The sequence below is a fragment of the Hibiscus syriacus genome, unplaced genomic scaffold (assembly GCF_006381635.1).
Source record: "Hibiscus syriacus cultivar Baekdansim isolate YM2019G1 unplaced genomic scaffold, ASM638163v2 tig00111441_pilon, whole genome shotgun sequence".
Taxonomy (NCBI): Eukaryota; Viridiplantae; Streptophyta; class Magnoliopsida; order Malvales; family Malvaceae; genus Hibiscus; species Hibiscus syriacus.
The window spans coordinates 176,704-316,982 of NW_024063095.1; the positions used below are offsets into that span (position 1 = coordinate 176,704).

General features: G+C 35.4%; 4 protein-coding genes, 1 long non-coding RNA gene, 1 other non-coding gene and 8 pseudogenes across 8 annotated transcripts; 7 read left to right on the plus strand and 7 right to left on the minus strand.

Moving 5' to 3' along the window:
- Positions 1-37: 37 nt before the first annotated feature.
- On the minus strand, positions 38-1,963 carry LOC120163353 (CST complex subunit TEN1-like). Of its 3 annotated transcripts, none has more exons than XM_039173322.1 (4): positions 1,942-1,963; positions 1,615-1,754; positions 372-525; positions 38-277 (listed from the first exon to the last, which is right to left on the minus strand). In XM_039173322.1, the coding sequence occupies exons 2-4, from the start codon at positions 1,710-1,712 to the stop codon at positions 158-160; spliced, it is 372 nt and encodes a 123-aa protein (XP_039029253.1). In that variant the 5' UTR covers positions 1,713-1,754; positions 1,942-1,963; the 3' UTR covers positions 38-157. The 3 variants fall into 3 exon arrangements, with proteins under 3 accessions (XP_039029253.1, XP_039029252.1, XP_039029251.1); XM_039173321.1 differs by lacking the exon at positions 1,942-1,963 and adding an exon at positions 1,852-1,938 and having other exon boundaries at positions 1,615-1,758; XM_039173320.1 differs by lacking the exon at positions 1,942-1,963 and having other exon boundaries at positions 1,615-1,822.
- A 33,968-nt stretch (positions 1,964-35,931) lies between these two features.
- On the plus strand, positions 35,932-43,999 carry LOC120163361 (annotated as a pseudogene).
- A 2,155-nt stretch (positions 44,000-46,154) lies between these two features.
- LOC120163357 lies at positions 46,155-51,764 on the plus strand (annotated as a pseudogene).
- A 3,827-nt stretch (positions 51,765-55,591) lies between these two features.
- Positions 55,592-59,004, minus strand: LOC120163374 (annotated as a pseudogene).
- Positions 59,005-61,349: 2,345 nt separating this feature from the next.
- Positions 61,350-67,360, minus strand: LOC120163362 (annotated as a pseudogene).
- A 15,927-nt stretch (positions 67,361-83,287) lies between these two features.
- LOC120163366 lies at positions 83,288-85,687 on the plus strand (annotated as a pseudogene).
- Positions 85,688-86,384: 697 nt separating this feature from the next.
- Positions 86,385-87,655, minus strand: LOC120163368. Its single transcript, XR_005519647.1, has 2 exons — positions 87,105-87,655; positions 86,385-86,490 (listed from the first exon to the last, which is right to left on the minus strand). It is a non-coding gene; the product is annotated as an uncharacterized LOC120163368 (long non-coding RNA).
- A 3,243-nt stretch (positions 87,656-90,898) lies between these two features.
- LOC120163363 lies at positions 90,899-92,875 on the plus strand (annotated as a pseudogene).
- Positions 92,876-93,129: 254 nt separating this feature from the next.
- TRNAT-AGU lies at positions 93,130-93,204 on the plus strand. The gene has a single exon. It is a non-coding gene; the product is annotated as a tRNA-Thr (tRNA).
- A 1,756-nt stretch (positions 93,205-94,960) lies between these two features.
- LOC120163367 lies at positions 94,961-96,195 on the minus strand (annotated as a pseudogene).
- A 17,080-nt stretch (positions 96,196-113,275) lies between these two features.
- LOC120163364 (rust resistance kinase Lr10-like) lies at positions 113,276-115,294 on the minus strand. The gene is made up of 4 exons (XM_039173325.1): positions 114,577-115,294; positions 114,471-114,497; positions 113,378-114,384; positions 113,276-113,290 (listed from the first exon to the last, which is right to left on the minus strand). The coding sequence occupies exons 1-4, from the start codon at positions 115,289-115,291 to the stop codon at positions 113,276-113,278; spliced, it is 1,764 nt and encodes a 587-aa protein (XP_039029256.1). The 5' UTR covers positions 115,292-115,294.
- Positions 115,295-115,437: 143 nt separating this feature from the next.
- LOC120163365 lies at positions 115,438-117,205 on the plus strand. Its single transcript, XM_039173326.1, has 2 exons — positions 115,438-115,622; positions 116,514-117,205. The coding sequence occupies exons 1-2, from the start codon at positions 115,438-115,440 to the stop codon at positions 117,163-117,165; spliced, it is 837 nt and encodes a 278-aa protein (XP_039029257.1). The 3' UTR covers positions 117,166-117,205.
- Positions 117,206-117,488: 283 nt separating this feature from the next.
- LOC120163355 lies at positions 117,489-120,728 on the plus strand (annotated as a pseudogene).
- A 12,093-nt stretch (positions 120,729-132,821) lies between these two features.
- LOC120163356 (GTP-binding protein SAR1A-like) lies at positions 132,822-134,420 on the minus strand. The gene is made up of 3 exons (XM_039173323.1): positions 134,255-134,420; positions 133,788-133,919; positions 132,822-133,264 (listed from the first exon to the last, which is right to left on the minus strand). The coding sequence occupies exons 1-3, from the start codon at positions 134,381-134,383 to the stop codon at positions 132,944-132,946; spliced, it is 582 nt and encodes a 193-aa protein (XP_039029254.1). The 5' UTR covers positions 134,384-134,420; the 3' UTR covers positions 132,822-132,943.
- Between the last annotated feature and the right edge of the window lie 5,859 nt (positions 134,421-140,279).

Consider the following 140,279-nt stretch of genomic DNA (forward strand, 5'->3'; position numbering starts at 1 on the left):
TTTGTTGGATGGCTGATGAAAACACTTTTCAATTCGATTACATTAACAATTCCAAAAGAAAAAGAAATTCTCCTATTTGTGGCAATCATAAGTTTAGTAGTAGTTTACTTCAGTACCTTCAAATTACAAGCAAGTCCATTCAAATCTAAAACTTCATTCAAGTAGCTGCACTTTTCATGTGCTCGGCTTGGAACCTCCTTAATTGCTGCAAAGATTGGTAATAGAGATCGAGGTCAATACCATCGATGTTCCTACCAGTACGCGCTTGCAGTACTGCCTGTGATAAATCATATAACCAGAACATATTAGTGTTCGATAGGGAGACAGGGAGTAAAGAAAAAGGCATTTAGCCTGATCGTATACAAATTTACCTCATTGTTGGGTTGAATATGGAGTTCACCAATGAATTGGAATATCGAGCCGATTCGGAAGCCAATTTCCCTCAAGTGCTGCGTATCAATCTTTAGGGTGGCACCTTGATCAGCAATAACAGCTATGGCTGTCTCCACGGAATACTCTTGCAGCCTAGGGATGAATGTGTTACAGTTCCATCTCTTCCTTTCTTAATATGGATATAACATCACATCATAAAGATCAACCAACTAACGAATAAAAGTAATATACCGATGGTGCAATCATCCGGCAACTCAAAGCAAGAAAATCGGTACATAACCGGTAAGGCATTAAACCATTGTTTTATGACCTTTCATGCTACTAAAAGATCACAACATAGAAAGAAATCTGAACAAGATGATAATGTTATTTAAGAAATCACAGTCCATAACACCTGACGATAAAGTATTTATACTGAATAATAGGCCATATCACTCAGCATGATACTGGAAAATCTTATTAGATATTCTCTACACAGGTTCAATTCATGTTTATAGGTAACTTTTTTTTTCTTATCTAAGGTGCACGGCTAGATACATCCTTGCATCAATTCTTCAAGCAAAACTCATCATGAACTTTAACATCAAGCACCATTTCAATTTCTATTGCCATACAACAAAAACCACCACTTCCACCATTAGCTTGCTCATTTGGCATCTCCAACCAACAAATACCGCATCGTTAACGCCACCAATTTCTAGCTACCTTACATATTCGTGTTGTGCTCTTTTGCCTCTAACGCCACCATACTTCACCGTCTCCACCTCTGCTAACAGAACATGGGCGCTGCAACAAGACCTCTTAGGCTCTTACCCTACTGAATTTCTAATTTTTCAATGAACCCAGGTCCCGAACCGCGCTTGTTCATGAAACTATATGGCAAGTATAGAATTGTTATTGATCATAAATTGTAAGTTAATCATTCCAAGACAGATACATACTATTCTCAGAGTAGCTTAGCTATAAATTCAACCCTGTTTTATCTGAACCACCACCTTCATCAATTGCCTTCTCAGCGAAAATTCTTCCACTGAACTGAATCCTTCTTAATCTTTTCACCCTTTTCTCGAAATAATTCATCCATATCTCCCTTCAAACACTAATTCCTCTATATCCACTTAATTGATAGTATCAGTTTACCAACCAAGAGAAACTTGGAACAGATAATAAAATTAGACAAAAATGCATTAAAAAAAGGGGGTAAAAGTTTAAAGTTCTTACTTTCCTATTACTCTAAGTGAAGCTCCTTCCTTAAAAAAATCAGAAGATGGCTGAAGCTCTGGTAAAGTAACCAATGCCCCTGATTTAATTGCCGCCATTGAATTACCACCCACTCTTTCAAACGAACTTGAATCCTATCTCTGCCTGCAATATAGAAAACCCAACAAAATTAAAAAAAAATTATATAATCGTTGATGGAAATCCCACAAAAACTGCGGGTTACTTTTTCTTATTTACCTCTCCAAGGAATCGGAATATTTTGAGTAAACAGAAAAGAGAAATCAAAAAGAAAGAAAAAACGAAGTTCAGTAGGGCAATTTATCGAACACTTTATGTGCAGCCCAGTATTGTTTGCTTATTCTGGCCCAGAAAATAATATCTAATGCCCACCCAATTTTGCATAAACAAGTTAGTTCAATTCTAATCCAAGTTTTAATGAAGTTGGAATTTACTTTCTTACTTCTTTTAATTAATTATAAAATAAACAAAAAGCATAAAATATGAGAAAAAATTCCAAGCAACTGATTTTAATATATATATTTTATTTTTAATGCACTAAACATTATTATCAAAAAGTTATTTTTTTATCAATTATCAATTGATTTAGTGGATGAGGTTTAAATTATTAGATAAGAAAAATCAACATATAGCTTTTGCACCAACATGGTAAATGAGAAAGTAGTGAAAAATAATACGTAGAAAATTAACCAAAAATACTTTAAGGGTAAAAGTTAGAGCATACTTCATATGTGATTTTAAGGGTGAAAATTGCTCGAGATTTTGGCTTTGAGATTGTATCAAATTTAGACAAGTACCTTAAAATGTAACTGCTAGATCTAATCTATGCATTTCGACTAAGTTTAACGAATTACATTAAAAATTCTTAAAACACTTTTAAAAAACGTTATTCGATAATTTAAAATCATTTTACAAATAACATTCATAAACGTATAATAAATAACAATAAAAGTTTAACTCGTAAATATAAAACTAAAACCGATTACGCAAAACAAAACAAGTCTTAAATCTAAATCACGGTAAATCGAATATCAATAGCAAAAGCAATAATTATCATAAAAATATAAATACTTCAAAATAAGGCACATGTCACCATAATTGAAAGCAATTCGGAAGATAGAAACATTACAATAAAAAGTTCTTCAATAATGTGTCGATCCTCCGAGTGCATGATTCGCGTGTATATCCACAAGTATCTGAAAGGGGGGTAAAACAGTTTGAAAAATGAGTCAGGGTTCAATGTGTCCCAATAGTGCAATAAAAACATAATATGAAAAGCAATCAAGTAATAGTCCAGTAAAATATCATGGAAATCCTGATAGAGTATAAGTTTTTAAAACTTGTAGTTTACCCTCCTCCTGTACACCATATGCAGTTCAGTTCCCCCATAACTGCATCTTTAAGGCTTACCTTATACCCATTGGATATAAGGAGTAAACCTAAGGGAACATATTGGGGCCTGAGAGCCTACCCAGGAAATATCTCAGAGCCGTAGATCCTACCCAAGATTCGCCTTAGATCCGTAAGAATTTACCAGCTTGATCAGAGCTGAACCTCCATTCTCCAGCCTACCCAAAGAAAACGTTTCAATAAAACAATTCACATGATGAGCAGTAATTTCCATGATTCATATTCGGAAAAATCATACTGTATAGTGAAAACAATTATTCAAATATCATGCATCATTCAGTCATAGTTCATAAATCATCAACCAGTAAATCATAATTTTCAGTGAAACATATTCCAAATTAGATAAAACAATCAGGTAGCACATAGGAAACACACATCGCAAAATAGGGCATATAGTAAAACTAATGGGCATCGGCCTCATCACACTCAGCTCTAGTGCTCGAACCTAAATCATAGCAAACTTAGTTAATGTCGAAGTAATATTCTAATCGGTGTATTCATACAGTTCACGGTTCATACGAGTAACTATCGACTCACGTGGTCTAACGGATCGAGAAGAGCTGGGTCGAGCTGGCGAGCGATCAGATAAATCTCGAGTACCTTCAAATAACAACAATTAATCAGTTTCAAATCTTACTTTAATTATTCTGAAATTAAAAAAGTTAATTTCATAAGCATATTTGGGTTTGACAATCAATTTGGAGGCTTTCGGGTTTGAATTTGGTAAAATGAACTTCAAAATCAGGCTCAGGAAGTCGAAAAACATAAAATATGACTTTTTGAAATTTTTGACATTTTCGGTTAAAGTCAAAGTCAACGGTCAGACCATTCAAAGTCAACTGTCTGACCGATCAAGGTCAACGGTTCGGGTTGGGTCAAACCCAGTTCGGTTATGCCTGGACCAGTTCCAGAAATTTCCTGGACAGGCAATAGACCACCACGCGCACTGTCGATTACTCCCAATTCAATTATGGCCTCAATTTCATCCAAAATTAGTCCAATATCACCAATAAACCAATCCAACTATCACCAATCAACCAATCGTTAACTTACCCAACGGTGGTCGACGACGGCACGTCAATGATGAACAAAATCGGCCGGGTTTTGATCGTACGACACCAGTGAGTGCAGTTGAGGCGGCGGTGAGGCGAAACAACGTCGGACGCGATCGAAAATGTTGAAGATTCACTATGCGACGAGGTTTTTCGACGGCTTTTTGTTGGCTGATCCACGACGAACGATGCTGTTTTTCGATGAAATAGGGGTTGGGTTTTGATCACTGTTCAACAGTGAGTATTTTGGTGGTGGTGGCTCGAGCTAGGGTGGCCGGACAGCGACGGATTTGACCAGTAAATGGGTTGATAGGGGAAGTATAATTTGGGGTTAAGGGATTGAGTTTGATTTAGGGAAAAATCAGATCGCTTGGGGGAGTTAAAATTTTCACTGGGTAAATTCGAGTTTAAATCCTTGAATTTTTTGTAACTTCCTAAAATGGCATGCCAGCTTCGAGATTTTATAATTTAGTCCTCAATTTATCCCTTGATACTACTTTAATTCTATACTTAAATTTATTAAAAATTTAGCCTCTAAATTGAGGTGTGACAATTACCTTGGTGTTTCGCTCCTTCATAGTAGAGTCACAAAAGCAACTTATGCCTACTTAATTGAGCAGATAAGGAGACGTCTTTCTGGATGGACAGCTGGTACTCTATCTCTAGCCGTGAAGATTATTCTTGCAAAATCTGTGTTGCAAGCAATTATGATTTATGTTATGCAATCCACTTGGCTTCCAGAAGGTATTTGTCTTGATATTGAGAGATAGATTAGGCAATTTATATGGGGCAGTAGCAATAGAGAATCTGGGCCATCTCTTGTGAGTTGGGATATGTTGAAAGCCCCTACTAATTGTTGAGGATTGGGGATCCATGATTTATCCAAGCAGAATTATGCATTTCTTATGAAAATCGGGTACAAGTTGATCGTTGATGACAATAGCTTGTTGGTTCGCATCCTTAAAGCTAAATATCGGTGGGATGGTCATTTACATGTTTCTCTTTGGAAGACTAATTGTTTGAGACTTTGGAAAGGCCTTGACGAAGTGTGGGATGATGTTTGCAACAGTGTCTGCTGGACTGTGCGCAATAGGCTTCATACTGACTTTTGGTACAATATATGGGTAGCGCATGTGGGTCTTTTGACTCTTCATTACCTTGATATGAGGTTGCCGCCTCCCGTTAGTGTTGCTTCCTTTGTTACTACTTTAGGATATTGGGACGTGGTGAAACTTCAATGCGTTGTCCCATACCATGTGATTCGTCACATAATGGCTATGAGATCACCAAATATTACTTTTAGCAATGATGCCCCAGGGTGACGTTGGGAGGATAATCGCATGTTTTCTACCTGTTCAGCATACCGTTACTTGCAGGTACGTGATGAGTTTGATTTAAGTAGTGATTGGAAATTTATATGACGCAAAGAGGTCCCCCATAGAATTCGGGTTTTCCTTTGGCTTGCAAGGAGTCAAAAACTCCTAACTTAGAGCCTTCTGTAATTCGAGTGAGGAATCAGTTGAACATGTTTTGCGTTCTTGTCCAGTGGCGATAAATATTTGGTCAAAATTGATCCATGACTCTAAATGGGATGGGTTTATGCACATGCCTTTTGTAGCTTGGTTGATGATGAATTTGCGCGTACAAGGTGATCTTATTGCTGTTAATTGTAATTGGAATATCCTCTTTCCCACAATTGTTTGGTAGCTTTGGAAGCATTGTTGTAATATGTTGTCTGATGAGCACTTTGTCGAGAAAGAGGATTTGTTATCTCGCTATTGTCGTTTAGCAGAGGAATTTGAAGCAAGTAACGCCATCCGCAATGTCGATGGGAGTGGTGGGTCTCGCTCTATGATCTCTGACAACTTACAATGGAAAAGACCTTCGGGTGGCTGGGTTAGGGCGAATGTAGATGGAGCTTGTAGTTTACAAAATAATGATGCTACCGCGGATGGCGTTCTCTGCGATGTCGACGGAGAATGGTTGTTTGGATTCACTAAAAGTCTGGGTATATGTTTTATCTTTATGACTGAATTATGGGCTATTTTTATCATGCTTTCTCATGTATGACAGATGGGTCTTCGTCGAGTTGAACTTGAGTCGGATAATATAGAAGTGGTCGACTGGTTAATAATCATTCAACTAGCCCTGAGAATGATCTGCTGCTGGAGGAGACTCTTGAGCTATTATCACGTGATTGGGAGGTGAAGACTAATTTTGTCCGACGTAGTTTGAATGAGGTGGCGGATACGCTAGCAAATTTGTCTCGTGGATTGCCAATCGGTGAGCTATACTTTGAGGAGCCTCCTCCGGATGTGCTTCTGCTTCTTAGGAAATAGCAGTATCATGATCCCTATTCGACCCAAAGTGCGAGTGAACCTAACCAAGCAAGGAGTAAGATTGGGAATTCTCATGCTATTCAGTGAGAGGATCTGGGAGGTTGAGGATTGTTGAGGAACTTTCTTTGTTCCGGGTTGTGTCAAGTATGTGTGATCTTGTTTAAATTCTTTGTTGTCTTGCGGAATATTTTTCTCATTGTTTCCTCTTGTAATTGATACCATAGGTAATTTTTTCCCTCCGACTAGGTTTAGTGGGGGATTTAATGAGGCCTATGAGAGCACCACCTTTTATAAAATTAAAAAAAAAGTCTAAATTATAATTTTTTATTTGGGTGTTTAAACTTTTTTCGATCAATTTAAATACCTAACGTTACAAACGTTATCATTTTAAATTTTTCGGCCGTAACGGTCGTTAAAAAGTTTCATTAAGTGACACTTGTTGCATTTATATAATTTTAAAAATTTTATTTAAAATAAAAAAACTTTAAAACTCTAAAATTCTTAATTTCAAACCCTTTTACAATCTTTAATCATCGTAGTTGTTGTCTTGGTAATCACCCTTTATTGTTGATCATTTCATCGTACTAGATTCCATCAGACCCTCAACGTACAACGGGAGAAATCGACAGCTACATAGAGGAATATTCACAAAAGCAACATCGTTGGTCGTACAAAGCAAGGGGATATGTTCAAACAGTCGCGCGATGTTGGGTTTCACGTGATTTGCAGATAGGTGGTAGCCGACGGTGGTAATGATATTGAAATTAGAGTTTTTAGGAATTTTATTTTTTATAATTTTTTAAAACTAGTGTTTTTTTAAAAAATAATTTTAATTTTTTTAATAAAAAATTATATAAACACAACATGGGTTAGATAATGGTTTTTAACGACCATTATGACATATACACTTAAAATAGTGGTGTCGAAAATTTTGACACCTGCATTGAGAAAAAAAGAACCTAAAGTAAGCAAAGGGTATAATTTGAGAAACAAGCGTCATAATTGTCAAATAAATAAATATAATTCTCAATTTAAATAAATAAAATAAAATAAATAGAATAGTATAGAAAAATATGGTCGATCCACAACAACTAATCTTTGATCTCTAAGTAGAAAATCTGATTTGATTTCAACCAGAAAATATGTGAAATAAAATAAAAAGAGGGTTTATCGAATTTAATTGAATAAAATAAAATTAAATAAAAATAACAAAGCAATAAAAATAAATAATTGAAAGAGATAATGATAGGAGATAACCTCTAGCTTCACTTTGACTCGACTCGTCTCGATCCTTGAAATAGATTTTACTTCGGAATTTGTCGGTTACAATCTGCAAGGCTCAACCGTTGTAACTTGCTCTTCCTTCATGTAAACTAATTTTTAAAGTCAATCATTGGAATTTAATTCTTGTTTAGATTTAACTTCGACTATCGATGTTAACGCCAGTATCTTCTTTAATGCTAAAAAAGTTTGTTCTCGAATTATGCGTCTCAATGAGAATCGAATCCGATCTTGATTTCCATTAGCGGATCACCGCTAAGTTTGTTCTTAGAGATTTGAATTTGTTACACACCGATTCTTCTACCGAACGGTAAATCAAAACAACATTCAAGCCAATGTGTAATCTTTGAATTGAAAGTGTAAATAATTTAAAGATTAAGTCGATTACCTAACTTTGTTTGCCGAAAATCAAGAAAGATACATGAATGTATAAATCGCTTTTCAATTCTCATGAAACGGACTAAATTATCGCTCAACTATCGGCTAAAAGAGATTTAGCTAAGCATGGATTGGATCATGCTTAGCATTGTGAAAAGAAAAAGATGAAAGAAAAGTAGAACTTCAATAAATAGTCAAGTAAATATAAATTCCAATATTAGTTTAAAGGTTGAAGGGTATTTATAACCTAAGAGTTCTAAGTAAATAAAATGACAAATTCCTAATCAAACTAAAAATCCTACCAAAAGTTCAAATAAAATAACTAATTCCTAAATAACATAATAAAATAATCAAACTAAAAATCCTAAATAAAAAGTTTATCACAAAAAATAAAAATAAATATTTAAGTCTTATATTTCTAGTTGAATTATGTTTCATTTTATTGATAATCTTATGCCAGGTAAATTCCAATGAAATATTCAATATGTTGACTGGACCGTCGAAATCTGCTACTTTTTGGGTTAATTAATCCAATAAAGCTCATGTCCAAAATAAACACAAAATAAAGATAAATTAGTAATATACAATCAAAAATAAATACTAAATAACAATAAATATATGCAATATAAAACACTCATCATGAGCAATTATTTTTTTAAAGTCTTATAAATTTAGGTTCAAATTGTGATATTGTCATCCCTTATAATGAAAATTGCACCAAAAAAAGGTAAATATACATTTTGATACTAAAATTTGGTTTAAGAATCAATTTAGTATTTAATTTCTTGGGTTCGATTAGACATTGAACTTAATTTTAATGTTAAGTTAAATTATTTTTTGTCTAATTAAACATTTGAACTTGATTTATTGATTTACATCAGTATTAAACTTATCCTTTTATTCAAATTAATACTTATAATTTTTAACTTATTTAATCAAAAGTTCAAAATTCAAATATTTAATTCAACAAAAAATTAATACCAAATTGGTTAAAAAAATAAAATTCAAGTATAGTGTATATTATTCAAAAAGAAAATTCTCCGCATATAACATAAGTTAATTTATGAGAGTAAAATTTATTACTTATTTATAGTAAATTATACGAGGACTATAGTCTATATGAGATTGAGCGTACACCAAACCTTAAAAATACAGTTACGACTAGGGCTATTGCCTTTATTATCTCGGCCGACTGGCTGTAAGTAAGGTTTTTGCCTTGATTTCGTTTTCTCTTTTTTGCTTGGATAACACCTTGAATAGATATCGTTTTGAGGATTCACAAATCAAACTAGACACAATAAAAGAAATCAATACAATCGAATCCAATTCAATAAGCATGGGAGATCTGGAGCAAACAATGGAGGAATTAAACCTGGGAGAAGACGAAGAAGAAGCAATTGTAATTAAACAAGGAACCGAAAAGGGAGTTTCTCTGGAATTCTGTTCTGTGGATTCTACTTAACGTCCAGCATGATAAACTACAGAGAAATGCGATCTATGATGGCAAACGTCTGGCACCCAATAGGAGGCATATCAATCATGGAACTTGGAGAAGGTCGTTACCTATTCAGGCTTTACAAGGAAGTAGATGCGGATAGAATTGAAAGCGAATGACCATGGTATTTTAATTCACATATCTTAGTTTTTCACCGGTTGCAAGACAAAGAAGATCCTATGAGGATACCTCTTCACTTTGTGGATTTCTGGGTTCAAATTGACCTACCGGTGGGGTTTATTTCAGAACAAATAGCCAAACAAATCGGAAACTTTATAGGAAAGTTCATGGCGTACGACGCGACAGCAGTAGCGCTTGGATATCGAGGAACCATACGAGCCCATGTGCGGCTTCTGTTAAAAAGGAGAAAAAAAGTTGGCATTAGCTAGTGGACGGTACACATGCAACTTTCCAGTATGAAAAACTAAAGCTTTTTTGTTACCTGTGTGGAAAGCTTGGCCACGGAGAATGGTTCTGCCCCTTACGACTTGCACATAAGGACCTATCACCTACATGAGATGCATCTCTGAAAGCGCAACCACAACAAAGATCGTTCTACGTTAGCCCTTGGCTTAGGGAAGATGACTAAAATTCCTCAGCAGAATCTGGAAAAAGCACAATAAATAATGAGTCAAAATCGTCTTCATACAAGAACCCACTAGGGATTGGATAAGCAAACTGGATGAATCCAATACTGAAGCAGATGCACACAAGAAATGACATGAAGATAGGGAAGAATTTAGCTTCTGATGTAATAATGATCAGCGCAGAAGAGGAATCCCTTATGGAAATGGGAGAAGGAACAAAGAGAAAGAAGTACCCATTCAAATCAAGCTTGACAAGGCTTGATTCTCCGAATGACAAAGACAAGTATTGACAGGCCTGAGGACCCAGGCCAGCCGGACGCAATGAAACTCCTAAGCTGGAACGTTCGGGGCTTGGGTAACCCCCGGACGGTAGACTGTTTCCGACATATGCTGAGAGACATCAACCCATTTGTAATTTTCTTGAACAAAATTACAGAACATTAGAATGGCACGAGTCAAAAGTATATTGGGATTTAATCAAGGAATAGAAGTAGAAGCACAAGGTAGCTGTGGAGGTTAATATCTTGCGTGGAAGAAGGAAGCAAAAATCGCACTTCGATCTTTCTCAAGCTCTCACATAAATGTAACAATTCAGCATGATGAAACAAGAATCCCCTGGAGATTTACAGGGTTCTACAGAGCGCAAAAAAACATAGAAGAAGGGAATCATGGAACCTATTGAGACAACTAAACAACAACCCAAAAGTTGTTGAAAAAACCACATGGGCTGTTAGTGTTAGCAGCCGGTGGCTTTGAATAATACTTTTTTATTATTTTTTTATGGTAAAATTGCTAAAAATTAGTTATTGTATTTTAGGGTATTTACAAATTAGTTCTTAAGTTTCAACTATAAATACCTTAGCTCATTTAGATTCAAAACCATCCTAAAGCATTCTAGTTTTCTTCCAATACTAGAGAGAATTTAGAGAGTTTCTTGAGAGTTGTTTTCTCCTTTTTATCAAGAAAGAATTATCATTGTTTTCTCCTTAGTAGATCGAGAGAGGTTGTAATTCCTATTTTCTCAGAGTGAAATTCTTCTACCGTTGCCCGTGGTTTTTACTCTATATTATTTAGAGGTTTTTCACGTAAATTTTGTGTCTTCTTTATCTTTATTTTTATTTTCTCAAATTATCAGTTGAAATTTTGCTCTATCTGATAACCGTCTTCTGCAATAATTGGTATCAGAGCCAGATTTGAGTGTGTAATATCTACTTATTGTCTTTGTGGTTGTCACCAAAAGGTGGATCCTCCAACATAAGAAAGTAAGAAGGTATTACCCATTCTTTGAAGGTTCTAGAGAACTATTCACGATAGTGAAATAGTGGGAGCTATCCGTAAAAGAAGCTATGACAACGAAATTTGATATTGAAAAATTCAATGGGAGAAATTTCTCATTGTGGAAATTGAAGATGAAGGTTATCCTAAGGAAATACGGTTGTCTAGCAGCTATCAGTGAAAGGCCGATGGATTTCACAGATGACAACAAATGGATCGAAATGGACAGGAATGCTATGGCAAACTTTCATCTAGCATTAGCAGATGAAGTATTGTCAAGCATCGAGGAGAAGAAGACAGCTAAGGAGATATGAGATCATCTCACCAAATTGTATGAGGCCATATCGCTGCACAATAAAATTTTCCTTAAGATAAAATTATACACTCTCCGTATGCCAGAATCTACTTCAGTGACGGAGCACTTAAATACACTGAATACTTTATTTTCTCAGCTTACATCCTTAAGCTGTAAAATAGGAGAACAAGAACGTGTTGAACTTCTACTTCAAAGTCTACCGGATTCGTATGATCAACTCATCATCAACTTGACAAATAGTAATGTCACCAGTCTAGTCTTCGATGACGTTGCAACTGTTGTTCTACAAAAAGAAAATCGGCGCAAGAATAAGGAAGACAGACAAGTAAATATACAACAAGCAAAAGCGTTGACAACGATGAGAGGGAGAGGGAGATCAACAGAACGTGGCCAAAGTAGCAGTCACAAACATGGTAAATCGAAATCAAGAAGCAAGAAGAATTTAAAGTGCTACAACTGTGGAAAAAAAGGTCACTTGAAGAAGGATTGTTGGAGTCTAAATAAAAACTCCAATCCACAAGGCAATACTGCAAACACTTCAGATGATGGAGATACTCTATGTTGTGAAGAGTCAACCACCGTGGAAGGTAGAAAGAGATATGCAGACATATGGCTCATTGATTCGGGAGCAACATATCACATGACCTCAAGAAGAGAATGGTTTTATCATTATGAACATGTCTCATGAGGATCTGTGTATAGTTGCAATGATCATGCCTTAGAGATCATTAGCGTGGGAACCATCAAATTGAGGATGTATGATGGAACAATTAAAGTTGTTCGAGATGTGCGGCACGTGAAAGGCCTGAAGAAAAATTTATTATCCTACGGATTGTTGGATAATAATGCAAGCAAGATTGAAACACGTAAAGGAATCATGAAGGTGTTCCGTGGAGCGCTTGTGGTGCTGAAAGGCGAAAAGATAGCAGCAAACTTGTACATGCTGAAGGGAGAGACTTTGCTAGAAGCAGAAGCCTATGTTGCCTCATGTAGTTCAGATTCTGCAATGCTATGACATCAGAAACTTGGACACATGTCAAAACAAGGAATGAAAGTCTTTATGGAGCAAAAGCTACTTCCAGGCTTAACAAAGGCAGCACTTACTTTGTGTGAGCATTGCATAACAAGTAAGCAGCACCGGTTGAAATTCAACACATCAAATTCTAGAGGCAAAAGTGTTCTAGAATTGGTTCACTCTGATGTATGGCAAGCACTGGTTACATCCCTTGGCGGAGCAAAATACTTTATCTCATTTATTGATGACTACTCCAGGAGATGTTGGGTGTACCCTATTAAAAAGAAGTCAGATGTGTTTTCAACTTTCAAAAACTTCAAAGCGCGGGTGGAACTTGATTCTGAAAATAAGATCAAGTGTTTCAGAACAGACAATGGAGGAGAATACACAAGTGAAGAATTTGATGACTTTTGCAGGAAAGAAGACATCAAAAGACAGTTCACAGTGGCGAACACTCCTCAACAAAATGGAGTGGCAGAGCGGATGAACAGAACCTTGTTAGAAAGAACAAGAGCAATGTTGAGGGATGCAGGCCTAGAAAAATCATTCTGGGCAGAAGCAGTCAATACCGCCTGTTATCTGGTGAATCGAGCTCCATCAACTGCAATAGAGATGAAGACACCAATGGAGATGTGGACTGGTAAACCAGCTGATTATTCAAACCTCCATGTATTTGGAAGTATAGTGTACGTGATGTACAACTCCCAAGAAATTTCAAAGTTGGATCCAAAATCCAGGAAATGCAAATTCTTGGGGTATGCTGATGGAGTAAAGAGGTATCGCTTGTGGGATCCCACTGCCCGCAAAGTGATCATTAGCAGGGATGTTATCTTTGTAGAAGATAAACTACAAAGAAAAGAAGACGATGATAGCGCTAAAAAGTCAAAGACTACACAGATACATGTGGAAAAGGAGGTTGAACAAGGAGATTCTTCTGAAGCAGAACCAGCACATGATGAACAAGAATCAGAGAGTTCTGAGGCTCCAATAACTCGTCAATCAGATCGTGTGAGAAGACGTCCCAATTGGCACTCAGATTATGTTATAGAAGGTAATATTGCATACTGCCTTTTAACAGAGGATGGTGAGTCATCAACCTACCAGGAGGCAATAAACAGCTCAGATGCTTCACTATGGATGATGGCGATGCAAGAAGAAATTAAAGCCCTTCATAAAAATAATACATGGGACCTTGTGCCACTACCACAAGGAAGGAAGTCAATTGGTAACAAATGGGTCTTCAAAATCAAGCGAAATGGTGACGATCAAGTTGAGAGGTATCGTGTAAGATTGGTGGTCAAAGGATATGCTCAAAAAGAAGGTATTGATTTTAATGAAATATTTTCTCTTGTGGTTCGACTAACAACAGTTCGAGTAGTTTTGGCAATGTGTGCTACATTGAACTTACATCTAGAGCAGCTAGATGTTAAAATAGTTTTTCTTCATGGAAATCTTGAAGAAGAGATTTACATGCTCCAGCCTGAAGGTTTTGAAGAAAAAGAAAATAATAACTTGGTTTACAGATTGAACAAATCTCTGTACGATCTAAAGCAGGCGCCGAGGTGTTGGTATAAGAGATTTGATTCCTGCATTATGTGCCTTGGATACAACAGACTTAATGCAGATCCTTGTGTTTATTTCAAGAGGTCTAGTGATAACGATTTTGTTATATTGTTGTTGTATGTGGATGGCATGTTGGTTGCAGGACCCAACAAAGATCATATTGAAGAATTGAAGGCACAACTGGCTAGGGAATTTGAAATGAAGGACTTGGGATCAGCAAACAAGATTCTAGGGATACAAATTCACCGAGACAAAAGTAATAGGAAGATTTGGCTTTCACAGAAGAATTACTTGAAGAAAATCTTGTCACGATTCAACATGCAAGATTGTAAGCCAATTACTACCCCTCTTCCTATTAACTTCAAATTATCCTCCAGTATGAGTCCTAGCAGTGAACAAGAGAGGATGGAGATGTCTCGAGTGCCCTATGCATCGGCAGTGGGAAGTTTGATGTTCGCTATGATATGCACAAGACCAGACATTGCACAAGCAGTGGGAGTGGTTAGTACATGGCGAATCCAAGCAAAGAGCATTGGAACACAGTAAAGATGATCCTGAGATACATCAAAGGGACCTCAAATGTTGCATTATATTACGGAGGATCAAACTTACTAATCAATGGGTATGTAGATTCTGACTATGAAGGGGATTTGGATAAAAACAAATCTACTACAGGATATGTGTTCAAAGTTGCTGGTGGAGCTGTAAGCTGGGTTTCAAAATTGCAGTCAATTGTGGCTACATCCACAACAGAAGCATAATATGTAGCAGCTACACAAGCCAGTAAAGAAGCAATTTGGTTGAAGATGCTATTGGAGGAGCTTGGGCACAATCAAGAGTATGTCTCTCCTTGCATCTAGCAAGGAATCTAGCATTTCATTCAAGAACAAAGCGCATACGAGTTCATTACCATTTCATTCGTGAAAAGGTGGAAGAAGAAACGATAGATATGCAGAAGATCCATACCAAAGACAACATAGCAGATTTCATGACGAAGGCAATCAATGCTGATAAATTTACCTGGTGTCGATCCTCTTGTGGCCTGTCAAAGACGTAAGCAACATGATGGTATAAGGTAGAAAGAATGGTGTGAAGATATGATTGTTCCAATCAAATCTTCAAGTGGGAGATTGTTGAAAAAACCACATGGGCTGCTAGTGTTAGCAGCCGGTGGCTTTGAATAATAATTTTTTATTATTTTTTATGGTAAATTGCTAAAAAATAGTCATTGTATTTTAGGGTATTTACAAATTAATCCTTAAGTTTCAACTATAAATACCCTAGCTCATTTAGCTTCAAAACCATCCCAAAGTATTTTAGCTTTCTTCCAATACTAGAGAGAATTTAGAGAGTTTCTTAAGAGTTGTTTTCTCCTTTTTATCAAGAGATAATTATCATTGTTTTCTCCTCGGTAGATCGAGAGAGGTTGTAATTCCTATTTTTTTCATAGTGAAATTCTTCTACCGTTGCCCGTGGTTTTTACCCTATATTATTTAGGGGTTTTCCACGTAAATTTTGTGTCTTCTTTATCTTCATTTTTATTTTCTCAAATTATCAGTTGCGATTTTGCTCTATATGATAGTCTTCTTCTGCAACAGAAGTCCCATGGCTGATTATGGGAAATTTCAATGAGATTCTATTTTCCCACGAGAAACAAGGGGTTTAGAGTGCAACGAACGACCGATGTTAGAGTTTAAACAAACTCTTGAAGATTGCAGAATAGAAGACATTGGATTCAACGGAAATTGGTACACCTGGGAAAGGGGAAGGAGAGCAAGCAACAACATCCGAAAATGGTTAGATAGAGGAGTAGCAAATGCGTCTTGGATGGATCTATTCAATGGAAATACTCTATCCCACTTAACACACTCGTTCTCGACTCATTGTCCATTATTGTTGGTTACTTCGGACGAGAACTTAATCAAACGTAGTAGGCAATTCAGATTTGAGGAGGCTTGGTTATTTGAAGAATCATGCATGAAAAAAGTGGAACATATCTGGACAGCACAGCCAAGTACGATTCTAGAAAAACTTGAGCGGATACGTGTAGGACTTGATAAGTGGTCCCAGAACGAATGAAAGAAAAAGGACGAATAGAACGCAAGTTAAAGCAGAAATTGGAAGAGCTGCTAGAATTGGAACCAACGGAAGAGAACCTAGGCGAAATAATGGAAACAAAACTTAACTTGAATATGGAGATTGACAAGGTCGAACTCACTTGGGAGCAGAGGGCAAGAGCGAACTGGCTAAAAAATGGGGAGACACTTTTTTCACTGCTATGCTTCCTATCGAAAGAAACAAAACAGAATCAAGGCTTTGGAGAATGAAGCAGGAGAGCAATATGAAGATGAATCAGTCATTCAAGATCTAGCAGCGAAGTATTTTTCAGATTTGTTCACTTTACTATTTGAAGAGACAGATCAAACTTTACTGAGTGGTGTAGAGCCCTGCATAGCCGAAGAGATAAACACAAAGTTATGTAAATTGTTTACTGTAGAAGAAGTCACGGATGTAGTGAAATTAATGAGCCCCCTCAAAGCCTCAGGAGATGATGGGCTTGGAACGATATTTTATCAACAATGCTGGCACATTGTGGGTACAGAAGTGGCGGAATACTGCATAGAAATTTTGAATGGAACACAAGACATAGATCCCATAAAAAGAACGAACATAGTACTTGTACCAAAAATCAAGTCCCCAAGAAACCTAGCACAGTTCAGACCGATAAGCCTGTGCAACGTGTTATACAAGATCATAGCAAAAGTGCTGGTTCAGAGAATGCAAGAACATCTACATCTTTGTACCGATGAAGCCCACAGCGCTTTAGTTCCAAGGAGATTAATCATGGATAATATTATTACTACTTATGAACTCTTACACTCTTTCATTCAAAAGCGAGAAGGTAGAAAAGGTTGTTCTGCTTTGAAATTAGATATGAGTAAGGCGTACGACGTGGTGGAGTGGCCATACTTATGGCAAATGATGGAAAAATAGGATTTGATATTAACTGTATTAGGATCATCACATAGCGTGTTTCTACAGTATCCTACTCGGTAGTTATAAACGGCAGAACAGGGGAAGCGTTTAAACATCAGAGAGGCCTACGACAAGGTGATCCACTAAGCCTTTATCTGTTCTTAATATGTAGTGAGGGGATCTCAGCCTTACTAAGACGAGCGGAGGCTTTGGGCTCACTAAAAAGAGTAAAATTGAACAGATATGCACCCACCATTACGCACCTTTTTGCGGATGACTGTTTAATTTTCGGGGAAGCCACGGCAAGAGCAGTAAGAGACTTAAAAGGGATATTATGAATCTATGGAAATAGTTCCGGCCAACATATAAACTTTGAAAAGTCAGGACTGTTCTTCAGTTTCGTCGAATTCTAGAGGTAAAGAATGAGACAAATCCAGAGAAATATTTAGGACTACCCTCGCCGGCAGAAGGAAGAGACATGCTTTTATTTCAATGAAAAATAAATGTGGGCAATAATTCAATCCTGGAGTACGAGAACACTTTCCCAATGAGGAAAAGAGGTCTTTATAAAATCTGTTCTACAGGCGCTACCTCTTTTCGCCATGAACTGCTTTCTATTTCCAAAATCAATCTGTGATGAATTGGAAAAGCTGATGAATCGATTCTGGTGGCAAAAATCAACCGAGAAAAAAGGCATACATTGGGCGTCTTGGGATAAACTAAGCAAAATTAAAGAAGATGGAGGCATGGGGTTCCGGGATTTGGCGAAGTTTAACATTGCCTTATTAGCAAAGCAAGGCTGGAGAATCCTAGAGAATCCGACTTCTTTAGTGAGCAGAATTTTACGAGCAAAGTATTTTCCAACCTCCTAAAAGCTCATTTAGGAAGCCACCCATCTTATATATATCGCAGGATATGGAGCGCAGGAGGAATATTAGAAAAAGGTTTAAGATGGAAAGTGGGCAATGGAATGGATATTTCAATTTGGAGCGACTAATGGCTACCAGGCGATAAGCCATAACTCATAAGTTCACAAAGAAGAGAGACAAAATCGAGAAGGTGGCAGACCTAATCAACAACGACACCATGCAATGGAGAGAGGAGTTAATCGACGAGGTGTTTATAACAGAAGAAGCTGAATTAATTAAATCAATCCCAATTTCCGGATTGGAACAACACGATATCAAGGAATGGTGTGGAGAACACTCAGGCAAATACTTAGTTCGAAGCGGCTATAAACTACTCATGCAAAACGAGGACGAACAGAATCCATATGCAACTATGTACAGGAAATTGTGGTCCACAGATTGCCAAAGTAAGATTAAAATCCAGGTATGGAAACTATGCAATGACTATGCACCAACAAAACAAATGCTATTCCACAAACACGTCACAAATGAACCTCACTGCAACTTATGTCAGAATCAAATTGAATCGGGACTACACATTGTCAAGGACTTGTGTACAGTCCTTGACAATATTTATATAATATTGATCGATAATAAATATTTTTAATTAAAAATAATTATAATATTGTTAAATATATTATTTGTACCGGTGGTCCCGGTTTCCCAATTGCCAGATTAAAGGTATCGCGATTTCTTCCTTCGATGGCGCAGACTTTGACTCGTGGAGAAAGATAAGAAGGCTGAGATCACGTGATTTGTGATCATGGGGACCACCTGATTGAAAGAGACAAACTAGAAGACAATTTGGATCCGTTTAGCAAAACTATACAACAACAATAAAACCCTATTCCCAATATGTAATAAGATAAAGGGAAAGTAAGATAGTAGGCTGTCCCAACGTCAAGTTGAGAGCAGCTTCCGTGAAAGACCTCCGACAGTCAGAAACTTAAAAAAAAAAATACAATACATGTATAAATAAATCAATAAGTACATAGTTGAATAGTCTTCATATGCGCGTCTGTAATGAGAAATAATCTCTGCACATAAATCTCTGCTTAAAAATCTATGCATATAGACAGAAACGTACGTCTTGACTAAATTTAAAAAGAGGGAACATGAAGAGAAGGATACGTAAGTCCTAGCTAAATTTAAAAAGAGGGAACATGAAGAGAAGGATACACGGAAGTTAGCGATAGCAAGCTACGAGAATGAATAAAGTCTAAATGGGTTAGAACCTAAAATAAGACAACACTACTCCGTTACCCTAGTTCTAATCCTTCATAAAATCTAATGAAAGAAACATATAAAAATTATAGGTCATGGAAATTACTACAAAGATAATTTAAAAAGAAGACAAAGATGTTACATCCTATGGTTGTGACCCACACTACTCGACTACCATGGTCTTTAGTCTCCATACTTTCCTATCAGAGGTCATATCATTGATAAGGACTAAATCCTTCAAATAAGATCTCAAGCAGTCTATCTATTAAAAATATTCCACATAAATACAAAATAAAACTACGGGAAGCCGCAAAATGAAGTGGTCCAGTTCAAATGTGCTAGTAGCACAAGAAAATATATTAGTTTGGATAGATGAAAAGGAAACATAACGAATATAAATTACCCTAGGCAGAGGGCAGTTACAGAGCACATTCATTCCGCTGGTCAAATTCAGCAGAAAGATATTTTACTAGTCAATTTGTTATATCCCCTAGTTTTACAACTATGATGTCTAGTTTTGCAGGGCTATGTTCCATCTCAAACACGACAATTCTTCTAAAATGTTCAATGAAATTGACCATTTAAACAATGAATTTTTTGACAATTCATACTGAAGTCACAGAGTCTATCAGATGACTGGTTACAAAAGTTGGCGTAGGCAATGCTCCACTTCGCAAGTTGCAAGTGACTTTATCCAAAACCTTGTTATATTTTCAAGTAATTTATGCATTTCATAATCCTACAGAAAATTATCACATCATATAATAAGAGGGGGAAGTTACTTTTAGATGAATACTTATATTTCAGTCAAGATTATATGTTGAAAAACTTAAAATTTATTTGAGTTCAACAGACCTGCATTTACTATTACGTGCGAGGTGCGCATAACTAATTCAACTAATTAGAAAATTCATACCTTCAACCTGTGATCTCCTCCAACAATCGTCATACTCAAAATATGCTCATCGTCATCCAGATACTCTAACCTTTCAGTGCTAATTGTGGCCGGCAAACCTGACTTAACATTGACTTCTCTAACGCTTCCAATTCGAAGGTCCCCCTTGCACAACACACCTACAAACAAATGCGTGTGAGTACACAGTTCCAACCCATAATATTTAAACACGTGTAGTGTAATATGACATCACATGCGTAGTGTAACATGAGACCGGGTCTTTAAAGATACACTTTCGAAGATCCTAGAAGCCTACGATCTCACATTATTCGAATATTTATAATCTTTCGACATGATTTATAATAGATTTATGAGATCCTAAAAGATAAATTAATTATTATTTGATTATACATAGACTTAATACATAAATAAGTGCTTAAATAATATCTTGGAATATTTTTTAGTGCTTAAATTTTTGTTTGTTAAAAATATATGCTTAACGTTTTTTCAATTACACTTTTAGGTATCTACCGTTATATTTTTTAATTTTTAAAATTTTTAATAATAAAAATATTTTTAAAAAAAACTTTAAAAAACTTAATTTATTTATAAAAAACCCTAAATTTTTAATGAAATTATAAAAAAACTCTAAAAAATTAAAATATCTCATTTAAACCCCATTATCAATCGTTGTCGGCTATTTCCGGCCACCATCGTCGCTTAACATTTGGGTTTTGATCAGAATTGCATGGTGGTTCGAATGGTGGTAGCGGTGTGGCTTATGGACATCAAGATCCATCGGAATTGATGAAAAACAGTGACGGTGGCTTAAATCCAACGAACCTTTTAACACTTTTCTACGAAAAACGGTGGCACTTTACGATGAACGACCAGTGGGGGTTTGTCCAGGGGTCGACGTTGGTGCCGATGAAGGTGACGGTCACGGATTGCCGACCGATGACCATGGAAATGGGAAAGAGAAAGGGGAAGGGGAAGGGGGGAAAATAAGGGGGAGATGGAGGGGACGCGGGGCTACTGTGTTTTTTTTAATAAAAAATATTTTTTATTTTTTAATTTTTTAAATAAATTCTCAAAATTACCAGAATGTGACACATGTCACTTAACGGTTGTTACGGTCTAGACACCTTAAAATCTCCGATGAAAACGTTATGATCTATTTTTAACGAAAATTTCTTTAGACAAAACGTTTTTCGAGATAAAGTTTAGACACTTATTTTTTTTTATTAGAGAAAATCGCCTCAGTGACCAAAAATACCTTATAATATACGATTTTAACCAACTTTTTTTGGATTTGCCAAAATGACCAACAAAATCGCAACGCGAAATAAAAATCGCAACGCGATCCCCAGAATCGCAAATCAGTTTCCAAAATCGCAACGCGATTCTTGACAATCACAATGCGATAGTACAAATTCGCATTGCGATTTTCAAGAATCGCAACGCGAATATGAAAATCGTAATGCGAACACATAAATCGCAACGCGTATCCGTAAATCGCAACGTGTATCCGTAAATCGCAACGCGTATCCGTAAATCGCAATGCGTATCCGTATATCGCAACGCGTATCCGTAAATCGCAACGATAATCAGTAAATCGCAACGCGTATCCGTAAATCGCAACGCGATTTTTAAAGCGCCATTATAATCGCTACGCGTATTTTATTTTCAAATTACAAAAACGAATATTAAGACAAAATCCCGTAATCGCAACTCATAACCTAAAACCTAAAATCACAACTCAGTCCCATCTCCATCTCTCACTCTCTACGGCGAAATCCGTCCCCATCTCCGAAGATTTCCGTCCCCATCTCCGACGAAATCCCTCACAACCATTCACGGTCAGAAATCCCTCACAATATTCAGAAATGGAAAATCAACCTCCGAGGGTTAGTTTTTTTAATTATTTTTATTTTGAAATTTTTGCATTATTGTAGGTTTTTTATATTGAAACTGATGATATGTTTACTGGTCATTTCAATAATAGATTAACCATTTCACTTAGATTTCATTTCGCGTTACGATTCTCTCGTTGCGATTTTCATTTCGCGTTGTTATTCTCTCGTTGCGATTTTCAAGTTAGTATTTGTCTTTGTCTTTGTTCTGTCTTTTGGTTGAAGTAATGCAATCCATTCAAGTTTCAATTTGCAGAAGAGTCGCAACTAGATAAATGAAAATCGCAACGTGAAAATGACTATCTGCAACGAGAAAAATGAAAATCGCAACGAGAGAATCGCAACGCGAAATGAAAATCGCAACGAGAGAATCGCAACGCGAAACCAAAATCGTATTGCGATTTTCATTTCACGTTGCGATTCTCTCGTTGCGATTTTCATTTCGCGTTGCGATTCTCTCGTTGCGATTTTCATTTCTCTCGTTGCGACAGTCATTCTCTCGTTGCGATTTTCATTTCAACCAAAAGACAAACAGTGTTGCAAATTTTAGTTTCAAGAATAAACTACTACTTTTTATGTTTATTGTTTTTGGTATATCTTCACAGTGTAGTTTTTGGTATATCTAACTTGGTATGTTTATTGTTTTTGTAGAAATTTTTTCGGCTTCATTGACATTAAGGAATAAAGTTAGCCTAGCCACTACAATTGCTTCGAAGCTTTCACCTGCACAAAGACAATTGTTTGAGGAAACCTGCTTCGGGCCATGGCTGAGAGTACAGCATCCGGGTGGAGATGCTAATTTGACCCATTTGTGGCTTCAGACCATGACATCAAATCTACCCGACAGTATACAACGTGGTGAGGAAGAGATATGGTTTCATTTTCCACCAGCGTATACTTGTTTTGGGCGGAAAGAGTTCTGCTTAATCACTGGTCTACGATTCGGACACGATGATGTAGGCCGGTACACTCGTCATATCGCCCGCCCATCATGGTTATCCCGGGTGTTTCCGGATGAGTCAATGGAGAAGCCAAACCTACGCGTCGACGACCTGAAGAAATTGTTTAATAAGAAAGCTGGTTTCACTCGGATGGATGACGTCGATGTTGTCCGAGTATGCCTTCTACTACTTGTGTATGCCGGCTTTTTAGGTAGAGAGGCCAGACAACCTATTCCTCGGGAGCTAATAATATTGGTAGAGGACCTGAATGCATGGAATCTGTTTCCGTGGGGTTCGTATATATGGAAAGCTACCTGGACTAAGTTGTCTACTGCCTTTGATGACCGCAAAAGTTTGCGTGGCGATGGGTCGAAATACACTTTGTCAGGCTTTGTTTGGGCCTTTAAGGTAAGAATTTCTATATAATGTTTCTAAAATTATAATTAATTATTTAACAATTACTAATTTTGTTATTATATTGTTTGTAGATTTGGATATTCGAGGCTTTCCCAGCATGCGTACATATGCAATAAAAACGTCAAATGATATTCCCAGGGCTATTTCCTGGAAGAGGAAAAATCTGTTGGATTGGGAAGACTTAATACCATATGCGACAATAAATAATGTAAGTTAACACAAATACTTTCATATAATATATAAACAAGTTATTAATAGTAGACGTTTAACTTTGTTTGAGTTTTTATATTGTTAGGAGGCCAACATTCCATTACAAAGACTGACACCCACGGAGGAAGAGCTTGCCACTGATTGGTGGCAAGCTAGTCAGAGTTTTTTTTGATGGCACGGATGATGAGCATCATCCACTTCCTCCAATTCGAGAGCCATCACCTCACCCAGAGCCATCACCCGATCGACCCGACTATACACCTCTAGAACGAGAGCCATCACCTATCCCGTCACATCATCGAGCCTCTTCTCCACCATCACCTCATGATAGGCGACCGGTAAAGAGGCCACGACATTTATCTCCTTGTTCTCCACCTCCACGGGATGAGTTACGTGATGAGGTCAATGCCTTGCGTGAGGAGATCGGTACTCTACGCGATAACGATGGTGCATGGCGTGTGGAGGTGTCAACTTTACGTGGTGAGGTTGCCGCTCTACGTGAGATGATAGTATCGTTGCAGAATGAGGTTCATACTCTACGCAACGAGGTAAGTTTAAGATTTTCCATATTTAACTTAATGATAAATTTACTCGTAATTTCACTTAGATTAGCCATTTCACTTAGATTGCTTAGTAAATTTATTCGGTTGCTGCCAATTCTGCTAAACTGTGTATTCTTTAACACTGTGAAATAGTCTTTGTCTTTGTTTTGTCTTTTGGTTGAAAGTAAATTTGTTTGGTTGCTGCCAATTCTGCTAAACTGTATTCTTTAACACTGTGAAATAGTATTTGTCTTTGTTTTGTCTTTTGGTTGAAAGTAAATTTGTTCGGTTGCTGCCAATTCTGCTAAACTGTGTATTCTTTAACACTGTGAAATAGTATTTGTCTTTGTTTTGTCTTTTGGTTGAAAGTAAATTTGTTCGGTTGCTGCCAATTCTGCTAAACTAATACCCTGAAGTCAGTATTTGTCTTTGTTTTGTCTATTGGTTGAAGTAATGCAATCCATTCAAGTTTCAATTTGCAGAAGAAGAAATAGTTTACTTTCGCAACACGAAACTTAAAATCGCAACGCGAAATGAGAATCGCAACGAGAAACCAAAATCGCAACGCGAAATGAAAATCGCAACGACAGAATCGCAATGCGAAATGAAAATCGCAACGAGAGAATCGCAACGCGAAATGAAAATCGCAATGCGATTTTGGTTTCGCGTTGCGATTTTGTCGTTGCGATTTTGGTTTCGCGTTGCGATTCTGTCGTTGCGATTTTCATTTCGCGTTGCGATTCTCTCGTTGCGATTTTAAGTTTCGTGTTGCGAAAGTAAACTATTTCTTCTTCTGCAAATTGAAACTTGAATGGATTGCATTACTTCAACCAATAGACAAAACAAAGACAAATACTAACTTCAGGGTATTAGTTTGAAACATATTTTTCTTTGTTATCTGATTCATTTTGTGAACTATGATAGAATAATGACTTGGGTGAATACAATGCAAGTTTGAAACATATTTGTCTTTGTTTTCACTATTTAAATATCATGTCTGTTTATTTACTGATTTTTGTATTTAATTATTTAGCGGCCCGATAGAGTGGATGCTTTACGTCGGGTTATGCTTGCACGACGGAGTTCACGCATCAGACAGCGTGCACGTGCTATTAAGTCTCCGTACACCCCAATAGTGCGAAGACACCGCAAGAAGAAGCCCGACTCGCCTGTCATCCCTCAAGAGTCCACTCCTATCGTTGAAGAGGCCCCCCCTATCATTCCTCGAGAGTCCCCTCCCACCATTCAAGAGGCCACTGTCATCATTGAAGAGGTCCCTCCCACCATTCAAGAGCCCGATTCACATGGCGTCATATGTAGGCTTCTTGAGAAACCCTCTGACGTGCCGGACATGATGGATTCAAGTTGGCTCTCGTATGAGTTACCGGCCAGTACCATACCGGTATCTGAAGAGGAGAGGGAAGAACTACCGGACACAATTCTGGATAACACCCTTTGGGCTAAGACCGCAGTTGATTTTTATCTACATGAGCTGAGCCAGGGGTGTTTCACTGACATATGCAAGCTCACCGATGATATCTATTTGTTGCTTGATCGGTCTTGGTGGGGCGTATTATTAGGGGTCGAAGACAATGGCTATTTCGATGGGGGGGTAAGTCTTATATTTTTCTTATATTTCAATTTGATTAATTTTTTTTAAATTTATGTAAGTCACTAATATATGTATTTTTTTGTAAAACAGCATATCGATGCGTGGGTGACACGTCTTCTAATAATAAGAAAACTTAAGAAAAATAAAAATATACGATATACAATTATGCCGACGTCTTTTAACGCCGTTCACTTGAAGAATGCACGAGATGAATCATTTGATTTGGGCAATGGACAAGCTAAACTTTATCCTGCATGGTGGGAGGTCGATAAGGTTAGTATTTATTTTAGATTGAGTTTAAAGGTTTTATGAAATAAGTGCGCAAATGAATGAATTATTACTTATGATTGCAGGTGTTTATCCCTGTTTTGGAACGTAAACATTGGATTCTCGTCGAGCTTCAGCTCCCATCCCTTAAGACAATAGTGTATGACAGCATGATAAATTACATATCATTGGCTGATTTAAGAGATATTATTAAGGGATGGAGCTCTCATTTGGCTAAATTCTTGGATGCGATCAATTATTGGACTCGTTCTGGAAACAAGAAGCCAAAGAAGCTCAATATTACAGTTATTAGAGACGAGACCGCGCCACAACAAACGGGAGGAGCCAGAGGAGATTGTGGTCCTCTCGTATGCTTGGCGTTGGAGCGTTTGACGACGGGAAGCATCAAGTATCTACCTCCCACCGATAGAGATAGAGCTGCAGTAGGCTTGTGGTTTCGGCATTATATGGCTAAATCGATATATACGAGACGCTGCCTACCTGCATCCGCGTTATAAAAATGCCCATAAACAATTGGTAAGTTTATAGACTTTTGGTTTGAAAATGTTTGGTTAAGTACCTAGAATAGAATAATTTGCTGTTTGTAGGTTTTAGATGTGTATAAAGTGTTGTTTGAGCAAATGTTGGTTTCTGCAGGTTAATCTCAGAAGTGAACTGCGTGAAAATGATGTATGGCTGCAAAAGTTGATTCAATAGTTTAATTGATTGTTTTTTGATTGTTTAATTGATTTGTAAAAGTTGATTCAATAGTAGATGATTGGAAATAAGAATTATTGCTTATTTTTGATTGTTTAATTGATTTGTAAAAGATGATTTGTAAAAGTTGATTTGTGTAATTGATGCGAACATAATTCTTATTTGTGCTTGTTTAATTGATTGAAATGTAATGGTTGATTTTGTTGATTTCAATCTGCATTATGTTGAAATGAAAATCGCAATGCGAAATGAAAATCGCAACGAGAGAATCGCAATGCGAAATGAAAATCGCAATGCGGAAATGAAAATCGCAACGAGAGAATCGCAATGCGATTTCGCATTGCGATTTTCATTTCCGCATTGCGATTCTCTCGTTGCGATTTTCATTTCGCATTGCGATTTTCATTTCGCATTGCGATTCTCTCGTTGCGATTTTCATTTCGCAATGCGATTTTCATTTCCGCATTGCGATTCTCTCGTTGCGATTTTCATTTCGCATTGCGATTTTCATTTCCGCATTGCGATTTTCTTGTTGGGATTTTCATTTCGCATTGCGATTCTCTCGTTGCGATTGTAATTTCCGTGTTGCGATAGTCAAATGCATGCCTAATAAGTGATAACAACTGAATAACAAGAGTTGGTTTAGTCAAAATGGTTGGCCTGAGTCATTAATTCAACTGAAAATGTTAAAAGTTCACACATAAAATCCACATAATACAACGCTTGCATTTAAAAATCACCTAAGTTAACAGTCCCAAAAGGTGAAGCCAATTGTGATTGGGATTTTAAAGATGATTGCCTTTTGCTTGACACCATATGAGCTTTGGATTTTGATGAGGATCCATATTTTGGTAGAGGAAAAGATGATTTTGATGGCACTGGTGATCCACATGTCAACCTTGTATGACCACTTTCCTTGCACCGACTACATATCGATCTCTTCTTCTCTTCACCCTTAGACGGTATACGATCGTGACTTTTTGGTCGGCCAGGTAGTCTTCTGTCCATGGCTGGTGGCAAAACTGTTTGTAAGTCATCTGGTATGTCCCACTCAGAAGGATGTGGAATAGGGTAGACAATCTCGGCATAAGTCTGTCGATAAACTTCTGTAGTGTAGCAATCCATAGCGTATGCGCTTGAATCATCTTGGTTTAGATGAAGAGCAACTTTTATAACATGGCCACACGGATAACCAGATGTTTGCCATTTCATACAACTACACGTCTTTGCATTTAGATCGACTAGCCCATTTAAGTTATTATCCAGTACTTGAAACAAAGTGTTTGAACATGGTTCAACTCTCCATGACGTTGACTTCACAACACGTTTCGTTATCTTTTTTTCAGTCCATGGTGTAACACGATGTTCCAATGTTCCTGTAAATTTAAATAAACAATACTTAGTAAAATATATAAATATGATAAGTTACGAATTCAAAGAAATAATACCTGCATGGTTTCTTTTCTTGTAGTACCACTGTTGAATAGAGGCTCGAAAAAACTCCATTAACATAGTAATGGGTAATTTCCGGGAATGACGACTTAGAGCGTTGATTGATTCTGCACTATTAGACGTCATGAAACCATATCTTGCTCCAAGTTGATGTACTCTTGATCATCTTTCAAACCCGACATCATCTAGTGTTTGAGCACACTGAGGCAAAACACGTCTTAAACAATTTATATGCTTATTGAAATCCACTTCCCGATAAGCTTTTACAGTCTTCCAGTATGTCCATTTGTGTTTTTTTATACCAGCAGACCTTGATTTTAGATTTCTATACAAATGAACACCACAAAGTCCATGAAAAGCATCTGGGAAACACCTTCTAACAGCGTTGTCAATTGAGTTTGCCCTATCGGATATGATTGTCAGATTGCTAATAGGACCTATGCAATCCCTAAGATGCCCCATAAACCATGTCCATGAATCAGAGGTTTCAGATTTGCCAACCCCGTAAGCTATTGGCAATATCCCATTGTTAGCATCCATGGCTACTGCTAATAAGTTTACTCCAAGGTATCGACCTTTCAAATGTGCTCCGTCAACTATAATAACTGGGCGCATGTAAGTAATAAACGAACGAATCTACAAAATAATACACAAGAATATAATCATTTAAATGTGAAATGCATGTAACTAACAAAAATGAGTCAACAAAATTATATTGATTTACTAACCGTAGCACCAATGGCGATAAACAGCAACTCAAAGTGTCCATCTCTATCTGTTTGATATGAGTTACCGACCCAGGATTTTTCAGCTTTAAATTGTGACAATAAGCCGGCAGTTGGGCAAACGATGCTTCTGGCGACCCCCTCAACAATTCCAAGGCATAACATTTGGCTCTCCAAGCTTGAGAATATGATATACTAATCTTGAATCGAGCATTCATGTCAGTCATAATTCCATGTCCCCGATATACCCTGCCATTCAAAAACATTAACTCAGCCAGAAAACCACCCAACACCTTTTTGTTTGCCTGTCTATGGTGAGGAAAAACTTGGGTTCTTGAACATGTATGTTTATCAATAAAAGTCCTAACTTGAAACACTTCGCAATCTTTTATTCTCTTTGCAATCATACGCCACGTACAGTTTTTGTCAATCATACACCTTGTTTCGAAACGATCTTTGCTTGATTTGTTAACTTTTAGTTGATAGCCATCTTCCACACATTTCGTATACAAAGCTATCTTCAAGTCTTCCTTTGTATCAAAACAATCATCTTTCTTGATACGAATAACTTTTGTGTAACAATCAACTGCTTTCTTTACCAACTCTTCTTCCGGTATCTGAAGTAATTCTGGCATATTCCAGTTATACGCCCGTGGCATTTTTTTTTCTTCGGGGACTTTTTCTTCTTCTTTTTCTTCTTCAGGATTATATGAATTACAGAATGGATGTTCAACATGTTCATTCACAGTCGTAACTTCCTCCTCATTATCATCAATAATACATTCTTCGACAACGGCTGTTTCATCATCAAAATTCGGGTATTGACCAATATCAAAATCATTACACGCAGGGTCTGTTTCTTCTTCTGAAACATCATCAAAATCCGTGTATTGACCAATATCAAAGTCCGGATATTGACCAAGACCAAATTTCGAATACTGACTAGTACTCACAATTTTTTCTGTTGGCTCATCATCGTCTAACTGGTTAATACGAAAACCGGAATTTGGTGCTGAAAGTTGATTGGGATTTGGATTAGAGAAAGGTTGTGGGTTTTGAGAAAAACTTAGTTGATTACTACCCGCTACTGACCCAACAATACTACTTCTAGGTTCAACAACATACAATGTAACATCATCTTGTGAAACACTAATGTAAGCAATGAATCGTTCAACATCTTCATTGTCGGTTAACAAATAAACTTTACCATTTCTCTGATAAGATAGCCTAAATCCACTTAGGGGCTCTAAATTCAATTTATTTGAAACACGTAGCATTAGAGTTTCATAAGTTAACTTTTGTAAAGACAATTTTAGTTGAAGATTCATGGGTAAAGGCATATATTGTAAAACACCATGAACATTATCCCATGACCCTACAAAACACAAATCTATCCAAACATGATCAACATTAGATGATTTCATGGTTGTAAATTAATTTACTAAACAGACGAGCTGCGAAACTAAAACCTGTTGCCGGATTGGGAAGGATGTCGTTGGATATAGGAACGGATGTCGCCGGAGAGAGTGATAGATGGAGATGGAATGAGTTGCGATTTAGGGATTTAGTTTATGATTTGCTGCTGTTGCGTAGTTATATACCCAAAATTTCAGTGTTGTGATTTACAGATTCTCGTTGCGATTTACGGATTATCGTTGCGATTTACAGATTCTCGTTGCGATTTACTGATTATCGTTGCGATTTACGGATACGCGTTGCGATATACGGATACGCATTGCGATTTACGGATACGCGTTGCGATTTACGGATACACGTTGCGATTTACGGATACGCGTTGCGATTTATGTGTTCGCGTTGCGATTTATGTGTTCGCGTTGCGATTTTTCATATTCGCATTGCGATTCTGTAAAATCGCAATGCGAATTTGTACTATCGCATTGCGATTGTCAAGAATCGCGTTGCGATTTTGGAAACTGGTTTGCGATTCTGGGGATCGCGTTGCGATTTTTATTTCGCGTTGCGATTTTGTTGGTCATTTTGGCAAATCCAAAAAAAGTTGGTTAAAATCGTATATTATAAGGCATTTTTGGTCACTGAGACGATTTTCTCTTTTTATTAAACCTTATATATATATATATATATTTATGTATTTATGTCAATTGATGAGTAATCGTCGTAATTTTATGCCTAACATTAATAGTAAAGATTTGTAAAAGAGACATTTCTAATTCTTTCTAAATATCACCCACCATGATATATATATCAATATAGAAAAAATGACTCATGTAGGGTAGTGAGAAAAAAGATTTTTCCATATAAGGCTCTCATTATATTATTTCTTGAACTATGGTTATTGTTACAGTGTCAAGGGAAGACGTCGGGAACACTAGACAACTCTAACTTTTATGGGAAAGACGCAAGGATCACAATGTCTTCTCCATCCTCGATCATTTTTTTGCTCTACATTTTCACACATGTTGTTTGATAAAACTAAAGATGCATGACAATCCATACATCTTCCACCGGAGAATTGAAGTCGTGTAGTGTTCATGACTTTTCACTTTGGCACTACAATAACCCTAGTTCAAAAAAAATATGATAAGAGTCTTATACTGGAAATGAATAAATCGTTAAAATCATCACAACCCACATTTTCCCCATCAACAATAGGAATAAACTTTTTTACGAGATCTATAATGATCTAAAGAGGATAATTATAATTTGTATTCTTATATTCATGGAGGATCAAAGGGGTGGATAGGGGCAATTACCCCTTAAAAAATTTTAAATTAGTATATAGTTTAAATATTTTCTTTAAATTTCAATTGATAATATGTTTTCGTCTCATAAAATTTTATAAGTTCTTCCACTCCTAAAGTTTTAAAAGTTAGTCATCTAACATAAAACTTTACGTATATTTTTGCTTATATTTAGACACAATTTATATTTTAGGGTAAAGTATATAAATAGTCATCAAACTTTTAGGGTGCTTACATTTTGATTTCTCAACTTTTAAAACTTACAATACAATCATCAAACTTTTAGTTCATTTTCAATATGATCCATGTCGTTTAGGCTTGTAAATGAACTGAACGTTCAACGAACCGTTCATGAACCGTGCGGCGGGAAGTTCGTTTATGTGCGTTTATTTATTAAATGAACGAACATGAACAAGATTTTTTGTTCGTTTAATTAAATGAACAAACATGAACATATGTCTCGTTCGTTCATTTACGTTCGTGAACGTTCGGTTATGTTCGTTTGGTTATGTTCGTTTATGTTCGTTCGATTATGTTCATTCATTTATGTTTAACACAATCTTCTTAAATCAATTTTGGTGACCAATTTGTAAGTATCTTAAAAATATTAATCTGATATTCTGATGACCAACTCCATAATTAACCCAATTTTATTTGGAGATTAAATCCAATATGTTAACCTGTGAGGCACCTCGCACTTATATTCATTTTCCCCCTTTTTTTTCCCAAACCTTATTGTTCACTGGAGAGTGAAGATGATCTCTAAAAGATTCAAAACAAGTTATATTATAGTGCAGTATGAAGTTTTGCAGGTCTGTTTTCATCTCTTTCTCTGTTTTATTTGACTTAATAGTTGATATGTAAAGTTATTGTGGGTATCTTCACATCTAAAACTCAAGAAAACATAATACTTCTTTCTAGAAATAGATGAGAAGATAAAGGTAAAAAGCAGAAGTATATGAGCATCAGTAAAAAGAAAAATATATAGAATTTGCCAGAAAACAAAACAAAGGTTTCTATGCAATTTCTGAAAAAGAGTGTAATAGCGGAAAATGATTGTTCATATATAATCATGGAACACTAAGATAAATGTTATAGCGTTAAATTAAAGTCGTGTGAATCATTTAATATCTTTAAAAGATAGATCGAAATATTTGATATATTCAAACATTTCATCACTGCTAATAAGCTCTTACGCTATTTATCACTGTAGATTTGGTTGATTTGCATTGTCGACTATTTTTCATGAAAGAACGATGGAAGGTAGGGTCTCCAACGTTTATGTTCGTTTATGTTCGTGTTCATTTATGTTCGTGTTCGTTTATGTTCGTGTTCGTTTATGTTCGTTTATTTATTAAATGAACGAACATGAACAAGTTATATTCCTTAATAAACGAACATGAACAAAAAAAAATTGTTCGTTTATGTTCGTGTTCGTTTATTTTTTAAATGAACGAATATGAACATACCTTCGTTCGTGTGCGTTCGGTTCGTTTACAGGCCTAATATCGTTACCTCCCATTAGTCCCATTAGTTTTAACTAACATGGCACTAACTCCGTTAAACCCCCTCCGCCATCTTATTCTTCTTCTCTATTCACATTCTTTGATTTTTTTTTCTTTAAGGTAATTTAATAATAAATTAACCGACCGTTTATCAAGGAAAAAAACCCTAGAGCCCTTTTCTTGCTCTATCATCATTTTTTGGATCCTCTTCATGAACTCTTCATCTTCGCCTTACCTCTTTGCTGTAATAGTATCAAGTAATTGAAGATTATTAACATAAGATGATAAGAATCACTTCAAATAAATATGGATACATGGTTTATAAAAAGAAACTCTAGTCAAAGTGAAGTTGTACCTAGTTCTTAGCTTGAATGGTTCTAGGGAAGTGGGTTTGAGCTGCTTTTTCCATCTCCTCCCACCAATTTTCCCGGCAGAGTCAGAGCTCCAAAACGCAATACAAAATTCATAAGCCAAAATGCAGAGAAGGGAAAGATTAGGAAGGATAAGAAATGATAACTAACTATTAGTTGTAAGTATGATTGTTGATGGGCCGTTGACGGATCATTTTTGCTGATTTGGATGAGGAGTGACGACTGGTGAGATAATGACCGTTGGCTGGTGTTTCTCTTTGTGAGAGAGAGCATAAGGAGAGATGGTAGTGAAGCCTGATTAAGCCAAGAGCTTCCTTAAAAGCCTATAAGAATAGATCAAAGCATTTGGTTTCCTGAATCATTAGATGCTAACCACTATTAGATTTATTAGTTATTAAATAATACATGTGTGAACAAATTGTTCCATGTGACAATCATCTATATTTCTGGAGGCAAAGGCAGGTCCTGGTTCTGCCACCTGTTCATGGCCTTTATCACCTGTCCACAGTCTGGTTAAGCCAAGAGTTTCCTTAAGAGCCTACAAGGAAAGACCAAAGCATTTGATTTGTTGAATCATTAGATGTTAAGCACTATTAGATTTATTAGCTATCAAATAATACATGTGGATTAGTGAAATATACAAAAAATGACAGTCATAAAAGTTAAAATGAATATTAGGATATCATCATGCCTTGCCTACAAAAGGTGTGTGTCTTCGCCATGCGCCTAGGTTTTAGAGACCTTCTGCGTCTTAGTGCGCCTAATGCCTTTTAAAACTAAGGGAGAAGGAAGTGGTCAGAGATCTAGATTCTTTTCTCAATTGTGGTTGATGGATATTTATAGTGGCCTAACTGATAGTGTTTGACATATGATTAATATAACTACTCATAGGTTAACAGGCTAGATAATCTTATTAGATCATGGATTTTGTCCCAATTAATCACGTGAGCGTGTCAAAAGTTTTATCCATTGTAGTTGGTTCAGAGGCTATGATGCTCCTTAACATGTAGGATATGGATTCCTTGAATGTTTTGATAGGCGAAGGGGTTTATTTGAAGATTTGGATGGACAAAGAGCTGGTAGTTTTCGGAGTTGACCTCTGAAGATATAACAAATTATCCCTCTTTAATCGAGGAAATGTCATAAAATGACTGAATAAAATCCTGCATTCGAAGATGCCCATCATATTAATTAGGTGTCTCATTAAAGTAATCAATTTTGGTGGAAAATATAATGACCATCCATCAATTTTGTTCAATAGCGGAGACACCTGAACTCTCTTGACTGGCGAGGAGGTAGTTCATCGTATATCAGAAAAGTTCAAACAATGAGCAAAGGCATCTTTTTGGACCAATAAAGGGGGTAAGAGCATCTCAACACTTGCGAGGGATAATAATACTTGTTTTGTAAGGGAGTTAACTATTTCAGAGAATATCTCCAGAGGACATTTCCAGAGAGAAGCTTATTCAGAGGATAAAGACTTGTATAGAGTGACATTTTTCGCAGAAAATAATATCTCACGCAGAGGACAACATCTCGCGGAGGGTAACAGAGACATCTCAAAAGGACAAGAAAGATAGCGTGAGAGAAGATTGTTCTCGATCAGAGTGAGAAGATGAAAAAGAGGGAAAGATCCCTTCTTACAGCCTTTCCTCGGGATAGAAATACCCAGTTTATAAACGGCTGGTGTTAGACCTTATGAATGGCGATGATTATCTTTAGGCTGACTTAAACAAGATGATACTATTTTTAGATACTATTTTTAGATAATATCTCCGGAAGTATAACCTTGTCTACACCTGGTCGAGTGGATACTATAAAGTGGCTTGATCTGAGACTTACGGTGGAAAATTTAACGATCATCTCTCAATTTTGTTCAGTAGCGGAGGCATCTTAACGCTCTCATTTTCAAGATAGAGACGACTCATTTCCCTTTTTAGAAGGAATCGGTTGATAGGCGAAATCATCTTTGCGTTGACAAAGGCATCTCAACGCTCGCACAAAAGTGGATGATAATTGTCATGAGTATAATGATAAAGGACGCGTATGCATCTTAACGCCGTATAATGATAGTGGATAATTTCTTGACGCATAAGCTCACTCGAAAGATAGAGAATCTTGTAGAAAGTGACTTTTCTCATAGAGAATAACATTTCATGCGGAGTATGACTTCTCTCGCAAAGGCCAACAGAGATGTCTCAAAAGGAGGAGAAAGATAACGTGAGGGAGAAGATTGTTGTTAGTCAGAGTGAGAAGATGGAAAAGAGGGAGAGAACCCTTCTTTCAGCCTTTCCTCGACTATAGGGCGGCTGATGCTAAATCTATGATAGCGATGGTAATAGGTAGGTTGACTTGAACAAGATGGTTACAGCTGCTAGAGCAAGTTGACTCTGGTAAATCACCTAGTACTATCAGAAGTCTAATCGTGGGGCTGTAATCATCCGGGAAGTATGGATTCCAGTTGAATCATGGGCAGATATACTATTTTCGGAGGATATCTCCGAAGGTATAAGAATTATTTTTTTAGTGAGCTATGTGTTTCCCTGTTCCTTAACACGTTACTTTTGGCTTTAGGAGGTAGGGTGATCTGTTTTGCAAATTCCGATAGCATGTATATGATTGTGAATTTATGTTTGAAATTACGTCGTCTTCTGTAGGCTTGAGAAAGAATCAGGCTTTAGGAAGCAGAATTATCTGGAAGCACTTGATCGGTATTGTTAATGCTTCAGTTGTTTCACTAATAGAAATTTTGAAATTGTTGATTAATGATTAATTTAATTATTTCTTTTTCCTTCTGAAATATGCTGAACTTTACTATTATGTTGCAGGCAAGAAAAGGTAAAGGCTCTTGAAATATTGGTGACTGATTTAAGGGTGTTCTCCACATTTAACGATGAATTGTACAAAGAAATCTCTCAACTTTTGACACTCAACAATTTCAGGTAATTTCATGATGGAAATAAGCAGCTTTGAGTGTAGAGATTTGATTGGATAACAAGGATGTTTGATCATAAGTAAAACATATTTTAAGCCTAATAACTACAATCTTGACCCTTTTCTAGAGAAAATTTCCATTTTAATGTAAGTTAAACTCTGATGAGTGCCTGAAATGTTCCTAGTTGTACTTTTCTGTTCTGAATACAGGGAAAATGAGCAGCTTTCCAAATATGGGGATACAAAAACTGCTCGTGCTATAATGTTGGTAGAACTAAAGAAACTCATAGAAGCAAACCCCCTTTTCCGTGATAAGCTTGCTTTCCCTACTTTGAGGTCCTCTAGACTAAGGACTTTGATCAACCAAAGGTGAAGTTGATATGATACTTGCTATTATTGAGCTGGGATGCAAATAGAATTTGTTTACCATTAAATATTTATGTATATATTTTTTATTTGCAAGTATGGATCCATACAGCTTGAACTGGCAGCATCAGCTATGCACGAATCCAAGGTCAAACCCAGAAATCAAGACTTTATTCACGGATCACACATGTACGCCCCCAAATGGTCCTCTTGCACTCCTGTCAATCTTCCAATTGCTGCAGTTGCAAAACCTGCTGTGAATACATCACTTTCAGCTCACAGTGTATGTAGTCATTTTTTTTTATTTCTGTGAATGGTGTACTTACTTTTCTACTACTATAATTATGTTTATAACATTGGCTAACACACGTCTTGTCCTACTTCTGGCGTACAGCCCTTCCCTCCACCCGCTGCTGCTAATGCTGGTACTTTAGCAGGCTGGATGGCCAATGCTTCTGCCTCAACATCTGTCCAAGCTGCTGTTGTCACTGCATCATCTATACCTGTTCCACAAAATCAAGTTCAGAACTTCAGTCTGACTCGTTGGAATCAACATTATTAAAGTCTGGAATACTCTGGACAATTAATCTGCTATTCACAAGTTGGTCAAAAATCAGTTTAATGCTTTTCTTTTTCTGAAATTGAGGTATGTGGTTCCTGTCTATGGGCTATATCAGTTTAGAATGACATTTTCATCATTTGTAATCCTTGGATGTGTTGCTTTTGAGGAAACAATTCCCTTTTAGCTTGAATTTTTATTTACTTTTTCCTGTTGATATTCAGGATGCTCTTAGGCATTTGTTTTTTTTAAATAAAAAAATTGTGCCTTTAAATACCATACAAGATTGCCTAAACAATCACTTTCTGTCATCTTGTAAATCTCTTATTAGGTATGCAATTTAATCTCATTTCCATTTGAGCAGTTTCAGTCTTAAAGCGTCCAAGAACACCTCCAACAGTGCCCAGTATGGTTGATTATCAGAATCCTGACCTACAGCTAATGAAAAGATTGCGGTCCGCTCCTTCAATTGAGGAGGTGATTTCTCCCCCCTTTTCTTTTCGAACCTTTTTACTTGTTCTGTAACTTTACAAGCTGAATAATCTTAGACTCCCTTGGTTTTGTTTTAATAAATATGTTTCTGTTTTTTTTTCCCTTTTAGGTTACATATCCTGCACCATGGAAGCAAGCTTGGTCATTAGATGACCTACCAAGAACAGTGGCTTTTACCATGCATCAAGGCTCCATGGTCACAAGCATGGATTTTCATCCTTCACACTACACATTGTTACTCGGTATGGAAATATATTTTCATCTTTTTCATCAAGGACAAACTTGAAATTATCTCCTTTTATGATGCAATGTAATTGGAGCAGTTGGTTCTTCTAATGGTGAAATTACACTCTGGGAACTTGGAACGAGGGAGAGGTTGGTTTGAAAGCCATTCAAGATATGGGAAATGTCAACATATTCAGTGCAATTTCAGGTTTGTATGTCATTATTTACTGAGGTTTCTCTCTGTTATACTTTTTCCAATGTCTATCAAACTACTTGTATCATATGATTCATGTCTGATTTATCATTTTCTATGTGTTTCAACATTGCAATTGATTTTGTTAGAGGAGTTACTGCAGGCTTTAATGGTCAATGATACACCAATATCTGTTAGCCGTGTCACATGGAGTCCTGATGGAAGTTTTGTAGGTGTGTACCTTTTGATAGATCACTATCATTTTAGTTTGCATATTTTTGTGCTTATTGCCTTTCTTGCTGCAGGGGTTGCATTTTCCAAACACCTACTTCATTTGTATGCTTATCCTGGATCAAACGATCTAATCCAGCGCTTGGAGTTTAAGTCATTTTTTTCTACTTCTCCAGCTAAAATGATTCATAAATTGTGTTTCGACTTTTTCTTATTAACAGATTGATGCCCATGTTGGTGGTTTAAATGACTTAGCCTTTGCTCATCCAAACTAACAACTGTGCATTGTTACCTGCGGAGATGACAAGCTTATAAAGGTAGGAGGTATTGAGTTTTTTTAGAAGTATCGACTAAACTGGATGTTTCTTGTTATCCTGATGAAAGAATTGGAGCAGGTATGGGATTCGATGACTGGACAAAAACTGTTTAATTTTGAAGGTCATGATGCACCAGTTTAGTCCATCTGCCCACACCATAAAGAGAACATTCAGGTACAATAAAATATGTCATTTTTGTTGATTATATATACCTTTTAGTCATAAGAATAGGAAACACGTGACAGAGCCTTGTTTGTAAAACTGATGCACCAGTTGCCTCTGTGCTGTCTTGACTGAGGACCTGAGGTTATAATCAGTCTTTGCTGCCTAAATTCACTGTCACATTCAACTTGTTCAAAGCATGAAATTACATTTAGTAATCTGCTCTCACCTTCTGTAACTTGTGATTCCACATTCAGTTAATATCCATCACAGGGCTGCCTGATTTATCAAAACCATTTCCATACTCGTAGTTAGAACTTTTCCCTCATATGATCTTCCCCTTGGTGCTATACTGGTCCACTATATTTGATTCACTCTAATATTTTAGGTCAGTGTCTTATGGACATATAGTTTCTGTTGGTTCAGTTAAAATGCTTTTTTTGGCTGAGAATTGAATGTTTACTTTGCTGTATGGATGCCCAATATACCCTCATGTGGTCATCATCTATGTCATTGCAGTTTATATTTTCAACTGCTGTCAATGGGAAAATTAAGGCCTGGCTGTATGATAATATGGGTTCCAGAGTTGACTACGATGCCCCTGGTAACTCGTGTACCACAATGCTTTACAGTGCTGATGGAAGTAGGTATGATCATGAATTTTAAGATATAATTTTGAGTTTATTGCGAAAACTTTTTGCTCTTAACACCTTTAATTAAGCCTTTGGTGTCAAATTTTATATGTAGTTCATTTCATTCTAGTTTTGAACTTTTGCTGATTTCTGATTTTGTTTCAGATTGTTCTCTTGCGGAACTAGTAAAGATGGAGAATCTTTTCTGGTTGAGTGGAATGAAAGTGAAGGAGCAATAAAGAGGAGTTATGTGGGGTTCGGAAAGAAATCAGCAGGCGTGATATCATTTGACACAACACAAAATCATTTTCTAGCTGCAGGAGAAGATAGCCAGATAAAGTTTTGGGACATGGACATATTAATCTTCTCACTTTCACCGATGCCGAGGGTGGGCTCCCTGTAAGTTAAATGTTCAAATCTCATAGCTGTTTTATGAAACATGTTACATATATGCTACAAGGTCGAATGTCTAACATATCATATTAATTGCTTCAGAGTCTTCCCCGTGTGAAATTCAACAAGGAAGGAAATCTCCTCGCTGTGACAACAGCTGACAATGGATTCAAAATACTTGCCAATGCTGTGGGTATCGGATCTTTAAGAGCAACTGAAACGTCAACTTTCGATCCATTGAGAACGCCCATTCTTTCTGCTGGAATTAAGGTAATGACTGTTTAGGTTTGCTAAATGTTTCCTCAAGACTATTGATGTCTCAATACTGGCATGTTCTTATGTTTTCTCTGTTGCTTAGGCTTCTGGCTCTTCTGCAGTTGGCAATGTCAATCCTGTTGTAAATAGAGGGGCACAAAAAATCCGAATATCCGATTTTGCGCAAAAAATATTCGAAACTGGATTTGAGAAAAATCGGTTTTTTTAAACCGGATCGGATATTTAAAAACTAGATAGTATAATCGGTTTGGGAAAAAATTGGACGATCGGTTTTTTTACCGGATTAAAAATCGGTTTAAAAAAACGGATAAAAAACCGGTTTTTATATTGAAAAAAAATCCGGGGGTTTTAAAGACTTGAAAACATGTCGTGTTTTACTAGCTGTCAAATTAGGCTTTTCTTTTCCATTTTGAAAAGTAATGGGACCTTATGGATCATAAATCAAAGTACAACTATAAAAATACAATGAAGCAGCTTGAATCTTTTGCTAACCCCAGAAACTTCCTGGACATGCCACCAGCCACTGATTCATATATTTTTCCAGAATGTTTTTGCTGCAAAAAATATATGCTACCACTGTCCTTTTATTACAAAACCAACAAAAGAATACAACGATTCTCGTTCAAATCAAAGCTTCTGCAACTACAAATACGTATATTATTATTTTATCTGAACTTAAAGACAACGTAAACATGGAACTGATCTGTTTCTCTAAAAGATTTCACAAATTTTACGCACTGGTTCGTGCAAAAGAATGAAAAGAATGTTACCAACTGAAACAAAACACTGCCATTAATGAACCCTTCTTGGATGAAGCAACCGGTTTTTTTATATTCGGTTTTTTTAAAAAACCGGTTTTTTTCAAACGGAAACAGGTTACACCTGTTACACCATCCTGTCCTCCAAATAGATTAGGATCCGAACCGATTTTTTTAAAATCCGGTTTTTTGGCTAGGTGAAAAAACCGGATCGGTTTTTTATCGGACTTTGTGCTGTCTAGTTGTAAAGCGGAAAGGAGCTCTCCTGTCGGGCCGTCTCCTATACTTGTATGTTAGCTGGATATACCTTGAATTACCTTTTAAACTTTTTTTCTGAATACAATAGTTGGAGCTTGCAGCAGTAATCATATGGTTCATCCTTTGGAAAGAACTTTTTGTTCTTGCTCTTGGTTACCGTAACAAGCACATTAGGAGATTAAATTTAAGGCTCAATTTCTTCTTTTAGCTTATGGGCACTCCCTTTCATTTCTCTTTTCGTGCAATTAGGAACATTTTGTATTTCCACTGAGCTGTTTATAATACAAATAGGCATAGGTTTTTCAAGTGTTTTTCATGCTTATGATGTTCTTGCAATTGCCTTTATTGTTTTGGATTGTGTCTCCCCCAAGAATGGAGTTGATCCATTGGGAAGAAGTGTCGAAAAGCCAAGAGTTGCGGATGATGCAATAGACAAGCCTAAAGCCTGGCAATTAGCTGAAGTCGTGGATTCTGCTCAATGTCGATTAGTTACCTTACCTGACAGCACGGAAGCCTCCAGCAAGGTCTGTTGAACTTCTAATCTCAGTTTCATGTCATTGTTTTTTACTGTTTCACTGAACCATTGCATCTCTTTATAAGGTTGTTCGGCTTCTGTATACAAATTCTGCTGTTGGTATTTTGGCACTTGGGTCAAATGGTGTTCAGAAGCTATGGAAGTGATCCCGCAGTGAACAGAATCCATCTGGGAAGGTACAATTCTTTTTCTCAAATAAGAATGTTTATCTCTTCTAAATTCCTTCGTTTTCATTGACGAGAACTCTAAAGTCTTTTAAACTTTAAAGCCACAACCAATGTAGCTCCACAGCATTGGCAACCAAACAGTGGTCTTCTTATGACTAATGATATCACAGGTGTCAACCTGGAAGAAGCAGTACCATGCATAGCACTCTCGAAGAATGATTCATATGTGATGTCAGCCACTGGTGGAAAAGTTTCTTTGTTTAACACGATGACTTTCAAGGTATGCGATCATTTGCTTGTGTATTGAATGTATTTTATGTCTCGCGTACTAATAAGCACATGATTTGCAGGTAATGACGACATTTATGTCTTCTCCTCTGGCTTCAACCTTCCTGGCATTCCATCCTCAGGATAATAAATCATAGCAATTGGAATGGAGGATTCAACTATCCATATTTACAATGTTCGAGTAGATGAGGTGAGACTCCCTAACAGTTTATGATGTGTTCTTATTTATTCTTCTTCCCCTTGTATTTAATTATCCTGCTCTCTCAAAAGGTTATGATGCAATCTGTCTTTAACATTTTTAGGTGAAATCAAAATTGAAAGGTCACCAAAAACGGAGAACTGGTTTGGCTATCTCAACCAACCTCGGTATCTTGGTTTCATCTGGTGCAGATGCTCATGTATGTAGTATCCTGGCTTGTCATATTTATTTTGTTTATATCTTCTCTTTGGGTTTTGAAAGCTATAAAATTTCTGGTACTCATAAAAAATAGAAAATGTACAACCGGTTTTTCAGTTAGTTTTTCGAGTTAATTTCCTTGGCATTTTTCAGGTTCCAGCATCTCTGATATATATTATTACTTAGTAACATCTTGCTTTTATTTGCAGCTGTGTGTGTGGAGCATCGATACATGGGAGAAAAGGAAATCGGTTGCAATCCAAATGCCGGCTGGAAAGGCACCTACAGGTGACACAAGGGTTCAATTTCACTCCGATCAAATTCGCATGCTGGTATTCCATGAAACAGCTAGCAATATATGATGCCTCCAAGATGGAGTGCATTCGACAGGTAGGAAACTGGAGAAATGGCATGTTATTTGACGATTTGCTATTGCTTTTACACAGAAGAGGAACACTTTCTAATGCCACTTCATTTGCTGCAGTGGATTCCACAAGATGTACTACCTGCGTCCATATCTTGTGCAACATATTCATGTAACAGCCAATCTGTTTATGCTACCTTTTGTGACGGTAATATCGGGGTGTTTGATGCTGATAGCCTGAAACTTAGATGCCGTATTGCCTCATCAGTTTACTTGTCACCAACAATCTTAAAGGGGTAAGTTATCTGTGGTATTATTCCATGTAAGGCATATATCATCTGGACTATCTATAACAGGACTGTTGATCTGCCCCGTTCTTCAGAAACCAAGCTGTATACCCACTTGTTGTGGCTGCACATCCTATGGAACCAAACCAATTCGCAATCGGTTTGAGCGATGTAACTGTGAAAGTGATGGAGCCATCCGAATCTGAAGGGAAATGGGGAGTGAGTCCGCCAGCAGATAACGGTGTGTCAAATGGTAGGGCAACATCATCATCTACCACAAGCAATCACACACCTGATCAGTTACAAAGACGAGGCACCTCTTTTTCTTATAGTATTGTAAAAGTCTCTGTATTGTATCAAATGTAGATTACTTAGGTTCTTCCATATGTATCCCATTGTAACCCTAAATTATCATGAATGAATCCCCAATTCTTGTATAATCATCCTTATCTCTTGGTTGATAGCTGTTCTAGTTTTACTTGTACTTAACCCCTTGAGTTTTTGGAAACTTGTATTATTTTTTCCTAATAAACTCATTTTTAATCTTGTTTTCTTTTATATATGTATATATATTAGTGTTTATCAAACTCTTTTTACAAAGCTCCTGTTTCTTTCTCCCCATCTTCTTCATCCACCATGCACTAGTAAGCATCCTCCCATGGCCATGGCTGCTCCTTGTTTTCAATCGAAGCTACCTGAGCCATCAAGCTCCCCTGTATTTTTCTTGCAAACAATCCCCTTAATGTTGCTAACAATACTGCCGTATTCATTTTCAACTCGTTTAAGCATGTTACTCAACTTGTTCATCTCCCCGTCATCATCTACATTGCTACGGAACTCGAAGTTTCTGGCCTTGGGCGAACCGAAGACTTTGAAAAACATCAAACCAACCTAACAAGTGCATGGCCTCAACAGGTGCCCTTGTAGCCTTGATTCTAATAGGTGGTTGAGGGAAGGGTGATTGTGACAACATATGGTAAGTGTAATTTTGGTGGCACAAAAACCCTATTTATATTGTGTAATCCTAGGTTGGGTTTCCTCTAATCTCCCTTTGTTCATTTACAAATTATTAAACTAACCATAGTTTGAATTATAATTATTACAATTACAATGATATTTTTTTATATTTTATATAATCTTCTAAATAAAGAATTAAAATCACACCTGTGTGTTTAATATGATTTTTGTAAAAAATATTTATCATTAATATTTCTTTCACCCATGTGATAAAATTTAATTTTCATTCAGATTATTATTATACCAATATAAGAAATAAGCTTATAAAAGAAATAAATTAAGACAAAAAATAAAAGCAAATCCACAAAGGAGAAGAATGTTTTATTATTCGACTGAAAATGGCATCATGAAAAACAATGTTTGCAATACAATTATGGTAATCAAATCATGAATGGCATCACAAGGGACAGATCTGGGTGTCTCAGGCCTTTCGGGAGATATCAAATAATATTTTAAGTCATTTTTTAATTTAACTATAAATTAAATTAAATATGATTAAGTGTTACCAATTAGTCTATGTATATTATGTAATTGTAAGTTACAACTTCAATTTATATACCGTAATTTAGGGTACGATTGATAAAACTCTTGATTATGTGATCTAAATTAAAAATATTTCTTAAATTTTTTTAATTACAAATATTTCTTAGATTTTCTATTAAAAAGTGTGAAAAATATTAAGTAGACGAGGATCTACTTATTTGGAAAATATTTTCAATACTATTTGTTTTATTTTTATTTCTTTTTAATTATATTATCTTTTTGAAAATTTCATTTATTAAACAATCTAATTATATTCATTATTTAATTTTAATTGAATTTATAATTTATGGACTAATAATATAATTCCACTTAACACATTTAATAGCCACTGTTTGAGTAAGAACCAAAATTTAAGAATTAAAAGAAAATATAAAGATTACAAATAATAAAATTAGAATACAAATATTAAATTTAAAACCTAAATAAGCATAAGGACTAATAACAAAATTTAACCGTGAAAAAAAAATCTTTGTTTCATTTTGTAAATAAAATAAAACGTTTGGGCTGGAGACTCCTAGTCCAGATTCCAAACGGGCTTCATAATGAAAGCCATATTTAAAAGAAGAAAAACCCTAAAACACTATCTGTTTATCAAAGATCTCCCCTGCTGCTGCAGCACGCTGCTCTCCCTCGACACTTTTCATGTGAGTATATGGAAATTTTAATCTCATGTTTATTTTGTTTTAGAATTTGTATATTTTCTTCTATACTGGTTTTTGCATATATTTCGCTCGAATTTCTATGTAATTTTTTTATAATGAAAATTTTCTTTGAAGAGTAGTAAAGGAAAGAAATCGGTGGTCAAATCGGTGGTCGACTTAAATAATTTAGGTTTTCTGATATGTTATATCTAAGGTAGAAATTCATCAATGTTGACTTATATTACTTATAGAATTTTAACGCTGTTTCAACTCGTATTTTTTTTCTCTTGCGAACTTCTAGTTGGATTTGATTTCGGTCGGTGCTTGAATATATTCAGTGTTTTAGCTTTTCGATTAATTATTTTTTGATTGGTGAAAAAGTCTGTGTTTGTTACAGGCGATTGATTGCAGTGTAAAGAATTTGATAACAAAACATGGCGAATTTTGCCAAACCAGAGAATGCCTTGAAGCGAGCTGAAGGTTAGAATTACAAATTTTACTTTATTAGGCTTGGTTTTGTTTGTTGTTTTTGTTAGTTGATTTTCTGCATTAAAATAATTGCCTTTAGCTTTGATTTTTTTTTATAATAGATGTGTTTGCAGTTTGCACTGACTTTTTGATATGTTTGATGCAGAGTTGATTAATGTTGGGCAGAAGCAAGATGCTTTGCAGGCGCTTCACAATCTAATAACTTCGAAAAGATACAGAGCTTGGCAAAAGCCTCTTGAAAGGATAATGTTCAAATATGTAGAGTTGTGCGTTGACATGCGTAAAGGTCGGTTCGCCAAGGATGGTCTGATTCAATACCGTTTTGTATGTCAGCAAGTGAATGTGAGTTCCTTGGAGGAGGTGATCAAGCACTTCATGCATCTTTCTACTGAGAAAGCTGAGAAGGCTCGTAGCGAGGCACAAGCCCTAGAAGAAGCTCTTGATGTCGATGACCTTGAAGCTGATAAAAGGCCAGAAGATTTAATGCTAAGTTATGTCAGTGGTGAGAAAGGAAAGGATAGGTCTGATCGTGAACTTGTTACTCCTTGGTTCAAGTTTCTTTGGGAAACCTACAGAACAGTACTTGAAATATTGCGGAACAATTCCAAGTTAGAGGCACTCTATGCGGTATTTCCTGCATTAATGAATTCTCATAAATATTGTGTATTTGTTACAACCATACGGACAATTTTCAAGTTCTGAAGTGACTAATATGAAATTGGACAAAACTTATTTTTGGCATTAAGGTCACTGGTTCACTAGTTTCATGCTTACTCTTTTTTCGTAATTCAGTAATTAGCCCTTTACTGGGTTGCATTAAGGACTATTGGTGGTTTATCTAAATTTTTTCGAAGTCTTTCTCTGGGGGATGAGCTGAACTGTTAAATGATTTAGTATTTAAAACCGAAGCTTTGTTATGGATTTTATTTGGATATATAGGAATGGAAGGATAAGTAAGGGATATAGGACTTAAGTTGTGGTAGCACCATTTGGTGCCAGTGCGATGTGGCCGATCCAAACTGGCATCGCTCAACAAGAGGGGTCAGCACAGTTGAGGCAATTTATGGCTGTCCTGGCCTTACGACCATTTGATGGAGTTGGGTGCAATATGTGAATTGTGTTGCAGGCTTCTCTCTTCTTTCAAATGTTGCCCATGAAACCATTTTTTCTCTTTTTCCATTGTTTATAGAGTAGCGACAAAAAGACCATTTTCCTCACTATTCATGCATCTTGTAGAATTTATGGATCATACTTCAATTACTACTGTTTTCTGAATGTTTTAATTGTTTTTTGAAGGTATATGTTCATAAAACGTATGTTTAGTTAAAATTTTCATTTAAAAATATAGACATATAACAAATAGTATCTCGTTTTGTATTGATTTGAAATGACAATTTTTCCATTTTTGAAAATCTTGTAGATGACGGCACATCAGGCCTTCCAGTTTTGCAAGCAATATAAACGAACAACGGAGTTCCGAAGGTTGTGTGAGATCATAAGAAACCATTTAGCTAATCTAAATAAATATAAAGACCAAAGGGACCGACCTGACTTGTCAGCACCAGAGAGCTTGCAACTTTATCTTGATACAAGGTTTGAGCAGCTAAAGATTGCTACTGAACTTGGACTCTGGCAGGTCAGTTGTTTGCTTTGTCTATTGTTTTTGTCTTTTTAACGAGTTTTCTATGTTGCATATTCATGCTTGTGATCATTACTTAACATGTTTCCTTGCAGGAAGCTTTTCGTTCTGTTGAAGATATTCATGGATTGATGTCCATTGTCAAGAAAACTCCCAAGGCTTCCTTGATGGTGGTTTATTATGTCAAGTTAACCGAAATATTTGGATTTCAGGCAGCCATCTTTATCATGCTTATGCCTGGTTGAAGCTATTTACACTACAAAAAAGCTTCAATAAAAACCTAAGCCAGAAAGATTTGCAGTTGATAGCATCATCAGTTATTTTGGCTGCACTGTCAGTTCTCCCTTATGATCAGACACGTGGTGCATCACATTTGGAACTTGAGAATGAGAAAGAGCGCAACATTCGAATGGCAAATCTTATAGGATTTAATCTTGAAACTAAATTTGAGAACAGAGAAGTGGTATGTTGTATTTAATTTGACTTTGTTTTAGTTTTTGTTTTCTTGTTGTTAATTAGTTCTGACATTCTGCCTTTTTACAGTTTTCAAGGTCATCACTTCTCACAGAATTGGTATGTTCAAATTTTACGAACACTTTTGTTTATTTCGTCATTCTTTCTGTTGCTTTGACTGATCTGATAGCTTGTTCTCGTAATATTCTTACGGGATATCACAGGAGCATTGGCTCTATATTTATTTAATGATATAACTTTTGATGGTGTTATCTTGCTGACTAAACTTTATGTTATTACTCTTCTGTTAGGTCTCCAAAGGTGTACTTAGCTGTGCAACTCAAGAAGTGAAAGACCTTTACCATCTTTTAGAACATGATTTTCTCCCTCTGGATGCTGCATCGAAGATACAGCCTCTGTTGTTGAAAATATCAAAACTCGGTGGGAAGTTAGCTTCAGCTTCATCTGTACCAGAAGTTCAACTCTCTAAATATGTTCCTGCCCTTGAAAAGCTTTCTACCTTAAGGTTGCTTAAGCAGGTTTGTTCTTGTGATTATTTTTCTTTTCAATTTCATTGTTCTTTCTATTTGCATTATGTCCTCTTGGGTTATTTATTCCTAGTTTTCTCAGTGTTCTCCACCCCTTGCTGCATCAGGTGTCTCATGTTTACCAGTCAATGAAAATTGAGAGTATGTCTCAGATAATTCCCTTTTTTGATTTTTCTATGGTGGAAAAGATTTCTGTTGATGCTGTGAAACACAAGTTCATAGCCATGAAAGTTGACCACATGAAGGGTGTTGTGGTGTTTGGTGATATGGTAAGTTAGGATTTTGGATTGTGTATTCTTATTTCTTTCTGGATGTTTCTAGGAATTAATTGGCTTCATATTTCTTATAATGTGTCTGCTTGGCAGTTTCTTTTACTTATTTTGGCATTTTCAGGGTCTTGAATCTGACAAGCTTCGTGATCACCTGACTCTTCTTACTGAATCTTTGAATAAAGCAAGAGCCATGATATATCCCTCTACCAATAAAGCATCGAAGCTGAGTGAGGTTTTGCCTGGTCTAGGAGAGATTGTAGATAAGGAGCACAAAAGGCTTCTTGCTCGGAAATCAATAATTGAGAAAAGAAAGGAAGAACAAGAACGTCAACTGTTGGAAATGGTATTTCTGTTTAAATGACCAGTATTGTGGACTGCATGAAGTTTTATCTTAGAAATAGCTGAATGAATGTGTACTCATGCCTTTGCATTTATTTTTTGTTTTGATAAACTAGGAACGTGAGGAGGAGTCAAAGAGGCTGATGTTGCAGAAGAAAACTGAAGAAGCTGAAAAAGTTAGGCTTGCTGCTGTCTTTGAGCAACAGCGTGCTGAAAGAATTCGTAAGGAAATAGAGGAGCGAGAGCTTGAAGAGGCACAGGCTCTGCTACAAGAAACTGAAAAGCATTTGAAGAAAGGGAAAAAGAAGCCAATTTTAGATGGGGTGGGTAGCCATTTTTCCCATTACGTGTCTGACTCAAATTTAAGCTAATTTAATTTTTCCCTATCCTGTCTGTCCAGGAGAAATTGACAAAGCAATCCTTGCTTGAGCGGGCAATGAGTGAGCAGCTAAAGGAAAGGCAGGAACAGGAGAAGAGACTACAAAAAGTGGCCAAGACAATGGACCACCTTGAAAGAGCAAAGAGAGAGGAAGCAGCACCCTTGATTGAAGCTGCTTTTCAGCGACGGTTGGTAGAAGAGAAGCTGTTTCATGAACGTGAGCAACAGGTGAAACATCAATTCCCTGTTTTGCAATTGAAAGATCTGATGACATGACATTTTTATGTTTATAACTGTATATACTATAATGTACTATTCCGAGTATCCCTCAACAGGTTTTCTTATCATTTGCTCGTTCCTATTTTGATTTGATGTATGGTCTTTCTAATGCTACATTTGCTTAAGATTTTTTTTTTTGGTTTTTCCCCCTTGTCAACCTTCTGATAATATCAAATTCCGTTTCCCGTATTGTAGTTGGAAGTTGAGTTGAGCAGACAGCACCATGATGGGGACTTGAGAGAGAAGAACAGATTGGTACGCATGCTTGAAAATAAGGTCAGTACCACTTCCATTTTAGGATATGAGAGATTTCCCTAGCTAGTTTCTTGCAGCTTCCTCCCTCTTTCTGCCGTAGTATTTGGCCATTTAACATAAATTTGATTCCTGCTTTTTACAGATGATATTCCAGGAAAGAGTAATAAGTCGTCGGCAAGCTGAGTTTGACCAACGGAAAGTAGAGAGGGAGGAAAGAATCAAACAAATAATTCAGGCCCGGAAGCAAGAAAGAGATATTAAGAGAGAGAAAATATTCTATGTGAGGTCTGAGGAGCAGAGAATAAGAAAGCTGCGTGAAGAGGAAGAAGCTCGCAAATGTGAAGGTATACAATTTTATACATTCATTTGATTATTCTTCATAATTTACTTGACCTTGAAATTGGATAATGTTTTGGATAAAGCTCTTAGTCTTCTTTCTCTAGAAACATTATAGTTGAGCTATTTTAGATGCATTTCCTTTGAAAATGTTCAGAGGACATATATTTAAGTTTTTGTCAATTGAGAATATGATAGAGATTTATGCTTTCATCTACTTCATTCATTGGCACTTCGGAATTTGCAGAGACTGAGAGACGAAGGAAAGAAGAAGCTGAATACAAAGCAAAAATGGATGAGATAGCCGAGAAGCAGAGGCAGAGAGAACGAGAATTGGAAGAGAAAGAGAAGCTGAGACGAGAAGCTCTCTTGGGTAGGCCCACAGAGGGTGTTGCTAGGCCTTCTGAGGTACCTACTGGGTCCCGGATAACCGAGCCTGGAAATGCTGCACCAGCTGCTGCTGCTGCTGCCGCCGCCGCCGCTCCAGCTTCTGGGAAATATGTTCCTAGGTTCCGTCGTGAAAGACCTGAAAGCTCTGGTCCACCTCCTTCAGAACCTGATCGCTGGGTGAAGCCTGCAGCCCCTGAACCTGATAGATGGGATGCTGGCAGCAGGATCCCTCCACCACAATCTGATCGCTGGTCGAGTGGCAGTAGGGCTCCACCGCAGGATCCCAATCGATTAGGCAGTGGTGGCAGCAGAGCCCCACCTACAAGTTATGATCGTCCAGGTGGTGCTGGGGGCAGCAACAAGCCAGAACCCTGGCGACCTTCCCGAGCCCATACTGCACAACGTGGTTGAACCAGACTTTCTGATGGTGATTGGTATGCTCAAACATAAATTTTTCTACCAAGCCATGTAAGGTCGTTTGTGACACAGGATAACTTGAGTTTGGATTACTGCATTATGGATTTTTAATTTGAGATGGTCAATTCTAGGCGGAGGAAATATTAAGTTTAAACCTTTCGGACTTATTAAGGGTGAATTTTGCTTCTTTTCTAAGAGTTTGTTTACTTGCGTATTTATTTATTTATTTTAGTATTGGTTTCGAATGAGTTGGATCTTTGCCAAAGTTGATGTTTCTAATGAACAAAATGTTTTAAAATATCATTTTATAAAGAAACTAACTTGAATTGATTGACACCTGCAATGATGTAAAGCTAAACTACAAGACGACAACTACAAAATTTAGAAATTTTTAAGGTGCGTTTGGTTCATGGAATGTAAGTTTATCAGTGTGAATAAAAGATTATCAGAGAATAAGATTACTGGGAATGTTGTATTTTGTGTTTGGTTGGTTTAGTAGGAATGTAAGATTATCGTGTTTGGTTAAAGGAATAAAATATTATTAGAATGTATATTTGATCAAATTATCTTTATTATATATTTGTTTTTTTTAACAAGTTAGAAAATATTTATATATTTTCTTTAAAAAATTTAAATTCATAAAATTTATATATATTTTTTTATAAAATTGAAAATATAAAAAGGTTTAATGAAAGGGTAAAATTTTATTTTAACCCCTGAACTTCATATAAAATTTTAATTATAAACTTTTTTTGTAAATCTAAAATAGTTTAAGGATAAATTTGTAATTTAACCTTCATAGAATTTTTATTATTCAATGACAGAATAATGATATTTTTGAAAGAAAATTTTTTTAATGGCATTTTAGTCCAAAACGCTGGTAATCCAACAATACCTAAGGAAATGAAGGTAATGGCATTCTCGGTAATATATCCCAAAAAATCCACTATTGGTAATATAAGATTACCGGAAATGACATTCCCTGTCAACCAAACGGGGGAATGTGGATTCTATTCCCATGGGAATCTCACATTCCCCCAACCAAACACACCCTTAAAGATTCTTCCAATGTATCATTTCTTGGTTCAATGGAATTCTTAGGTATAAGAAGCCTATTTGAATAGGATTGTATATATATATATATATTGACTAATCTAAGTAATTACAAGATAATATCTGTTCTAAAGATTTTCAATGACAACAAAAGTTCAAATATCCTTATAATCTTTAGTGCTCGAACTTGAGACCTCTAAAAATAAAAACCATTCTTTTAGCCACTGAGATAGTTTGGTTTATGCAAACAAAACTATATATTCTTCTGTCAAATAGGACTACATATCAATTCTTAATACAACATATAAGGATCATTATTACAAATAATACTACACTTTTGATTGTGAAATATCAATTTGTTGTTGAACTCTGTGAATTGAAGTATCCGATGTCCAAGAGTTTTCTAAAATGTTCTTGGGAAAGAAAATGTGAATGAAAGATCCTACTGAATTAAATTGGATCCGTGAATCCAAGACACAGCGAAAATTCTTTATCTCTCGCCGTTCGAAAATCGTTTAGGCTAATTAAACCTTGAAGTTCATCATCTTCTCTTGCATTATTATTCTCGTTGCCTGTTGGAAGTCCGAGGTCTACATTTTGCAGAGAAATGGTTTAAAGTGAACTGAACGTGTTGGATCGATGTTTGTTGCAAAGCTTGGAAGAACAAACATGAATTTCTTCGTCCAATTTGGTAGAAATGAAACCAGGAGAGGGAGCCAAGTCCAGAACACGAGGATTCCTACTATGTTGAAACCTCTATCTGGGACTGCACGTTTCTAGTACAAAAGCAAGAATGTTTGAACGAACAAGTTGGTAAGTGATTAAGAATCTCGCAAAAGGGTCGAAATTTAACTTCCTTCCATAAAAGCTAGATGTGATTGAAGTGAAGAAACGTGAGGAGATTGAGAAAACCAGGATCGTGATCCAGACGGTTGCAGGCAATGTGGTGAGCATTGTGAGTCCATTTCCACCAGGCGATGCTGAAATATAGTTATCTTAGAGCGTAATTCATTTGCAGGCTCTTCATAGAGATGTGGGGTTGAACCATACACCGTCTAGTTAGCATTCTTTTTCTGGTAAGCTGAAACAAATAAATTGCACCTTGAAATGAATGTGAACTTGTTTGGTATTGTTTGTACTCTGAGGTTTCCTCTTACTTAAAATTCCAGACACAAGTACATTCTTGTCTGATACCTTAAGTTCTAAGTTTTTGAGCAGGATGATGTGTTTCTATATTCTTCTTCGCCTTCTTCTTCTTCCAGTTTCAATGATCATTGGCTGCTATGTATATATGCATTATATTTTGTCTGATTTGATATATTGTTCCTACATTTTAAAGGTTTTGGAGATGCCCCTTGGTCGATCATCTTTTAGTCACAAGATTTGTTTAGTTTACCCTAAATATAATCGTAATATGTTTTATCCGGAGTGAATACAAAGGAAAATTTATTCAAAGACTCTCAACCATAACGCTCATACGCAGAGGCAGAGGCAGAGATAGAATATTTATTTTAGGGTGTCAAATTTAGAGAAAATTTATTTTGGGTGTCAAATTTAGAAGTTGTAGGAAGATTTTTTTTTGAGTAGATGAAAATGGATAATGGGTGTCAATATACTTTTAAAAAATTTAATTTTATTATATTTTAAATTATAAAATTTATATTAAAAGAAATTTTCCAAAAGTTTCTGGAGTATCATAGTATAGCATGGCTCCGCCAGTGCTCATACACCTCGTGATGCTTGAATCAGAGACGAATAACAATAATTTTTTAACTACTGAAATCATTTGATTCGTGATACATGATATTCCCCAGTGATTAGTTGCAGGACGCCAATCATCAACTGTAGATTAAGGATCCAAATCATTCGACTTGACTCTTAACACACATAAATAAATATAGCAAATCAGCTTCGAAGTTCATGCACGTCACACTCAGCTTTATATATTTTATATATATTCAGTTCCTCCACAATATTCTTGTAAATATAGTGCGTGCATTTAAACTTCCAACCAAGCACCAGTTGGTTGATAGTGCGCTCAAAAAGAAAATTTGGGTATTTTCGTGGTATTTTTTAAGTTGTCAAAACCCCTAGACACACACTGATAAGAATGGTGCATGCGATAGATTGCTTATTTATTATAGTAACTCAAGTGTCAGCTTATCGTGTTTGTCCTATATCCGGTGCCGAGGTACAGAGTCTACTGCGGCAGGGATGGCATCCTCGGGTTCATCTCGGCTCAAGTGTTTTATTACTCGTTTGATCTCGATCACAGCGGCTGGATGCTTGACGAGATCTTGCCTTTCAACATATCGACCCGTAACACTGTGATATTGTTTAATTTCTCCGTTAGCATCCTCTAGTCATCATTAAATTGTTCTTCGAGCAGCTTTTGTTGGGAGTTCGAGGAATTTGGGGGTGTGGGGGCAAAGGGACACTTTGTTGCCATTTTTTGAAAGATTCGTCGGTGACTTCGCATCGGATAAGGGTCCGGGTCGGAGGATGTACCGCGTATACTTCAGGGGTTGATAAACAGACTGATGATAGCATTGAGTTGTGGGACTTTGGCATTGAGCTGCAATAGTTGCTTCTTTCTGAATAATCTTTTAGTTTCTGGAATTGAGTCATTTTTTTTCTTTATGTCATGCTATCAGTGAATAAAATTTCATGTTTTCATTGTTTCCTGACATTTTAATTGGAGATGGAGTAAAACGAACATTAAACGAACATGAAAGATATATATAAAATAGGTTCAAGGCAGTGCAAGGAATCACAATCATGTCTAATGCAGAAAGGAATCTGAAATACATATTACAATCTTCACTTTTAATTACAAAATTCAAGCGGTTAGCAATTCAAACTATGATCAAGAATATCTACCAGACATCATCTTCTTCCCGAGTTGGTCAACGAAACAGCGGACCACAGATGTAAACTCATGAAAACAATAATGGTAAAACACCTAACTCTTAATCTCTAACTCGATTCTTACACGCATCTCCATTGCAATAACCAGGTAATGGGAAACAAAGCATGTTCACTCTTGCCAGAGAAAAAAAAATACATCTATATTTACTTGATTAATGAAAAAAGATGTTACATGATCACTGTGTGTGTGCTGGTCGTTTTTCCTTCCATGGCGTCTTTCTTTTTCCGACAGTTTGTGCAGAGAAAGGGTCCTTCCCAGGGCTTTGAAGCAGGTGAAAAAAATGGTCCAGAGTTCAGGGTTAAACCCTCTGCTGGAGGTTGATCGACTTGACAGACCGCACATTTGAAGATCCCGGAGTTTGTATTCATGGGATAATCCTTCCCCAACCTGCACATTTTTTTTAGGAAAATTAGTGGGGGTTAGAGACTGATCAATTTCGTTTCGTGGTCAGATATAGAACCTGGAAAACCTTGCAGCATGGTAATAAAAATATTCAAACAACTTAAGTGTCATCTTGCAAATAATCACTGCTTCTTTTGCCTGACAAACAACTAATTACGCGCAAAATCGATATTAAAAAAAAATTGACAGATTGGTTGCAAGAAACATGTCAAACATAAAATCTACTAGCGGGGGAATACACATGACCAGCATTGCATTAGAAGCTTCAGCAAGCATTAGTGAAGGATCAGGAAATTCATTAGTAACTCCAGCCAATTTCTTCAAAGACACTAATATGCTACCATAGCATGAATATTATAAGGAAAAGATAAAATTAAAATATAAATTAGAAGGACCAAGTAAAGTTACAACATACAAACCTTTCAGCAAGCATTGCAGAACCCTCCTCAAATAGTTCTTCAACAACTCCAACGGCAGAGAGTTTATTTGTAGTTTTGTTAGTAGAATTTAGAGACCTCTTCCCAAAAAGCAAAGAACTGAGCACATTCTGCTTTTTCAAAGGTGTTGAAGGTAGGATGGGCATGTCAGAAGGAATAATATCGACTACCAGACATGTTGTATCATCTTTCAGGCCCCTTGATCTCAAAGCTTCCTAAAAGAAGTATTAAAAGCAAAAATTAATAATAAGGTTTATTGAGAGGATACTATAAGGAGAAGGCACCAGTCTGGATTTCACCTTAACGACCAGTTTTGCTGCAAGCTCTGCCGGTAATCCCCGACAAGACTTGGCAGCCATGTCTGAAGACAAAGCGTCCCAAATACCATCTGAAGCGATAATCAGTCGTCCTCCAGCATTTGACAACTAAGATAAAACAGAAAAGAAGTTTCAGGGTCTCAATGCTCAGAAGAAATTAATAAATCATCAACAATGACGGAGATCTAACCTTCACTTGCTTAACATGAGGTATTGGGACAATAAACTCCCCAACATCTGTGTCACCAATTGACCTAGAGAGGCATAATCCACCAGGCCAGCAACGGAGGGGACCAACCTACAGAGATTCAATCCATAAAGATAATGACTATTATTAACTTTCACAAACAACCCCATTCCGCCACCTCTAGTTCCTCCGACTGAAAAAAGAAAAAGACAAAAGGATGAAAACTTCTCATATGGTAAGAGTGAAATACCTCATTTCCCCCGAAAACATTTAGTCTCCCAACTTCACCCCCACTGGCAGTGACACGCTCCCTTTCTTCTACATTCTCTTCTAGCCTGTGATCAACTGTCAGGAGAGACACTATACCCCCTTGGGTGTCCAATATACATCGAGAATCACCAACAGATGCAACAGTGACAGTCCATCCATCAATCACAACAATGTAACTGTTGTCCCGGACGTTTCCCCTGTCATCAATATAAACGACTACAAAGATAAGCATGCAACAGAATTTGACTGAGAGAAAAAGGTGCGATGCAATAGAAATGAAAACACGCCTTTCTGCTGAAACTCGATGTCCGTTTTCACAAAACCTGCAACCAGAGCACGAGGAAGTGCTTGAAGCCAATCCTCCCTATTGGCACCTTGTGGAATTGCACTCAAGACATTACTCAATAAGTTCTCCCTCGCAAAAATGGCAGCTGATATACCATTATGCCCATCAAAAATCTGTGAATAAAACCAATATTAGAAAAATCTCCGCAAGCATCAAAAGAAATGGCACATTTATCATGCTCAAGTTTATCAGTAAGAGAGAAAAGCCAAACCATAAGACTATGGTACTGTTTGTTATGCATACAAATCAAACAAGAACATACATTCTCGTACTCAGCAAATCTCCTTTTTCCCACATTATATAATTCAAGTTATCTTTCCTTTTCGTTCTTCATTACTTCATAACCAAACAAGAGGAATCCATCGTGTTCTATTTAAGCCGATAAGCCAACATCCTTCATGTTTGAGAGAGGGAAAGGGGTGGGCAGGAGGAGGAGGAGGAGGAGGAGGAGGAGAAAGAAAGTACCGCAAATACTGTAAAAGATGTTGCTGGATTCCCAGGAACCCTCTCACAATCAAGTTTAATCAGAAAGTAATCTTCTCCTTTTTTGGCCAAAGCAGCCTGTCCAAACTTCACAAAAGGCTTCTCAACTTTCTCATTCCTCAGTTCACGACCGATTAAGGTCGCAAGTGGAACAAAAGGTGGTTTCATCATTGATACTTCAGCCTGCCTCATGCTAGTTAAAGCATCAACATTCCCAAAACTCCACTGCTGAATTTCAGAAAACCAAATGAAACACCTTAGCAGTACCAGGTTCAAAGGTCACAAAATCCTGCAAGACACATACATAAATTCTTAAAAAAAAAATGAGTTTAGTTTGACAAAGCATAGAACAGAATTTTACCACGCAATCCAGAAGGATCAAACATAAATACACACACATTATAATCTCACGCTTTAATAAAAACTAAACCTTCCATGCAACAACGACAATCTAACAAAATCAATTAACCAAAACTCTCTTATACATCTCTCACAGTATCAAATTCAATAACATCGGAAAAAATACCCAGAAACTGATCTGAACATACACATCCTCACAAACAATGAGGCACACAGAGAAATAGTGAATCAAACAAATAAAATGTACAAATTTAATAACCAAAGCTAAAAATTCTTTATCAATTAAAAAGTTAACCTCAAAAACCGTCATTTTTAACCAATCAATCCACCAAAGAAAAACAACACATTTTCGACCGGTCACTTGCATGCTCAAGGTTCAGTTCAAGATCCAAAATTAAAGAAATCAAGCTGAAAACGGACACTGGAAACCCCAAATAAGTGAGAATTGAGAAAACCCCAAATAAGAAACACTCACAGTTGAAGACGAAGAGAGAAAGCAACTTCAGATCTAGCAGCTATAACCATACAGTGGGTATAACTTCATTTATCTGAATGAACCAAAAAAAAAAAAGCAATCTCCTTTTTGCGTTTTTTTCTGGGTTCCAAAAATCAAAGCCCAAACGAGAGAGAGACAGAGCTCACAGTGATTTGATTGGGAGACAAATCTAGAGCGAGAGGAACGCGGGTTTCAATTAGCTGCTGATTTGGGGGCAAAAATCTCCCTCGTAAATAATAGGGATAAAATAAATTTAAGTCCCTGCATTTGGTTACATTTTTATATTAGTCCTTACATTTTTTGTTATAATTAATCACTGAAATTAGATTTTTTTTATTTAAAGAGTTAATTACATCATACATACTCAAACTATGATCTTTATTTTAATTTAGTCCCTAATTTTTTAAATATTTCAATTTCATTCTTAAACTATGGCTATCATTCTAAATTAGTCCTCAAACTTTTGAACATTTAAGTTTAATCCCCAAACAATAACCTTTATTCTAAATTGGTCTTTGAAGTTTTGCATATTTCAATTTCATCCTAAATTATATGTATATACCAATCGCATCCCTTGTTAATAAAATCGTTAGGTCAAGTTATGTAATTGTATGATTGAAAAAAATATTTTTTTGTTAAACTATGGTTAAAACTAATTACATATTTGGATGAATTTGGGGATGGAATTGGAAGATTTAAAAGTTTAAGAACTAATTTAGATTGATGGTCATAGTTTATGGATGAAATTGGAAGATTTAAAAATTTAAAGTTCAAATTAAAATAAAAATTACAGTTTAGGGACATATTGTGCATTTAACTCTTATTTTAATGATGGACCACTTTAAGATTATGACACATAAAACAATCCTAAAGTACCATATCATCAAAATGACTAAAATAAAAAAGTTACTGAAATCAGAAATAACATGGACAAAAAATTTAGAGACCATGTAGAAAATTTTGACAAGTTTAGAGACTAAAAGTTTATTTGTCCCTAAATAATATTGAAATTAAAAATTATAAAACAGAAATATATTCGAAATGACAAAACAGTCCTTAAAGATTTTAGAGTAAAGTACACTAGAAGCCACTAAACTATGCTAATACAATTGTTTTGGTCGTTAAACTTTTAAATTTTATAAAATAATAATTAAATTTATCAAACTATTATAAAATGTATTACCTTATTAAATTATTATTAAATGATTATTAAATTTTGTAGAAATATTACCAAATGGTCATTAAATTTATCAAACTTTTACACTTATTTTAACACTGTAATGATTATTTTGTAAAAAATCAATAAATTAAATAATTATTTCATAACTTTTGAAAGTTTAGTGATCAAAATGATCATTTGAGCACAGTTCAGTGATCTATGATGCATTTTCCCCAAAATTTTAATAATGAATTGCCCCTTTTTATTTAATTTCTTAAAACTTTCATTTATTTTATGGATATGTCCCCTAATTTCCATCAAATAAATTAAATTAAAATCACAAAAAAATGATTAAATAAATACTTTAAAAAAATGAAATTAATTATGTTTTTTCTTTAGAACAAAACTTTGTTATGTTGTTATGCAAAGGACTGCCTTTCTTTAAATAATTTATAAATTAGTCACAAAAATCAAAATTGTACCCTTTTCTCTAACTATTCCTACCCTTTTTGACAACTAATAATTATTATGTAAAATTATTATAAAAAAGGGTAAGATAATAGGTATAATAAAAGGAGAAAGTGGGGCTTGACTTTTTATTCATTCATTTTATTTTTTCATATATTAATATTCTTACAAGTAATAATCTATCTGGCTATACTGTGAAAGACAAATCTCTGTCAAAATTTTCAAGGTCTAAAAAGGGAATTGAGTTAACTTCTGTGTTCATTCATCCACACAGAATTTGTTTATCGAGAAATAAATAGAAAATTGTTGTGTTTCGGTCATAGATTTAATTAGCGGTCCGTTATCAAACAACATTTGTTATATAATGATTTAGGTACCATCGAAAATCGTTATTGCATAACAATGATACTTGTAATGTCTACGGTAACAATAAATACAACGCAACGTAACTAAAAATGTGATTACAATTACAATTTAAATCCCTGATTATGGCCAGCATAAACCGTGGTGATGGGGTAAATTTTCTTATTTTAGAAAGGGAAAGATAAACAAGACATTTGCTGACGTGGCCATGTGCTTATGGACCTACAATAAGGAAGGTGACGTGCATCAACATTCAAGTCCATGATTATTTTGCTTCAATTGTGGCTAAAATCACTCCTGCTGCCTCTCGGTGTATATGTAGGTCATCCATAGTTGTTGACAGCATCATTTTGAGCGTAGGCTGCTTCGAGTTTAAGTTATTTCGAGTTTAAACTATTGCATTTCTTCGAGTTTCGGTTATTTCGAATTTAAATCGTTGCATTATCAAATGAACAGATCATGAAAGTAGGTATAATGAAATATTATAACTGAAAAAAACCTCACTTTTCTTAAGGCAAAAGTTAAGCCAAAGATGGTAAGGAAAATGATGTACTCCACATAATACAGTTCCTCCTTCAAGTTCTTGATAATACAAGAAGAAAAATAGAGGGAGAAAGGGAGAAGACACAAAAAGAAAAAGCAAAGAATTCCCAAATCAAATCAACAAGGTAGAGATCATCATAGGGATTATGATTCTACCACAACTATACACAGGCATTGTTGCCACTATTACATATGGTGAGCATCTCCTTTTCATTGCAACTAAGTGATACACAAGTAAGAGGAGCAACAAAAGGGATACATATTTCACAAGGAAAACAAGGAGAAGATGAAGAAGAAAATGAGGAAAATCAGTTCCGTAAACACTGTTGTTTAATCACTTTGCATATCCGGTTTTCCGCTTTGACTTGTTCGCATTTGGATTAGCTCCGTTAGATGGTTTCCGGGTCGATGATGAAGGAATTGGTGATGGAACTGCACTCCTGGTTGCAAAGAAAGTGAAATGAAGATCAAAAACAGAACTTTGAAGTAAAAGAAAAATGCAGAATTAATAGCAATAAATGTCTAGCATGGGAAGAGAATGTGCATATCTAAATATTGGTCAGTTGATAAAAGGCAGCTTACTTGGATTCTGTGTTCTTCGTCGTTGCCGGACTGGGTGGTCTGGGTTGTTGTTGTTTCTTCGGTTTAAGTGCCAACCCATTTGGACCATTATTGATTTTAAGAATACTGGATTGCCAAACTGAGTCAGTCTCTGAGCAATCACTAGTAGCAGCATCAATATTGAAAGAACCATCAGTGGAGGCAATTTCAGACCGAAGTAGTTGCTGATCGTTCTCTCGGTTGCCCTTATTGTTTGCAGTCAGTTTATTCAAGTTCTGTTCTGGATATACCTTGGTAGGATTCCATCGACTGTTGCCAACCGCTGCATTTCGATCCTTCTGGTTTTGCTTGTTGAACTTGAGTTTAACATCCTGTTTTGCACTTCGAACTGACCTGGCAGCTGTAAGAGGTGGCCAAAGAGATGGATCCGCTAACATCTCTTGGATTTCCGAACTTTTACTAGATGAGGTTGGAGACTCATTCCGAGATGGGATTGAAGACTCATTCCTAGATGAGGTTGAAGACTTGTTCCTAGATGGAGTTGAAGACTCGTTCCAAGATGGGGTTGAATACTCGGTCAGAGATGGGGTTGAAGACTCGGTCGGAGATGGGGTTGAAGTATCGGTCGGAGATGAGGTTGAAGACTCGACCCGAGATGGGATCGAAGACTCATTCCTAGATGCGGTGAAGAGTCCTGAATCATCAGGCAAAGTATACCATGTCATGCAATTTTTTTTTCACTGGTTAAAACGGTGGAGATATACAAACAGAAAATTAACAATTTTCCATCTCCAAAAGATGATATTTTTTTCCTATATTAATCAATAAAATCAGTTTCAAGTTCTTGGAAGTTTAAAATCGTTGCAGATGGTTTCATTTTCCATCATCTTTATAAAACATCAATAACCAACAACCTTCAAGTTATATAGTGTTGAAAATATTCCTACCAATTTTGGCTGTTAAAGTATACCTCAGCGTTAGTGACACTGCTAGACTGATCACTGGGACTTTGGGCATTGTGAAAGAGAAGGGGATGTTTCAAGACTAGGTGTTTTCGTTCCTGGGCTAGTTGGTACGGATTGACTCTCTTGCACTTCCTTGGGCTCTCCTTCCTTTTCCGCCACGGTTGAAGCTGCTTTAAGATTAGCTATCTGGAAACGGTCGAAAAGAGATATGAGGGTGAAGCGATGTTTATAAAAATTAAATGAGCAAATCTAAGCAAGCTTTAAGTTAAAAATGTAGGACAATGAAGAAACCTGGTCTTTAGGCTCTTTTATTTCTACACTATTTCTGTTCACTTTAGCAGCACCAAGCTCAACTGTAGCTAACCTTTCTGCAAATTTAAATGTACTAAGTGTTTCTCCATGAGCTTCGTACTCGGGAGCAATATGAACAAACATGAGTGTTTTGGCTTGTCCTCCTGACAGACGAGACCAATAAGATGATTTCAACATAACCTTACCAAGTGAATCTTGGAGCAACTGAGTAAGTTTGCTGTTTCTATAGGGAACATGTGAACTTTTCGAAGCGAGAGAATTGATCACATCGCCTAAAGCAGAAAGGGATTTGTCACTGTGTTGCGCCTCTTTTAACTGATCCCCCGTCACCTCAGGTTTATCGACCCTTTCACTTCCTGCCAGGTCAACCGGATGCATACAGCCACGAAGAATGTTTCCTGAAGTGAGGTCTTTTCCTAGAACGTGAACTGTCAAGCAGCTGTATTGAAGGACAACACGTGAAAAACTTAGCATGTTCTAGACAAAAAATAGAAATGAACCCAGTCTCATGAAATTAAAACCAAATGTTGATATAAAGGACCTGTGAGATCGACTACTCCGGTCATTCATGGCTGTGGAGAAAACTATGCGATTTTTTTGCCCAAGGTTCAACAAGTTTATGACATCGGATGTTGATGATATGCGTACAAGGTTTGCATCGGGTACATTAATCCCATTTTGGGAGCTGTTACGAATGTCTAGTGTATTTAGGAGATAGAGAACACACAAGTGTCTATGAATCACAATGAAAAACATATAACATTCAAGAAAAAAACATGTCATATATAAAAGATATCTCTTAGTTTGGCAATCAGCTGCAAGGAGATCCCTGACTTGCTCATTGTAAATTTCAAGCATTTGCACCGAAATTTCGTAGGAAATGGTTTCTTTCCTCTGGTTTGAAAGTTCAAATAGATCACCCAGAGCCCTGTAGTTTACACCTAAGCCTTCCTCTGTGAGCTCATTAGGCCCAGACTGGATTCAAAAATGAGATGAATTTGAGTTACTTATTTGATCGACTATAGTGTGTTAGTGAAGAACAAGTTTTTGTTAATCAACTCAATAGCAAATATCACTGCAGTGACGAAATGCTGCATTTCTTACCATGGTATAAGTTTTCCCTGATCCTGTTTGACCATATGCAAATATACAAACATTATAACCATCAAGAACAGATCGAATCAAAGGTTGAGTATCAGAGAAAACCTCCGCTGCACGGAATAAGAATTCATGCTCAGGAAAGGCTGGCAAACTAGAAAGAAAAAAACATGAATAGAAACACAGATAGAACAGTTGTTTTGGAATTACAAACCTTGGGTAGCTGAAGGACTGAATATCTTGTTAAAAGTAAATGATTTTCAGCCCTCTTTCCCATTTTCTGTAGGGGCGAGGACTGTGATAGTTCTATCATCTATGTGATCAACACAACTCAAACTGTTCGATTTCCCACTAAATTGTGGCCTTACTCTGCAGTATACTCTTATATTCCCTAAAACATAGTTATCAACAAATAAAATTCAGATTTGATTTGCATGTAAATCAACTTTTGAACTTCCAGAGACTGCTACCTTTCAGGTCCTGCACTTGATTGTGTAACTTGCGGTTTTCTTCAAGAACTCTCTGATATCCCGAAGCTAGACTATGCAAGTGTTTATCTATTAAAAGAAGCTAGAATGAGAAATGTTGCATCTTCAATTTAAGAACAAGATTGAAAGGAATCATGGATTAACTAAAGATTGAAAGGAATCATGGATTAACTCAAGTTAGTACCTAGATTGCTAAACTCTTCGAGGTACATCATCCGCAAACGGTCCATACCCTGTTTTGCCGCATGAAGACTGTGCTTCAGTTCCTACAGGTGCAAAGACATGCACTACTTCATTTTTGCATCCCTATGGTAGATAATACTGAATTTATAAATAGAACCGGTGAAAACTGCAAATTACCAGAATATATTGTTGTTGTTCAACCATTGTCTTCTGTTTTAAAAGATGTCTTGTTGATTCCTCATCGGCATTGCACTCCTCATTGGGAAGTTCCTTCTTTGACTCGGTTGATGCTTCATCTGCAACCGTTTCCTCTGCTGTTGGTGCTTCTACTTTTACCTCGACCTTCATCATTATATTATTTAAAGGATATGAAAGTAATCAATTGGTAATTGTATGAACCAATAACTGAAAGCTACTTGGAAACATTTGGCCCACCTTTTCATCGTCACATGAGGCAGTTCGAGAAAGAAAATTATCAGGAACATACTCTTCCATATCCTTTGAACTAGTTTTACTCTGTCAGATAACCCGAAATAAGTTTACTTTTTCTTTTAAAAAAGAAACCTACTAAGAGAATTAAGGGCCAATCTATATAAACATTTACTCAGCTCATAAGACAGATTACATCGTCAAATATGTTGCATACAACCCTTAGCTCTAATAATACTTACAAAAGAGAAAAAGTAAGCAAATCTATCTAACCGACAATCACTGATATTTTTTAGTACAAATATATGACAATTCAGAAGAACTAAAGCACTAATGCTGCTCACCAGTTCACTGTGGCTCGCCAAGCGACGCTCGTACTCCTCCGAGACTTTAGTTATCATAGATTCCACGATATGTTGTAGAACCAGAAGAGTTGTTTTTATGTTTTTCCCTCATTAAACTATTGAAATGATAGATTGAAGGAACTTAAATTGGAAAATGAATGTTTACTGTACCACACCTTTCCGTATGAGATTTAACCATTTCTTGATTCAATATCTCATTCTAATACTATATAGGAAGAGGATTATCATATTTAACACTGAAAAAACTTCTTGTAATACTTGATCATTCTCCGGAGCTCATATTACATCCTAAATACAGTAATTAATCGAGATGATATTCGTAAGAGAAGGACCTTACAGTTGGAATCTCTTCTTGCCTCTTATGTAAAACAGCTGCTCGAACAAGCGTACGCAAAGAACGCAGGGAAGCCTGAAATGAGCTTACATGTTTTTCATTTCAATCCCCAAAAGAAAGAACATGAAAGAGAAACAGCAAGAAAAGGCACACTAACCGCGTCGTCTGACTGCTCACTATTCAAGCTGTCCATGGATTTTTCACCCAACGATGCTGTCCTCGAAAGGGAATGATTCATGAATGGTTCACTGTTTGTTCGTGGGAATGGTTTCACCGGCCTGAAACTTGTGGGGGGGTTGGCACTTTCTATATATTTCCATCTGCCAATTGCACCACTCTTTTTCCATTCACCGTAAGACTTCAATGCAAGAACACACTTCACAATCCTTGAAGAATTACCACCCTGGAAAAAGAAAACGAAAATCAAGAAACATCCCTTTCATGATAAATTGTATAAATGGTTTCATTCTTACAAAATCTAAAACTTCAAAAGACTAACCTGTTCCAAATCTGTGGCTTCAAAAGGAGGAATCCCCAGTTCCTCTATAACTTTAAGGAAGTTTATCACATTCTCAAAGAACGGGTATTCTGATAAAGCATCCCCATCAGGAATTATAACTGAATCACTAGGTCCTTCTACTATCTACAGTTGACATAATTTATTGGATCAGACATTTGATCAAACAAGTGGAATACTATCAAAAAATAATTGTTGAATCATATATACATTTGGCACAGATCCAGGTTGAATCTTATTAAGAGCAGTACATAGGATCTTTCCACTTCGCAACCCAAGCCTGAATTCATCTTGAGAAGGCATAGCAGGCAAATCCTTACCCAAACCAACACCAACTGTTTTTCTCAGCCACCCAGTAGCTTCATTTCTTTTCAAAGCTACAAGAATACAACAAATCTTCAGCATTGCCATAAAAATAATAAAATTTAAAAGCTTAAACATGATTAAAACTAATGATGATCATACAAGAAACCCAGTATTGCATTTAAACAAAGCTCAATATTGATCGATATTGAGACATATGACAAAGGAAAACAAGGATCATTCAATATAATCCAACAAGTTTTAATCATAGCAGAACAAAAAAAAAGTTAGATCATTACAAGCCTCCTCTGTGTTTCCCGAACTAGTAATACTAATATCTTCAATTCCAGTTCCATGTTCCTGGAGAACTTCTTCCAAAACTGGTATTACAGGAACTTGTGGAATCACCGAATCTGTTGCCATCTTCCAAAGTTACAATTTTTTTTCAGATTCAATTCAAATTTTTTAATTTATTTAGATTAATTCTATATAAAAGAATACATAGATTTCATATATTCCCTCTTTTCTTTTGTTCTAACAAAAAGCTATCTTCAAGAAACAGAGGAGATTAAAAACAGAGGCCAATGATTTTTTATTGTGTTCCTATTTTTTCTATGTTTTTTTCCCTAAAAAAATGGGTATTGGATATTTGTATAAAACGATACAGAGAGAGAAAATCTGGAGGTTCCAGAACATTTTTCCCTCAGTTTCTCTCATTTTCTCAGTTTTTTTATCTTTCTGTTTTGTGGCTCTCTGTCTCTCTGTTTTGCTCAGAGTTTCTATTCTAATATTAAAGAGAGAAAATATACACCAAACATGACTCCGAACCTCAAGGTTACGTGAGAGATTCATGGTTTATATTTCTCCCGGTGAGAAAATGATGGACCGATTTTTTTTAAAAAAAAATAAAAATTTTATTTTCTATATTTTAATAAATTTAATGAACAAATAATAAAATATAATTTAGGTGATCATAAGAATTATAAATCCCTCTTTTAAATATTTCACGATCCATATCAGTGATTCTCAATTACGTCAGAAGAGGTGAATAACAATCGATAAATTTATCATCTTCGACATTTCCAATCACCTAAACCGTCATATTTCATGTTCATTAACAAAATCCAACACCTTTTTCTTTTGTTAAAAGGTGCTCCAAATATTTCACTCAAACTGACATAACGAGATAGCTTTATATTAAGTCAATTTAAATCAGATTTATTTAAGATTTTGTATCTTTGAATCATTTCAAGTTAAGTTAATTTCGACTTCAATTATTTTGGTTTAGTTTATTTTTAACACATTTTATGTTTAGATTATCTTTTTATTTTGATTAATCAAAAAAAATCCTTTTTTGAGTTAATTGCATCATATGTCCTTAAAGTATGACCCTTACTTTAAATTGATCCTTAAACTTTTAGATGTTTTAATTTCATCCCTAAACTATGATTGACCTTCATTCTAAATTGATCCCCAAACTTTTTGAACATTCCAATTTTATGTTATTGGAAGATTGAACTATGGTTGAAAAAAGTGATTACTAAAATTTAGGTTGAATTATGGTTGAAACTAGTTACATATTTGGATGAATTTGGGGTAGAAATTGGAAGATTCAAAAGTTTGGGGACCAATTTATAAAGAGGATCATAATTTAGGGATGAAATTAGAATGTTCGAAAGTTTAAGGACTAATTTAAAATGAGTCTCATAGTTTGAGTATGAAATTAGAACACTTAAAAGTTTAAGGATCAATTTAAAATGAGGATCATGGTTTGAGGACATATGATGCAATTAACCCTTCTGTTTTTAAAACTTATCTCGAGTTATTTTTTATTTGTATCATTTCAAGTCCAGGATCATTTAAATTTAAAGATCAGCGATTTTTAAGTTGAACCCTTATAAATTTAAGTTTACTTAAAAAAAATTGCATCATGTGTTACCATCATATTGACATGAATGTTTATGTTGGAATGCATGTTCTTAAAAAATTCACATTAGCTTTTTAATTAAAATAGTTAATGATGATAATTATTTGGACTGACTAACGATTTTAAAAAAGTAATAAGATCAAATTAGAGTAAAATTATCTTCATTTATCGATGATTTTACTAAACTCATCTGTCAATGACTTTATCAATTATTGTAAAAATATTTCAATTTTTTTAATTAATCTGATAACATCTTTAAATCCCTAAATTTTGTTCCGACAATTAATTTTCCCCTAATTTTACTAAGAAAACAAGATTCAAATCATGGTGCAAATTAAGAGAGACTAAAGGGTGCATGCAACATATTCTATTGTATTTTATTTTATTTCCCTCCAACCAACGTTCAACTATATTTGAACACATGGTTCGGAACCCGAGCCTTTATCTATTAAAAAAATTGATTTCCACACAATGAGCTTTAGATAAGTCTAAAAGGGCCCAAAGCATGCTTTGGTTAAGGACAGTCGGCCCAATCTAATGCCTTTGAACAAAGACTCCACTACATAGACTAAATTATTAAAATAATACTTTTTATTTTTTATTAAAATAATACTAATAAAGTTAATTTTCAAAATAACATTGATTTCTGCCACATATGATGAAAGCACGCATATATGACAACCCCTTTGCTTATGTGACAAATTCAATGTAATCTATCATGTAAGTAAAGGTGTTTCTTTGAGGAAGAGTATTTCAAAATACATTGTCTCGTAGACACGCTTTCATTCAAAGTGATAGAAATGGGTGTTATTCTAAAAATTAAAGGTTTTTAGGTGTTATTTTGATAAAAAAAAGGATAAACTACACGAAATACCACTAAACTTTGTCTGTTGACTCGTTTATACCACATAACTTTTAATTTTTCCAATTATAGCATTGAACATTATTTTCATATTCAATTATGTCACTTCGCTATTAAGTCACTAACGAGACAATGACATGGCTAACAGTTGTTGACGTGACATGTCACATCAAAGCGACGTCGTTCTAGTACAATTGTCTTGATGCCTAAAATGATGTGTTTTAGACATTAAACTTTAGGGGTGTATCGATTATGGCATTGAACTTTTAAACAATTTTCTTTTTTACCATTGCATTTCCAATCACCGCCGACAGCTAATCGCTGCCTGCTTTCGATCATCTTTCGTAACAAAATCGATATCAAAATGTTCACATTTAAATCCTCATTCTTCTCATATGTAGGGATGGCAAATGGGTACAGTTTCGTGGATCGCACCATACCCGCTCCAATTGGGGCGGGGATAGGTATAATTTTAGTGGGTAGTGGGCGGGTGTGGATTTAGAAAGTGGTACCCGTCGCGGGTAATGGGTTTGATACCTTACCCGCCCCGCATCCGCCCGCCCCGCTAAATATCCATTAAATTTTGGATCATTATAATTTTAGGTGTAATTGTAGAGACTAATTTATAAATCCTAATATTGTATAAGATATAACTTGTTATTTAACCAAATATTAGGGAAAAGTTAAGTTTATGCATATTTTTTTTCCTTTCAAACCTCTCATTAGTCATTATTGCGCCGATCTTCAAAGGCAAGGCAACCTTCTTTGGGTTCTACGTATTTCTCATTTTCATCTGTTGCTATCAAGTTTCTGCCGACAATATAAGAGAAAAGGGTAATCTTTTTTTTTATTTAATCTTGGTCTTATGCATTCTTCACCTTTATTCATTTCTTTTTTTCTAATTATTGGATTATCGTCTGGTTTTTCCTGATCTGAATCGGCTGCTTGGTTCATAGTCCTTTTCTGGGTATTCCTTATTTTCCTTTTTACTGCCGATTTACCCTGATTTTAATTGCAATATGATATGCTACTGGTTTTGGGTAAGTTCTTCCTTAGAGCTTATTTGCTAGTAGCTTTGTCTTTTTTTTTTACTGTATCCGGAGGTACTAATTTTAGCTTATTGATATTATAGAGTAGAGACTCTACATTATTGACTTAATTCCAGATGTGGGTTTTCCTTCATTCCTGCTTGAAATCCTTTTCATGTATTCTATTTTGGAACTCAACTCTTTTTCTTTATTCATTCTACATGTTATTGTTGGTAAATATATGTCTGTCTTATATTTTTGAAATGGTCATCGTACTTTTAATGCAACGATAATCATGTTCCTTTGATTTTCCATGTAATGATTGGATTTCCCAAGTTCGACTTTGATACAATTTGCATACATGCAATTCAACTCCTTCATGGAGATTCTAAGAACATATATATATAGTATAGTATCTTAAATATTAAAAAACATTTGATCATGAAGATTCTAAGAAAATGTTAAATACCACTGAATTTAAAATCGGATAATGTCTAATAGCATATATTGTCAATGTTAGATAATATGATGATCCAAAAGCGTTGTCCTTCTGAAGAAGAATAGTATGGTAAAAATAATGACATTGAAACTGTAATCCCCCTGTGTTTCACTTTATGATGTAAAACTAACTGAGGTTAAAATCCCATATCCACTTTATTTTTTTTATTGAATCTGTAGTTTGTATCAAATTAACCAAATATGCACTTTGTCTTCTAACTGGAGAAAGTGCTTAAATTATTATGGATGATGGCTCTTGGCTATTTATTATTTATAAACAAATAAAGTGTGTATCTAAACCTTGTCATTGTGAACTGATGCTTTGTGTTTTTAGTTTCGGGGTGCTTTAAGCCTGCTTTGTCATCTCTTAAGTTATAGTAATATTTTGCAAATAACGGGTTGTACATATTTTGTTGTTAATATTTAGTTTTTCATATGTTCAGAGATTCAATGTCTTCATTGTGCTTTATTACTTTCCCTTGTTCAGTGTTTTGTGTATCTTATATAACATGTTTTATTGTAATTGTAATTACAGAATACATAATGACAGACAAAAGTGAACAACACAATAGTACAACCAACTCATCACCATCAATCTCAAAGCCAACCACTACAACAAGTTCTACCCCAATTTCTGATTGTAGTGACAAAAGTCCAAAGCAAACTGATGATGCAGATCCTATGGTCATTCCCTTAACTTCGAGGCATACATCAACAACTTGGACTCACTTTACAAGAAAACAAGTTGGGAAGGAAATAAAAGCTTAATCTAACTACTGAAATAAGCAACTTACTGGAGGACCAAGAGCGGGGACAAGTCACTTAACCGACATGCAAATAAATGTGTCAAAAGAAAACACTTAGATATTCGACAAACAAGGCTATTTGGAACACAAGCTAAAGATGGTGGTTCGAATGACACTCTTTCGTTGGCATCATATGAATTCCTCCAAGATAAAGGGAGAAAAGACTTGGTAGAATTGATCATTTTGCATGAATACCCACTTACCATTGTTGAGCATTATGGCTTTAGAAAGTACTCCAATACACTTCAACCAGGCTTTAAAGTTATGTGTCGTAATACAACCAAGAAAGATATCATGCAAAGATATGAGACTGAAAAAGAGGGCATAAGTGCATTGTTGAGAAAAATGAATAGTAGGATCGCCTTGACCACTGATATGTGGACCTCAAGCAATCAAAGAAAGGGATACATGGCTGTCACTGCACACTTTATTGACAATGGATGGAAACTCTAAAGTCAAACACTTAGGTAATATTATTTTAGAAGTTTGTTCCTTTATGAAGTTTCATTTTCCTTTATTTCATGTGTTAATGCATGTCACATTAATATGATAGGTTTTTGTATGTCCCGGCACCTCATACGGCTGAGGTTCTTGCTGAACATTTGAAAGAATGCATCTACTCCTGGAATATTGATATCAGGTTGTCTTCTATAACTGTGGATAATTGCACAACTAATGATGTTATGATTGATATTTTGCGTCAAGAGCTTTCTTATGGCTCGCTAATGTTACATGGGTGTTTTCTTCATATGCGTTGTTGTGCTCATATACTTAATTTGATTGTTCAAGATGGGTTGAGTGATGTGATAAAAAATGGTCTTAATAGAATTAGAGATAATGTTGCCTTTTGGACTGCTTCAGATAAAAGAAATCAAAATTTTGAACAAGTAGCTAAGCAAGTGGTTTCTGAATGTACAAAAAAGTTACAACTTGATTTTAAGACTAGGTGGAATTCAACTTATGACATGCTTATGGTTGCTTTAAATTATAAGGAGGTATTTGTTATCTTGAGTGGTCGTGAAAGTTTGTTTAAGAATCCTCTACTTAATGATGATTGGGAAAAGGTGGAGAAAATTTGTGAATTATTGGAAGTGTTTAATGATAGTACACTTGTATTTTTTACCTCTAAATATACCACAACAAACAATTGTTTTCCATGTATTTGTGGGCTTAGAATAGCAATGTCAAATTGGCTTTCATCGCCTTGTGATTATATAAGAAAGATGGTGCTAGTAATGTTGGAGAAGTACAACAAGTATTGGGCTGATATTAATGGTCTTATGGGCGTGGCCACTATACTTGATCCGAAGTTCAAGCTGAAATTAATTCATTTCTATTTTGAAAAAAATTATGATGCGTTTACTATTCAAGCTGAGATTGATAGAATTGAAGGTCTTCTACATGAATTGGTGGATGAGTATTGATATAGAAATGGTAAGAACCAAACAAGTAAGAGCAAAACCAAATTTGTTGGCTTTTTCAATACCAAGGGCAAATGAACAATGTTGAACGAGTTTGTTGAATTTGTAGAGCAAAATAATAATGCAATTTCTGAAAAATCTGATTTGGACAGATACTTAGAAACTGCTAACATACCATTTATTGATGATTTTGATATTCTTAACTGGTGGAAAACAAAATGGAAATAGTTATCCAACTCTCCAACAAACAGCAAAGGATATTTTGAGCATTATTGTCTCCACTATCCCATCAGAATCTGCATTCAGTACAGGTGGAAGAGTAATTGGTCCTTATCGTAGTCGATTACTTTCGGAGACGATTGAAGCATTAATGTATGCTCAGAATTGGCTTTGGGCCGATATTAAAGGTAATATTATTATTTAGTTTATATTAGTTGTCAAATTGTGCTTAATTATCTTATTAAAGTTTAGTTATTAACTTATATTAGTTTTACTTTCTATTATATATGTAGGTAGTAGTGAATTTAAATTGGAGCGCTCTCAATTGGAGGAAATAGAGAATGATGATTGTAATACTGGAGTATCAGATGTCACAAGTATTGCTTGAAATTTGAGAATGTTGTGACAAAGAACAAAAACATTATGTGTTTGTCATTTATGTTTCTAGACTTTAATTATGTCTTTTATTATGGTGTTTTATGTACTTTAAGATCTATATTAACACTTGACCAATACTCGTCGAAATGATTTAGACATATTGAAACTTTGATTGAAATGGAACTTAAACTTACTGGTTTAGGGCCTAAACAGTACATGTTGGTTCGTACTGGTATGGTATCCATAACCATGGTTTTTGGTTTCTTGGTGATGATACTTAGGAGTGCTCATTATCATGTTTGAAACATGGTTTTTGGTTTCATGGTGATGATACATGGGAGTGCTCATTGTCACGTTCGAAATGATGTTGGATTTTGTGGTGTTTTTTGTATAAAGGATTCACTGTCTTAGGATAATTGAAGGGATTGCATAATAAAATACTCATTTTTTTAGTTAAAATGTCGAAATCTTATATCAATCTGCATGCATTGGTACTGGTTGGAACTTGGAACATATCAAAACTTATCGAAACTGTGGAAACATACTGAAATTCAGATTGGAATGGAGCTTAAACTACTTGATATCAATTTATGGAAAAATGAGTAAGTACTAGTTTTATTTATGTGTTTGTTGCTTATGTATAAATTAAGTTTGCTGTCAGACGGGTCTAGTCGGGTACATCTCTAGTTGGGTAGTGGGTGTGGGGATAGATTTGAGAATGTACCCGCGTGGGTGGGTGTGGATTTGAAAATTTTTACCCATCATGGGTGGTGGGTGGGTGCTGGATTGAAAAATATTAGTTGGGTATACGGTATCCGCACCCGACCCGCCCGTTTGCCATCCCTACTCATATGATTAGTTTTCCATGAAACTCATTCAAAATCAACAAAATTAAACAAAAAATCTACAATTTTTAGATGTTTGGAGACTTTATTAGACGAACAACATACCTCAAAACTAGCTTCATCATTCGATCATTGAAAGAGATTGAAGTATTAATACGTTGAACATTTAAATGTATTTTCGTTGATTTTGAGTAGGTTTCATGGAAAATCAATCCTAGCAGAAGAAAGATGAGTGAAACATTAACGTTTTGGTACCGATCTTGTCGTGACAGATAACTGATGAAAGGCAGTGCTTGACTGTTGACGGCGGTCGAAAAGTGTAGTGATAAAAGGAAAATTATTTAAAAGTTCAGTGTCAAAATCGATACACCCCAAAAGTTTAGTGTCTAATACAACATCGTTTTAATCATCAAAATAGTCATACCAAAACGACGTCATTTTGATGTGACATGTCACATAAGTAACCGTTAGCCATATCATCATTATGTTAGTGACTTAACGGTGGAGTGACATAATTGAATGTAAAACTAAAGTTCAGTGTTATGATTGGAAAAGTTGAAAGTTCAATGGTATAAACGAGTCAGCGGATAAGGTTTACTGGTATCTGACGTAGTTTACCCTAAAAAATAAAAAATATTATTTTAATAAGGGAAAATTGCTTCAAATATCATTGAACTTTGAGTGTTGACTCGTTTATACCACCAAACTTTCAATTTTATCAATTTTAGCACTAACTTTTGCTTATAAGTGTAATTATACCACTTCGTCGTTAATAATTTAATGATACGATGACATGGTAGCTGCACGTTGTGATGTTGCTGACATGGTTGCCTCACCAAAACAACGTCGTTTTGACATAACTATTTTGATGTTTAAAAAGCCTAAAACGATGTAATTTTATTGACGGAGAAAAATATTTTCCATGAAATTCAAATTAAAGACCTTTATAAACCAATTCTAAATACCCAACCACCAAACTAACTTAAGAACTTATTATATTTTTAACATAATGAATATATATGTTAAATAACAGTATGAAATATATGAATAGTCATACCAAAACGACGTCATTTTGATGTGGCATGTCATGTAAGTAATCGTTAGCCATGCCATCATTCTGTTAGTGACTTAACGGTGGAGTGACATAATTGAATGTAAAACTAAAGTTCAGTGTTATGATTGACAAAATTGAAAGTTCAATGGTATAAACGAGTCAGCGGATAAGGTTCACTGGTATCTGACGTAGTTTACCCTAAAAAATAAAAAATATTATTTTAATAAGGGAAAATTACTTTAGATACCATTGAACTTTGAGCGTTGACTCGTTTATACCACCAAACTTTTAATTTTATCAATTTTAGCACTAACTTTTACTTATAAGTGTAATTATACCACTTCGTCGTTAATAATTTAATGATACGATGACATAGTAATTGCACGTTTTGATGTTGTTGACATTGCTGCCTCACTAAAACAACGTCGTTTTGACATAACTATTTTGATGTTTAAAAAGCCTAAAACGATGTAATTTTATTGATGGAAAAAATATTTTCCATGAAATTTAAATTAAAGACCTTTATAAATCAATTCTAAATACCCAACCACCAAACCAACTTAATAACTTATTATATTTTTAACATAATGAATATATATGTTAAATAACAGTGTGATATATATGAATAATCAGATAATTATTTTATAACTTTTAATAGTTAAATGATTTAATAAAATAACACATTATAGCTTGTGTACTCTACCCTAAAAAAATAAGATTGACAGTTACTACGTGATCACGTGCTAATCTACGAGCACTAAATTATAAAATAATAGGGGAGATATACACCAAATCCCGCGGCCGGAGGTGCTGCTATACCCACCGATTTATTATTATAAAATACAAAAATATTCGCGTCTTATCATGAACCGTACACGTGTCTATCAACTTTTCATCATCAATATGCCACCGCACGCTATCGTTGTCCGGTCAACGGTGTGCCTTTATCTTTTTGCCAACAAGAGGCTAGTCTAGTAGTTTGGCACCTTGTTTATCGCTCATTGGCCGATTTCAGACAAGATTAGAAAAGGTCAAATTATGATTTACCACTTAATCCTTCACTGTTTACTAAAATACTATTTTATTTGGAAAATAACTTTATTTTATTTATGTTTTCACCCTCTACTATATTCAAATGGGTAAATATATATTTTAGTATTTGAATTTGATTTCAACGTTCAAATTGATATATGTCTTTTTTATTCCAATTAGGTATATAAACCTTGCTTCATGATTCAATTCGGCATTTGAAGTTCTTTTATTCAATTAAATACCTAAATTTGGGTTTTTGGCTCAAATTGATATCTGAAATTAACTTTTGGTTCAAATAGGTATTTACCAATTTGAATAGAAAAGCTAAGTTCAAGTATCTATTTAAACAAAAAACCATGGTCATGTACCATTTGGAACAAAAATCCACGTCCAAGTACCTAACTAAATAAAAAAAATGTAGGTATCAAATTGAACATTGAGGCCATGTTCAAGTATCTAAATAGACAAAAAAATCGGCATGATACTAAAAATAGTTCCCCAACGTTTATCAAATTGATTATTTTGACCTATATTCTTTTTTAGACTATTTTAGCCCATAACATTTATTTTGGAGTAAAAAAAAGCCCTATATAGATGTAAACCGTTAGTTAACATACGATTAACACTAAAAAATAGAGGATTTTTACCTTGAAATAACACGTTGGTGGCCAAAATACTCCAAAAAAAGAGAAGAATAAGGGTCAAAGTGACTATTTTGTCAAATGTTTGGGACTTTCTTACCCTAAAATGAAACGTTAAAAGTCAAAAGCTTCAAAAAAATATAGGTCAAATGACAAATTTAATAACGTTGGGGGCTAATTTGCTATTATACCCAAAAAAATTAGGTGCCAAATTAAACTTTGAAGCTAATTCAAATACCAAAATGCCTATTAACCCTACTCAATTTTAGGATGTTTGCCCTCATCTTTTTATTGATCTTATACTTTCATCTAAATTAAGGGTATTATTTATAATTTTTGTTATTCAACATATGTGAGAATGGGTAGAATTTTTTTATTCAACAGATGTGAAAATGGGTGTGCTGATTTTTTTTTAAAATAAAAATTAATGAACATCGTTATTTTGTTAACATCGAGGACGAGTTCATAAATTTTCTAAGGGGTTAAGACTTAAGATAAATTATTAAATTTTAAGGAAATAAAATTAAAAAAAATTATTTTAAAATAACTTAAATTAAACAATTAATTTTAGAAGGAGGAAATAATACAATTTTCTCGTTTAATAAAAGAGATAAAAGGCTTAAAATATATTTTAACATTTGAGAGGGACTAAAAGATGATTTGTCCATTTAATCAAGAGGGCCAAGGCCCCACCTTTTCTTCTTCTCTGATTAAAATATTTTCAATTTACACAGAAAATTTTGATTTTTTTTAAATTTCACACTAGCCCACTAATGAAATCGAGTTATTTCATATTTATATAAACCATTTCTAAATTAAATATGATACATAGATGAATCATTAATTTTTTTGTCAATCATATTCATACGAACCCAATGACCTCAATGTTAAAGGAATTGTTGTTTTTCGAGGTCTCGAATTCGAATATCAGGAATGTCAAGGAATACGAGCGTTTAATGTCAAAAGATTAAACATTATCTCTGAACATATATTACATTGTACTTACTCTAGATTGATCAAAACAAACATTCAAAGAGATGAATCAAGTGATGTTAGAGTATAATCATACTCCTGCAAATTTTAAATTATCATATTATTTAAAATTTTATATATTTTTTTATTAAAGATTTAATTTCACACTCCTTAAGATCTTATAATTTTACTCATCCTATATTTTTAATATAATTTTTAATCTATATCCCTAATATCAAAATTATGCGTTCATATCTGACTATTCGAAATACAATTAGGCTTAATTTTTTTTCTTAGAAAAATTACTAAGGCGTTGCCACTCATAATTTTTGTCACAACTTTTACTTTAATATTCTTCATCTTATCTTCTTCCGTTTTTTCCTTCTATTTATTTTTTAATTTAATATTAAGTTCTTATATTATTTGTTTAAATAAACTTTTTTTTTAATTGGAAAATGATCATTTTATATTATTGTAGTAAGTTTTTATTGACGTCTATTTGTTATTTTATATATTTATTTATAATTTAGATTCCGGGATAATTCTTTCGTGTTGATAGATGTTACAATCATCTTAGATCGATCATACTCAAATATAATAAAATAATATTAATATATCAACATCATTATATTAATTTTGTGTAATATTATAGTGTTTATTATTCTATGCATCATAAACTATTTAGTTTAATCAAACAAATGTTATGTTGTTTTTCAATTCGTTTATACTAATCACTATTTTTCAAAAATAAAATTCTCATTCGAGCATTTGACAATGACCACAACATGAGCGAATTAATTATTGCTACAAATCTAAATGGAAAAGGATTTCCATTTTGAGAAATGCTTTTATATTTTTAATCTGTCTAAATCCTCACTTTTTAAATAATTCTAGAATAATAAACTAATTAAAGTTATACCTAATAATCTTTATTATTTAATGCATGAACTAAATGATTAGAAAGTGATTGTTGTACTTTAGCATCTTAATCAACTAAAAAAACTTAGAATAAATTATATCAAATACTATTAAGCTTTAGGCGCTGTATCATTTATACTGTTAAACTCTCAATTGCTCTAATTATAGACTAAACTTGTTTTTAACTTCAATTATACATTGGCTCAGTAAAATTTTAACAGGACGTTGACGTTGACAAAATTTCTATCACTGTGATGACGTAGATAAAATGACGTCGTTTTAGACACTATCTTTATGGTGTATTGATTTTGCCACTAACTTTTAAACATATCACATTTGGACACTAAACTTTTCCTGCTTCCGTGGCAGCCAATTTTCGCCCGTCACAGGTCGTCATTCGTGATAGATCGATATAACATATTCACATTTCACTCTCTTTCTTCCCATTGATTAATTTTTCATGAAATCCACTCAAAATCAACGGAATTCATCTAAAGATTCAACTTACTATACTCAATCTCCTTCGATGGTTGTTCGATGAGACTAGTTTTGATGTATATTGTTTGTCTTATCAAAATAACACTTCTCACCATTCGGATTTTCAAACAAACATCCAAACCCTTAAAATATGAGAAAGCCTTTAAATTCTCTAAAATGCTGTTTTTTAATGTAATCTTATCAATTTTGGTGTGAGTTTCGTGAAAACTAATCTTAGAAGAAAAAGCGAATAAGAACATTTCGATATCTCTTGTCATGAAAGACGACCAATAACGAGGACGATTCACAGCCAACGACAGTTGAAAAAAGTGAATTGTTTAAAAGTTTAGTGGCAAAATCGATACACCCATAAAGTTTAGTGCCTAAAATGATACCGATTTAGGCATCAGTTCAATAGTCGTACTTAAATGATGTCGTTTTGTCACTATCATCGCACCATTTTGATTTTAATGCCCAATGGTATAATTGAAGTTAAAATTAAAATTTAATATTATAATTGGAACAATTAAAAATTTTATAGCATAAATGATACACCATAAGAAAATACAATGACATCTAATGTAATTCCCCCTAAAATTTATATATGTGATAGTATGAAAAAGTAAATCATGGTTTAGTATGAATTACTATTACATTGACTTTATATAACATTTAAACGATTCAAATTAATCCATGATATGTTTTTATAACATTATGAATTAAATATATATGAGAAATAAGAATGAGTGAGTTATGAACTAAATTTAGATATGATGTGATTTTAAATTTTAGTATAATAATAGTTATTTTATGCCAGTTTTAGACATATGATTAATATAAATTTTATGTTAGATACAAATTTTAGAGTCTAGAAATGGTTACATTATACATCTTATTAAAATATTTTGATAAGAGGGTAATGATATTGTGACAAGTGATATCAGAATAATCTTTTGATTGTATGATTTCACATTAAATATTCTAACTCCGTGAGATAAATAAGGTAAATAATTGTGATGAAGATGTCACAGAATCAAGTAGGGGACAAGATTTATTACCTAAAGTAAATAGGATGAACAACTGTTAAGATAACCTGTAACAAGAACATCATGAAATTAGAAAAAAAGGATGAAGATAAAAATATTTATCTCGTATAAAAAAATATTAACATTTCACATCGTAGTAGTCATCTTTTTTGAAAAGATAATAATGACTCATAACATAGTTTCAATTATAATATTATGAATGATTTTAAAATCGAATAAAATTACTAATTTTGTTAAAACTAAACCTAAAAATTAAAGAGAATAATAAAAAATTAAGGTAATACATTAAAAAGAAAAAGAAAAATAGTTGGGAGTGTCAATTGGGTATAAGTATTCAAACGGTCAGTTCGGCCATCAAACCGACAAAATTCCCAAAAATTGAATTAATCAAAACTTTTTTTAATCGTTAATCGAACCGATTTTTTAAATTATTAACTAAATCGAATAAAGTTTGGTAACAATTTTTTTATATTTTTTAGTTAGATTAATTTAAGTTTAATATAAGTATTTTTTTATTTGGGTTAAAATTTAATTAAATTTTGACAATCCAATGGGTCGGTTAAAAATTAGTTGGGCCTAAGTTCTGAATAAATTTGAACTTAAAATATGTATTTAATATATACAATAGAGTTATGATCCACTTATATAATGTAAATCTCTTTTAATTTATACACGTTTTAGAATAGTTAAATGAGTGAAAACAGATGATTGATATTAATTCTTTATTTTTTCCAGTGAATATCTTCTTATTTCTTACTATTAATCTTAATATAATATATTAAATATTTAATAATTTTAATTAATTATATTAATTACCCATTCCAAAATAAATTAACCATTAATCGAATATTAAAAAATTAACTATTTTTGAATAAACTAATTTTAATAACTGACCATTTAATCCTGATCGATTAATTCGTGAACACCCCCTGTATTTGGGAGTCCATTACATGAACAAAATCAGAACCCAAGTCAAAATTACAGTTAAACTGCTCCACAAGGGCCAAGGGTATTTCCGTACTTTCGGATCAACACCACGAAGTTTGCGTAGCCCATATTATTTATCATTGTTATTATCAAAACGTTTTTCGATTTTATTTTTATTTTTCAAAACAGCACAAATGTATATATATATATTTTTTAAAAATAGCAACGTAAAAACAGCGAAAAAAAGGAACCAAGCTGCGGCCGAAAAAACAAATTCCCAGACATTGCAAGCAAAAAAGATCACATTTTTCTTTGTTTTTTCGGCTGTCTTCCTCCTCCCGGGGTAAGAATTTATATCTCTTGCTCTATTTTTTCATGTCTATTTGAGCTATATCCCTTTTTTGGTTTGATTTTGATGGAGAAATAGATTTATGGGTGCCTTCAATATTTTGTAATATTTGTTGGATTTTATTTGATTTTATGCTCAAAGAATCCTGATTTGAATGGCTGGAAATATTGTCCGTTTTCTTTCTATTGAGGAAAAAAATTAAAACTTCAAGAAAAGGTAACGGTTAATTTTGTTTGGTCTGGTTTCGGGAAGTCTGATAATGGCTTTTTTGGGTTCAATGTACGTTTTACTATGTTCCTTTTATGATGGGTTTTCTTTATTTTCTGAAGTTTTCTATGGTATTACAGATTCGTTGGTGATTTTTTTCCCTTTAAATATTCATATTGATTTGGAAGAAACTATGGAGCTATAGGATTTATGAATTCATATTTCATTTCATGATTTTGGTGTTTAGTTGTGTGAAACGAAGAAGCTCGGTATTTATTCGGTCGATTAGGGATTGTTTGTTTCTTTTTTTGTTTTGGAGTGTAAGGATAGATGGTGAAGGGAGGGAAGGTTGGTTGTAGGAACAACTTTAGGAGAAGGGGTAGATCGAAGGATGAGGATTCAGACGGTTCAGATGAAGATTATGTAGTTTCGGAGGAAAAATGAATCCGAGGATGATGTGGAAGAGTTCTGTTCTTCCTTGTATGAATGTGCATCGGAAGAGGGTTTTGGAGGTTTTCTTGATGAAGAAGAGAAAGTGGTGAGAAAGGCTGTTAGGTCGAAAGCTAAAAAGATGCCTCCGGTAAGGAAGAGGAAGGTTGTGGAGAGAAACCACCTAAGCGGAAAAGTTTATCAGATGAAGAAGAAGATGAAGATTATGAGATCAATGAAGAAGAAGAAGAAGAAGAGTACGAGGAGGAGGAGGAGGAGGAGGAGGAAGAAGAAGAATATGGGGTGGAGGAGGAGGAGAAGGAAGAAGAAGAGTATGAGGTGGAGGAGGAAAGGAGAGGAAGAAGAAGTAGAAGAAGAGGAGGAATACGATGACGAAGATGACGATGAATTCACCCTGGACAAAGAAGATTGTTTTGACGAGGAAGAGGAATTGATTGTGGAAAAGAAGAAAAACAATATGAAAGTTCTAAGAAAGGGTTGCGGAAAAAGGTCCTTCTAACAAAGGAAAAAGAGGAAGAGATCTGTAGTTTCTAAAGCCTTCCAGAAAAGGGGGAAGGAAGAAACGTTTGTTGAAAAGAAAAATAGGGAGGAAGATGACGACGATGATTTTGATTTTACAGAAAATAATCCAATTGTGAGGAAAAGCAGAACGAATGCAAAAACAAGTATATGTTGTACCGTCCGATTCTGATTTTGTCTCATCTGAGTCATCTGATAATGAGTATACCATCTCTGAGGAAGAGAGAGAGCAGTGGAAGAAGCCAGCCGATTGTGTCGAAGCTTGAAAACTAATTTGAGGAGTTCATCATCGTCGAAGATAATGGAGGAGGTTGAGGAGCTAGGCCAGCATCAGAAACCCCCAGGAAGAAAGGGTAAGGAGAAGGTAGAAGAAAAGAAGGCTGAAGTATTAAAGACAGTTTGTGGCATTTGTCTCTCTGAGGAAGATAAGCGAAGATTTAGGGGCACATTGAACTGCTGCAGTCATTATTTTTGTTTCACCTGTATTATGGCATGGTCAAAAGTGGAATCTCGTTGCCCATTGTGCAAACAAAGGTTTGAAACAATCAGTAAGCCTACTAGGGCAACATCAGGAATTGATCGAGAGAGGTGGTGATCCAAGTCCCGAAGCGTGATCAGGTAGGTTATATTTCTTCTCATAATAGTTCTCATTTTCTTTCTTTTATTTATTATTCACATGGTTAGAATGGACATGCTTGTTGTATGTAGGTCTACCAACCGTCTGAGGAAGAACTTAGAAGCTATCTGGACCCATATGAGAATGTTTTTTGTTCTGAATGCCACCAAGGTGGGGATGATGAACTGATTACTCTGTGATCTTTGTGATTCATCAGCGCACACCTATTGTGTTGGTTTGGGGCGGGAAGTACCTGAAGGTAATTGGTACTGTGATGGTTGCAGGCCTGTAGCTCTTGGTTCCTCTATTTCCCAAGTTCAAGATTCTTTGCCTGACCAAAGGACAAACAATCTGTACAATAGATTCTCACCCGTTGTAAATGTAGGAGAAATTTAGACTCTAATGTAGTGCTTTCACCTCGAATGCCTTTAACTCCCATTTTTGTGGGTCTTTCATCTCCTAGATTTCCTAGTGTAGATGTTACAGCTGGTTCTCCAGTATCTGGAGTGGGAGCTCCAACTCTGACGGGTAGGCGGTGGTTACACCGCCAGATTCAAAATCTTCGTTCGATCAATAGAACGAATCTTATGGCTGGTAGGCTGATGGAATATCATCTGCTAATTCGGACGATGATTTTGTAAATTCTCACATTGAACAGAGTAGGGAATCTACAGTTCAACAAGCTAGGACACAAGATGTGGGAACTCAATCCCAAATCATGTTTGAGAAGATGTCACAGGATTATCCCTCTTCTTCACTGCAAATAGGGACTTCTTTTCTTCAAGGTTGGGTCACTTGAGAAGGCAAGCAGTTTCAAGATTCATCAGCCGCTTCATTCGGTACACCTGTCAACTTGACTTTGTGGCCCGAACTTGCCTGTATGAGTTCAAATGAGCAACTCCGTCATTGCAGCAATGAATCAAACATTAGGCCTGATGGTTGTGATTTGCCTTTTTCTGTTAGAGGTGAGGATAATTTTGATGGCCAAGGAACAGTTGCATGCAATGGTTAGAAGCCATTTGAAGCCTTCTCAAACGGTATTGATTTAGGCAAGTGAAGCCCATCTTTAAACTGTTTTTGTGAATGATTTTACTAGTGAGTAATTGAGTTATATCTTGTGTTTTTGGAGACTTTTCAAAGCCTTCTATATGTATATGCACAACGGTACACTCAAGGACATAGCAACTAGTTCCATGCATACCTTACTGGCTGCTTGCGGGCTTGAGCAAAGGAGTAGCGAGGTTCAAATTGTGCCTCCGTCATCAAATGCGCGCACATTGAAAGAGTGGCAGCTGGTCAGGCGAGCTTAATGAAAGGTTGTTGCTTAACTTGTTTCGATTCTTTTGTAAAAGATGTAGTGAAGAGGATCATGGATACAAGATCCAGACGGTGGTTAAGTTTAGGTCTTTAGATCTTCGATGTAGTAAATGTACCTTTCTGCATATTTTCTTTTCTTTTTCCTTTTCGGGTAGGATTTAGAACCAAATTAGAAAGAAAACATTTTTTTGGTTGATTTTATACTTACAATTCACTGCCATTGACCCCCCCCAGAAGTGGTCTATTCTCATTTGAACACCATAATATATTGTTTAGATGGACAAAGTCAATTTTCAGTACAGCATGCTACTTGCATTTAGTGCTCACGTTCTTCCTTCTTTTTTCTCTTCGTCTCGTGTTATGTTATTCTTTCGATTTTGCATCTACTTTGTGCTGGGAAGAAAGAAGGCCATGCTACAGCTTTGATAACCAGTTCAGCCATTTATGCACACCGATTTACGTTCGAAAACCATGGGAAAGGTATGACTTTGATAGACTATTTCGTATACTGGTTACAACTGTTATTCGAAACATAAAATGATATACATGCTAGAGGAAACACATAGATGTAATGGTATTTGATTACACAATTATAGGCAAAATGAGGGTAGCTGGATTCTTGGACAAATGCATTATTTCATTCTGTCCTGCTCTTCAAGATAACCCAGTTGGTATATTATGGTTATGTACTAATAGCTTGACACTGAAAAGCATATAACATGTATGAGTTCCAACACATGTTCATGTTGTTCGACACATGCCAACATATATTACACTCATTCCTACACCTCACTCAACATTTATGCTTAATACATCAACATATTCACTACAAACAGCATACAAACCCATAAAGCATAGGCCTCTTCTTCACTGTTTAACCGAATGTTGCTCTGTAAGGGATTCGGGTCCATAATTGCAGCAAACATCTTTATGACATCATAAAACATCATCGAGAAACGTGGATAACAGCAGGCCTTGAACAAATTCACATCTTTTTGCCTTCTCTTCCTGATCCTTGACTGAAAGAGGAGTTGACTGCACATTCTGTTATCAAAGCCAAATATCAAAACGAGAAAGCCGATAAATGCTATAGAAGTCGATTGGGAGGGAAAATCCAATACCAAATCATCATCAGTCTCATTGGAATAACGTAGCCTAATGATACAAGATGAGAACTATGGATACACTAAAAAAAAACACTCAGACACTCACCCTAATGACTAATACTTAAACCATACATATTTGTGCATATGGTAAGCAGATGGGCATTTTGATACTAGCAAAGAGTTAATAGCCTACTCTAACTATTCTGTTTAAAAAACAGACCAATACGCGAAACTTTTGAAGAGAAAAGTACGTCAGAAAATAACGTGCATGACATGGAGCTGAAAATCTTGTTCCAATCCTTGGTAGCACAACGAGGATTCGCATTTTAATAAAATATTATAAAACTACTGATCTTGTCCTTGCTAAAGTCTAATGGAGAAACAAAAAGTACAAAACGATACATCGTTTGCATGCCCTTATGTCAAGATCCATTAAATCGTCTAGGAGTTCAAGCAAATAACCAGATAAGTCATAAAAGACCACGTAAATAAAAATATCTGCATCAAGCAACCGGGGACGAAAGAACTATCACATGTTAAACACACTACAACTTACCTCTCTGTCTTATTCACGTCTGAACTTGTCTTAGCTGTGCTTGGTTCGCTATAAAACTGAGGCTGATCATTAATACAATCATTAACATAGGCAAAATAAACGAGGACAACAACGGATCAGGTGCGGAATGGATGAGGGTACTGTACAAGAAGAACCCCCAAGAGGGACAGCAGGTTTCCTTCTCGCAACTCTTTCCTCAGAAGTGAAAGCATGAATGAGATCCACTCCTACGTGACTTCCGTTTGCTGCATGTAACCACTCGTTAAGAAAATTAAAGATAAATGAATCAAGTCCTAAGAATGGCAAGCTGTTGTAGAGAAAAGCTAGCAATGCTACTACTACTCCACTGTAGGGGGATAGGGGGCAGAAGTGTTCACTTGCATACTGATTCAAATGGTTTTAAAATGGTCCAAGCATCAATCAAAGGTGATAAAATTTTTAGTAAGAAATAGTCTAATAGACCCAACAGTCAAATTCTACAAATTTAGCAGACTCCAATATGATTTCATGGTAGATGTCACACAAAAGGCAAGGACTTTGAAGTTGAACAACTTAACCATGAATTCCAAATATAATTCGTTATAAACGATAGTAACTTACCTTGAATATTTTCCATGTTGTAAGGTTATATGCGCAACCATATCTCCCACCCTCACCGCACAGACAGGACATACCTGCAAACAGAAACAACCCATTATACACAGAGTTTAGATTCAATAAACACCTCTCCAATTAGAATAACGGAGCTAATTTTTCCAGTTAGCTGAACGGAGCTCAAAGTCCGAAACCAGTTCATCCAAAATTTTGAAACAACTTTTGAAGCAAAAGCTCCCATTTTTAGCCTCCACAGGGTGCTGATCATCAATGTGACAGCACAAGCCGACGATTTCGAAATACTCTGAACAAAGGGCAGGGGAATTCTTCTCTTATATCATCTTCTCCATCCATTTCTTCAAACCCCATTAACATATCTGCATTTTGTACCCATTTCCAAACATTAAATCAACTCTTTAGAAGGCAAACAAATAATCTACTAAAACAATCTTTTCTTAAAGGATTTCCAAGTTTTTTTCCTTTCTTTTTCTTTTTATAAAAAAATTGGATTTTAAGACCTACCAGATCGTGATTGAAGACCATATTGATAATATCTCTAGTGGTTGAAGAAAGACAAGCAGTCCATGAATCAGCATCCTATCTAAATCACCCCTTAGTTACTTTTCAACCCAAATATTGAAAAAAAAAGAGAGGAATATTTAATTTCTGGGGTTAGAAACTAAAATACTGTTTACTCTGATATTGGACTTGTGAAGTTCAATTAACAAAAATCCCAGAAACTAAAAGGGGGCAAGCTAGGTCTTTGCGTTTGATGATAAGAAAGAGAAACAGCTGCCTTTTCTTTTTTTCCTCTTTGGAAGTGAATTTCGTGGAGATGGAAATAGTAAGTGTTGACGTTTTTATATTATCTATATTTATCTTTAGGTTTTATTCTATTTTAATTGTTAATAATATTTTAATTGTTAAAGTATGTATATAAATATTAATCAATTATATATTTCATTAATAATAAATTTAAGTACACACATAGTCCGATTATAATGTGTTACTCTATGAGTCCCCCCGATTATTAAAGTTACAAAATGCTCCTCTAACTATAAGACATTACTTAGTTGAGTCACTCGATATTAAAAGTTACAAAATGGTCACCCAACATTCAGCTATTTTGAACTCGTTCTTTTTCGTTGAAAAATTGATAACAGTTCGAGTGAATGTTAACCTGCTAATTGAGATATGATACAATTGATATCATAATCAATCAACATATTAACGTCAAACTCAGATGATCGTTAAATTTTTAACGAAAAAAGGACGAGGTTGGAACATAATGAATAGCGAGTGACTATTTGTAACTTTAATAGTTGAGGGACTACAAAATAATATCTTCTAGTCAGTGGATTATTTTTTAACTTTTAATAGTCAGGAAGACTCAAAAAATTTTTAACGAAAAAAGGACGAGTTGGAACATATGAATAGTCGAGTGACTATTTGTAACTTTTAATAGTTGAGGACTACACAAAATAATATCTTATAGTCAGTGGATTATTTTTTAACTTTTAATAGTCAAAGACCAATAAAGTAATACCTTATAATCAGGGACCATTTTTTGTACTTCACCTTAAATTTAATAATGATTGAAAAATGTTATTATTTATTTATTTAACTACCAATATTTGATTTATTGATCGATTAATTCGGATACAGGTAATGGTTTATTCAGAATATTCTGAGTTATCGATAACACACGTTATAAATGCAACTGCTCAAATCTAGGTCCTTTAGGCGAACAATATTTCTTTAAATCCATTTACCATAATTTACTCTATAAAAATTTATTATAAGAGTAGTCTTTTAATCTAGTTTACTTAATTCACAACATCATAATTTAAACCAATTTTATTTAAGAGATTTAATGTTTCCCATTCTAATTTATTATCATTTGACTCAGACATAATTATCAATTTCAATCTACTAATTGCAATTTCAGAAGTAAATAACTTTATTATGTAAAATTAAACTTTAAATCTCACCATTATAAAAAGGACTAGAGCTAGAATTAGACCAAATTGGGTGATTCGACTCATGAGCTTGTATGGATCAGGTCATTTCTCACTGTATCTGGGTCCCGACCGTACAACTGCACCCGACCCGATTAAACATGAACTAAAAAACGTAGATTAATTTCACTAATAAACTAAAGTTGAAACGGAAAACCGAGAGCCTAACAAAAAAATCCAAAAAGAAAAAAGAAATTCCACGCACAACGTACCATTTTTCGCCGGCACGTGACTCGGCCGTTGTTTCAACTGTCCTTAACGGTCAATCGCCGGCCTCCGGTCGGGTGGCCGTTCACCTCATTATTGCTCCGCCATGAGAAAACGCCAAATTTAGATTTCTAAATTCTAAATCTGTATTTAAATTATTTATTATTTTGGATAATATCTAAAATTTGTTTTAGAGAGCAATGGCGACGAGGAACAGGTCGTGGTTATTCAATAAATATAGAGATGCGCTGAAGGGTGCTAGAGCTCCGACGAGCTCGTCAGCGGAAGCGACGGCGAGGTTGAGGGCGAGCTCTGGCGGAGCGCCCGGTTGCGAACTGTTATTATTGATCATATCGTTTTTTTTTTCTGTTAATTTGATAATAAGACGAAGAATTCAAGATCAATGTCAATATTGTTCTTCTTTTAATTATGTGTGCACTTGTTCAATATAAATTAGATTAATTCTGGCGGATTTTTTCTGCTTTTCTATCTTTTCTAAATTGATTATGGAGTTTAGGATAAGTAAAATTTTAATGGAATGTTGGATTTTTTTTATAAAAATGCTGTATTTCCGAGGAATTGGCATGAGAGACTGGCACGTATAATGTGGTTGAATTTGTTTGTTGTTCAGTTAATAATTCTCTTGAGAACTATTTAGGTGTGACTCCTGAGATATTTTAATTGATTTTGAAGAGCTATGTCGCAGGAGCTTATGGGAAGTTTATGCAGTACAAATACAATGAAAGATCAGAGCTTTGCAAATAGGAAAGTAATTAGATATACAATTGCATTTCTTCTGAAGTTCTCTTCCCTTCAATCATTTGTGATTTCATCTGTTACTCTGTTAATGGTCATAATTATTAGGACATAAAAGATTGTCTATGTTTGCAGTAAGGGTGCGGCTACCATAGTCTACCACCGCTTGGGTAGATGTTTCTGAAGAAATAGCTGCTAATGTGCACTTGCACGGGCTAAAATGGCCGAGTTAGGCAAGGCTCATGCAAAGGCTTTAATGCCTTCATTTGGTGATGGTAAAGAAGGTCAACGCAATATTGAGAATCTTACCAATGAGATAACTAATCTGTTGAAGAGATCAGAGAAAGATTACAGAACTCTCTGCTACTGGACCTTCCGAGGATTCAAATGTCAGGAAAATGTACAGGTAGACGTAGTGACTATCAAATTCATTTTGAAGCTCTATGTTCAGCCAAGAAATGTAAATCATTTACACATCGGTCGTATGCCACTTATTCTTTACTATGTGATTCTTTCTTGTTGCTTGGCAATTTTTCTATTGGCCAAAATGTTACGAGTAGCAGGTTTGGAGAGGGTGGTATTGACATGATGCAGTTGTCAAGTCCTCTCTCTGTCCCTTGTTGTCAAGGCTACAGGAGTTCTCATAATTATGTATTCCATGCTTCCTTTCCTTCTTCCTTTTTTTTTGGCGGGAGAGATAAAAAGTCATCTTTAATTTTTCTAGCCCACACACTTTTTTGTTGAAAAGTGGAAGATAGTATTGTTGACATGGTGTTATTCTTTGATTCACCATGGCTCTGGCATTTATATCGTTGTTATTCTCTTGAACATGCGCTATTCAGGATTGCTTTGTAATTTTGTTTTTATTTCTTTCTTTTCATGCTTTTTCTTTTTGGCAGCGTCAACTTGCCACTGACCTTCAGAACCTTTCAATGGAGCTCCGAAGAAACATCAACGTATTTGAAGCGCCTCAGGCAGCAAATGGAATAATGAAAGGAATTTTCTTATTGGCAACGCAGCATGTTATAATATTTCATTGCATTCTGAATGCTACTGGTCAACAATTCGAATTTACTGCTTGATGTTTCAGTGTAATTAATTATTGGTTTCTTGTATATTATCAGGAAGGAGCTGATATGGATGATCTTAATGGAATAGATCTAAAGAAGAAGATGATGACTTGGATGATATGGTATTTCTTTAAACCATCATCTCCTGTTCATGTTTCCGTTATATGATCTATTCTAACTCATTTCAGTAGAGATGAGTTTAGGGTGCTAAACCCAAATTCATGTTAGGATTTTGGAGCTCAATTTTATTTTGGATATCAAGATATTAGGTCTTATTTGATTCAAGTTAGGTGTTAGATTCTAATCTTTCACAGCTATGTTATTAGATGTTTAATGAACATCAGACGTCAAAGCTAAAACAAAGTGAGCGTATACTGTTGAGAGGGAAAGGGAGATCGAGCAGGCAAGTAGTGCATCACTCACGGAACCTTTCTTATCTGAGATGCTTTCATAGCTATTATGTGCCTAATTATTTATATATACTTGTTCTTTAATGTAGGTTGTGGAGTCAGTAATGAGCTTGCTCAGATTATGAAGGATCTGTCAGTTCTCGTGATTGATCAGGTAGGAATCCATCAGCCTCGGTAACAGGTTCAAACTTTTCAGTATCACTAAATGCACTTCTCCTCTTCATCAGGGCACCATTATTGATCGGATAGACTACAACATTCAGAATGTTGCAACTACGGTTGAAGAAGGCCTCAAACAGTTACAGAAGGTTTTTCTCTCTTTTCCAAATATCGATCTGAATTCAGCTGTTTCATGATTCTGTTCTCATTCTGGCATGGATTGGACTTTGCAGGCAGAGAGAACACAGAAACATGGAGGAATGGTGATGTGTGCTTTGGTGCTCGTTGTTATGTGCTTTGTCATGCTAGTCCTCCTAATCCTCAAGGAAATAATCTTTTGATACGCAAGCATGGCATTTTCATGACCATTTTGTTTGAGCGGATGACAAGGCACGTCGAGGGTCGACAATTTCCTTGGCCGGCATAAGAATGTGGGAATTTTGAATTTCTCCTTACACATGCCACTTTAAATGTTCAAATCACATATTTTCTTTCTCTTCATTTGTTTTTAAAAAAGTTCTGGAGAGGGGAAGTGAGTAAAAGGCGGTGATTCGACCGGGGTTTGAAGTTCCCGAAATTTATGTAGAGCTTATGATAATTCTTTTTCTGTTATGATTTTTGTATCATTCTTTTGATTCGACTAAGAAGTACAAATCCGCTTTGTTATATAAGAATCCTAGTTACATTTCCCCCCTTCAATTTGATATACCATAGCTTGGCATTATATTTTAGGTATTGGATACGGTTGTTGGGACCTTGGGATTAATTATTAGTTTTATACTATGTTTTAGAAGAAAATTGGTATCTGCTTTCGTAGCTCATTTGGTTAGAGCACCCGTTTAGTAAGCGGGAGGTCTTGAGTTCGACTCTCAAACGAAAGCAATTCAAAAGTCTCACCTAATGTTAACTTTCTCAATATTTTGCAGCATGTTTCTATTTTGATGCTTTCATCGTCTCCCAACAAAGCAGTTGGTGTTGGCTCAGGCCTTGAAGACCGCTGCAATGATCGAGGACGATTGAGCACTTTATTGGACTCTTCTCTAGCATTATCTTCGGGTCAGGTTCTCGGTGCGGCCACGCTTTCATCTCTATCCATATCATCGCAGTGGCTACAAGTAATATCAACCACAATTACAATAACAACTCCAGTAAAAAAATGTAGTCATGAAACTGAAGCTGTTCTTTGATTCGGGACAGATACAAAGATCCACGACAGCTCGATGCAATCTTGACATACAAAGAACCTGAAACAAGCGAAAACAATCTTAGTATTCTCTGTGTATCTTCCTCTCCTTGAAGATGCCAGCTCGTGTTCGTGGCTGAGAATCACGATTATTTTGGTATTCGATGGAGTTGAGTAATTTTTTAATTAATTAGTAACAACTCTGTTGCGGTGAAAAAACTGGTTGTGGATTAATTAGTAAAACAACATTGCTCACTTGATTATTCTTTTACGTTTTATTTCTTCATTGGTCAGCTATTAAGTGTCCCAATTCCAAAGAAGAGTTAGAGGGAACAATGCCTCTATATTTTTTCTTCTTTTAATTTTTTGATTTCTCGAATTAAATCATATGAATTTCAGCCCAAAACCCACTCGTCATAACCCTAGCATGAATATTTAAACAAATGTTAGATGCTTTTGCCCTTAATCTTTTTTTGTTTTCTTTAGATGCAGATGCATACGTTTACTCGACTCGAAAAGATTAAATTACTCGAAAGATTAAATTAAATTGATTGTACTCCAAAACTTATAAATTTAAAATTATCAAACATTCTCAAACTAATTCCAATTGAAGTTCAAATTCAAATTAGATTTAGATTCAAATTCAAATTTAAATTTAAATTAAAACTAGACTTAAAGTACATAAAAAACTTTACATGAAACAACTTTATATTATGTTTAAGGAAACAAAATTATACAAATATTAATATTAATAATTTTAATTTAAAAAATTAAATTATTTATAAATTTTTTGAATCAAATATTAAATAATTCATTCAATTAATCAAGAATTAGATATTGACCAAATTTAACCAAATCACTTAAATAACTCAAAATCTATTTCGTCTCACGTCAAGCCCGGTCCTGACATTTTAAGGGCCCTAGACCAGAGCTAAGAACAAGAAAACAAGTGATGCCTTACTTAGATTTCTCCCATCATTAAAATAGGACCCATTGAATTATCATATTTTCGAGTTTTTTAATTAAAAAATTATATTTAAAAATATTTTTTAATGATTAGGAACCACTAAATTATCATATTTAAAATATTTGAAATAAAAAAATATATTTAAAAATATTTTTTAATTATTAAATTTAAAAATAATTTTAAAAATAGACCCCTTTAAACTTGGGCCCTAGGCTATCACCCCCTAGCCTATGCCAGGACCGGCCCTGTCTCACGTACTTAAATATCGTACTTAAATATCCTAGATTTCCATCAATAAGTGCATGGAAAACAAGTGTCGGATGGGATGGGATTGTCTTACGGTTCGTCGGTTCCACGTGAACTTTCAAGAAAAAAATGTGCTACTTATATAATACGAGTTGAATCAATTTAATATAAAAATATATAAATTAACTTTATGTAATGTCAATTAAAAATTCAATTTAGCTACATCTTTTAAAATTAAATAAAAAAAAGAATGTTCATTCACCATAAAAGATCACGAAATTTCACAAGGTTCCTAAAACTAAGCAACATTTTTTTTGTCATAATGAAAGAAATTAGCCCTAGGATTAAGTTTACCACGTGTCAACACCGAGAGCTGTTCCTTTTAGCCGCATTTCCTTTAGATGCCGTGCCACGTGCTTTCTTCCTCGCCGTTGGATCGTTCTTTATGTCATCTCCGCCGACCATTTCCGCAAACATCCTTTGCAAATCCTCAAAACTATCTCCCTACGATTTTCCAATAATGCCATCACAAAATATCTACGGAATCATAACTACAAATATACCCTTCCGAAAGAAACAAATCAAGGGCTTACCTCGTCTTTCACATTATTCATCATGGATATCATCTCTTGCATGAAGTCACAGAATTCCTGAATAGCCAATTATCACAAAGTTCAGGGACTAAAATTTAAGACGAAGAGTAAAAACGTTTTAAATACGAAAGTATTAAAATAAATGTTTTTTCCCCAAGGCAATCATTTCACCGAGCACAAGGAAAAAAGCGACACCGTTTTTTCTGTACAAGAAAGAAGATATTTTGTACGCACTTGGTCTTCTTCGAATGGATCGTAGAGGCCTGCGTCGTACATTGATCGCTTGCTCTCGTCGGAGAGAACTGTGAAAAACTAACGGCCGATTAAATGAATAAAAGGATTATAATTCAACGGCTAGAAATGAGAGGTCGAGGCTTAATAATTGTCACCGGAATAAGCTTCTTGGATTTGCTGAAACCGGCGTTGGCTTCGCCGGCGATCCCGGGTTTGTGGAGTATCTGTCTGGATGCCATTTCTTCCAAAAGAGAAAACATATAAGATAGAAGAAGTTAAAGCTGATTCCCAATTAGAATCCAATTAAAGCAAAATAAAAAAAAGAGCGGAGGAAACCGATCACCATAGCTAGCTTTCTGTAAGAAGTGCAGACGTCAGAGAAAGAGGCGCCCTTACGAATTCCAAGAACGGAATAATAACAAGATCCGCCGTGGGATCCTCCTTCCCGATCCATCTCAGCCGTCCAAAATACTCTCCCTCTCTCTGCCGCCTCTATTTCAAAATCAAAAAGAACAAAAAAAAACCACTACAAAAGACTCATGGCTTATACGAGACCTTAGAAAACGAAGAATAAGAATCAAATGCACTGTGAAACCCTAGTTTTGTTGCTCGCTGTTGATTTTTTTGGGGGGTTTCCGAGAGAGTGAATATCTTTGGGGGGGGGGGGGTTGAAACTTGTGAACAGAGAGAAAATATAAAGCAAGAGAAACTTCAAGAGATTTTGGGCCGATAAATGTAAAAAGTCATAAAAGTCGAGCTAGATATTTTGTTAACTTGATCATTAAATGCCACTGGATTCCGTATCGAATTACGACCTTTGCCATCGGATACCCGTCTTTCTCTTGCAACATCTACGGTGCGCTTATACCGTTATACGTATCTCCGAGTTCGGTTCGGTTGAATCAGTTTTGGGAAAATTATACAATGGTTCCTTGTATTTTAGATTCATTTGATTTGATCATAAGTTTTCCGAATCACGGGAGAATTGATAACTCTGATCCATCCTTATAAGATAGGTTGTTTCTGTGGATTCTTTATCACTCACCATCACAGGAGTATAGGTTGTTCCATTGTCATAGGACCACTTTTGAATGTGAATATGCTATACTCACCTCAGGCTCTACTAAATGGAGAGCACTCTGCACCCTTCTGTACGGTGTTCGACTTCGATCATCGTCGGTGATACTCGATAACACCCTTTATTAGATGACCGACGATCTGCACTCTAATGCTCCTCACTCCACATTTGAAAATTCTATCATGATGTTCTCCATGGAGAGTGAAGAGTTTCATACAATGCCTCATCTGAGTTACCGATGCGAACCGAAACAATGTGACCGGAGGTTGAAGCTGCTAGAGATGGATGGTCGGCTAACATGTTGGTGTTTGCTGGGACAAGTAGTTCATTATGGGTTTTCAATCATACTGTAGGGCATTGGACTCGAATCTATGATCTCGATTTTATCAAATTTTAAAACTATATCTTCCAATGTGATCTTCCTCAAGATAATCACAAAGTTCAACTTATGAGCATCTGGAATAAGAAACTAATACTAGTTTGGCCTGTAATAGAGGTGTTTTGTTACAGTTTATTTACAGATACTGTGGAAAAGATTGAATTAGACGGAATTAAGCGGTTTCACTATGACCAAGGGCAGCTTTTGCTTACATGTTATACCATAAGTGTGATATCATTGAACAACTTTTATTTCGGTTTATCCAAAATCCATGTGGAATAGATGTCTATTGAATATTGTTAGTTCTATCTGCAGCTTTTGCTAGATTAAATTCTGGATATCATATGCCAAACTTGATTAAATACATTACATTTTCTTGTCAGTAATTATCAATGTTTTCCTTGTCTTTGTGGTTAATGATGTGTTTTGCATGCAATCATACCATTGATTTTGCTTGATCTAGTATCCATAGTATTAAATTGAGGCCGCAACGCAATGTAACAGTCGCATCATAATATTTTTTAAGGCCATTGTGACACCGCAAGGGCAACCGTAATTTAGTACTATGCTAGTATCCAGTATTTGCTTGATCTTGATGTACTCATCAACATTAGCTTGGAAGAAAATAGAGTTGTCGCCAACATAAAAGAGATGCGAAATCAGGGTTGCATCCCTTTTGATTGTAATACCATGAATACTCCATTTTCCTTCTACTCAGACTTCTTTATTTTTGCTAAGCCCAACTTTTATTAATAAACAAAAAGGTTACAACACCAGCATAAAGGTGGTAGCTAGGAAAGAAAGGATTGATGAAAATCAACAAGTTGCTATGTTGTAGTGGTTATCATATCAGTTTTACACACTGAAGGCTCCCAGTTTGATCCTGGGTAGCAACAGGCAATATTAGATTGAAATGATCCAATAGGAAGTGTATTGGTCTCTTTTACATTCTGTGTCTTCCATTCTTCAGCATTCAACTCATTTGGAGCATTTGATCTTTGATGAGGTAAGTTCATGTTGAAATCTGAATTAATTTAGTGAATGCATATAATAATGTTGTACCACCACATTCAGATCTTCAGAATGCTGCGGTCCTTAATTTGATCGCTATCAATCTCATTACCGAATAAATCTATTATATGACAGTCATGTCTATTCATCCCGCCGACCTATAAATAGTCATCATCACCTTAGGCCTATACTAATACTAAGGGGATATATATATAAACCCTCTTGCAAAAAGAAAGTGGGCTTCATCTCTCTCATAATCTAAACCCTCTTTATATTTCCATCTTCTTCTTTAGACTATTATTCTCTTTTCTCTTACAAGATCACCAATCACAACTCTTAAATCAAATGAGATGGACCGTCGAAAGTTGTGACAAGACCCAAAACCACAATTTTCCCATCAATAAATAGAATGAATGCATGTATTAAACCATGCATGTATGAATTCTTACTTCTAAGGTTCACTTGAACAACTAAATAAAGGGTTATAAGTGATGCATTACATCATGTGAGAAGTAAGAAAAATTCAGATTATATGTGTTCATCTATTCATCATCTCAAGAATTACTCCAACAAAGTGACATAATGAGTTAATTGGATTTCCAAAGTGGTATGATAAGTATCCAATATTTCCTTGATCTTGCTGCATCCCTTTTGATTGTAATGTCATGAACACTCCATTTTCCTTCCAATCAGACTTCTTACATTTTTGTTAAGCCAAACATTTATCAATAAACTGAAAGGTTAGAAAACCAACATAGAGCTAGGAGGAAAAGGAAAACAAGGATTAAATAAATCAACAAGTTGATGTGGTGTAGTGGTTATCACGTAAAGCGAAGAAAACTATTGAATAAAAACATTTGTGTGAAAAATCATCTAAAAGATACATTCCCTTTAGTTGGGAGATGTCTTTGTAGATTTCCCTCACATTGAAACTGTAACACCCCAACCCGTATCCGACCCGGATACGAGTCTGAGATGTCACATTGTCATTTCAAAACCTTTATTCTTTCAAAATAACAGAACATTTGAACTTATATTAAGAAAATACGATCATATATTGTTGAATCGTGTTCAATATAAAATCAAAGTCAAAAACATATTTATAAACAGTAAAATACAGTATGAACAGTACCATATGAACAATAATGAACAGTATTATGAACAGAAATGAACAGTACTATTAACATTAATGAACAATAATGTCAACAGTACTCAAATGTTAAAATTTTTATATTGCTTAAGGGGTATTGATTCCCCTGCTACAAGGAACCGATTCCCCTGCTACAGTACTGCTACAGTACCTCGGCAAAACATGTATAAAACTCATAAAAATCTAAGCTTCATTCGTATAAAATTTCCATTTACAAATACATCTTTAAAACATTCCAAAAATCGATCAGAGCGTATCCAATACAAATCTTTTAAATTATTACATGCCAACTAAATTCTTTCTAACAAAATATATGTAATTCGATTTACATTTCTGATATGATCTTCGGTAAGAAGAACTTAACCCGTCTTATTCCTCTTTACTTCTCTTTTCACTTTCCAAACCTACGTGTGAAACAATCATACGCTAAGTCGATGACTTAGTGAGGCATATAAACATATAATACAAATCATAAAACATCTCACATAACAAAATACATACATGTATATCTACCAACATTATCACGATCTCTATCATATTCATACACTATTATCACTCATATTTCTTATCTCTTGTTCATATAATCTTATGCTCTTATCATATATATTATGTTTCATTCTTATAGCAGATACTATGACTCAGAACACACATATATCATTTCATACAATTCATATCATATAGAAATATATCATCATATAATTCTTGTAACATTTCATATCATCAAAAGCATATACATCATATATTATATTAATCTCTTTATTAGCCCATGTACACTATTGAGAACTGAATGTATGTGAGTACATTGAGGTTGTGCACTATACTGTCACCACAGCTCGTATAAATTCCTACTAGGGGCACTGATATTTATCCCGAAGGACCGGTAGAAATGTCCCGAAGGACCACTATGCCCGAAGGACCACATATCACATTTGTCCCGGAGGACCACTCCTTAAAAACCATATACATAATACAATGGATCAAATAAGTGTACCGAAGTACCACATACATGTTCCACAGAATTACATATGTCCCGAAGAACCACGTAGAATTATCCCGTAGGACTGCGTAGACCCTCGACTCTTGGCATGCCAACTATACCTATAGCTATTATATTAGATAACATGGGCATTATTATTTATCATTTCACTATTCATATCACTTGTTCTTTCTCTCTGTCACATACCATATGTATGTGTAATCGTATATCTCATATCATATCACATGTATCACATAAATCACATGTAGAAATGCACTTACTCCATAAACATATGCATGTATTCATTTTATTGCTCTTATAATCACATAATAATATATACTATTTTCATGTACTCATGCACATATAAGAATTCCATCAACTATATAACATTTTAGGAGTCACTTCTTACCATAGTAACTCCGCCACTGGCTCATCGCAAGCCAATGTATGTTCAATAACATACGTACAATTAAATTTGTTAGGATTTTCGGAAGCTCGAAACGACAACCGGAACGATTTGCAAAGAGGGGTCGGAACGGTTTTGTGTTTAGGGAGTAAGGAGATTGAAAGATAGAGAATTGCACAGCGATTTATAGTGGTTCGACTTTCTCAAACAAGTCTACGTCCACTACCTTAGCTCCTCACCAAGGATTTTCCAACAAATTCACTAATTTGTTCTTTCTTTTGAGGATAAAGAGTAACCTTACAAACTCCCTAGTTTTTCGGGCTAAACTAGAACCTTTCCCTAGCTTTTACACGGGATAAGCTAGAACCTTCCCCTTTACAAAAGGATAAAATAAGTAAACAAGAAAACCTCTCTAAGGTAGGTGTTTACAAGATTGAGCTCACAAGAACAAAATATTTACAAGAGAAAGATGAAATAAGATTGAAAAACTCTTCTCTTGTGTTTGATTGCTTGGATAGTTGTTCTATTCCTTCTTCAAGTGTCCTCAGCTTGTATTTATAGCTTGGAATGAGTTTGAAGTCGTATATAGCCGTTGGGGATGTTTTGGAGCCGTTTGGGGATGATTTATATACTCAAAAAGGTTGCCCAGAATGGGGGGAATCGGTACCCCTTCATAGGGAATCGATACCCCTTCATAATATTCAAATATTATGACCGTTGGGCTGATGAACAGTGAGGGAATCGGTACCCCCTTGGGGGGAATCGGTTCCCTTTTACAAACTGGAATTTTGAGCCTCGGGTTACTGTTCAAACAGTGATTTACTGTTCAAATAGTAATTTACTGTTCAAATAGTAAATTACTATTCATAAAAACATTTTGTGCTCAATTTTAAATTAAAAGAACTTTGAATTATTTTTGTAAATTTGAATAAATTCAATTAAGTCCAAAACATTTTGTAAATTCAATTCAAGTCCAAAAACCATTTTGTAAATTCAATTCAAGTCCAAAAACCATTTTGCCTTAAATTGTTATATCGAAACATAGTTCAACAAAATTGCACTCACATTAACCTTTCTTTGATTCGATCCTAATTCTTTGATTATTCCAGAACTTGTTTAGGCTCAATATCTACATAAATATAACATTTCAAAACAATTATCAGAAGCCTAAACCTTAAACTTGATGTTAATAACTTATGCCGATTTAATGAACCAAAATTCCATTTTTTTAGGGGGAATCGATACCCCCTGCGTAATCTGGAATTTTCGTTCAAGCCTAGAAATCACTGTTCATTGCACGAAAATTCACTATTTTCACTTCAATTCTTCATGTTTCATTCATTTTTCTTAACTCAAATATACATACTTAAACTAATTTATATCCATTTATTTCATCTTAAACCTCAAAATTCTATTCTCCATATAGAAATCAATAATCATACCAAATTTTCAACATGTTCTAATTTCAATTATATCACTTCATATCTCTTAATTAAGATGATGACAAGTCGAATTTAACTTCAAATTCAACTTATCAACTCTATTTCAAGATTTCACTCAAAAACTTCAAATCTTTAATCTTCTCTAACTCCTTTATCTTTTGATTTTAAGATAACTTAAGCTTTCCTTAAGCTTAGTTATCATCTAATGATCAAAACCCAACCTTTAATTCAACAAATAATCAACAAAATATAAAATTCACCTTTGCCTAGCTTCCATGGTTGTAGAAAAAGAAATGAAGAAGAAGATGAAATGTTTTCATCTTACTCTCCCCACGTTTTATCTCCTATTAAAGGAGAAAAATATCTTTCCTTGTCAGTTAACCATTTTGCCCTTTACTTCTTTTGGATAATTAGTAAAAACTTTCAGGAAATATCCCCAAATAAATCATTGAACTATTCAACTATTTTACTTTGACCAACAAATTCTGAAATATTTCAATTTGGTCACTAACCCAGTATTGAGTATGTTACAGAAACTTTCTCATTTACATACATAAAACAATGATGAATTATAAAAACAAGGTGGACATAATAATACCAATATGCACATGCAGAACAAAGAAATAAAATTTCATACAAAAAATGCTTACAACCACTACTTAATTTATATAAATGCGTACATGAAATTATAACTATAGATAAAACAAAGTTACAAATTTGGACTAAAATGCACATTTAAAAAATGACAGGCTAAAATACAAATAAAAAATAGACATGCTTCGTAAAATAAAGGACTAAATAGTAATAACAGTAAATTGAAAGATATAATAACGAGCATGGCAAACATCAGGGCAGAAATAAAAAAGTCACATAATATATGTACTAATAAGGAAAATAAACCATACAAAATATACAGGACTAAAATGAAAACGATCAGAAATGAGTGCATAATTCGAAAGAATCATAAAACATGAACTAAAAGAGACTCAGGACCAAACTATAATACGGGTAAAATCAGATGCTTAAAATAAAACAGATTCCATTTTATGACCCAAATACAAGAGTTATACAAAATAAGGGGACTGAGTATGCTAATATCTCCTTACATCAAAACGCACAACCCTTCCCTTAGTAAAATGACATAGTATTGGGGATCTGTTAAAAAAATCCCTTTTATGGGTTATTAGAAACCCTAATATTATTTCATAAACCCCATTTCAGTCGTGCTCTCCTACTCTCCCCATTCTTTCCCATTTTCCACGAGAAGAAAAAAAAGAATGAAGGAATGGAAAGTCCCCAACCACTCTGCCACCATATAGGACGACGTCGGGGACCAAAAACAAAGGAAACCCGACCCCAAAAATAACTCCCTCGAATGCTCCACCCAAAAATCAGTCTGTAACTCTCTTAAATATAACCAACGTCACCAAATCTATAATCGAACTAGCCCTTACCTTCAAAAGTTCAAAGCTTTAGGCTGGAGAAAGTCAAGGTTGCTATTTGACGAAGACAATGGAAGCCTCTTTCCTCTCTTTTGTTTTTTTTCTGAATAGTTTAACTTTCTTCTTTTTCTTTTTTATGTTTCTTCCCGATTTTGTTTCCCATCTTCTTTGATATTTTTCTTTTTGTTTTCTCTCTTTAATGGTTATATGTTGGATTTAAGGATCTCTTTCGAGTGAGATGATGAGGTCTATGGGGGTAGGAAATAAATCTCTAATTTTTTGCTGATGAAATTATGATTTTTTGGGATTTAATCTATTTTTAATGGGTTTTGATTTAGGCTACTATTTTCTCTGATTTGGGTTGCTATTGATGTAGGTCGATGGCGGCGGTGGCTCCAGAGTGATCGGCGATGGCTCACGTGTACGAGGAGAGGGGAAGTGAAGCACACGTATCGGCTAAAAGCTGGAACGTTGGGCGGCGGTGATTGTTGAATTATTACCAAAAACCCTAATGATTTTTAGGGTTTTGGGTTCTAGGTCGGGTTAGACACGGGCTCCAGTTACAGTTGGGCAGGTACCGGGTCGGGTTGTGGGTCTTGATTGTTGGGTTGTCTGTTTGTAGTTGGGCTCTTAATTATATTGGGTCTGCAAAATTTGTAATAGGGAAACAAAATAATTAATGCTCATAATAATAATAATATTTTTGTATACACAAACAAAATGAGTGTCTATAGTTACCCCTTTTTGCATATTCTTGTGTTAACAAAAATAGGGCAAAGACAAAAAAGACAACCAATTTTTGTTAGGTTATCTTTTTTTGCTTAAAAATTGGATATGTTTGTTGTTGAGGATGACACTGCTCATACGTGATAAGGATAACTTGGCCATTTTTAGGGAATGGTGATAACACGGTTCCTACACGATAAGGACAGTTGGATATCTGGAGGTGACTCGACTCCTACATGATGAGGAGGTCTGGTCAGTGGATGACACGGTTCTTACGTGATGAGGATGATATGCCATCTTTAGGGATGATGATAACTCAGTTCCTACGCGATGAGGATGACTGGTTAGCTAGGGGTGACTCGGCTCCTTCGTGATGAGGAGGTCTGGTTAGTAGATGACACGGTTCCTACGTGATGAAGACAACAAGCCATCTTTAGGGATAATAACACAGTTCCTACGTGATGAGGATGGTTGGTTATCTAAGGGTGACGCAACTCCTATGTGATGAGGAGATCTGGTCGGTGGATGACACGGTTCCTACGTGATGAGGATGACAGACCATCTTTAGAGATGATAACACGATTCCTACGTGATAAGGATGACTGATTATCTAAGGGTGACACCGCTCTTACGTGACGAGGAGATCTGGTTGGTGGATGAAACAGTTCCTACATGATGAGAACGACATACCATCTTTAGGGATTTGTTCCTACATGATGAGAATGACATACCATCTTTAGGGATTTGTTTCAAGGGAAACAAACTCAAAGATGATTTTGTTTTAAGAGAAACTGTCTCCAGAGAGCAAAATTCATTTCAAGGGAAATGAATCAAAGATGATTTTGTTTTATGAGAAACCATCTCAAGAGAGACACAATTTTGTTTTAAGAGAAAAAGACTAAAATATTGTATTTCAAGAGAAACTGTCTCAAGAGAGACAAAATTTGTTTCAATAGAAACAATCTCAAAGTTTGTTAATTTTGTTTCTAGTGAAACAATTTCAGGATTTGTGTTTAAAAGAGAAATTTTCTCAAGCGAGATGAATTGGTTTTGAAAATCTCAAGTGAGATTAATTTTGTTTCAAGTACAATAACTTTGAAATTTGTATTTCGAGAGAAAATGTCTTAAGTGAGACAAAATTTGTTTTGAGAAAAATTATCTCAAGCGATACAAAATTTATTTTCATAAAAGCGTCTCACGCGAGACAAATGTTTTAAAAAAAAGAAAATGTCTCAAAGGCGACAACCAATCTGCTTGTTCCTGCATGTGTAAGAAAGGTCTTCAGAAGATCTGATTGTTGACTTCAGGAAGTCAAATCATTGTTAGAGAATCTGGTCATTTTCGAACATTGAATTCCTGAAAGATCAAAACTATGCATTTGTGACTAACTATCTTGGATGTGATGATGAATGCCAAGATGATTAATTATTGAATTTGTCCTCAAGAGAGGATAAAATGTCTTTAATGCACATGATTATGAATGCAAATATGCAAATTTCATGTATATGTATGTATTGATGTATGTATATATTGATCTGTGAGGGGAATGGTTGCGTGAGCAGTCTTCATTCTATCACTGACTCAGTTTGTCTTCATTTACACCATGGTATACTCTTGCAAACATCGACCTAAGACAATTTGTTTTCCTTGCACCATCAAATTTTACCCCAAATATTTGGCTTCATTTGCCCCAGTTTCGATCTTGAGCTTTGGATAGATATTCTTTGAATTCCAAGATACTTCTAGAGAACTTATCTTGTTTGAAAATGTTTTTGTTCCTTTGGATTTTCCTAAATTTGAAAAATATCAAAAGAATTTTTTTTTTAAAAATATTGCCTCCTTATAAGTTTCACAATTAAAACAAATCATAAAACAAGAGTTCATTGGATATCAAAAGAATTAACTGCTCTTTTAATCTTTGATAGCAGCAAATCTTTGAAAAATATCAAAATTGAAAAGGTGGTTTAGAGGTGGGCTACCTAAATCCTAAGGTTTGTTTCCTCAATTCGGTCTTCATGAAGATCATGTCATGCCTCTCTTTCTTGGTTTGACATTTTAATCGGATGTGAACCAAATGACTCAACTAGCGTAGTAAATTGTTAAATTTTTCAGAACACTTCTGTTTCAGTTCTCTGAAATCTTCCATTTGTTCAAGCTTTGTAGACTCCTCTAGCCAAGGTAGTGCAGAAATATCGGTCTAAAAATGAGATTTCTGAGTGCTCATGTGAGTTGTTCAACTATAACAGATGTTCCTCAACTCCCTTATTCCATATTCACTGAAACTCATTGTTTAGTAAATTCGAATTAATCTGTCACTGTTTAGCTAGCTGAATTCAACTTTATTGTACATATATATTAAAATTGCCTTTGTTAGGCTAACTGAAGGATTCATGTCATCACAAAGTCTTCAACTTGACAATCACAGTGGAGCAAACACCGAATTGCCAAGTACCCGATCAATGTCATGGTTTGAATGTAATATATTCATAAAGCCAGAGCTTTCGTGTTTCCTCTATAACCAATTGCTTTAGCGGAATAGCTCAACTTTATTGAATATATATATATATATATTCATTTTTTTGGTATACGAATTCCATTTATTAAGCTTACTAAGGAGAAACTGTTATAGTCCATGTTTGTTGAAGGTAAAAAAATCTCATCGTTAGAGTTCAATTCCCAAGAAACTGACCTAAACTAGATTCACATACTTGACCATTCCATCTAAAAAGATCATGATCATCATTGAATGTCATCAACAGAAGTTAAAAACCAATTAGGTTTGCAATCTCATGTGCTAGTTGCCCCATTTTGTTCGTTTAAACATACCTGAATACCAAACCCTTGATGGACTCTTCATGAGAAGAGAAACTAGTTAGGTCTCTGCATGAGAAGGGTATGTATTGGTATATCTTTAGATTAAGATCAAGGGGTCCTTGTTTTGCTAGTTGAATGAGATTTCTAAGTGCTAGTGTGAGTTGTTCAACTATAACAGGTGTTCCTCAACTCCCTTATTCCATATTCACCGAAACTCATTGTTTAGTAAATTCGAATTAATTTGCCATTGTTTGGCTAGCTGAATTCAGCTTTATTGTACATATATATTAAAATTGCCTTTGTTAGGCTAACTGAAGGATTCATGTCATCACAAATTCTTCGACTTGACAATCACAGTGGAACAAACACTGAATTGCCAAGTACCCGATCAATGTCATGGTTTGAATGTAATATATTCATAAAGCCAGAGCTTTCGTGTTTCCTCTAACCAATTACTTCAGCAGAATAGCTCAGCTTTATTGAATATATATATATATATATTCATTTTTTTGGTATACGGATTCCATTTATTAAGCTTACCAAGGAGAAACTGTTATAGTCCATGTTTTTTGAAGGTAAAAAAATCTCATCGTTAGAGTTCAATTCCCAAGAAACTGACCTAAACTAGATTCACATATTTGACCATTCTATCTGAAAAGATCATGATCAACATTGAATGTCATCAACAGAAGTAAAAACCAATTAGTTTTGCAATCTCATGTGCTAGTTGCCCCATTTTGTTCTTTTAACACATACATGAATACCAAACCCTTGATGGACTCTTCATGAGAAGAGAAACTAGTTAGGTCTCTGCATGAGAAGGGTATGTATTGGTATATCTTTAGATTAAGATCAAGGGGTCCTTGTTTTGCTAGCTGAATGAGATTTCTAAGTGCTCGTGTGAGTTGTTCAACTATAACAGGTGTTCCTCAACTCCCTTATTCCATATTCATCGAAACTCATTGTTTAGTAAATTCGAATTAATTTGCCATTGTTTGGATAGTTGAATTCAGCTTTATTGTACATATATATTAGAATTTCCTTTGTTAGGCTAACTGAAGGATTCATGTCATCACAAAGTCTTCGACTTGACAATCACAGTGGAGCAAACACCGAATTGCCAAGTACCCGATCAATGTCATGGTTTGAATGTAATATATTCATAAAGCCAGAGCTTTCGTGTTTCCTCTATAACCAATTGATTTAGCGGAATAGCTCAGCTTTATTGAATATATATATATATATATATTGTTCACTTCTAACACATACCTGAATACCAAACCCTTGATGGACTCTTCATGAGAAGAGAAACTAGTTAGGTCTCTGCATGAGAAGGGTATATATTGGTATATCTTTAGATTAGGATCAAGGGGTCCTTATTTTGCAGGGTTCAATCTTGTCATTTGTCAAAGATTTACAACCTCAATTATTAAAAAAAACTTTTAATTAAGTTGATATTCAAAGAATTCAAGATTAGAATTTGCTTACTGCTCATTTCCTCAGAAAAAAGCATTTTATTTAAAATGTTCAAAAGTCAAGTGACTTACAAACATTTAAACATAAGAAGTACAAAAGAAAAACAAGTTCAAACAAGATGACATGCATGAGAATGCAACAAAACTTCTGATGGATGCCCTCAGCCTACTCCTGATCATAATGCCCCATTACACATTGAATGTCCTACAATTCTCAATGGTGTGCACTGAGCTCCTAATGGTGTGCACTGAGCTCCCAATGTGATAGATGCATATGACATTTATATAATGTCCTTTAGGATATGGGGTCTCTCTTGGTTTAGATTGAACCAGAGTCACTAGGTTCCTCTCAACTAGCATTGAGATCAATTCCTCATACGTCATTGGGATTGGATCGATGCGAGTCTTTTCATGGAATACCTTATGAGGTTTGGTCCCCATACTTGCTAGATAAGATTCCACTAGTTTAATCTCAGCTCTTTCCTCAATGTCATTACTACTAGTACCTCATATCTGGCCATTCTTGACTGCTCTTTCGATCATTTCTCATCACATGACGATGTCAGAGAAACTATTGGTGGAAGCTCCTATCATGTAGTTGACATATGGAGGTTTTAATGTATCAATGAATAGAGTGATGAACTCTCTTTCAGTCATTGGTGGATGTGCTTGAGATGCAACATCCCTTCATCATTGTGTGCATTGTCGGAAGCTCTCACCACTCTTCATTTCCATATTTTACAGTGTTGTTCGATCGGGGGTCATATCAATCATATATTTGTATATGCCTATAAATACACTATCCAAATCCTTCCAGGAGCAGACTTGAGTACGACTCAGCTGATTATACCACCTAGAAGTGGGTCAAATCAGACTGTCTTGGAAGTAGTGGATCAATATCTGATCATTGTTGGTGTATCCAATCATCCTTCGAACAAACATCATGAGATGGACATTAGGGCAACTGGTTCCATTATACTTTTCAAAGTCGGGCATCTTGAATTTGGACGGAAGCACCAAATTAGGAACTAAAACTAGTTCGATTGCATCTATTTCATTATGAGAGCTATGTCCTCTCATTCCTTTGAAGGTCTCTCTGTACCACTGTTTTAAGTTCTCAGAGATCTCATTTTTGGCTCTTCTCGTTGCCTTAGGAAAAGATATGTTATGATCAGTAGAATTACCCTGAGAATTTAACATAATTGTATGAGTTTTAGTGGCAGAGAAGCCTGCTTGGTGGCTAAGAAGCTTGTGGGGTGAAATGAGTATCAGTGGATTAGCATGGGCCATCACACATTCAAAGGTTTCCATAGTCAATGAAATATTCTATTTGCCTTTTTCTTGGTTGAGCCCAATTAGTTTGACCACAAGTTGATTAGCCAGGTTATTTTGGTTTTGCAAGGTACGATCCATGGTGGTCTTTTACATCTGCTCCATTTTAACTTCCCATTCTGTTTGCATCTTTTGCAAACTCCCTTCCAGCTCTTTCTTCAGCTGCTCAAATTTTGATTACATGCTCAATACTGTGTGAATGAAGTTGCACAGTTAAAAACACTTCCTCAGAGTCTTCCATGAGATAACCCATGAATCCATGATTAATTCATGTAAAAATACTTCAATGAGTGCCATGCAGAATGCGAATATGCAAATGCATATGAAAAAAAATGTGAAAATGTTTAAATAAATGCAATGTAGAATGCAAATGTAAAATGTATCGATTTCCAAAAGTAATCATTTTTAGAAAGAGTTTCATTCATCCAAAAGAATTTTCATCTTTCCAAGAGAGATCAATCTACGAATACAATTTGTGATACATAATCCCCTGGCAAACTATCTCCTTTTGGATCTTTGTGTTTTTCTTTCAGATCAAGCTCCGACCGTCAGATTGTGTTCTTCCTTGTTATGAAAACTCTTTTCCATTTTAACGATCGCTCTTCTATTCTGATGATTACTTGGTTAATCAACACATTTCTTTTATTTATGATGATCATGCAATGCCAAACAATAATAAAAAAATTCAATTATCAAGCAAATATCAAGAAAATAAAATAATGCAGGTAAAAAGAAGAGGTTTAAACTCATTTCTTCTTTGTATACACTTGTTTTGGGTACCTACTGATGGACAGAGGTTCGATGTGAATTTTATCGGGGTAAGTTACTAGGGCTCACTATATGCAGTATTGGGTTCTAAGAAAAAGGTAATCGAATTATCCATGTTGGTGCCTCCTTAGGCTGTCAAACCCTCAATCCTGGCCCATTATAGGCTCGTGCGGATCAAGTTCAATTCGAGAGGATACATTCCCTTGTGTCTATATGGAGAAAAAATTTATCTCACGTGGACATAAGGTATATGAACCCCAAAGGTTACTTGCTAAACCCATACGGAGAAATAAATTATCTCACGTATGATAAGCTTTTACCTCAACTTAAAAGGAACAAAGCTCGTAAGTGAGCTTATTATTTTACATATACGTGTTGTGTGTGAGGAGAAATTCACAAACCTTTGAAAACACAACAAAAGACAACACTTTCACCAGTTCCAAAAATCTGTTTTAATCTGAAGACCACTGAAATACAAAATTGATTAGTTAAAAGTAGAATAATGCATAATATGTCGAAACTCAAAATAAATAAAAGGATCGTAAATTAAATATAATTTAAGTTTGTAATTACCAAATACAAAACAACGTATAATCATTCATGGACTGACTCTCAAATTCCCAGCAGAGTCGCCAAGCTGTCATAACGTCTCCTCGGGGGATCCGTTAGACTTAAAAATTTACTTTCGAGGCAAGTGATGAAATATGATTTTTGAAAAACACACTGATTTTAGAGTCACCACCAACCTTTAAGTTAGGTAGGTCGAAAACCTTAAAATAAGAAAAATGGTATGCGTTTTACCAAAAATTCATTTTTAAGAGTCCGAGAGTCGATTACGTACGGGGAAGGATGAGCACCCCCACAACGACCAAACTTTGGTACCTAAACGATTATACGTTGTTTAAATATTGGTAATTACAAACTTGAAAATATATTTAAATTAAGATCCTTTTATTTATTTGACTTTACTCAAAAAGTGTCAATTTTCAGATAATTAATGCTATTTTGTGTGAACAATCTTCGGGAATGCACTTCCTTTGCAGTTAGAAGACTTTTCCATAAATTCCCCTCACAAAAGAAATTATTTCACATTTTTAACAAAATAAAATAAACTAAAAAAATAGGTCAAAAATAAATAAACGTAAAGCGAAGAAAACTATTGAATAAAAACATTTATGCGAAAAATCATCAAAAAATACCTTCCCTTTAGTTGGGAGATGTCTTTGTAGATTTCCCTCACATTGAAACTTTCTCATTTACATACATAAAACAATGATGAATTATAAAAATAAGGTGGACATAATAATACCAATATGCACATGCAGAACAAAGAAATAAAATTTCATACAAAGAACGCTTACAACACTACTTAATTTATATACATGCATACATGAAATTATAACTGTAGAAAAAACAAAGTTACAAATTTGGACTACAATGCACATTTACAAAAATGTGAGGCTAAAATACAAATAAAAATAAACTTGATTCGTAAAATAAAGGACTAAATAGTAATAACAGTAAATTGAAAGACATAATAACGAACATGGCAAACATCAGGGCAGAAATAAAAAATTCACATAATACATGTACTGATAAGGAAAATAAACCATACATAATATACACGACTAAAATGAAAACGATCAGAAATAAGTGCATAATTCGAAAGAATCATAAAACATGAACCAAAAGAGACTCATGACCAAATTGTAATACGGGTAAAATCAGATGCTTAAAATAAAACATATTCCATTTTATGACCCAAGTACAAGAGTTATACAAAATACGTGGACTGAGTATGCTAATATCCCCTTACATCAAAGTGCACAGCCCCTTTTTAGCAAAACGACGTAGCATTAGGGATCTGTTAAAATCCCTTTTATGAGTTATTAGAAACCCTAATATCATTTCACAAACCCCATTTCAAGTGTGCTCTATCATTCTCCCCATTCTTCCCCATTTTCCACAAGAAGAAAAAAAAGAATGAAGGAATGGAAAGTCCCCAACCACTCGACCACCACAGAGTACGACGCCGGGGACCAAAAACGAAGGAAATCCGACCCCGAAAACAACTCCCTCTAAAGCTCCACCCAAAAATCAGTCTAGAACTCTCTTAAATTCAACCAACGTCACCAAATCTACAACCAAACTAACCCTTACCTTCAAAACTTCAAAACTTTAGGCCGGAGAAAGTCAAGGCCTATTCGGCGAAGATAATGGAAGCCTCTTTCATCTCTTTTGTTTTTTTTCCCGAATGGTTTAACTCTCTCTTTTTTCTTTTTCGATTTCGTTTCCCCTCTTCTATGATATTTTTCTTTTTGTTTTCCCTCTTTAATGGTTGCATGTTGGATTTAAGGGTCTCTTTCGGGTGAGATGATGAGGTCTATGGGGTTAGGAAATAAATCTCTGATTTTTTGCTGATGAAATCTCGTATTTTCAGGATTTAATCTATTTTTTAATGGGTTTTGATTTAGGCTACTGTTTTCTCTGATTTGGGTTGTTGTTGATGTAGTTTGATGACGGCTCACGCGTGCGGGGAGAGGGGCAGTGAAGCACATACGCCGGCTGGAAGCTGGAACGTTGGGCGGCGGCAGCTGTTTAATTATCACTAGAAACCCTAATTTTTTTAGGGTTCTGGGTCAGGTAGGACACGGGCCCCAGTTGCAGTTGGGTTGGTACCGGGTTAGGTTGTGGGTCTTGAGTGTTGGGTTGTCTGTTTGTAGTTGGGCTCCTAATTATATTGGGCCTGCAAAAAAATTGTAATATGTAAACAAAATAATTAATAATAATAATAATAATAATTTTGTAGACCCGGACAAAAACGGGTGTCTACAAGATCATCCAAGTCTCCTTCTAACATCTGAACTACCTCTTTCATCGATGGACGGTCGACGGGATACCATTGAATGCACCAAAGGCCAACAATGGTGAGCTTCTTTGCTACCCCTGTTTGTTCTTCATCTTCAATTCTGATCCTCAGCTCCTCCCCTTTATCCAAACACATATAATCCCATTCCAGTAAGTACACTTGACTTGTATTCTCCACCGTAACATCTATGTTCCTTCTCCCTCCGACCATTTCAAGCAATAACATTCCAAAACAGAAAACATCAAACTTATACGAGACGTTGCCGAAGTTGCGAGACAGTACCACGGGTGCAATGTATCCCATGGTTCCTCTTGCAGTTGTCATTGAAATAGCACTTTGTTCCTTGGAGCACAATTTAGCAAGGCCAAAATCAGAGATCTTAGGGTTGAAGTTGTGATCCAGCAGAATATTGTGAGGTTTGATGTCGAAATGGAGGATTCGTTGCTCGCAACCTTGATGGAGGTACTCGATACCTTTGGCTACACCGAGAGCAATATCCCGAAGCCTCTCCCAACTCAGGGATCGTTCCTCGCCCTTGGCTGCAAATATGAACTTCTCTAATGACTCGTTCGGTAGGTATTCATAAACCAGAGCTCGATCGTATCCATCGGCACAAAATCCAACCAGGCGAGTCACGTTCACGTGGTGGATTCTACCCATCGAACCCACTTCATTGATGAATTCTTCACCATTTCCCTTGAAATTATTGAGTACCTTGACAGCAACCAAAATGTCAGTGGAAAGTCTACCTTTGAAGACAGTTCCATAACCTCCTTGTCCAAGTTTGTCCTTGAAATGATCAGTTATCCTTTTAATATCAGCATAGGAGTATCTCGAGGGCTTAAGCGCTCTGTAATCTTCCAAAAACTTTTCAATCTTGAGTTCACCTTCTTTCTGCATTTTATCTGTGTAGTATCTCCAGCCAACTCCAACGACAACCATTGCAAGAACTAAAGAACCTAAGACAATACCTGCAAATCATACATTAATCCCATGTTAGATCACGATTTATCATCTGTCTTAACAAACAAAAGTTAAAAGGGAAAATCTCATTTACAAGTAATCAGCAGCCTTTCTCGTGTACCTGCAAAACATTGAAATTATTCAGCTTGGTACATGGGAAATTAAGCAAAAGGGTTCTTTCATTCAAGTTAAAAACATACTTATGTGGTGCTTGGGGATGTAGAAACACTCGGTTTCATCCATTGTGCTGTTGCTCTTCAGTCTACATCCCTTGCCTTGAGCTTCACAATCAGTACAGTCTGGTTCATTCCAGCGTAATTGAAAACGGATAAGATCGGAAGAAATTGGTACCGAGAAATTGCCGATCATGCTGCAGTTCAAAAAGTTATAAAAATATGAATGGCCATGAGAAGGAAAAGCTATGATTTGTGAGTCAGAGGTGCTTAAGCAAGCGACTCTGTATCTTTCATACAAAGCCTTGTCTTTGCTTGAACACTCGAAAAAGGTATAGGATGAAGCTGGTTCGGGTTGAAAAACTTTTAAGCGGCTGAAACCTAGCTGTTGGTCCAGGTCCAAGAATGGAAAAGTAGATAAATTGAGCTCTAAAAGCTGTTTATAGAGGCAACGATTGGGATCGTACAAGTCGATCCTCTGAGCTTCATAATCTATGTGCTTCACTAACAGCTTCATTGAACGTGGAAGCTTCACCAGGGTCTGGTTGTTTTCTGAGCACGAAAGTTGAAACCCAGGATGAGGATAGCCACAGTTGGGTGGCTGCTGGTCTTGTAATCGGAACGGGAACTGGACGGGTGGCTCGTGGTGGTTGCACCGCCGGACGTGGCAGTCGGCTTGGATTGAGACAGCTTCTGCAAAATTGACAGTCGAGACGAGGCAGAATAATGAGAAAATTACCATTGTTATTAGCAGGGATTCAAAATAGCGGAACTCAATAAGAGTTAACGGTAAATAGCGACGATAACGGGACGTTATTCTCGTTATTCAACCGTTACTTGAAAAAAAAGATTTCTGAGGTCAAGAGCTGCGTTGCCAGTGAAGAAGCAATGGAGTCGAAGGACCGAGGGTTGTTCGATTTCATGGGGAAGAAAAAAGAGAAGAAGCCCCAAGAAGAGCCGCTCGTAACTGAGTTTGACAAGGTTAAGATTAAAGAATCAAAGCCAGAGAAAGAGGGAGAGGAAAAGAAGCATGGTCTCCTGGAGAAGCTTCACCGATCAGATAGCAGCTCTAGGTAGCAGGACATTGATGGAGTATTGAATCCGGCGGCAGCGAATAAGATTTCTTTAGGTGGCCATGATGGTGCATTTGAAACCACTGCTGTTGAAACCACTAATCCAACAGACTTGCTGGATTATACTTATAAACTGCTGTTGAAACCATTATTCCAACCGACTTGCTGGATTCTACTGATAAAAATATGTTGGACGCAAAATATTAGGAGACTAGTATGTATAAGACTGTATTGGAAGGGAGGAAAGGGGAGTTGGCGGATGGTGAAGTGGAGAGAAATTATGATTTGGAGGTTTAGATTGGGAATAAGTTGAGAAGATATGCCTTTTTGGTTAAATTGTGTGATGGAAAAGTGGGTACTCAATTATAATTATTATGTTTTAAAATTAATTGTACGAAATTTAAAAAAATTCAGATCACGACATTTGTAATGATCGCGATGATATCCGTTATCTGTAACCGCGATAAATACGATGCGACAAAAATGTGAACGTAAAACTATTTAAATACCTGGTTATTAGAAACATGTGAGCCCCTGAAGTGAAACGTTCGATTGATATCGGTGGTTCAGCTCTTCAGAGTTCAGATTACGCAAGTGCTGCTTTTAACAATTGCAGTGCTTTGTCTTGTCTTAATTGGAAATAGCTCAGGCCAGCTTCGCGGGAAGTTTCCTTTTCCGTTTTAAAACCGGAGACAAGACAGTCAACAAAGACTTTAAAGTCAACCTTGCCAATTACTACTTTCCTTGAGTGGTAGTAGTGGTGTGGTGGAAGGGGGGGGGGGGTGCGCGGGAAGTTTCCATTTCCCCACTTTTGCTTTATTAGTCGACTGATTTTTCGAAAGCAGATGTTGCTTTCGGTCACAGCCATAGAATAAATTAATAATTTGGCAGTGAAGAGTACACAACATCATTGTTTATTTCCTCATCGGAGCTTAACCGGAACTTCATGATGCTAAGCCCCAAACATCTCTTGTTTAGCTTCTTGTCCCTTACTTTATCTCTATCCCCAGATGTTTCCGATGCTAGACCAGGCAGAAGCAACCACTGCGGCCCTTCTTTGTGTGGAAACGTTGAAATCAGTTGGCCTTTTCGACTGAAAGATCAGCCTCACAAGTGCGGTGACAAAAGGTTTGAACTTGAGTGCAAGGGAAACCGCGCGGTCAGTTTTCGCATGAAATATGGGAATTTTTATGTCCTAGACATCTCTTATGTTAACCAAACGATTCGACTCGTGGATGCGAGCCTGATCGACGGTAACTGCTCAATTCCTCGCAGTTCCATTCCTAACTACAACAGCAATGATGAAGATACAGTAATTTTGTATTCAGCTTACACCATGTATGTGGTAAATTGCACGACAAAGATGAACTCTTCCGTTTACGTGATGCTTCTCGTTGCCAAACCATTAGCTCTTCCTCTCTCCATGGACCTACTTCTACTTACCGGGAGATTATTCAAACATGTCAAATTTCCATCGCTCGTGCAGATTTGTAGCCCAGTTCCCGTTCATGCTTTCCAATATCAGTGGCTTATCCACTTCTGATATTTACGGGAACCTCTTGAAAGGCGTTGACGTGGGGTGGTATGTACCAGGTAGCTTTTGGCCTTCAAACCCGATTCTCAAAGTGTAAGAGTTCTCTTCGATCGATTCTTTCATATATTTTCACGTCCTTGTTAATAGATTCGTTGTTTTTCTGGATATTCTAGATTGGCGATTATTCTGCAAACTCTGATTGCATATATACGAAGCAATCTGATCTTTCTTCTTTATGGAAGCACCAACACCGACTTTTATAATTATCGTCCATTTGGAAAAGGTTAGTCTTTCAGATTTCATGTATTTTATTTATTGGAATCGCCTTTGCATTCAAGCTTGTAATTATTGTTCAATTGGCGTTTTTACAGCAACCAGCTTTATTTTTCTTGCAATATCAGGTATTCTTATTTTCCCAACTATTTATGATATTATTATGTATGCATGCCTTCTCACCTTAATATCAATCAATTATGCCTACATCTCAAGACTGTAGATCTTTTACTAGAGAGAAAATTTACAGGTGTTTACAAAACACTAACTACTCATAAGAAAGATCTCTAGTATTGGAGAAAAAAATATTTAGGATGATTTTGAAGCTAAATAGGTTAGGGTATTTATAGTTGAAGCTTAGAGACTAATCTTATAAATATCCTAAAGTGTGCATGGACTAAAATATAATTTTATATTTTTAATTTTAATAAAAAATTGGGGCACCGAATTCGGTGCCCCTTTATTGAACTGTATGTAGGCGGTGCCCCTCCCACTGCTCCCCTTTTTCTGATTTTTAAAACCACCAATTTTGACTTTTCTTTTCAACAATCCCCTACTTAAAGACTGATTTTAATATGTGTTCACACCTCGATCGATGCAACAACATTTCTGGTCTTGTTACTCTAGCATACAACTGAAGCTAAACATAACTTTAGTTTGTCCGTAGTCACCGTTTTTGTTAACATGTTGTTGATTTTGAGTTCCACTAATCTTTTCAAGTTTCAAAATATCATCAAAAAGACCGGATAAAATGATATCGCAATTGTATGTGCTTCGTTCTGGAATGAAAAGTCGGATTCTTCACTAGATGGATAACACTTTGACTGTCGCAATACAAGACATTGTTTTCTTGTTTATTGCCTAACTCTTCCAAGAAACTTTGGAGCCAAATCATCTCCTTGCTGGCTTCCGTAACAACGACATATTTTGCTTCAGTTGTGAAGAGAGCAAATATCTTCTGTAGTTAAGAAACCCAACTTACTGCAGTTTTCCTAAAGTATAGATATACCCTGTAGTGCTTCTTCTGATGTCGACATTTTCACCTAAGTCAGCATCTACATAGTCTGTCAGTATCGTATATCCACCTTTGAAACAAAATGTTTTGTTTGTGGTACCGCAGATATCTGAGGATCCATTTGATTGCTTCACAGTGTACCTTGCTCGGATTATTCATGTACCTGCTAACAGCTCCCACTCGAATCTGACTTCGTTTGAATCATTTCTGACAATTCTTGCGAACCACCGTGTATTAGAACACTTCCGTCGACAAATTCGTATCGCCGACAAAATTTTTACTATTCACAAAATTCACTATTCACGTGAATAGTAATGAATAGTAACATCACAAAAAAATTGACAAAATTTACAACCAAAAGCTCTGATACCAATTGTTGGAAATAAACGAGTACGAATAATTTACCTATAACCAGATTAGTGAGAATGCAAAATAAAAGCGGAAAAATAATACCCAAAATTAATAACGGAGTTCAGCCAATTATGTCTACGTCTCAGACTGTTGCATATCTTTTACTAGAGGAAAATTTACAGGTGTTTATAAAACACTCACTACTCACAAGAAAATTCTCTAGTATTGGGAGAAAGAAATGATTTGGGATGATTTTGAAACTAAAGGAGTTAGGTATTTATAATTGAAGCTTAGAGACTAATCTTATAAATATTCTAAAGTATGCGGGACTAAAATATAATTTTCTATTTTTATTTTTAATAAAAAATTATGTGCCCCTTTGTTGAATTGTATGTAGGCGGTGCTCCCCCACTGTTCCCCTTTTTCCGATTTTTAAAGTCACCCATTTTGACTTTTCTTTTCCAACAAAATCTTACTCTGGTCACTCGAATTTTAAATTATAAATTAATGGGTTTCATTCGGATGCTAAATAATAAATGTAAGCGTGGCTTGGTAATTATGTGTGTTAATAAATTGATGGGAATCCATGGATCATCCATATCATTTTTTTATTTTATCTTCTTTCTTTAAAGATGAAAATTTTACAATTTCATCTCTATGTTATGTAATGTCGGAATTATCATTATAATTTATAATTTATCCTATAATTTGATAATTACCGGTAAATTTAATGAATGCTGATATATTCTTGTGTATGTGCTTTTTTGTGTGTGGGGGAAACAGGCATGATATTAGCAAGAACTTTGTTGGGGATATGTTGTTTGATTGCACTTGTTACACACAAGTTAAGGAGAAGACACTTGTCAATGGACGATAGCATTGAAAATTTCCTTCAAAGTCAAAACAATTTCATGCCTATTCGGTACTCTTACTTTGAAATCAAAAGAATGACAGAAGGTTTTAAAGTTAAACTAGGACAGGGAGGGTTCGGTTCTGTTTTCAAAGGAAAGCTCCGTAGTGGTCGGTTGGTGGCAGTAAAACTGTTGAGCAATTCCAAAGCAAACGGAGAAGATTTCATCAGTGAAGTTGCTACCATCGGAAGGATTCATCACGTTAACGTAGTGCAACTTATCGGATTCTGCGTAGAGAGATCGAGACAAGCTCTTGTGTATGATTTCATGGCGAATGGATCATTGGACAAGATCATATTCTCAAAAGAGACTTGCACTTTAAGCTGGCCAAACCTGTTGGAGATTGCACTCGGTGTGGCTCGAGGGATCGAGTACTTGCACAAGGGGTGTCAAATGCAGATTCTTCATTTTGATATAAAGCCACACAACATTCTTCTTGATGAAAACTTTGTCCCTAAAGTTTCTGATTTTGGACTTGCAAAACTATACTCAGTTGATGAGTATCATCTCTCTCACGGCGGCTCGTGGAACATTGGGGTACATTGCTCCTGAATTGTTTTACAAAAACATTGGAGGCATCTCATACAAAGCTGATGTTTATAGTTTCGGAATGTTGTTGATGGAAATGGTGGGTAGAAGAAAGAATTTGAATGCATCAGTTGAACATTCGAGTCAGATTTATTTTCCGTCATGGATATATGATCGGTTCGATCGGGGGAGAGCATGGAGTTAGAAGACGTGACAGAAGTTGACGAAAAGATTGCGAGGAAACTGATAATGGTAGCATTCTGGTGCATACAAATGAACCCCACTAATCGTCCTTCGATGAGCAAAGTGTTGGAAATGCTTGAAAATGAAGTTGAGCCCCTTGAATTGCCTCCCAAACCTTTACTGTTTTCTCTCGAAATGTCGACTGAAGATCGTGGTAAGAAGGATGCCATGGACGACGCAACTACGTCGAAAAGTTCTGTCGACCTATAACTGTAATGTTTGATTGTATTAGGAATATGTATACATATATATAGTTGAAAACTAGCTTCTGACTGCTATTTGAGAAGTATTTTGTCATGTTTTTGTACTACCACCCATACAATTGATGTTTATTATGTTTTACTGTCTGCAAATTTATTTCCCAAAATCTTTGCTTTGTTCTATTATATCATAGAATAACATCTGAATTTAAATTGTTAATACCATCTTTGGCTAAAGCATCTCTTATGAATTTCACAGAACCTGGTAGAAAAGAGTGTTAAGAAAGCGATGGGACAAAGTCCAACAATGTTATTACATTCCCATCTTTGTTACATATGATTTCCTTGTTTCATTCTATGATCCAATACCAATCAGATAGACCTTTTAAAAGATAGTATTAATTAATTACAAATTTCATCACTCAACTTTCTTCTTACTTCTATTTTGGTCACAATTTAAATTTTTTCGATTTACTCATTAAACTTCTGATTTGCTCATATTTTGTTCACTTTGTTATTAAATATTTTTTTGTGTGAAACCCCCCTGATTTTAAATTCACTTTGATTTCCCGATGATGAAACATCATCTTCTAAATTCCAAACGATAGGAAGGTGGAGAAGGATGAAGCGAGCTGTATATCATGATTCCACGTTGATCGGATGGTGGATATTATATTGTAGAGTGGTTTAGGATTTCATGAGTTTTGAGCTTAGGATTGAATTTATGAGTTTTAAAGATATTTATGTAAAATCTAAACTGATAGAATGATAGGAGATAATGAAACGAGTACGTCGATATCTTGAATGGTCGAATAAGACATCAGAGAATGATAATTGTAACACCAGAATGACACATAGATATATAAAACTTTCATCTTTGAATGAATAAGATAAAATTAAAAAAAAGGGAAATGATGTGGATGACACATGGATTCCATGTCAATAAACAACAATACACATCAGCACACATAACTATCAAGTTATTCTTCCATTTATGATTTAACACTCGAGTGACCAAAACATGAGCAAATTGAAAGTTTAGTGAGTAAATTAAAGTTTTTATAACTTTAGTGATCAAAATAAGAATGAAAAGAAAGTTGAGAGATGGAATTTATAATTTACTCTTAATTAAAGTTAAACTGGAGAGTTTATCGTTGAGTATAATCCTAAACAGATAGTATTAATTCAATGAGAGAGTTTAGGTATAATTCTAATACTTATTCTGACTAAAATAACTCTAATACTTTATAAAACCTAAAACATATGATTTCATATTATGTTTGGCAATGCCATTAGATAGACTCAAAGCATGGAGATGATGATGGAAAAAGAAGAAGACATGATCAGTAGCATACTGGATGATGTTCTCAGTCACATTCTGTCCTTTTTGGAACTAAGGGATGCTTTCAGAACAAGTCTTCTATCAAAAAGATGGGAAAAGGTTTGGACTTTGACTCATAATATCAACTTGAATAATCAATCATGTATGAGGAAATTCAACAAACGTTTGCCTGGGTTAGATGAGATTAGAAGGAGAGCTAGCTTCATTAACTTCATCCATGGAGTTTTAACAGGCCATAACAGAATAATTCCAGTAAAAAGCTTCTCCCTTTTATACTATTTTGGTTATTGGATATATAAACTGCAAAACTACACCGTTAGCACTGACTGAAAATATAAACAGTAATTAAAAGGAACATATTCATAAACCGTGTCGTGGTATAACCACTGCTTTAGAAACGAATTCGCCCCGATGTGTGTAATCGCTGCAGTAGGTGGACCGTCCCCCGAGGTTAACACGGTCGCTCCGAATTCCGTACACCCGAAATCGGAGTGGACTGTCGGTGGTATTGCTCTTCTTATTGGAAAGCACAGAAAGAATAATTGCAGAAAACAATTGGAGAGTGAATTGTGAATGTTGAGAGTGAGTTGAGAAGCTGAATATAACCCTCTATTTATAGGCTAGAAATAGGGTTAAAATCGTCCATAAAATTTCAGGATTAAATCTATTCTTTTGTAACAGCTGAAACGTCTAGATGAACCTGACTCAAAAATAGTCCAGGTTCATTGCATCATTGTTCAACTGTTATAACTCCTGAAATTATATCATGTAACCCATGGAATTAAATCAAATAACTCATGTAACTCCTAATATTAACAGCTTGTCTCCTCTGTACAAAGCTGGAAATCAGTCCAGATACATCTTAACGTTTTTGATTTAATTTAGGAAAAGCTGTTTAATTTCTGATAACTCTCATAAACCAGCTGTTATCATTTGAAATTAAACAGTCCTCAGCAGCCTAAAAATATCAGTTAAAATCTTTCATATTTTTCCATTTGTTTCTTTCAAAGAGAAATTCCTCAAGAATTTTCTCTAAAAAGATAGTATCCGCGTGAACATGTTGAAGACACGTATTACCACGACCACGAGCCGAGCCGTGCCGTGCCGTGCCAGCTAAGACGAGACGGACGGCGGCGGCGGCGGTACGCTAGAGTACCCCTTGTTCTCTTTCACTCAACAAGGAAGTGGGAATTCCATACTATAAATACCCATTCCCAATAGTGTTTCCAATACTATGTGGGATTGAGCATTACCAACATTCCCCCACTAATGCGAAAGAATTCTTTTGAAACTCGAAAACAAACTTTCCAGAAGAGCAATAGCGAGATTAGTTGCTTAAGCACTAGTGAACGTATCTGGAACTAGTACATAGTGATGATGAACAATCATTCTCTTAGATAAGTGAAACTAGTCTGGAACTTTCTAAGATGGGGGTAAACTCATAACACACAACTAACCCCTTCATCCACCTGAGTCCTCGATGTGTAAGATATATATATACAAAAGTATATATTTGACCATCTTACCTCAGGATTCTAGTAAGTGTGCTAGAAAAATGGCCCAACATTTTTCATAAAAGGAAGCTAACCCTTCTCACTTACATAGGTTATTTCATCAAGTTTATCTCAACATAAACCACCCTTAAAAGGGATATGAAATAATTAAGACCTTTTATAATAGCTCAACCTCACAAAGGGTATGGTGACTTTCTTCAAGTTCATTATAAATGAACCACCCAAACTCTAGGCTAAGAAGTCATTAAGAATAAATATTCAACCTCATTTATCGGTAAATTCAATAAGTCCTTCTCAGTAGAACCATCCAAATACTTGGATTTGAATTTATTAAGAGTTTAACAAACTTAACCTTTCTGTCGGCAAGTTCATCATTTCCTACCCACTCACTCTGGGTTATGAACTTATTAAGAATATATATTCAGCCAAAATCTGTAAATTCATCAAGTCTTTCTCACTAAGACCACCCAAAGCCTGGGATATGAATTTATTAAGAGCACTTAAGCTCATCCTGGGCATGCACATTCTTCGTCATAGGGATAGGCAGTAGGAATATGCACTATGAGTCTTTCCATGGTTTCGTTTGACCACATGGAACTTAGATGACTAAGTTGGGTATCCACCATGAATTCCTCAACCAATGGGCTTTAGACCCATCCCCCTCGATGAATCTAGGACCAGCTTCCGACTTAACCCTTTGGTAAGTGGATCTGCTAGGTTCCTTTCTGACTTCACATACTCTAAAGAGAGCACTCCATTCTTTATTAAGTGTGTAACATATTCATGTCTTATGCGAATGTGTCTTTTCTTACCATTGTAAGCTTGGTTCTTAGCCACACATATCGCAGCTTGTGAATCACACAATAATGAAACCGGAGGAGTCGGTCTTCCCCACAACGGAATATCTGCTAACAAGCTTCTGAGCCACTCGACTTCTTGCCCAGCTAGGTCAAGAGCTATAAACTCTGACTCCATGGTAGAACGAGCACTACAAGTCTGCTTTGATGATTTCCACGAGATTGCTGCTCCACCCAAAGTAAAAACATTCCCGCTCGTAGAGCTTACCTCATTATTATCAGAAACCCAGTTGGCATCACAATATCCTTCCAGTACCGCAGGAAAGCCAACGAACTCAAGTTTCCAATCCAAAGTACCCTTAAGATACTTCAGTAAGCGTTTAAGAGCAATCCAGTGTTCACCACTCGGATTATGAGTATATCTACTCAGTCTACTCACATCATAAGCAATATCAGGCCGAGTATAGTTCATTAAGAACATTAAGCTTCTGATTAATTTAGCATATTCAGTTTGGGAAACGCTACTTCCTTTATTCTTAACAAGATGTATGTTAGGGTCATAAGGAGTTCAAATAGGGACGACATCAAAACTGTCAAATTTCTTTAGCACTTTCTCTATATAATGTGCTTGACTTAAAGAAAATCCCTTTTCAATTTTGGTAACTCTGACTCCTAAGACTACATCAACTTCTCCCAAATCTGTCATCTCAAACTTAGTGGACAAGAAACTCTTAACTTTGTTAATGGACTCGATGTTAGAACTGAAAATCAACATGTCATCAACATACAGGCTTATGATGACACATTCAGTGTCAAACATCTTCGAATACACACAAGCATCCGAACCATTCACAACAAAACCAAAACTAAGAATAGTTTTATGGAATTTCTCATACCACTATTTAGGAGTCTACTTAAGTCCATAAAGTGACTTTTTAAGTCTACAGACTTTCCCTTCTGTACCAGGTGCTTCAAAACCTAGTGGTTGCTCTATGTAAATCTCCTCATCTAGATCCTCATTCAAGAAAGCAGTCTTAACATCCATTTAATGTACCTGTAACTTATGAATAGAGGCTAGCGCAAATAATGCACGAATCGTTGAGATTTTCATAACGGGAGAGTATGTATCAAAGTAGTCTAAACCAAACCTTTGAGTAAACCCTTTAACGACTAACCTTGACTTGTACCGTTGAATCGAACCATCTGGCCTTAGTTTCTTTCGGAAGACCCATTTGTTGGAGATTGGTTTGAATCCCTTAGGCAAGTCAACTAATTCCCAAGTATGATTAGACATTATCGATTCTAGTTCATCATTAACAACGTTTTTCCAAAAACTAGCATCGATAGATCTTATAGCTTCTTCAAAAGTTTTAGGATCCTCATCTAACAGAAAAATTTGAGCTATAGGATCTGAAATGGAGTCTAAATCATTTATCTCAGAAATGAAGGAAGTAATAAAGTCTGGTCAAAAAGAGGTTTCAACTCTTTGCCTTTTACTTCTTCTAGGCTCAAAACCAATTTGTTCAGAAGACCTAGCAGGATTACTAGAAGAAGTTGATGGAATATATTCTATTTGTGTTTCGACATTTAATATCGGTTCCTTTAAAGGAAAGGTATTTTCAAAGAAAATAGCATCTCTTGACTCACAAATAGAATAATCTTGTAAAAGCATGAATCTGTATGCAGCACTATTCGTATCATACCCTATAAACACTGCATCAACGGTTTTAGGTCCAATGGTGGACTTCTTAAAGTCTGGCAAACCCACTTTAGCCAGACACCCCCACACTTTCAGATATTATAAATTAGGAGCGTATCATTTCCACAATTCATATGGGGTATAATCTAATTTCTTATGAGGAACTCGATTCAAGATATGTGTTGATGATATAATGGCTTCCCCCCCACATGTTATCAGATAACCCTGAACTTATTAGTAAAGAATTCATCATCTCTTTTAAAGTTTTATTTTTCCTTTCGGCTATACCATTCTATTGAGGAAAATATGGGGCTGAAGTTTCATGAATTATGCCATTCTTTTCACAAATATCTTTTAAGAAATTAGATCCATATTCACCACCTCTATCAGATCTAACCCGTTTGATTCTCCTATATAACTGATTTTCAACTTCTGCCTTATAAATAAGAAAGAAGTTTTCAGCTTCATCTTTAGTCCTTAGGAGATAAACTTTTGTATATCTTGAATAATCATCTACAAAAGTTATGTAGTAGTGTTTTCCTCCTTTACTTTCAGTGTTTATAAAATCTGCTAGATCAGTATGAATAAGTTCTAACAACTCAGTCTTTCTATTAGAAATAATCTTAAAGTGAGGTCTAGTATGCTTAGCTTCTACACAAATTTCACATTTGTTAAAGCTAGTTGTGTCTAGTTTAGGCAGAACATTCATATTTATCAATTTCTTTAAAGCATGAATATTCACGTGTCCTAATCTAGCATGCCACATATCAATGGATTCAACAATATAAGCAGAAGTGATATCTTTATTTTCATTAAATTAAGTTTCTATGACAAATAAATCATTGCTTAAAAACCCTTTCCCAACATAATCACCATTTTGGGAAAGTATAAGTTTATCTGCCTCAAAAACTAACTTAATGCCTGCCTTATTCAGAAGCCCACTACTTATCAAATTTCTACGCAAGGCAGGTACATACAGAACATTATTTAAAGCCAGAGTTTTACCAGAGGTCAGCTTGAGTAAAACCTTGCCTTTACCTAGCACTTCAGAGCTGCAAGAGTTCCCCATGTACACACGTTTACCTTCGTTCCCATCCTCGAATTCGATGAAAAACTCATTCCTTGCGCAGAAATGCTTTGAAGCGCCAGTGTCAACAACCCATTCCGAACTGTTTTCCACCAGATTGACTTCCGAGACCACCGCAACAATGATCTCATCATCTTCTTCTACAACGTGCATCTGTGGCTTGTTGTCATTCTGGCGATCTGAGCGGTATTGGCATTGGTAAGCTTTGTGGCCGGGTAAACCGCAGACATAATACTTGAGCGTATTTCCTTCAGGTTTGGCCTTTCCTGAATTTTTGAAGTTGGTAGCCTTATGAGGTTTCGTCTTCTTGTCTTGATTCCCAAGTTTCATGATATTCTTAAATTTAGACTCAACCAGGTTAGCTCTAAAAGATAAATTATTCATATAATTAGTAAGCTTATCTTTTAAACGGTTGGCTTCTTCAATCTTCATATGGCCCACGAGCTCTTCAAGCAAAATTTCTCTCTTCTTATGCTTAAGAGAGTTGCGGTAGTCAGACCAGGACTTGGGCAGCTTCTCAATGAGAACATTGGCTTGCAGCACCTCGCACATTTGCATCCCTTCGGCGATGATGTCAGCGACTAGGTTCTCATAGTCATGGACTTGATCCATTATCGGCTTGTCATCTGGAATTTGAGTCATTCGCCGACAACGTACTTCTTGATTCCAGCATCGTCCGCACCATACTTTTTATCGAGAGTATCCCATATTGTCTTGGCACTCCTTTCTCTAAGGAACATATCAAATAATTTATTTGACATGTGACTGAGCAGATGTCCTCGCACCGTTTTGTTGTCTTTCTCGTACTTCTCGTAGGTAGCGAGTGCAGCAACGGCAGTTGTTAAGGCATCATCATTAAGGACTGCATCAGCATCATTACTGGTAGTTGGGGTTGGCGGCATGGTAGGTAGTGGCTTGAGCAGGACGTAGTCAAGATCAAGTTGCTCGAAGAATATCAGGATTCTTTGTGACCACCTTCTATAATTCTTTCCATCAAGTGCATCGAGCTTGGAAAAATTGGGTATCAATTTGCTCAAAGGTGTTGACATGATTGCAATATATAGAATTCATTTCTAAATTGTTAGATATATGAACTGCAAAACTACACCGTTAGCACTGACTGGAAATATAAACAGTAATTAAAAGGAACAGATTCGTAAACCGTGTCGTGGTATAACCACTGCCTTAGAAACGAATTTGCCCCGATGTGTGTAATCGATGCAGTAGGCAGACCGTCCCCCGAGGTTAACACGGTCGCTCTGAATTTCGTACACCCGAAATCCGAGTGGACTGCCGGTGGTATTGCTCTTCTTATCAGAAAGCACATAAAGAATAATTGCAGAAAACAATTGGAGAATGAATTGTGAATGTTGAGAGTGAGTTAAAAAGCTGAATATAGCCCTCTATTTATAGGCTAGAAATAGGGTTAAAATCGTCCATAAAATTTCAGGATTAAATCTCTTCTTTTGTAACAGCTGAAACGTCTAGATGAACCTGACTCAAAAATTGTCCAGGTTCATTGCATCATTGTTCAGCTGTTATAACTCCCGAACTTATATCATGTAACCCATGGAATTAAATTAAATAACTCCTGTAACTTCTAATATTAACAGCTTGTCTCCTCTATACAAAGCTGGAAATCAGTCCAGATACATCTTAAAGTTTTTGATTTAATTTAGGAAAAGCTGTTTAATTTCTGATAACTCTCATAAACTAGCTGTTATCATTTGAAATTAAACAGTCCTCAGCAGCCTATAAATATAAGTTGAAATCTTTCACATTTTTCCATTTGTTTCTTTCAAAGAGAAATTCCTCAAGAATTTTCTCTAAAAAGATAGTATCCGCGGACGTGTCGAAGCCACGTATTACCACGACCACGACCACGAACCGAGCTGAGCCGAGCCATTTCGTGCCGTGTTGTGACGTACCGTATCGTACCGAGATGAGATGGACGGCGGCGGCAGTGCGCGAGAGTCCCCCTTGTTCTCTTTCACTCAACAAGGAAGTGAGAATTCCATACTATAAATACCCATTCCCAATAGTGTTTCCAATACTATGTGGGATTGAGCATTACCAACATTCCCCTACTAATGCGAAAGAATTCTTCTGAAACTCGAAAATAAACTTTCGAGAAGAGCAATAGCGAGATTAGTTGCTTAAGCACTAGTGAACGTATCTGGAACTAGTATATAGTGATGATGAGCAATCCTTCTCTTAGATAAGTGAAACTAGTATGGAACTTTCTAAGATGGGGGTAAACTCATAACACACAACTAACCCCATTCATCCACCTGAATCCTCAATGTGTAAGATATATATATACAAAAGTATATATTTGGCCATCTTACCTCAGGATTCACGTGAATTTTGTAAATAGTAAAAATTTTGTCGGCGATACGAATTTGTCGACAGAGGTGTTCTAATACACGGTGGTTTGCAAGAATTGTCAGAAATGATCCAAACGAAGCCAGATTCGAGTGGGAGCTGTTAGCAGGTACATGAATAATCCGGGCAAGGTACACTGGGAAGCAGTTTTATGGATCCTCAGATATCTGCGGGGTACCACAAACAAAACACTTTGTTTCAAAGGTGGATATACGATACTGACAGGCTATGTAGATGCTGACTTAGGTGGATGAAGATTCTAAGATTCTAAGATGGAGATCTAAAACTCGTTCTTACTGGGTTTGTAATTTTTATGTCATTGAAGTACCAAAACTCCAACATCTCGATGTTTTCGACCGTTCTCTGTCGTGTTTTGGCATGAGTGTTGCACCCTTTTTAGTTTCTGTTGTTTTACATCTTCGTTCAGCTTTTGGTTATAATCACTTATCACTCAAGGAGCTTTTCATAGGCATCTGTAATGCTCAAAAACTTGAACTGTCTGCTCTCCCTAGTTTTATAAGTTCTTTAACTTTCCCCCTTGATGAACATACCTATGCTGATCATTCCATGATATTTTTACTATAATTACTATTTTCGTATGTGGCTTCCTACAGATGCTTAAGGAAGAGGTTGATAATTTACCCTTGTTCTGCAATTTGAACCATTTGAGAATAGGTAATTGTAAAGATATGCATTTTGTGTCTTTCATTCTTCAGCATTCACCTCATTTGAAGCATTTGATCTTTGATGAGGTAATTTCATGTTGAGGATTTCATTCACTTTGCATGATCTGTTGCTAGTTTTTTTTCTTTCTCCTAGACATGTAATGTTCCAATCTTCCGCAGGGTTACTTCTTATGTCGAAAGTTATCGTGGAGACCTCCGGAGTCGTCCCCGATGTGTTTGGTATCGCACCATCAAACGATAGAAATCATTGAACTGGTCGGTCTTAAGAAAAGAAAGTATGTAATTGACATGGTTTCATATCTTTTGTTTAGGGGAAGGGTATTGGAAAAGATTGGTATGGCTACATTTTTATCTCGGAATTCCTTTAGGGAATTGTGGGAACTTCCTAGGGCGTCTGTGGGATGTCAGATTATTCTTTCCAAATATTTGTATGGAAGTTTGTCAAGATATCGACAACTTTTTTGTTAATGGAGTTTTCAACTTAAGAAAATGGGATGAGTTTAGTGTGGTTATGAATGTAGTGCAAGTCTTCTTTTTTTTTTTGATTCATTGATAGGTGTTGAATAATGGATGAATGTTCTACCACCTCCAAATCTGCAGTTTTGCAAATTGTATCTTCGCGGTTCATCCTTGAAGCCTATGGAGTGATAAATATTGTACCACCTCTAGGCATTCCGTATCTTTGTGGTTAATTTTTTGCCTATCAAAGTCTCTGGAATTCTATATCCTCTAGAGTGTCTCAGTCCTTGATTTGATTGTTGTTATTTCATCACTGACTAAATGTAACTAAATGACGACCAGGTTTACCAGGGTCGGCTCTTAGGTGGAGCACCCTAAACAATCGTTCAGGGCCCCTATTTTTTGTATTTATAATCAGAGCTCTCAATTTTCTTATATTTATAATTAGAACCCAATTTTTATAATTTCATAATATTTTTAGTTTTTGACCCTCTTCTTCCATCTCTCTTATTAGTTTATTTAATTTTGAATTTAATCATCTTTTTCTCTCTCTTTTTTCAAATCTCATTCTTCAGTTTATCAAATATTCTTTAATCTCAATCTAGCAATAAAATAATACACAATTCTTTTTTTTATTATTCAAAATCAAGCTATGTATCATACCCACATTCAATTTTTTATATTTTTCTCTCTTAATTGTATCTAAGTTAATTAAAATAATAAAAGAAATATGCTTTGTCAAAATTTAATTATTTTTATATGATTTATTTATGTAATATTAAATTAATTGTTCAAAGAATGAAATATACTTCAATTTTATAAAAGCCTATATTTGAATTTTCACTTAGGGCCTCGAAAATGTCTAAGACTACCCTTAGTCTACTCATCTTACCAACTTATAAATAGATATCATTACCTTGTAGGCCTAACACCAACACAAAAGGGAGATATATAAACTGTCATGCAAAATAGAACAAGGACTCTCTCTCTCTCTCATAATCAAAAGTCTCTTTATTGTTCATCTTCTTCTTCAAATTATCGTTTTTTTCTCCTCTCACAAGAACACCAATCACAACTTTCCATCCAAATGAAAAGAAGTAAACCGTCAGAAAACGTCACGACCACAATTCTCCTATCAATAAATATAATGAATGCGTGTATCAAACCATACATGTATGTATTATAAAGTTCACTTGGACAACTATATAAATTATTAGTGTGTCTCTCTATTCATCGTGTCAAGAATTACTCCAACAAAGTGGTATAATGAACCAGAGATCCTTGGCAAGAATGGACTGGAAGAAGATAGAGTTGTCGACTCGAGCGATGGTAATAAATATGCAGTATTTCCTTGATCTTTTTGCACTCTTCAACGTTAGCTTGGAAGACATGAAAGAGAAGAGAAATTGGGGCTGCATGCCATTTCATTGTAATGCCATGAACACTCCATTTTCCTTCATATCAGCTGAGACTTCTTTTATTTTTGCTAAGCCCAACTTTTATTAATAAGCGAAAATGTTACAACACCAGCGTAAAGCTTGTAGAAAAACAAGGATTAATTATGAGCAACAAGTTGCTGTGTAGTGGTTATCACATTAGTCTTACACAAAATATCCCCAGTTTGATCATGGGCAGCAACATATGACTATACTATACAGATATTGCCCCTAAATAAGAAGTTAAAAGTCAATAAAGCCCTTTCTTCAATGAGTGATATGTAATAATGTATTTTATTTTTTTTCTTTTTCTTTCTTTTTTGTGTTGTTTTTAATGGACGAAATGTGATAATGTGAGATTGTTGAGGGGTGAAATGTGTCAATTCTGGATTGATAATTTTGTCAAAGTACAGGGGCATCAGTGCCTTTAAACCATGTTCAAAAATTGGGAGCATAAAGCCTGTCATTGTGTTTCTGTGAAATTATGATATTCATCCCTGGACTTTTTTTAAAGCCCAAAATTACCTATATCATTTAAAAGATGATTATTTTAGGGAAAATATTAATAAATACTATATTTGAATTATTATTGTTTCAGTCTCAAATATGCCAAAGCAGATAGCACAACTTAGGTCCAAAATCATCAATTACTTCTGTCTGTCTGGTAAAGACCGACGTTTACCAGTTAGAACAAAAATGTAAGGAAAGAAAACCAATGGGACCAGAGAAGAGGAGAAAGTAGGGTACCAGGGGGTTTGAAACACCTGCAACAACGATTTCTGAAAGCATTTGATCCGATTCGATTCAGTATAAAAATAAACATCAAGAACAAAAACATCTCTAACTTTCCTGTGTAGCTACCTACTTAATGTACTGAGAAACCCACTTGAAACCATCTCCATAACCCATTTTACGAACAATGCTACACATGAATACCTCGAGGGGGCGAACGTTCGAGTCTCCCAAATTGACCTTACCCTTGCCTGTAGTGAAATTGGTCAGGCCAAGGTGATAGCACAGCTCGTCTTCCGAGGCAGCATATGGTATATCAATCTTGTTGCCCAAGATGAGGAACGGAACATTAGCTAAAGATTCATCTGAGAGAAGAGCGTCCAACTCCCTTTTCGACTCGGCAAACCTTTCCTTGTCATAAGCATCCACCAGGTACACAACCGCATCCACCTACAAACAAATTTCATAAATTACATGGCACTGGTTATAGACTATGACAAGAATTTCTGGCAATCATTCAGATTCTCAAGTGGAATATCAAAAACTAAATTATCAAATCCCTACCACACATCAAAAACTTTCCGATTTTCGATCATAGTTGAACAACAGATTGATGCTTTTAGGATTTATCACCTAATGTTCAATTCATAAAAGACACCGGTTATGTACTAATGGAATCTATTCTCTACAGCCTGAATAAATACTTCAAGAAAAAGAGACATATAGCAATTAAACATTGGATGAGAAAGGCATAGTTTTTGTCTAAAACAGTAAACACTGAACATATCACATGGATTTTCAGGTAAAAGAAATGCCTACACATCCGGCCTCGATGCAACACAAGTGTGGTTAAATTTTTATTTTGAGGATAGCTAGAGATCATATCCTCATATGCGTCCGACACGGATTCAGACACAAGCATCGAACACAGGTACTTCGAATCTGAAGTCTGAACAACATAGAATAAATGTACCTTGGCGTAGTAATCTTTCCAAACTCTTCGAGCAATCTGATGGCCACCCAAATCAAAAGCCTTAAACTTGATTTTCCCAATACTCAATTCCTCCGACGTCGGATGCTGTGTCGGCTGATGCTGAACTAATCTCTGCAAAATCCCATCACCAACATCCATTAAAGACCAGATTTCATTCATCTTATTACTGAAGAAAACAATCAACCATCCGTAAAAATTTTTTACTCTTTCTTTCGGATAAATAACAATTTAAAATCCTTCCAGCTAAATGGACTAATCTCAACCAAATTCCATCCACAGTAAAAGAGAGAACAAGATGCATACCCTTAATTACCTTTAAACAAACGTTCATTAGCATTCTGAATCAAATTAGATCAGACATATAGAACTATAAAAGAAAACCCAACAATATCAACACAAATCTAATCCCTCCAAAACAGTAAATTGATATGATTTATGAAAAATACCTCATCTTTGAGCATATGAAGGAGCGTGGTTTTGCCGGCATTATCAAGCCCTAAAAACAAGATCTTTGCCTCTTTTTGCCATAAACCAACGGAAGCAAGGATCCCATAGAACCAATCGAAAAGAAACATGATTTAATTCCTCCAGTAAAAGAAAATTTTGAATCTTTAGTATTGACAATCAAATCGCTCGTTTGATGGATGGGGTATAAAATAGAGGATGAGTTGGTGAGTTGATCCGAGTTTGTACCCATCAGGTGCTATGGATCGGGGGTAGTTGGTCACAACGGACTAAATCTGGGCCGTTCAGATTGTGGAATGAATGGATCTGCCAAAAGTGGCCAGTTTCTCTTATTATTTTGTAATAACAATGTAGGTCTATTATGAGTAGAGTTTAGTGGTTAACTGAACCCATTCAGTATTAAAAATAATAATATTTTTTTTAGAAGTTTTGAGTTTAACCATTTGCATATATATATATATATATATATATATATATGTGTATTGTTAATTGATTAAGAAAATTCTAAACGGATATTACCTTGTAAAATCTCTGACTATTTAAAAAACACAAAAATTAAACCTAAACCAATGACACCTATCATCAATGTTTTTAAAATCGGACCGGACATTGAACCGGTGAAGGTACTGGTTCACTGGTTCAACCGGGTTCAACCGCGATTGAACCGGATTTTATATAAAATAATATATTTTTTTAATTTTACATAATATTCAAAGCAATATTAATATATATGTAACACTTTTTTTAAGTTTACAATATTAAAAGGTATAAAAATATCACAAGTCATAACATATATAAATTAAAAACCATAAAATCAAGTGAAACAAAATGATTCAAATCAACTACAACATAATATTTAAGGTAAAACATATTAAAAAAATCATAACAAATGATGTCATTTGGTTTAATTGTTTTAAAAAAACCAATCCCACATTGCTAAGAAACATAGAAGAGCATCCCAAAAGTTTAAAGAGTAAAAATATGAGAACAAAACAATCTCGCATGGCTAAGAAACATAGAAGAGCATCGCAACTTACTTCTATAAATAATAGAGGTAATTTGACATTCAAAATCTTGGAGCCTTTTGGTGAGCACAAAGCGAACTATTCTTTCGCTTCAATTGAGCTCAAATTTTAGGCTTCAATCGAACTTCTAATTTTTTTTTTTGAGTTCGAGCCTTTTCGATTTCGAGTTTTAATATTATATTTCGAGTTCGAGTTGAACTTGATAATTTTTAGCTCGTGAGTTTTTGAGTCGAGTTGAGCTTACTTTTAAAGTTTTCGAGATCGAGTCGAGCTCAACAATACTCGAATTTGATTCGGCTCGTTAAACAAACGATGTCGTTTGATTTAATTTTTTTAAAGAAAAAAAGTGAACCGACGGTTCAAACCGGTTTTCAGTCGGTTCACCCCGGTTTTACCGGTTTTCAGCCGGTTCTTCCGGTTCTTTACCGGTTCTATACTCATCCGGTTTTGGGAGTTAACCGGACCGGATAGGCCACCGGTTCACGGTTCAATCGGTCGAACCGGCCGGTCCGGTCCGATTTTAATAACATTGCCTATCATCACATATTAGACATGGATTAACTTCTCATATACATAATGGTTGGAGTATTTCTTCATGATAAAATTAAATAAACGTAAAATGTATTTCTTCATGATAAGATTAAATCCAGATTTAAAATTTTAATTTAAGGAGTACAAATTGTAAGAAATTAAGGATACAGAATTACAAAATTTAAAATTATGAAATTAGATTATAAAAAAATAAAAAAATTAAACAATATAACTTCTGACGTCAGATGAATGCACCACTTACGACCCTTTATATAGTTGTTCAAGTGAACCTTAGAATACATACATGCATGGTTTGATACATGCATTCATTCTATTTGTCGATGGGATAATTGTGGAAAATAAATTCAGATACATAGTAATCCAGGTGTTATTCTATGATAGAATATAACATAGCTAAGATTTTGGAAAATAAATTTGCAGGCACAGAGAGTAAAACATAATAAACATCTATTGTATGAGAGGTAGTGCTGAAACATGACAAGATACTTCTCAAATAGCAGTGAGAAGCTAGTTTTCAACTATATATATATATACATATTCCTAGTATAATCAAACATTACAGTTATAGGTCGACAGAACTTTTCGACGTAGTTGCCTCGTCCATGGCATCCTTCTTACTACGATCTTCAGTCGACATTTCGAGAGAAAACAGTAAAGGTTTAGGAGGAAATTCCAGGGGCTCAACTTCATTTTCAAGCATTTCCAACACTTTGCTCATCGAAGGACGATTAGTGGGGTTCATTTGTATGCACCAGAATGCTACCATTATCAATTTCCTCGCAATCTTTTCATCAACTTCTGGCAAGTCTTCTAACTCCATGCTCTCAACCGATCATATATCCACGACGGAAAATAAATCTGACTCGAAGTTCAACTGATGCATTCAAATTCTTTCTTCTGCCCATCAACAACATTCCGAAACTATAAACATCAGCTTTGTATGAGATGCCTCCAATGTTTTTGTAAAACAGTTCAGGAGCAATGTATCCCATTGTTCCACGCGCCGCCGTGAGAGAGATGATACTGTCATCCACTGAGTATAGTTACACAAGTCCAAAATCAGAAACTTTAGGGACAAAGTTTTCATCAAGAAGAATGTTGTGCGGCTTTATATCAAAATGTAGAATCTGCATTTGACACCCCTTGTGCAAGTACTCGGTCCCTCGAGCCACACCGAGTGCAATCTCCAACAGGTTTGGCCAGCTTAAAGTGCAAGTCTCTTTTGAGAATATGATCTTGTCCAATGATCCATTCGCCATGAAATCATACACAAGAGCTTGTCTCGATCTCTCTACGCAGAATCCAATAAGTTGCACTACGTTAACGTGATGAATCCTTCCAATGGTAGTGTCGTAACCGTCTTTCGGTTGAGCCCCGGAATTAGGCTTCGACGTGAATTAAATGAATTGGGAGTCGCCACCGATCATTTACTTTACGAAAAGTGGGTTGATCGGATACCTTATTTCTTATCTGATATGCGTCTTACCAGAGATATGTCCGATTCGGGAGTCGGTTACAGTCAAGGAAGGGTTATCACCATTGAACTGCCCTTTCGGTACTACGTAATTTCCAGTTGTCATTAAGTAAGAAAATTGAAAGTTTAACTCAAAATGTAAAATTACGATCCAAAATTACTTACCCTAATTCGATTTGAAAATATCCCTTTTAAAAAAGGCGAGAAACACGTTAGAGGAAAAAGACAATGAAAATAAATAAATAAAACAAAGAAAACACATAAATAACACGAATAAACAAAATGAGATAAAAAATAAGAAAATAAAAGAAGTAAAAGTAAAAATAAACAAGAAAAAAATGACGTAACGAATATAATAATAAAAAACAACAATAAAAATAATGAGGAAAATACAAAGAAAATAGAAAATAAATGAAAAGAAAAAGCAATCACATAAAATAAATAAAAAAATGTAAGTTAAAAGTAAAATAATAATATCAATTATAATGATAATTATAATATATAAATATATACGTTAATAGCAAAAATAAATAGTAATAATACTAGTTATATGAATATATATATATATATATATATAACAACTTATAAACAAGGTATAAAATAATAATAATAATAAGTATTAAAATAAAAAAATAGTAAAAATAAAAAAAATAAAAGAAATTATAAAGAATATGAAAATCAAAGTAAAAATATATATATATATATATAAATAAAAAATAAAGTATAAATGAAATAAAAAATAATAATAATGGAAATATAAGTAAACATATATGATATTAGTAGGGGATTAAATTGAAATAAAAGCTAAATTAGTGGGCAAATGTCAAAGAACATTGAAGATTAAAACCGGCAAAAATAAAAAAGTTTTCATTTTTTTAATAGATTTTCACCACCCTCATTCCAAAAATATAATTTGTTTTATGCGAAATAGCCTTTAGGGAATGTAGATCTGAAATCAAAGTTTCGAAAAACTCCCTCCGGGTCATCGGCTAAAACATTTGTCTTTGGGGTTCTCAAGCAAAGAAAACGCGATTAACAACGTATGCAAGTGAAGAGTAAAGAGAAACAAACGAAAGGTAAAAAAGCTTTCACCTTTATTACTTCAAATTTTTACAATAGCCTGAAATCACTTTTTCTTTTCTTGTATTTTTCTGGCATTCCTTTTTTGTAACTCGTGTGTGTTCTGGTGTGGTAATTACAAGGCTTATTTATAGTACTAAAAAAACCCTATTTTAGACTAGTATTTGAGTCCTAATCCAACTCTATTCTAGACTAGTATTTGAGTCCTAATCCAACTCTTCTTTGTTGGTTACATGAAGACTCCTCGGTTGGTAGGACAAAATCTGGTGTCTTCAGCTGCCCCTCTTTGCTCATTATCATGTAACGAAAATGGAGCAAAGATTACAAGACACAAATTTTGTCCATATCGAATATCCTCTGTCGTAGAGTTGAAATCATTGTAAGGTTGAGTCAAACTTGGAAAATTCTGAGCAAGAAATCCTTCGTCGTGAAGTTGGAGCTCAAAGCTTTTGACAAGTGGCCTCTGAATCGTCTTCTGGCTCAAGATACTTCGTCGTGAAGGTGGAACTTGACCTTAAGACTTTGGTGTTGTGATGTTACAGACGACTCATTCGTCGTGAAGTTGGGTCAATCTGTTTGTGAAGTTGGAATTGTATATGGCTCCTTCATCGTGAAGTTGAGCCTGAGAATCGGATATCCTTCATTGTGAAGTTGAAATCCAATACAAGTTGAAATCGACTCTGAAATTGGGAAGTTGTTTGTTGACAACCAACCGTCCCTTCGTTGTGAAGTTGAACTTGTGTTGTCTCGGGTAGCACGATATCCTCCGTCGTGGAGTTGAAATCGGATCTGAAATTGGGAAGTTGTTTGTTGACAACCAGTCGTCCCTTCATTGTGAAGTTAAACTTGTGTTGTCTCGGGTAGCACGATATCCTCCGTCGTGGAGTTGAAATCGACTCTGAAATTGGGAAGTTGTTTATTGACAACCAGTCGTCCCTTCGTTGTGAAGTTGAACTTGTGTTGTCTCGGGTAGCACGATATCCTCCATCGTGGAATTGAAATCGGCTCTGAAATTGAGAAGTTGTTTGTCGACAACCAGTTGTCCCTTCGTTGTGAAGTTGAACTTGTGTTGTCTCGGGTAGCACGATATCCTCTGTCGTGGGGTTAAAATCGCGGATGGCCCCTTCTTCGTGAAGTTGAGCCTTAACTTGAATATCCTTCGCTGCGAAGTTGAGATCCAAGTATTGTATGTTGCGAGTGGACACGATTCCCTTCGCCGTGAAGTTGAAACCATGGAAACCCTTTATGAAGTTTGTTTCGAGCTAGATATCCTTCGTTGCGAAGTTGAAATCCACTCTTGATCAAATTGTGTCGCTTTGAGTTCAATATCCTTCGCTGCGAAGTTGATATTGACTCTAGCCTAGGTCTGTCTGGAAATATTGATTGTGGAATCGTGAAGTTTCGATCCCTGATCTTGAATTCTCAAATGTTCCAATCTGATGTTCATTTTTTATCCTTGATATGGGAAATGCTTCTCGACCATCTCAATTATATGCATGAGCCTTGATCAACTTCCGAGTACCTGTACTTTTCAATGAACCTTTGTACAGTAATATGCGAATATCTTTTGCATAAATAAATAAATCATTAAGTTTAAGCTCAATCCAGGATGCTCAAAAGGAATTGGTGTAGAGAAAAATATTATCTTTTATTCGTGAGGGAAAAAGAACAAATAATACATGACAAATATTCTGGAAGATGGAGAATGATGAGGTGTAAATGAATGTCTTAGATTTCAATAATGTGGGCACTTCTGAGCTGAAAAGCCGTTAGGTGACCTTGAATACAGCCTTTGCCAAAGGATCTTTGAGAATGCGACAACATTTAGGAGAGTGCAACCTTTCTCGACTTGTTGAGTCTGTGAAAAATTCAGAT

Bases quoted from the DNA above. Each gene is read 5' to 3' on its own strand.
- LOC120163364 (XM_039173325.1), bottom strand. From the start codon at position 115,291: ATGGTAATTTTCTCATTATTCTGCCTCGTCTCGACTGTCAATTTTGCA. The intron at 114,498-114,576 runs GTATGTTTTTAA...AATGTTTTGCAG, and splicing joins CATCCCCAAGCACCACATAA to GTACACGAGAAAGGCTGCTG. The intron at 114,385-114,470 runs GTAAATGAGATT...TATGATTTGCAG, and splicing joins AGAAAGGCTGCTGATTACTT to GTATTGTCTTAGGTTCTTTA.
- LOC120163356 (XM_039173323.1), bottom strand. From the start codon at position 134,383: ATGTTTCTTTTCGATTGGTTCTATGGGATCCTTGCTTCCGTTGGTTTA. The intron at 133,920-134,254 runs GTATTTTTCATA...GGGATTTTGCAG, and splicing joins TTCATATGCTCAAAGATGAG to AGATTAGTTCAGCATCAGCC. The intron at 133,265-133,787 runs GTACATTTATTC...ATTTGTTTGTAG, and splicing joins GGAAAGATTACTACGCCAAG to GTGGATGCGGTTGTGTACCT.
- LOC120163353 (XM_039173322.1), bottom strand. From the start codon at position 1,712: ATGGCGGCAATTAAATCAGGGGCATTGGTTACTTTACCAGAGCTTCAG. The intron at 526-1,614 runs GTAAGAACTTTA...ATTCATCCCTAG, and splicing joins TCACTTAGAGTAATAGGAAA to GCTGCAAGAGTATTCCGTGG. The intron at 278-371 runs GTAAATTTGTAT...GATTTATCACAG, and splicing joins ATATTCAACCCAACAATGAG to GCAGTACTGCAAGCGCGTAC.
- LOC120163365 (XM_039173326.1), top strand. From the start codon at position 115,438: ATGGAGTCGAAGGACCGAGGGTTGTTCGATTTCATGGGGAAGAAAAAA. The intron at 115,623-116,513 runs GTAGCAGGACAT...ATAATTTGGCAG, and splicing joins CGATCAGATAGCAGCTCTAG to TGAAGAGTACACAACATCAT.